At 43.9% G+C, this 135,590-nt stretch overlaps 1 protein-coding gene across 3 annotated transcripts; it reads left to right on the top strand.

Moving 5' to 3' along the window:
* Positions 1-10,543: 10,543 nt before the first annotated feature.
* SMARCA4 (SWI/SNF related BAF chromatin remodeling complex subunit ATPase 4) lies at positions 10,544-115,728 on the top strand. Of its 3 annotated transcripts, none has more exons than XM_073622611.1 (34): positions 10,544-10,689; positions 45,485-45,723; positions 48,089-48,221; positions 50,798-51,187; positions 51,417-51,515; positions 54,961-55,219; positions 60,798-60,924; positions 61,048-61,221; positions 63,828-64,001; positions 66,641-66,808; positions 66,895-66,945; positions 69,670-69,800; positions 71,996-72,053; positions 74,330-74,448; positions 75,034-75,190; positions 76,959-77,122; positions 78,201-78,267; positions 78,349-78,459; positions 78,545-78,787; positions 80,240-80,353; positions 82,778-82,885; positions 82,968-83,054; positions 83,252-83,298; positions 83,414-83,580; positions 83,719-83,882; positions 84,615-84,842; positions 90,423-90,533; positions 90,662-90,880; positions 99,748-99,998; positions 106,269-106,377; positions 106,462-106,563; positions 108,884-109,016; positions 110,069-110,208; positions 115,133-115,728. In XM_073622611.1, the coding sequence occupies exons 2-34, from the start codon at positions 45,517-45,519 to the stop codon at positions 115,163-115,165; spliced, it is 4,845 nt and encodes a 1,614-aa protein (XP_073478712.1). In that variant the 5' UTR covers positions 10,544-10,689; positions 45,485-45,516; the 3' UTR covers positions 115,166-115,728. The 3 variants fall into 3 exon arrangements, with proteins under 3 accessions (XP_073478712.1, XP_073478716.1, XP_073478715.1); XM_073622615.1 differs by having other exon boundaries at positions 90,456-90,533; XM_073622614.1 differs by lacking the exon at positions 10,544-10,689 and adding an exon at positions 10,743-10,838.
* The last annotated feature ends 19,862 nt before the right edge of the window (positions 115,729-135,590 follow it).

The following is a 135,590-nucleotide window of genomic DNA, read 5'->3' on the forward strand; positions in this document are numbered from 1 at the left end:
TCTCCCGCTCTCCCCCCTCACCCCCAATTCCGCCGCAGTGAAGCACTCAGTGCGCACGCGCCGCTCTCCCTCTTCTATTGCGGTTCAAGCCTCGACGAGTCACAGACCCCGCCCTCCAAGCCCTTAAGCGCGGATTGGCAGGTGTGAATGAATGAGAGACCACGCCCACCTTCTCCTCGCCTCTGTTATGTCGATATGGCGTTGTCCTTCTCTGTCCCACGTGATTGACCGGCGAGGCTGAGGCCGCCATCTTGCTTGGGGCAGTTAAATGGCTGGGGGGGGGGGAGGGGAAATGATTTCTTGTACTGAAGAGAATGAAACAAGTGCAAGGGAGGAATAAAGTGCATAACACCTTATTGTATGTGAAAAAGAAAACAGCCAGTAAAAGAAGCAACAAGAGAGCTGGAGATGTTGAAGGATGTAGCCAATGGTTTCCATCTATCTATCCTTGCACCCTTTGTTCTGTTGTGCAGTTTTTGATGAATTTATAAAAACTGAAGCACATGCGGAGCTGTTTCTGCCAGTTAGAATTGACCGCTTCAGCCCTGGAAGATTTACCCCCCTGACCAGGACATTTTTTGCGTCGCTTTAACTGACAATTGCGCGGTCGTGCGATGTTGTATTCAATCATAATTGATGTCCTTTTTTTCCCCACAAATAGAGCTTTCTTTTGGTGGTATTTGATCACCTCTGTGTTTTTTATTTTTTGCGCTGTAAACAAAAAAAGACCAACAATTTAAAAAAAAAAAAGCATTATTTTTAACTTTTTGCTATAATAAATATCCCCCAAAAATATATAAAAAAACTATTTTTTTCCTCAGTTCAGGCCGATATGTATCCTTCTACATATTTTTGGTAAAAAAAAAAATCCCAATAAGTGTATATTAATTGGTTTGCGCAACAAAAAAAACGTCAATTTTGAAAAAAAAAAAAATTTTTTTACTTTCTGCTATAAAACATATCCAATAAAAAAATGTAAAAAATCAAATCTCTTCATCAGTTTAGCCCAATAAGAATTCTACCCCTTTTTCTTGGTTAGAAAAAATCCCAATAAGCGTATATTGATTGGTTTTCACAAACAGTTATAGGGTCTACAAACTATGGGTTATTTTTATGGAATTTTAATTTATTTATTACTAGTAATGGTGGCAATCAGCGACTTATAACGGGACTACGACATTGCGGCACGAAAAACAGACACCAAGTGACACTTTTTGGGGACCAGTGACACCAATACAGTGATCAGTGCTAAAAAAATATGCACTGTCACTGTACTATAGACACTGGCAGGGAAGGGGTTAACACCAGGGGTGATCAAAGGGTTAAATGTGTCCCTAGGGGGTGCTTGCTAACTGTGGGGGAGGTGCTTGTACTACGGGAAGACAGAGATCGGTGTTCCTGCTTAGCAGAAACACAGGATCTCTGTCTTCCCTTGTCACAGAACTGTAATCTGCCTTGTTTACATAGGCAGACTGCCGTTCTGCCTCTGTCGGGAACGATTGGTAGGTCCAAGCAGACATTGGGTCCGTCGGAACCCCTGATTGGCTCCTGCTGTGTGCGGTGCGCACGCGCCAGCAGACCGCGTGTGCACCGCAAACCCAAAAGTAGAGAAACGTACAGGTACGTGATTTCACATGTAGGAGCTGCCGCCGCCCCACAGTGCGTATGCACGGGGTGGTCAGCAAGCGGTTAACCACTTGAAGACCAGGCATCTAGTTACAACCCGGGCGGCGGCAGCTCCTACATGTGAAATCACGTACCTGTACGTTTCTCTACTTTTGGGTTTGCGGTGCACACGCGGTCTGCTGGCGCGTGCGCACCGCACACAGCAGGAGCCAATCAGCGGTTCCGACGGACCCAATGTCTGCTGGGACCTACCAATCGTTCCCGACAGAGACAGAACGGCGGTCTGCCTATGTAAACAAGGCAGATTACAGTTCTGTGACAAGGGAAGACAGAGATCCTGTGTTTCTGCTAAGCAGGAACACCGATCTCTGTCTTCCCGTAGTACAAGCACCTCCCCCACAGTTAGCAAGCACCCCCTAGGGACACATTTAACCCTTTGATCACCCCTGGTGTTAACCTCTTCCCTGCCAGTGTCTATAGTACAGTGACGTTTCTCTACTTTTGGATATATATATACTATAATATATATATATATATATATATATATATATATATATATATATATATATATATATATATATATATATATATATATATATATATATATATATATATATATATATATATATATATATATATATTACACACACACACACACACACACACACACACACACATATACATATATATATATTTTTTTTTTTAAAAGCAGAGGCCATATTGCCAATTTTTGGAAAGAAATACACTTTTTTTACATTTTAATGCAAAAAAACACAATACATAACCCATTTTTTTTGTAAAAAATATAAAAGAAGATGTCACGCCGAGTAAATAGATACCAAACATGTCACCCTTTGAAATTGCGCACGCCCGCACAATATCGACAAACAACGTAGTTTTACTATCCATAGGCGACGCTTTAAAACCCTTTACAGGTTACCACTTTAGATGTACAGAGGAGGTCTGGTGCTAGAATTACTGTCTATGATCTGACGTTCGCAGTGATACCTCACATGTGTGGGACGATCGCTGTTTGCATGCGTGACTGACGCACACATTTGCCTTTGCACGCTAACATGGGGGGGGGGGGGGGGAACAGGGGCACTTGAATTTTTTTTTAATTATTAATTCTTTTATTTTTTTTTAATTTTACACTGTTCCTTTAATTTTTTTCACTTTTACTGCTGTCACAAGGAATGTAAACATCCCTGTGACAGGTTCTTTTTATGGATGGATCTGTTTTCTATAAGACCCCAAATCCCTCTTCTGCACTTGAAAGCATTCAAAACGCCAAGATCTGCGTTTTTGCATGCTTTCGATTTTCAAAGAATGGCGCCAGTAACATGCTGGTAAACCGGAAGTAATGTCATGTCATCGCTTCAGGGTTACCATGGTGGAGACTCGGTCAAAGCCGATTCTGGCTTTCTTCAGGTCTCTGACTAGCCGGCGGACGTGCTGGCTAGTAGGTCACCCGGTGGGACAGGAGATCCCGAGCAATCCGCAGAAGGCGTCCCCTCCCACTGCTTGTAATAACGATCGAGTGACTGGTTAGCCACTCTGGTTGCTATCACAAGATAGCCGACCGTTAGCTCTGAAAACAGTACCGGGTTGATGCCTGTAGCTGCAGGCATCATCCTGGTACAACCACTTGAAGTCAAATGAATTTCCAGGTACATGATTTGGCAGCAAGTGGTTAAAGCTCAATTGAACTTCCAGTTTAAATCTTTTAAAAGCATTCCAGGTGCATCAGAACAAAAGGCATGGAACGTCTAATGCCGCATACACACGACCGGACTTTCCGGCATCAAAGGTTCGACGGAACGAATTCATTGGACAATTTGATCGTGTGTGGGCTTCATCGGACCTTTTCTGTCGAAAAATCTGACAGACTTTAGAAATAGAACATGTTTCAAATCTTTCCGACAGACTCGAGTCCTATCGAAAAAAACGTTCGTCTGTATGCTAGTCCGACGGACTTAAAACGACGTAAGGGCAGCTACTGGATATCAACTTCCTTATTCTAGTCCGGTCGTACGTCATCACGTTCGAAACGATCGGACTTTGGTGGGATCGCGTGTAGGCAAGTCCATTTCGTCAGAACTCCGTCAAAAAGTCCTTCGGAGTTCAGGAGGACCAGAAGTCCTCTCATGTGTACACAGCATTACAGTTTGTTATTGTTAGAAAGCAGCCACAGCCTAAGTGGAAACGCCTGTCCACTGCCAGCGTGCTGTAGTTTAGAAGGACTCTTGCTTTTTATGTGGAAGCAGTGGTCTCTCTGTAGAGGTCTGCCATGCCCAGGTGTTGATTCAGAGAGTTCTAAAATCAACAGGGGGTGTGAGCTTTTCTGATTGGAGAGCTATAGGTCTAAGTCAGCTGGAGGCATGCTGGAGAGAGACTACTGCTTCCACATAGAGAGCAAGGGTCCTTCTAACTACAGTATGCTGGCAGGAATTTCCGCTCAGGCTTTGACAGCCTTTGACAACCAGACCCTACATCCCAGGTCCTTTAGCATTGTTTTCCACTAATAGCACCAGATTCTGGTTTCCCATTATTATTATACGTGATTTATATATATATATTTATATATATACGTGATTCCCATGTACACGAAGACTGTCCACAGGTGTCCTGATGGCAGCAGGATTGTAAGATCTTCAGTCTGAGGATATCAGCCAATAACAAACTGATGATGCCATACATTAGGAGAAGTTTGACAGAGTCCACCACTTAGACTTAGTAGGCATCTGTGACTTACACCAGGGACAGCATTAATAAGGGGAAGACTGGCATTGGGGCACATAGGGGTCCATGGGGATTCAGGGGCATGTTGGTACAAATTATAAAGGGAAAGAGAGACAGGCCATGGGGTGCAAATAGAAATTGAGGATCTAGGGCGTATGGTGGCAAATATGATAAAGGAGAAGATGGAGGGGCATGGGGGAACATATAAACCCTAAGGAAAACAAAGAACTATGGTGTATATAAATATTATGGAACCAAAGACCATGGTGGCACATATGATAGGAGATAAAAATAGAGAGGACATAGGGGTACAAATAAGCCCTGATGATTCAGGATCATGGTGGTTTAAGTGAAAAAGAGAAAACAAAGGAGTATGGGGGCACATGCAAATACTGAGGAACATGAGAACATAGTGGCACATGTGATAGGAGATAAAAATAGAGAGGACAAGGGTAAAAATAAACTCTGATGATTCAGGATCATGGTGGTACAAATGATCAAGGGGAAAACAAAGAAGGCATTGGGGCACATATAAACCCTGAGGATTTTAGGGGCATGGTGGTACAAATGATAAACAAGAAGACAAATGGGTATGAGGGTGTAAATACTGCAAATATTGAAGAACTGAGGAGCCTGGTGACACATATGATAGGAAGGAAAAAGAGTGGACATAGGGGCAAAAATAAACCCTGATGATTCAGGTTTAAGGTAGTACAAATAATAAGGGGCAGACAGATCATAGGGCACATATAAACCCTGAGGATTCAGTTCAGTGGTGGCACATGGTCCATGGAAGGAACGGTGCCCCATCATTGGTGTCAGTGGGAGGAATAGTGCCTCATCATTGATGTCAGTGGGAGAATTAGTTCCCCATCTCTGGTGTCAGTGGGAGGAATAGTATCCCATTGTTGGTGTCAGTGGGAGAAATAGTGCCCCATCATTGTTGTCAATGGGAGGAATAATGACCCATCATTGCTGTTAGTGGAATAAATAGTGCCCCATCATTGGTATCAGTGGGAGAAATAGCGCCCCATCATTGGTGTCAGTGGCAGGAATAGTACCCTATTGTTGGTGTCAGTGGGAGGAAAAGTGCCCCAAGGGTCAGATAAAACCAAGCAAAGGGCAACATCTGGCAATGTGGGCCGCAGTTTGGAGACCCCTGATCTAGCACAAACTAGAAAATTGTTAATGGCGCACACAATAAAGCCTAAGCACTTTAACCCAGGGAAGCACACATAGTGTGGAATAGTATAGACAATCAATAGTGGGTGTCTAGAAATAAGTGTGGTACTTTTGGGGTAAGATTAGGTCATCTATGTAACGATAGAATAATTTAATCGATGACCTAAAAGGATTGTCAACACCATATATGTGACGGCGTTCCCACCAACCCATATACAGGTTAGCCAATGACGGTGAGAGCTTGGCTCCCATGGCTGCTCCACACCTCTGGAGGAGCAAGTCTCCATTAAAAGGGAAAAAATTATGTGTCAAGAGATATTGTAGGACATCTAAAACAAAAAGTCTGTGCTCAATAGTGTCCTGTGTGCCTCGTTCCAAATAGAATGCTATGACCTCCAGAGCTTTCTCATGTGGAATGCAGGAATATAAACTCGAGACATCACATGTGACCCACAGTGAACCGTCGTCCCATGTCATGTCCTGGACAATACTCAGAAGATGGTTAGTATCCTTGAGATAGCTGGGAAGACTGCATACTAGAGGCTGCAGGACGCTGTCTAACCATTCTCCCAATCTCTCATTAAGAGATCCAATCCCTGCAATGATGGGCCTTCCCTGCAGCGGATTTAACTCCTTATGAGTTTTTGGGAGATGGTGAAAAATTGGGGATACCGCGTATTCCGAAATCAAATTGGCTGCCATTTTTTTATCAAAGACATTTTTTCACAAAAACCATTGTACATCGATATTTGCCTATACTTTTTGAAGATAGTGTATGTGCAGACCTCTTGAAGGATGGAATAAATTTCATTCCCAGACGTGCACCCACTTTGGGCAACTCTGTGCCACCTTGAGGTCCACCACTTGGTTGCACTTCGAAGGAAATTATGGTTGCGATGCGACTGGATGTTTGTGTTGCAAGCATATCATTAAGGGGGATTTCATACGATCCTTCTCTAATGAAAAAACACATCAGATCAAATCCTTCTTCAATTGCAACACACGGTATGTCATTTATGTTGTTACATGCAAGTCGTGCAATGTGCAATACATCGGACGTACCACTAGGAGACTCAGGGATAGATTTCAAGAACATTTGCACAGCATTGAGAAAAATGTATCCACAAATGTTGCTAGACGCTTCTACCAATACCATAATGGCAGTAGTACCTTTGCAGGTGTACAGATTCTGGAAAAAGTCTTGACACCCACTAGAGGAGGGGATGTTTTCAAACTTCTGTGCAAAAGGGAGTTTTTTTGGATTTTTTATTTCAAGACCAGAAAACCTTTTGGAATGAACCATGAATGGGACATCACACATTTTTACAATTAGATTTGTTTTTGTTCCATCCAGGTCCATATATATATATATGCATGCAGTGCATGCCAACTATTTCAGACATGCATGTGTATGTGTGTGTGTGTATATATATATATATATATGTATATATATATATATATATATATATATATATATATATATATATATATATATATATATAATGTATACATATGTGTAAATCAATTCCATATCTTTTCCCAATATTTTGTCACTGTTGCGATTTGCATTCTGATGTTTATATTTTACAGAGGAATTCAATGTTTTTTGTTACAATGCTCCTTTTGTCCTTATGTCCTTCATAGATTTGACTTTTGATATCTATTTTTTCATCACTAGTCAGCTCTATGCATTTTTCACATCAATAGTCCAATTACACTGAGGTTCAGTTTAGCTGAACAAAGTTTTGGTTCTGAACTTTTAATACCTAATGAGATTCTGCTGTATAAATCTATTTACATACACACCTATGAATGTTCATAATGTGTGCATAGATATTTTGCATTTCATATATTCAATGAACAGGTATGTTTTTGGTTAACCCTTTTTGGGCATTGACAAGCCTGGATTTGGACACTTCGTGTCTTTTTTGTTCTAGGCTTTATTGTCCTTTTCTTTACTTTTCTCCTTTTTCATGATTTGCTTGTGATTTAAAGGGGTTGTAAAGGTAAACGTTTTTTCACCTTAATGCATTCTATGCATTAAGGTGAAAAAGCTTCCGTCAATACCGCCGCCCCCAGCCCCCCCGTTTTACTTACCTGAGCCCTCAAAAGTCTTGCGCTCGCTCCCGACATCCTCTTCGCTGCTCAGCCTGGCTGCTGATTGGCTACAGTGGATGGATTGAAAACAGCGCAGCCATTGGCTCGCGCTGCTGTCAATCACATCCAATGACGCGGCACGCCAGGGGGCAGAGCCGAGTGATACAGTGAGCGGCTATAGCCGCCGGCTGTATCACGGGAGCGTGCCCGCAAGAACTAACCACCATGCGAGGGAGCTCGCATTAAGGTGGTGAGTCCTTGCGGGGAGGAGCTGAAACAGCCGCCGAGGGATCCCAGAAGACCAGGTTCGGGGCCACTCTGTGCAGAACGAGCTGCACAGTGAAGGTAAGTATAACATGTTTGTTATTTAAAAAAAAAAAAAAAATTTACCTTTACAACCCCTTTAACTTTGGCAACATGACCGCAAGCTTTTTTTTTTTTTTTAACAACAAAGTTGGACTTTATTGGAAAAAAAAGAAATAAAGTTGGTACGATACATTTTTGTCTGGACAGTAGATAAATGCAGTTATAATCATACAAGGAGTATAAGGCCCCTTACACACAAGGCGGACTCCGCTTCCACGGAGCCCGCCACGTTTCGCTGGCTTAGCGGGAGATCAGTCCGTTGATCTCCGCTGAGCTGGCGGATGACAGGTCCCTCTCTGCTCACTGAGCGGGGAGGGGCTTGTCAGGCGCTGCTGCCGCCTATGGAGGGATCGGATGAAAACGGACAGCATGTCCGTTTTCATCAGATCTCACCCGATCCGCCAGCGACGGACCTGGATGTAGGGCCATCTGTTTAGCGGATCGGACCAGGTCGCATGTCTCCGCTGACATCCGACGCTCCAGACTAACATGGAGCGCCTGTTCAGGTCCACCATCAAAACTGACAGGCGGACCTGAACGGTCCGATCGCGTGAAAGGGGCCTAACGATTTGAAGGTATTGGCACAAAACAACAGGCGTCATGTATAGTAGAATAACCATACAATAATCAGAAAGTACACAGTGTATGGAGGGAAAAGGGGGTGGGAGGGGGGATAGGGGAGGAAAACACCACAGGATAATTTTAAGAAAACACTGGTACACTTGCAAGTCTCAATAATTTTGGGCAGGTGTTATATGTGGGATCCATCCACGGCCGCCAAATCCGTTCGTACTTCAAAGGACACCCTCTCTTGGTTGAAATGTTGTTTGTATGTGGCACTATTAGAGCCAGGTGTGTTTTTGGGTGTATCCCAATTTGGGTGGACTCCCTTAAAAGGCCTGCCTGTTTAGTGTTACATTGGTTGTGAACAAGCAAGCGATCGCTTGTGAAACGTCTACCATTGTCTGTCTGGCTGACCTTTTTTTGACAATAAAGATGACATTGAGATAATTTGGAGTTCCAATTCCTTGTCTTGTTCGTCTTCTACGGTGGTGAGCCGAGGTCTGCACCTGTGATCCATCCTGCACCTGAGTTTGCCTGGAGCGGTGTGCTTCTCTCTGTTCTTTTCTCCCCATCATTGGTGTCACTGGATGAAATAGTGCCCCATCATTGGTGTCAGTGGGAGGTATAGTGCCCCATCATTGGTGTCAGTGGGAGGAATAGTGCCCCATCATTGGTGTCAGTGGGAGGAATAGTGTCCCATCATTGGTGTCAGTGGTAGGAATAGTGACCCATCATTGTTGTCAGTTAAAGGAATAATGCCTCATCATTGGTATTAGTGAAAAGGAATAGTGCCCCATCGTTGGCGTCAGTGGGAGGAATAGTGCCCCATCATTGTTGTCAGTTAAAAGAATAATGCCCCATCGTTGGTATCAGTGAAAAGGAATAGTGCCCCATCATTTGTGTCAGTGGATGGAATGGTGGCTAATAGTTGGTGTCAGTGGAAGGAATGGTGCCTAATAGTTGGTGTCAGTGGATGGAATGGTGCCTTATAGTTGGTGTCAGTGGAAGGAATGGTGCCTTATAGTTGGTGTCAGTGGAAGGAATGGTGCCCCATGGTTGGTGTCAGTGGATGGAATGGTGCCTTATAGTTGGTGTCAGTGGGTGGAATGGTGCCCCATGGTTGGTGTCAGTGGATGGAATGGTGCCCCATGGTTGGTGTCAGTGGATGGAATGGTGCCCCATGGTTGGTGTCAGTGGATGGAATGGTGCCCCATGGTTGGTGTCAATGAAAGGAACGGCTCTCCAAGGGCTGGATAAAGGCAAGCAAAGGGCCGCATGGGGCCCACACATTGGAGACCCCTGCCTTGGTGCATTGAGGGGCTATGTAGGATGGAGACCCCTGCCTTGGTGCATTGAGGGGCTATGTAGGATGGAGACCCTTGCCTTGGTGCATTGAGGGGCTATGTAGGATGAATGGTACTACAATGCACCAGGCATGTCACATGGAAGTGGGCCCTTGATGTCTCACATCCAGCAGCTTTAGGGTGGCCATACATTATACAATTTCCTTGTAGAACTCTCCTTTAGATTTACTAGAACCTTAGCAAAACCTTTCTATGTGGATACAATCAGGCAGGCCCTTGCTTTACATAGTTGAAGGTAAATCTAAATGAAATTGAATAGGAGAATTGTATAATGTATGGCCAGCCAATGACCTGTCATCTCCTGGCTGCGGTGACTTGATCCATCGCTCTGTAAATAAAGACATCTCATTATCCTGAATGTTTCCCTGTCACATCCTCCGCAGCCAATGACCATCAGGCACCTCTTGTCCTCAGCTCTGTTTTATTTATAAATCAGCCCGCCTAGTGAACCTGCCATTCATGGTTGGCTGCCCACCAAAGCCGGGCATTGTGCCCTTTTCCAACATGGCCGCTCCTTCCAGCGCTGTCCCCATGGTAACCGTTCCTCGGCTCCTTCTTCTCAATAGAAAGACCGGTTGCGGCGATGGCGTGATGACGTCGCGTCGCCAGAAGCCGCGTTCGCCATATATAATGTGGAGGGGGAGGGGTGAACGGGTTAGTTGAGCATTGGAGGCGGCCGGGAAGGGGCTGCGGGTTTGGTGGAGAGCGCAGAGCGGAGACTGCGGGAGGAGGAGGAGCGCTTTAGCAGGTACTGCACGGTGGTGGATCGGCAGGGCGGCCGGCAGGGGGAGCAAGTGTGTGAAAAGTGGGGAAGACTGGGCAGTCATTGAATGAAGTGGGCGGGCTGTGGGAGGCGCAGAAGGGACAAAGGGGCCTGATAGCAGCGAGGAGCTCCAGGTAATGGGGTGCGGGGTCCAATCAGTGCCAGCCTGGGGTGGCAGGGCATCCTCTGTGCCTGTGGTCGGGGGCATGGGCTGGTAGGGGCAGGTGATGGATTGGCCATCATTAGTCTGGATCTCTCCATGAGGCAGATGGGACCTGGTGGTGATGGGGACAACTCATAGTGGGGGATGCTTTAGTTTTGTGATGGGACTTTCTGGAGCAAATCAGGACATTGTGTTCAGGATGGATGGAAATGAGAACATTGTTCATCTAGTATGATAAGAAGCACTTCACACGGAGAACTGGTGGGGTCCCGGTGGTTGGTGGGCATGTGGTGGTCCTGGTGGCTGGTGGACATGTATTGGTTGCGGTGGGTGGTGGTCACAGTGACGTTGCTTGGACCCTGTGCTCTTAATTGACTGGTTGAGCAGAATGGGTCAGAAAAATGTCCCCCCCCAGATCTACGTTGCCCTCTTCATGGGTGAGATCGGAGGTGGTGATGGGCACACGATGTAGGGACGCTTGTGGTTAAGGGCTGTGTGATTGGATGTTCCTAAGTAAACTAAGATGCTATGTTCATATTGGCTGCAATTAATCAGATTCTTCATCCAGTACAATAAAAAACATGAGTGGTGGTTCTCGCGGAGCACTGATGGCGTCTTGGTGGTTGGTGGACATGTGGTGGTCACAGTAACATTGGTTGGACCCTCTGGTTCTAATTGGCCGGTTGAGTAGAACGGGTCAGAAAATGTCCCCCAAATCTACATTGCCCTCTTCATGAGTAAGATCGGAGGTGGTGATGGGCCCACAATGTGGGGACTCTCATGGTTAAGGCATTTGTGATTGGACGTTCCTAAGTAAACTAGGGCATTATGTTCCCATTGACTGCAGTTGATCAGATTTTTTATCCAGTACAATAAAAAAATCATGAGTGGGGGTTTCTTGGGGTTCTGGTGGTTGGTGGACATGTAGTGGTCACAGTGACGTTGGTTGGACCCTGTGCTTCTAATTGGCCAGTTGAGCAGAACAGGTCAGAAAAATGTCCCCCAAATCTACATTGCCCTCTTCATGGGTAAGATCGGATGTGGTGATGGGCACACAATGTAGGGACGCTCATGGTTAAGGGATGTGCGATTGGATGTTCCTAAATAAACTAAGATGCTACGTTCAAGTTGGCTGCAATTAATCAGATTTTTCTTCTAGTACAATAAAAAACATGAGTGGTGGTTCTCGCAGAACACTGATGGCGGGTTGGTGGACATGTGGTGGTCACAGTGACATTGGTTGGACCCTGTGCTTCTAATTGGCGGTTGAGTAAAACGGGTAAGAAAATGTCCCCCAAATCTACATTGCCCTCTTCATGGATAAGATCGGAGTTGGTGATGGGCCCACAATGTGGGGACGCTTATAGTTAAGGCATGTGTGATTGGGCGTTCCTAAGTAAACTAGGGCATTATGTTCCCATTGACTGCAGTTGATCAGATTCTTCATCCAGTACAATAAAAAACATGAGTGGTGTTTCTTGCGGAGCACTGATGGGGTCCCGGTGGTTGGCGGGCGTGTGTTGGTCTTGGTGGCGTTTTCTAGAAGCCTGGACTTCTAATTGGGCAGTTGGGTAGAACAGGTCAGAAAATGCTCTGAGTCTACATTACCCTGTTCACAGGGAACATGGTGGTGGGTACACTCGAGGTTGAGGGATCTGTAATTTGGTTTTGTGATGGGACGTTCTTGAGCAAACCAGGATGATATGTTCTGGTTGGTAATAAATGAGCAGAGTTTTCATCTAGTGCAATAAAAACTGTGAGCGATGTTTCTCAAGTAGCACTGACGAAGTCCTGGTGGTTGGAGCCCGTGGTGGTTAATGGTGTTGGTGGGAGCCTGTGCTTTTAATCGGGCGGGTAAATAGAACAGGTAAGAAACAGACACAAACTTTTTATCTAGTATGATAAAAAGCATAAGTGGCGTTTTTAAACGGAGCACTGGTGGTTGGTGGACATGTGGTCACAGCAATGTTGGTTGGACCCTGTGCTTCTAATTGGGCAGAACAGATGAGCAAATGTCCCTCAAATCTACATTGCCCTCTTCATGGGTAGGACTGGATGTGGTGATGGGCACACAGTGTTGAAGACTTTTAATGGTTTTGTGATGGGATTTTACTGAGAAAACCAGGACAATATGTTCTAGTTGACTGTAAATGAGCAGACTTTTCTTCTAGTTTTGATAAAAATCGTGAGTGGCGTTTCTCATGGAGCACCGATGGAGTCCTGGTGGTTGGTGGACATGTGGCGTTGGTTGGAGCGCATGCCTTTAATTGGCCTGTTAGAACAGGTCAGAAACTGTCCCCAAAGTCTACATTACCCTCTTTACAGAGAAGATCCGGCATGGTGGTGGGTACAATCATGCTTCTGAGGTTAATAATTAGTTTTGTGATTGGATGTTCCTGTGAAAACTAAGAACACTGTGTTCAGGTTGACTGTAAATCTGCAGATTTTTCATGCAGTGCATCTGGTACAATAAAACTAGATTGCCTTTCTTGTGCAATGTTGGTGATTTATAGGCAGTCGGGCTGCTGGTCAGTAGATATGTGGTGGACACAGTGGGTTAGGTTGGAGACCATGCGTGGGCAGCTGGGTGAAGCAAGTCAAACTCTCTAAAGTCTACGGATAGTGATTTCAGGATGAGTGTGCCAGTTTGGTTTACTATTGTGTTTTGGAAATTCTTTGTGGTTGATTTGTCATGTCATAAGAGGTTCTTCTTAAAAGTACATTGAGACTCTTCATGAAACATGACTGAAGAGAGTGTGTATCTTGAGCACAGAAAAATAGGGGATGGTAAATAGAACATCTAGTTGGCTGATAAAAAAAAAAAAACTAGAATTTTATTTTTTGCATCAGTTTTGAACCACTAGCCATTTGGGCTGTGTGTGTGTGTTGAAATAGTCAGGGTGAAGACAAAAAACAAACAAAAAAAAAATAATGCCACAAAAAGATGTGATCAGCCTTATTCTGTTATTTTTGTGGAGACTGGCGATGGTTCTAAAAATCCATTGTTGCCCCTGTCTGTGCTCAAAAGTCTGTAAAGATCTGTTGGTATTATGTGGGGCACGCTCTTGATGAACAGGTGGGAGATTACCACCCAAAATCTAACTAAACCAGTCTCAAAGTAATCTCAATGTAGGGCAGACTCTACCACATCCTTCCTCAGCTAGGTTTTCTCTAATAGTTGCTAGAGGTTCCTTGAGTAGTGAGTAATTTCTGCCACTTAAATATGTAATCACTGACACACAGTGGTGTTTTTTTGTGTTCTTCAAGGGGGCATTCTTCTCACTGACCACCAATTTGAGGGGCTTTCTTCCTACTGACCACTAATTTAAGGGGCATTCTTCCCACTGACCACCAATGTAAGGGGCGTTCTTCCCACTGACCGCCAATGTAAGGGGCGTTCTTCCCACTGACCGCCAATGTAAGGGGCGTTCTTCCCACTGACCGCCAATGTAAGGGGCGTTCTTCTCACTGGCGGCCAATGTTAGGGGCGTTCTTCTCACTGGGCGGCCAATGTTAGGGGCGTTCTTCTCACTGGGCGGCCAATGTTAGGGGCGTTCTTCTCACTGGGCGGCCAATGTTAGGGGCGTTCTTCTCACTGGGCGGCCAATGTTAGGGGCGTTCTTCTCACTGGGCGGCCAATGTTAGGGGCGTTCTTCTCACTGGGCGGCCAATGTTAGGGGCGTTCTTCTCACTGGGCGGCCAATGTTAGGGGCGTTCTTCTCACTGGGCGGCCAATGTTAGGGGCGTTCTTCTCACTGGGCGGCCAATGTTAGGGGCGTTCTTCTCACTGGGCGGCCAATGTTAGGGGCGTTCTTCTCACTGGGCGGCCAATGTTAGGGGCGTTCTTCTCACTGGGCGGCCAATGTTAGGGGCGTTCTTCTCGCTGGGCGGCCAATGGTAGGGGCGTTCTTCTCACTGGCCACAACACGAATGTTGAGGGACTGCTGTAACCAAATCCTTGGATGGCTAGGACATGGTGATGGTCATAGCATTTGTTTTCCTTTCATTGAAAAAATGTATTGTAGTGGTATTAAATTGTCTAACTTGGGATATTAAGGTTGATGTAGACACACAAGTTGTCTTTTTTTTTTTTTTTTCTCCAGTCTGATTTAAAGGTCTGCCTGTAACTATTTTGTATGGTCTAAACCCTCCTATGCTTTTCAGCCAAGGAAGCTGCCATATTGGCCTCTGTTTGATGTGCAACTGCCATGGTTCTGCACATGTGAGTCATGACACCATACATTTGATAGTTTGGTTCAGTGCACTACCAATGTGACAGTTGGCATTCACAGCTTGCCAGGAATATAACGGTTTTCTGTAACAATTAAATCGATGGCTGTAGTTCTGCTTTTTGGGTAGGCAAGTGTTTTTCTTTTGCCGTGGAACTCTGGAGGGTACAGTTCTGTATCCATTTATGATTAATGTAACTGTATCTGTCTGTATCAGTGCAGACAATCCCTGTGCAGTAAAAAGATTGGTCATCGGTGAAGGCTTCTTTGTGGCGATCCAGGGAGCTGCGCAATGTAGCAAATTTTTAAAGCTGTATCAAATACTTATGACAGATGGTAACTACTTTTAGTTTTGTCAATATTTGGTATATGTTTGTATGGTCACTTTATGCATCAACAAATAAAGTCTTGAATAAAAAAAAAAAAAAAAAAAAAAAAAAGTTGCATTTGCATTCACGTCAGGTGAGGGTCGGTCTTTGCAGGCAATGTCACTGAGCTGATTGTTTGCCAGGATTGGTCCCTATGAGACTGTGATAACAAATGTTAACTTATTCACGTGCTTGTTGCAAACTTTCTCCACAAGTAACACCGAATGTTTCTTTTCCTATGGAGATAGGAGATTTTGGCAGGCCTTGGTGCATTTGAGGATATATCTGGCTGCCTATAGTTCTGGCCAAGATGTCTGTCTGGACACCCATCAGTGTTGACCAACATTATACTGTAGTAGTATTTAAGCTGACCTTCACCCACTTTCCACTTTCTTAAACCGGAGATTTACCCATAGCAACTTTTTAGAAAATAATGTTCTTTAGCAAGGAACATAGACTATATATTACCAAAAATATTGGGTCGACTGCACTTTTTGTGCACGTGAATCCGATACAGGCCGGCTGTTCCTTCAGCTCGCGCCAAGCAAAGTACCTGAAGTGCTCAGAGCAGCAGACATCCCATTTCCCTGCCCACTTGGTGAACCTAGCTTAACCTACTGGGTCAATTGTTACATTTCTCTCATACACAAATTTCCAAAAGTATTGGGACGCCTGCCTTTCATGGCATCCCAGTCTTGGTTTGTAGGGTTCAATATTGAGTTGGGCCCACCCTTTGCAGCTATAACAGCTTCAACTCTTCAGGGAAGGCTGTACACAAGGTTTAGGTAGTGTGTCTATGGGAATTTTTGACCACCACCTCCTACTGAGTTGAGGTCAGGACTCTGTGAAGGCCAGTCGTTTAACAGGGCTTGGGCTTGGCCACTTGGTTCCAGTGAAGGGAACGTTTAAGGTGTACCAAGACATTTTGGACAATTTCATGCTCCCAACTTTGTAGGAACAGTTTGGGGATGGCCCCTTCCTGTTCCAACATGACTGCACACCAGTACACAAAGCAAGGTCCATAAAGACATGGATGAGCGAGTTTGGGGTGGAGTCCTGACCTCACCCCAATAGAACACCTTTGGAATAAATTAGAGCAGGGACTGCGAGCCAGGCCGACTTGTCCACATCAGTGCCTGACCTCACAATTGCTCTTCTGGAAGAATGGTCAAACATTCCCATAGACTAAGCCTAAGCCCTTTGGACAGCCTTCCCAGAAGAGTTGAAGATGTTATAGCTGCAAAGGGTGGGATAACTCCATATTGAACATTTACGGACTAAAACTGGGATGCCATTAAAGTTCATGTGTGTGTAAAGGCAGGTGTCCCAATACCTCAGGCAATATAGTGTACATTCCGCATTAATAATTATGCTACCAAAATTAGTGTCTGCTGTATATTGCCCCAAGCATTGCTCCTGTTCCTTCTTGCTGAGGCCCATAGTCTCTGAGCAGCAGTAAATATTTAGCCTGTCAGCAGATTAACCTCTAGTGGCTCTGATTTTCAGCACCATGCCAAAAATGCAGAGCAACTGAGCATGTGCAGAACAGGGTGGACGGTGTATTAGTGGACTTTAAACGGCATCCCTGAACCTCCTGGTTGGGGTGGGTGTGCACTGTAAGCATCATAAAAAGTCACAAGGCTTCTCAAGGTGGGACTAGGTGTCCTTCGCACCAGTGAATTTTCAGCTGCTCTGTGTCCTCAGCTGCAAGTCGATTCCTGGGGGAGGAGCTATTCATGGGTTCCCGAGCTGCTTGTGTGTATTGGCACACAGAGCATCAACCTGTCCAATCAGGTACACCTATAGGGGGGCTTTTGAAGTGTCGCCTATAGAAAATATAGGGTACTGAAGTTTGTGGCCATTTCACGGGCGCACATGATATTAACTGCTAACCGACCGCCTCACGCAGATCTACTGCGGCAGAAGGGCTTGTACAGGCAGATTAACGTACCTGTACGTTGCCCTTTAAGAGGCGGCTCGTGGCGCCCGCCGGGAGCTTCCTGACTGCAATTGCGGGTCCCGCGGACATCGATACCTGCGATCGTCTGACGGTGAGGAAGAACGGGGAGATGCTAATTTAAACAAGCATCTCCCTGTTCTGCCTAGTGACACTCTCACTGATCTCTGCTCCCTGTAATCGGGGGCGGTGATCAGTGATGTGTCACACGTAGCCCCTCCCCCCCACAGTTAGAAACACTCCCTAGGACACACTTAACCCCTACAGCGCCACCTAGAGGTTAACCCCTTCACTGCCGGTGACATTTTTACAGTAATCGATGCAATTTTTTAGCATTGATCGCTGTATTAATGCCAATGGTCCCAAAAATGTCTGATGTGTCCGCCATAATGTCGCAGTCACGATAAAAATCGCTGATCGCCACCATTACTAGTTAAAAAAAAAAAAATCAATAAAAATGCCATAAAACTATCCCCTATTTTGTAGACGCTACAACTTTTGCGCAAACCAATCAATAAATGCTTATTATGTTTTTTTTTTGTTTTTTTTTTACCAAAAATATGTAGAAGAATACATATCAGCCTAAACTGAGGAGAAAAAATGTTTTTTAAATATTTTTTGGGGATATTTATTATAGTAAAAAATAATGCGTTTTTTTCAAAACTGTCGCTATTTTTTTGTTTATAGCGCAAAAAATAAAAACCGCAGAGGTGATCAAATACCACCAAAAGAAAGCTCTATTTGTGGGGAAAAAAAGGACGTCAATGTTGTTTGTGTGCAACGTCGCGTGACTGCGCAATTGTCAGTTAAAGCGACGCAGTGCCGAGTCGCAAAAGGTGCTCTGGTCAGGAAGGGGGGGTAAATTCTTCCGGGGCTGAAGTGGTTAAGGTTGGACATGTTTGGTATCCATTTTCTCAAGGCAACCTCATCTTTTATATTTTATGAAAAATATTGCGTTTCTTTGCCCTAAAATTCACTTTAAAGCGGTGTTCCGCCCAAAAAAAAAAAAAAAAAAAATTAAAAGCCAGCTGCTACACAAACTGCAGCTGCTGGCTTTTAACAATTGGACGCTTACCTGTCCTGGAGTCCAGCGATGTCAGCACTGCAGCTGATGTTTCCATCAGATATTCGGGTGCTGCCGCTGCCATTGCGGGTACGGGTACCCGGCAGTGTAGCCTTCCGGCTTCCCGCCGGGAACCCTACTGCGCATGCGCGAGGCTCCGCTCCTCTCTCTTACTGGCCCAGCGACAGGGAGAGGAGGAGAGGGAGCCCCACGGTGATGTCACAGGCCGCGGCCTGGACTCCCGGAAGTGGGAACAGGATACCTGTCAAAGAGATTTTGGGTGGAACTCCGCTTTAATGTGTTTTTTACTGGAATTTTGCGTTCCCTAGACCTTTGCGGTAATAACGTGTGACATAAAAAATTGGAGACTACCACTATTTTATTCTCTAGGGTGTCTGCTTTCAGAAAATATATAATGCTTGGAGGTTTTGTGTATTCTTCAGGCCGAAAATGTTGTTTTTTAAACGCGTGCAAAAATGGCTCTGGCAGCGAAATGGTTAATGGCCGGATCAGGAGGTGAAAATAAAGAAAAGGAAAACAAATGCAGCCGTCATATGTAAGAATTGGTAAGCTGCAATATAGCGAGTTGCTTTTTTATAATGTCTTGTTGTAGTTACAATGCACAGAATACAGAAAAGCAGACAAGGCCCGTGTAAAAACACCTGCCGGTACGATCCAGGACTGGTACTACTGGTTTTTACTGTGCTGAAACGCTCGCCCTCATTTACTCATCACCCACACACTGGGATTGTTACTGTCAACAATCATATTTTAGAATGCAGAATAAAAACTAATGGAGGTGCATGCCAATGATCTGAAGTGGAGGAGGGGGGAGTATAATATTCAGGATTGTGCTAATCTTTTATGGGACTGAGAAATGGAGACGATCGGTTTTGTATGGCCGTACCCTATATGGGGGTATAGACCCCACATCTCTCCATAAAGAGGACCTGTCGTGCACTTATTCCTATTACAAGGGATGTTTTACCTTCCTTGTAATAGGAATAAATTTTTTTTTTAAAGTTTTTTCAAGAGAAAGTGTAAATAAAAGTGAAATACATTTTTTTTTTTTTTTAAGCTTCCCCCCTCCACGCGTGCTCGCGCACACAAGTGAACGCATACGTAAGTCGCGCCCACATATGTAAACGGCGTTAAAATCACACGTGAGGTATCACCGCGTGCGTTGGAGCGAGAGCAACAATTCTAGCCCAAGAACTCTAACTCTAAACAGGTAACCTGTAAACATTTTTAAAGCGTCGTCTATGGAGATTTTTAAGTACCAAAGTTTGGCACCATTCCACGAGTGTTCGCAAATTTAGATCATATGTCATCTTTCACAATATACAAAAATGGGCTAACTTCACTTTTTTTTTTTCCCCATAAAAATGTGTGAAAAATTGCTGGTCAAATACCGTGTGACATAAAAAGTTGCAACGACCGACATTTTATTCTCTAGGGTCTCTGCTAAAAAAACATATATAATGTTTGGGGGTTCTGAGTAATTTTCTAGAAAATGAATGATGATGTAGGGGCGAAGTGCCAGAATGGGCCTGGATGTGAAGTGGTTAAAAAAAAAAAAAAGGCTTCTAATTTTAATTTATTTTTTTTATTTTTAGCTGGCTCCCAGATTCAAAGCAAATTTGTCAAGCACTGTATTAGCAGAATTAATTTTTTTTTTTTTTTTCAAGCGAACTCCCACAAAGGCTTATGGCTCAAACGCTGAATATTTTTCAGCATTTTTTTTTTTTTAACTTTTACATTTAACTCCATGCACACTCTCATTTTTTTTTTTTTTTTTAAGCTACGAAAACGCTGGAAAAAACACTGGTAATAGCTTTTTGTAGTAGCATTCATGTATGTTATTATTTATTTTTTTTTTTTTTTTAAGCTTTTTTGCAGTAAGCTTTTTTTTTTTTTTTTTTTTTTTTTTCTTGCTCCTAGACGCTGAAGTTCAAAAAATGCTAATGGCCTAACGTAGTGTGCATGGACACATAGGATAACTATTTAGCTTCTAGGAGCAGAAAAATATGCTAATGGCTTCTAGGAGCAAAAAAAAAAAATGCTAGTGTGCATGGAGCCTTAGCCCAGGTTCACATTGACAGCGGGAATTAAATTGTGCGATTTCATTCCCGCATGTCAGTCCCGACTTCGGGGGCAATTTCAGAGACATCTGTGCGGGTTTCTGCACAGATGTCATTTGAAATCGCAGCGTCGCACCGATTCGGACGGTGCCATTGCTGGCAATAGCCACTGATTTGGCATGCGATTTGACATGCCAAATCGCTGCATTGTGAATCGGGGCTTAAAGCGTTTTTACAGCTGAATAACTCCTAAGACCCCTTTCACACGTCTGATCCGGTCCACCTGTCAGTTTTTCAGGCGGACCTGATCGGAGCCTCCAGTCACTTCTATGAAGCTGCGGATGTCAGCGGTGACTTGTCTTCTGACACCCGCCGCTATTCAGACGGATGGTGACCCTATTTTTAAATCCGTCTGGCGGATCGGATGAAAACAGACAGGTACTCCGTTTTTCACCCGATCTCTCGTAGAGGACAGCGGGACTCTGACAGGTCAGTCTCTGCACAGTGAGCGGAGAAGGACTTGTCATCCACCAGCTCAGCGGAGATCAACGGATCGATCCCCTGCCGAGCAAGCCGAGTCTGCCTGGCCGACAGGCCCGTGTGAAAGGACCCCAAAGCTTCATGCACATTAGTGTTTTTTCTAAGCTCAAGCTGAAGCTGTAGTCAGCATTTTTTTTTTGCTCTCAGAAGCTAATTCATATTATCCTATGTGTCCATGCACACTACTTTAGGCTATTGGTGTTTTTTAAGCTTTAGCATCTAGGAGCAGAAAAAAAAAAAAAGGTTTCTGTAAAGTTTCTTGGAGCGTTTTTCCAGGGGAAACGCTCCTAATAGTGTTTTTTTTTTTAGCTTTTTTTTTTTTTTTTTTCCTTTTACTGTGCACGAGTGCCTCAGCCGTTCGTGACTCTCCCTCCAGATTGGCCGAGATACATTGGCTCCTGCTGCTGTCAATCAAAGACAGTTAGCCAGTCAGGAGAGAGTGGAGGTGGGGCCGATCCGCGACTCTGTGTCTGAATGGACACACAGCTCGGGTGTCCCCAGAGCAAGCAGCTTGCTGTGGGGGCACTCGACAGGAGGGAGGGGACCGAAGAGCGACCTGAGGAGGAGGATCCGGGCTGCTCTGTGCAAAACCATTTCACATAGCAGGTAAGTATAACATGTTTGTTATTTTTATAGAAAAAAAACGAGCCTTTAGTGTCACTTTCATTTGTTTCATCCGTGTAAACTGATGCATTCTGCTGGAGAGCTTGTGATTTGAAGGGGGAGAGCAATAAAGACTTGCTGGCTGGATCACTAGGTAAAAAAAAAGCCTAAAAAAGAAACTGATTTGCATCCATCATATCTAAGAATTGGTAAGTTTACTTTTAGGCTTAATACGGTTTTAATACAAGGACCTACCGGCATGGTCCTAGTTTTAGCACATGAGGGTACTATACCGTTTAGCTGTGCTGCCCTGTGATGATGTAGAAGCCCTTTTATTCATCATTATGGAGAATATCACAGCGGACCTTTTTCATCAGTGTAGGAGGAAAGAATTGTATCAGACAGTCGGTATTGCTGCCTAGCAACCAGCCGGATTCTAACCCGCACTGCAGTGTTACAGTTGTAGAATAAAAGGCTGGATTTGATTGGCAGATGTAGAGCAGTGTCAGCGGGTTGAGACCTTCCTCCCCCACGCCGCTTGAAGAATATGCCCCATCAGGTTTTTTTAAGGGGACCCTGTCACCTTGCCCATGCAGGGCATAGGACCCACCCACCAATGCAGCTGTCAAAATAACCGGCTGTCAAAATGTAATAAAATTCCGCTAAAAAGGATTTGTCCGTCTGTTGTACTGCAGGCCGACCGGGAAAAGAAATCTCAATGTGTGTGGTCAGCCTTTAAAATAAAAGTGTCTTTTACAATACGTGGACTTTGTAAAATTTCTAATGCATGTGCGACGATCTGCAAGTCCTAAAAGCTCTGTGCTTCCCGCCAAACGCGTCGGTACAGAACGTGCCCCCGCTGGCTATTTTTAATAAAGGAAGAATATAATTTTGCGTCTCGGTGTGCAGCGTTCATATTTGCTGGTTATAATTGATTACTTCGGTGGAGACGAGCCGAGCCACCACCTGAAATGTAATTACGGGGCGCAGAGTCCTAATCTCAGCCGTGTGGGATGTTTATACGTGGCCTCGTGTACACGGTGGCAGGATCTTGCTGATCACGGGTTATCATTTTACATGCGTACAGCATACAGTGCATCCGGAAAGTATTCACATCACTTCACTTTTTCCACGTTTTGTTATGTTGCAGCCTTATTACAAAATGCATTAAATTCATTATTTTCCTCAATTCTACAAGCAATACCCCATAATGACAACGTTGAAAGAAGTTTGTTTGAAATCTTTGTAAATTTATTAAAAATTAAAAAAAATCCCATGTACATAAGTATTCACAGCCTTTGCTCAATACTTTGTTGGAGCACCTTTGGCACCAATTACAGCCTCAAGTCTTTTTGAGTATGATTCTACAAGCTTGGCACACCTATTTTTGGGCAGTTTCTCCCATTCTTCTTTGCAGGAACTCTCAACCTCCATCTGGTTGGATGGGGGTGCACAGCCATTTTCAGATCTCTCCAGAGATGTTCAATCAGGTTCAAGTCCGGGCCACTCAAGGACATTCACAGAATTGTCCTGTAACACAGTCTTTGTTATCTTGGCTGTGTGCTTAGGGTCATTGTCCTATTGGAAGATGAACCTTCACCCCAGTCTGAGGTCCAGAGTGCTCTGGAGCAGGAAGGATGCCTCTGTACATTGCTGCATTCATCTTTCCCTTGACCCCGACTAGTCTCTCCCAGTTCCTGCTGCTGAAAAACATCCCCACAACATGATGCTGCCACCACCATGATTCACTGTAAGGAGGGTTTTGGCCAGGTGATGAGCAGTGCCTGGTTTCCTCCAGACATGACGCTTGTCATTCAGGCCAAAGAGTTCATTCTTTGTTTCATCAGACTAGAGAGTTTTGTTTCTCATGATCTGATAGTCCTTCAGGTACCTTTTTTTTTTTTTTTTTTTTTTTTTTTTTTACTGAGGAGTGACTTCCATCTGGCCTCTCTACCATACAGGTCTGATTGGTGGAGTTCTGCAGAGATGTTCTTCTGGAAGGTTCTCCTCTCCCTCCACAGAGAGACGCTGGAGCTCTGTCAGAGTGACTATCGGATTCTTGGTCACCTTCCTGACTAAGGCCCTTCTCCCCCGATCACTCAGTTTGGCCGGGTGGCCCAGTCTAGGAAGAGTTCTGGTGGTTCCAAACTTCTTCCATTTACAGATGATGGAGGCCACTGTGCTCATTGGGACCTTCAATGCTGCAGATATGTTTCTGTACCCTTCCCCAGATCTGTGCCTCCATACGATCCTGTCTCTGAGGTCTATAGACAATGCCTTGGACTTCATAGCTTGGTTTGTCCTCTGACATGTATTGTTAACTGTAGGACCTTATATAGACAGGTGTGTGCCTTTCCAAATCATGTCCAGTCAACTGAATTGACCACAGGTGGACACCAATCAGAAATATCTCAAGGATGATCAGTGGAAACGGGATGCACCTGAGCTCAATTTTGAGTGTCATGGCATAGGCTGTGAATACTTATATACATGGGATTTTTTTTTTTTTTTTTAATAAACTTGCAGAGATTTCAAACAAACTTCTTTCGTGTTGTCATTATGGGGTATTGTTTGTAGAATTTTGAGGAAAATAATGAATTTAATCCATTTTGGAATAAGGCTGTAACATAACAAAATGTGGAAAAAGTGAAGAGCTGTGAATACTTAGCGAATTTGTAAAGAGTCCTGTGCGTTTTCTGAGTGGTTCAGATGCGAATTCCAATGCACAATTGTCTTCTATTGGAACGCTTCTGAATCGCACATGTCACCTGTGTTTTTTAACACAAATTGAGAAAAAGACGGCATGGGGATTTTCATCTGGTGATCCAGCCAGCAAGTCTGCTCCTTCAAAAGCTCCAGCTCTCCAGCAGAATGTATCAGTTTACATGGATGTAATCAACCACTTAACACTGCAGCATTGTCTCCAGTGTGAAAGCCCGAGGGCTTTCACCCCGGAGCGCTGCGCTGGCAGGACATCAGGAAAAGTCCTGCCAGCAGCTTCTTTGGAGCGGTTTACCGCTCCTCCACCGCTGCTCCCCATTGAAATCAATGGGGCAGCTCTGGGATACCACCGGCAAAACGCCGCTGTTGCAGCGTATGGCGTGCGGTTTTAACCCTTTCCCAGTCAGATTTGAGGCGTATTTCGGCCGCTAGTGGGTGCTTTTACCCCCGCTAGCGGCCGAAATGCGCCGCAAATCTGACAGTAAAACACCGCTAAAAATAGCGGCGTTTTACCGCCGACGCTATAGGCGACTCGGTGTGAAAGGGGTCTTGGTGTATTTAAATTTTCTAATACATTTAACACTATCCTCCCACCCAGACTGGCCATGCTGCTGTGCCTCCTATGCTCGTTCTTCCAGAGTGGTGTCTCTCTAATACAGGAGATGTTACTGGCTAGATCACCAGTTTAAAACAGAGTGGGGAAAAAAAAGCCTTAAACAGAAAACGAACGCAGCCACCCCATATAATGGTCAGTAAGCTGCAATATAATTTTTTGGGGTTTTATACTGCTTTTTAAATAGGGTTCATTCTGTGCATGCACCACCGCCGCATGAATGGCGTTGATGCTTGTGTGCAATGGCCAATAGGCTCCAAGTACGCCGTACACATTGGCGCAAACTTGTACCAGCATGCTCCTTTAAAATCAGGTCCGAACGCAGGACCCGGGAATACAAACTTTTCTAGTTTTGGTTTGCGCTGAGAAAACACCAAAGAACAAAACAAAGCAGCGTGCATGGGCCCATAGCATACAGTACGGCTGCGTTCAGATCCATATCGATAACGGGTCTGAGTGCAGCATATTGTACGTCCTGCGTGCACGTGCCTTACAACAGGAAGTCGTTTCATCTTGGAAGCTGATTGGCCTGTCTTAAGCCGATCAGATCTGCTGTGTGTGGGCAGATCTGTGCATGGAAGGGCTGCTACTGCATTGCAGATACTTGGCACTAGACAGCTTGTTGTGATTCCTCATACAATGCCGATCGCATACACAGCCCCCCTCCTCGTCCTCACGGACTCCCACAGCCCAGAAATGTGATGATTTCTAATAATTAGAGCTCTGCAGTCCATGGTGAGTCATACAGATGAGGAAGAGACGGTGTGAGATTTTTTTATATTTTCCTATTGTCCTTGGCAGGCGTAATATCGGATTTCCTGAAGAGAAAGTAATCTAAGGACACGTTTCCCGGCTGTCTGGCCTTCTGCTAGTTCAGTGACCCCCCCCCCCCCCCCAGTGTATCCAGTCAGCCCAACTTGTAGACGGCTCCGGGGCTCCGCTGTCTTCCAGGATGGATATACAGCTCCCTGTGCTGCTTTGGCAAAGCACTGTTTGTGCACGTGAATCCAATACAGGCCGACTGTTCCTTCAGCCCGAGCCAACCGAACTACCTGATTTGGTCAGAGAAGCAGACATCCCATTTCCTTGCCGACTTGGTGAACCTACCTTCACCTAGGGTCATTTCTTTTCTCTCATACACGAATTGCCAAAAGTATTGGGGCACATGAACTTTAATGGCATCCCAGTCTTAGTCTGTAGGGATCAATATTGAGTTGGCCCATCCTTTGCAGATATAACACCTTCAACTCTTCTGGGAAGGCTGTCCACAAGGTTTAGGAGGGTGTCTATGGGAATGTTTGACCATTCTTCCAGAAGTGCGTTTGTGAGGTCAGGTACTGATGTTGGATGAGAAGCCTGGCTCACAATCTCCGCTCTAATTCATCCCAAAGGTGTTCTATTGGGTTGAGGTCAGGACTCTGTGTAGGCCAGTCAAGTCCTCCACCCCAAACTCTCTCATCCATGTCTTTATGGACCTTGCTTTGTGAACTGCTCCAAATCATTTGGTGGAGGGGGGATTATGGTGTGGGGTTGTTTTTCAGGGGTTGGGTTTGGCCCCTTAGTTCTAGTGAAGGGAACTCTTAAGGCATCAGCATACCAAGACATTTTGGACAATTTCATGCTCCCAACTTTGTGGGAGCAGTTTGGGTTTGGACCCCTCTGGTTCCAACATGACTGCGCACCAGTGCACAAATGCGCTCCTGGAAGAATGGTGAAACATTCCCATAGACACACTTCTAAACCTTGTGGACAGCCTTCCCAGAAGAGTTGAAGCTGTTATAGCTACAAAGGGTGGGCCAACTCGAAATTTTGGCTAGAAAATGAACCCCCAAACATATAATTAGCGGAGACCTTAGAAAATAAAATGGCGATTGTTGCAATATTTTGTGTCACACGGTAAAATTGCTACAGTACTTAAAAATCTCCAAAGGTGATGCTTTAAAAAAATTCTACAGGTTTCCAGTTTAAAGTCACAGAGGAGGTTTTGGACTAGAATAATTGCTCTCGCTCTGATGTTCGTGGCGATAACTCACATGTCTGGTTTGAATAACCATTTATATATGCATGCGCGGCCTCCATATGCATTCAATTCTGCACGAGGGGACGGGGCGCTTTTTTAATTTTTTTTTTTTTTTTTTTTTTTTTTTACACCTTCCTTTTTAATTTTTGTGTAAACATTCCCTGTAATAGGAATTGGACATAACAGGTCCTCTTTACGTGGAGATCTGAAGTCTACAAGTCCCCACATCTCTCCTCAATGATGTAAAGCCTGAGATCTAAAAAAAATATCGATCTCAGGCTTTCCAGCAAAAAAAAAAATGGCAGTGTTTACATCTGCCAGAGCTGGAAGTGATGTCATGATGTCACTTCCGGCCTCCGAGGGTCATAGAAATGGCTGGGGACCACCTGATCCACGGCCTGCTCTATGGTAAACCACCGGCAAGTTCGCACGGGAGAGACCTGAGAAGCACCTGAGGGGTACGTCCTCTCCCGCCGCCTATAAAGGCAATTAAGCGGCTAAACCGCCACTAAGATGGCATTTACATGTGAGGGAATCGCCGGCTGAAAAAAAAAGATATCTGGATGATGCAGGCCAGATGTTTTAACTACAATGGTTGCAAAGTCCCATCTTTATTAACCTGTGGAAATGTTTAGGGGGAGCAGTTTAGAATTAGAGGAGGTCTAGTGCTGGAATTGCTCTTTTTCTGGTGTTTGCGGAGATACCTCACATGTGTGGTTTGATCACCCTTTACATATGTGGGCATGACCTATGTGCGTTCACCACAACGTGTGAGCATGGGGTGTTTTACACTCCCTTTTTTTTTTTTTTTTTTTTTTTTTTTTAATTTCACACTTTCCCTTTTTAATAACTATTTTTTTTTAATCACTTTTATTCCTATCACAAGGAATGTAAACATCGCTTGTGATAGAAATATGCAGTGACAGGTCCTCTTTAGAGAGAGATCTGGGGTCTATAAGATCTAGTGGGTTTAAAAATATAAAAAAAAGAATGGCCTTGCTTACATTGGGCCAGAACCAGAAGTGACGTCGCTTTGGTCCTCCTAGACCTAGACCATAGAGATGAGTGGAGGCCATCTTTCCTCCACTCATCTATGTTACCAGCCGATCGGCACGGTTCCCGGAGCTACCGATTTGCCCAGGTAAGCTGGGGAACCAACTGAAAGCGGGTGGGGGCCATCCCCTCCCGCCGCCGATGCTGCCTCTTCTTAAAGTGATCCAATGGCGAATCATTGCTTGGATGACTTTTTTATCGGTTAGAGAATTGCCGGCTGTAATAAACAATACTGGGGACTATGGCATATTGCTGCAGCCGTAACTCCAGTAGTCCACTACCGACCGAGGATGTCATTTTGTCTTATGCCGCGTACACACGGTCGGCCTTTTCGACCGGACTTGTCCGACGGGCGCCGACGGACCAAATCCAGCGGACAATCCGAACGTGTGTGGGCTTCACCAGACCTTCAGCGGACTTTTCCAGCCGCAAATCTGACGGACTTTAGATTTGGAACAGGCTTCAAATCTTTACATCGTAACTCTGCCGGACCCAGAAATCCGCTCGTCTGTATGCTAGTCCGACAGACAAAAACCGACGCTAGGGCAGCTATTGGCTACTGGCTATCAACTTCCTTATTTTAGTCCGGTCATACGTCATCACGTACGAATCCGTCGGACTTTGGTGTGATCGTGTGTAGGCAAGTCCGTTTGTTAGAAAGTCTGTCTAAAGTCTGTCGGACTTTTGTAGCTAAAAAGTCCGACCGTGTGTGTACGCAGCATTAGGACCTGGTCGGAAAGTGGTTGTAAACCCTTACATGTACTCACTGAAGTGACTGGCATCTGGTTGTACTTATTTATCTGCAGTCTTCTCTACATCAAAGTGTAGAATTTATAAAGCTTGTCTGAGATTACAGAATGCAGGGTGCCGGGAGCTGAAGCTACAGAACTCTGTGAAAGCTGATTGAAGGGACACCCCCCCCCCCCCCGCACACAGGAATGGAGGTTTCTCCCCTGTCACCATTTTTCTGTTGGTGTCAGGAAAACTTAGAAAGTGATTCATGCTGATAGCGGAGGAACCAAGAAGCAGACAGAAATGACACGAAGGCCTCTTGTATATGATACTCCTGTTTAAGCATCTACTGTTTCACAGGTGTTTTTTCCTGGTATGTATTTTCGCATATATGTACGTGCATTTTCACGTATATGAGTTTGCGCATTTTCGCGCAAATGCACATAAGCTTAGTCTCCTGTTCTCTTTCTGCACAATATGCATTAACGTGCATTTGTGTGCATGAGGCATAAAATACTGACCAAAAAAGCAGTTTTTCTATTTTTTTATTTATTTACAGTATTTTAATTTTTTTTCTTTTACTGAAGAATGCACAATGCTTCTTTACGCACCCGTGTGCATAGGAACATTACAAATAATGGGCTGTATTTTAGCTCAGTTTAAAAAAAAAAAAAAAAAAAAAGCTGCAGTGTGCAAGAGGTCTTAGTGCTCTGGATTGAGACTAGTACTCACTATAGATGAATATGCTTTGTTCATATTTCATGTCACACTTTGAAGTGTTTGTGAACACACATCTAAAAATCTGCACTGTAATGCATCCAATAGCATTTTTAACTATAATTTTATTTTACTTTAGTAAAAAAGATTAAGTGTGTGTGTGTGTGTGTGTTTTTTTTTTTTTGTTTGTTTGTATGTTCCGGCGCTGGTAACAATGGTCCCCCAAGACAAATATAGTGGTTCTTCCTAGGGGGGGACATAGACAACAATAAAAAATTGGCAGGGGTGCAGACCTTTTCATAATATTTAAAAAAAAAAAAAAAAAAAAAAAAAAAAAAAGATGCCTACTAATTTTACTTCAAGCTAAGTCTCAGACATGTAATCACAACAGATTGTTTAAAAATTAAACAGTGCTTGCACATCCCGCCTGGCCTCCACCTGCATGTACGATCTGCTCTGCGTTCCCCTTTAAGAGGCTTTCTTTGTGTTCTGCTCTGTATTTTTCGCATTACTCTGCGCCCCTGGAACGCTATTTGAAAGGCAATGAGTGTTGCGGCTCCTCCTGATTAATATTCCAGGCTATTCAGGCTGGGATTGTACACATTCTCTCATCAGCACGTCCTTGGATCGGGTCGGCGGGGAGACACTGGAGGCCTGTCCTGTACCAGGAAGTGTTCAGCAGTCAGGCTGACGAGGATGGTTAAGCGTCTGAGTTCTCCCTTGTTTGCTGAGCTGCCGCCCGCCGCTGTGCGTCTGCCAGGGCATCAATAAAAGCCATCAATAATTCATGCGTTTCCCTTTTGAAGCTGCGCTTATGCTTTTTTTTTTTTTTTTTTTTTCTTTTCTCCCTCGTGCTTTTTTCATCAGCCATCAGAGTAACAAGCAGCTTGTTCTAGAAAAACGCCTGAAAAGAACAGATTGTGTTTTATCTTCTTCCTCCGTCTTAATTTAATTTATTTAGCGCGGTACCTGGACTGAGCAGGCCTAGCCTTGTAATTAACACAAGCAAGACATCAAAGTGAGAGTAATTTCTCGTTACAAGTGTAGCCAGACGGTAATCGGCTTCTCTTTTTTTTGCTTTAATTAAATCTTTCGGTCCTATTAAGTAGGAGCTTTTTGTAGCCCGGCCTTCTTTTGGACCATAAAAAGCAGCTGCTACTGGGGAAGGTGACTGGCTGTACTGGTTAGAGGGCGGCAGCTGATCAGGGTGGGTTATATTTTAAATCGCTAGTAAAATTGGCTTCATTTAAATCAACTTGATTTTTAAATCATAATTTTTAAAGGGTAACTGTCATCTCTGTCCCGTAGTGTCTACTCCTCTGACCCGCTGTTGTCTCACCAACAGTCCCATTCACTTTAATGGGACGGCTGGTGATGCGTCAGTGACGCAGCAAGGCGAGGGACGTGGCGGCAGCGGGTGAGTGGATGCCCCGCTAACGGGCACTGCCATGATGGATCTGAAATGACAGGTGCTCCTTAAATGTAAGGACTTCTTCTTGCTGGTAGTTAGAATCTTTAATATTTGCAAACAAAATGAAGGTTTCCTATTTAGAAAAATAAGCTGTCAGGTTAGTAAAACGGCGATATCAGAACCGATTAAGGCTATGTTTCCACTATTGTGTCCCCAAAGTCGCGCAATTTACACTGCGACTTTGCTATGCGATTTGTGTTGCGATGTCATGCGACCGGTGAAAGCCATGTGAGAACAAGTGCACCGAAGTAGCAACAAAGTAGTGTATCAACCTTTTTTGGAGTCGCTGCGACTTGAGTTGCACCAATTAGAACGGGGGTCATTGAAATGCATGGGTTTTGACTTGTCATGCGACTTGACATGTGTCAAGTCGCACAACAACTTGCAGTAGTGGAAACAGAGCCTCAATCATACAGTTTGTAGTGTACATAGATTTGCAAAACAAATGGGATGAATGAATATTCCTGAACTTTAGTTTATATCATGGTTACTGTGAAATTGTGTGAATGCATCAATGCAGTGCATGTTATCTCAGCTTGCAGAACTTGGATTCATTGAATGAGTTTACCAAAAATGTAAATATTGCAGAATATACAGCCTCATGCTACATAACTAAGCTCAATTTCATACTGAATAAACTAAATTATTAATATATCTTAAATAGAAAACTATCTTTAGATAGATTTTTACTCCAAAAGCATTTTCTTTAAAATAAATATGATAAAAATCAAAAAAATGTATTTAAATAAAAAAAAAAAAAAAAAAAACAGTAAAAAAAAAAAATTATATCCACCCCACACCTGATTCACTTAATGACATTCCTTGCTCTGAAAATTTAGGTATTGAGGTACACATGGGGAGCATGCATGGTGAGCGGTTGTTTTTCCATCTAAGCCAGGGGTCCCTAAACCTTTCTAAACAAAGGGCCAGTTTATTATTCTTCAGTCTTTAGAGGGGCCGGACTATGGCCAGCAGAAGTAGAAAATGTCCTGTAGTCAGTAACTATGCCCCATCATTGGTATCTGTGGCAGGAATAGTGCCCCATCGTTGGTATCTGTGGCAGGAATAGTGCCCCATCGTTGGTATCTGTGGCAGGAATAGTGCCCCATCGTTGGTATCTGTGGCAGGAATAGTGCCCCATCGTTGGTATCTGTGGCAGGAATAGTGCCCCCATCGTTGGTATCTGTGGCAGGAATAGTGCCCTCATCGTTGGTGTCGGTGGGAGGACTAGAGCCCCATCGTTGGTGTCGGGGGGAGGACTAGAGCCCCATCGTTGGTGTCGGGGGGAGGACTAGAGCCCCATCGTTGGTGTCGGGGGGAGGACTAGAGCCCCATCGTTGGTGTCGGGGGGAGGACTAGAGCCCCATCGTTGGTGTCGGGGGGAGGACTAGAGCCCCATCGTTGGTGTCGGTGGGAGGACTAGAGCCCCATCGTTGGTGTCGGTGGGAGGACTAGAGCCCCATCGTTGGTGTCGGTGGGAGGACTAGAGCCCCATCGTTGGTGTCGGTGGGAGGACTAGAGCCCCATCGTTGGTGTCGGTGGGAGGACTAGAGCCCCATCGTTGGTGTCGGTGGGAGGACTAGAGCCCCATCGTTGGTGTCGGTGGGAGGACTAGAGCCCCATCGTTGGTGTCGGTGGGAGGACTAGAGCCCCATCGTTGGTGTCGGTGGGAGGACTAGAGCCCCATCGTTGGTGTCGGTGGGAGGACTAGAGCCCCATCGTTGGTGTCGGTGGGAGGACTAGAGCCCCATCGTTGGTGTCGGTGGGAGGACTAGAGCCCCATCGTTGGTGTCGGTGGGAGGACTAGAGCCCCATCGTTGGTGTCGGTGGGAGGACTAGAGCCCCATCGTTGGTGTCGGTGGGAGGACTAGAGCCCCATCGTTGGTGTCGGGGGGAGGACTAGAGCCCCATCGTTGGTGTCGGTGGGAGGACTAGAGCCCCATCGTTGGTGTCGGTGGGAGGACTAGAGCCCCATCGTTGGTGTCGGGGGGAGGACTAGAGCCCCATCGTTGGTGTCGGGGGGAGGACTAGAGCCCCATCATTGGTGTCGGTGGGAGGACTAGAGCCCCACCGCACTGTTAGTGGGAAGAATAGCCCCAACGGCTGCATAAAAGCAAGCCTAGGGCTGCACTTTGGAGACCACTGATCTAAGCTTTGCAGTGGTTCCCCACTCCACTCCACTCTTAGATCAGGGGTCTCCAAACATAGGGCCACTTTACTGTCCTTCAGACATCGGGGGGGGGGGGGGGCGCAGTGGCTTATTGCAGCTTACCAATTCTTACATGTGATGGGCGCCTTCGTTTTTCTATGTTAGGCGTTCTTTTATTTTCATCTGGTGATCCAGCCATTAGGTCCTGTGTGGGTTTTTTTTTTTCACTTTTCAATAGGGTTTCATTAAGGTTCTTTATAGAATGTATTAATATGAAAAACCTCAAGGGTTTACAACCCCTTTTAATTCACTCTAATCAGCCTTAAAGAGGGAGTCCACCTGAAAAAAAAATATTAAAAGCCAGCAGCTACAAATACTGCAGCTGCTGACTTTTAATAAATGGACACTTACCTGTCCATGAGTCCAGCGATGCCGAAGCCGAGCATTAGCTTGGCTGCTGCCGCCGCCATTCTCGGTGAGGGGATAAGGAAGTGAAGCATTGCGGCTTCACTTCCCGGATCCCTACTGCGCATGCACGAGTCGCACTGCACGTCCTAAGTGGTCCCCACTATCTCCTGGGACCTGTGTGTTTCCCAGGAGACAGTGGGGGGTGTGAGTGCGGGGGGGGAGTGACTCCCGCTGGGGTCTATTCCCGGAAGTGGGTGCAGATACCTGTCTAATACAGGTAGCTGCACCCCCCTTCCCCCTGAAAGGTGCCAAGTGTGGCACCGGAGGGGGGGGAGGAATTGGATGAGCGGAAGTTCCACTTTTGGGTGGAACACCGCTTTAATTAAAGTGATTGTAAAGCATTGTTTGTTATTTTTATAGAAGAAAAAAAAAATGTTATACTTACCTGCTCTGTTGCAGTGGATTAGCACAGAGCAGTCCGGATCCTCCTCTTCTCGGGTCCCTCTTCTGTACTCCTGGCCCCTCCTTCCTGTCTAGTTCCCCCACAGCAAGCGGCTTGCTGTGGAGGCACCCAAGCTGAGCTGCAGCTTTGTGTGTCCATTCAGTCACGGAGCTGCAGTTTGGCCCCACCCCCTCCTGATTGGCTAACTGACTTTGCCAGCTGCGGGAGCCAATGGCACTGCAGCCAATCAGGAGGGACAGCCAAGACACCTGTGGACATCGCTGGATCTAGATGGGGCTCAGGTAAGTATTAGGGGCACTGCTGCACAACACACAGAAGGCTTTTTATCTTAATGCATAGAATGAATTAAGATAACAAAAACCTTCTGACTTTACAACCCCTTTAACTTCTTGTTCATTTATTTATTTTCCTGCTGAATTATTATTATTTTTTTTTTTTTGGTTCACTTCTATTTTATAAACTATTGCTAATTTAAAAGTTTGTTTATTTTTTTTTGTTTGCTTTGCTCGTTAATATTTTTCCACCTTTAACCTATATTTACACGTTTCACATTGAAAAAAGCACAAAATGTAAGAAAAAAAAATAATGTATTTCATTTGGAAATAACTTTTCAATGCTTTGTACCATTGCCACAGCTGAAGTGTCAACAAAACGGTAATTGGTATCGGCGAGTACTAAAAAAACGGTATTTGTCGTAAAACAATAAATAAAAAAGGTATCGGTGCATTCCTAGTTTACAGGGATGATCTAAACCGTTTACCACTGACAGCAGTGCTTAAAATGATCAGCTTTTATTTATTCATGTAACTAGGTAGAGAAGTGAGGATGGCGATGGCGGCCCCAGAGCTTTCTACCCTCTAAGGACAAGTTGGCGTTGGCGGCTCCCCCAGTTCTGTGTCCCCCCACCCCCCCCTTTTATCTTTGCTGTGCCTCGTTAGTAGGAGCGCAGTGTGGATCCCGCGTGTGCGATTATGCCGCTGATCATTCTCCGTCTTCTCATTGTCTTCCTCGCTGTACGCCAGACTTGAAGGACTAATTATAGTCGTTATTATTCCAGAACTGCAGGGTGCACATTCATAGTCCCCATCTCCTGATAGAGGAAGGCATTTGTCAGGATAAATATGTATCTGCAATATGTGGAGCGCGAATCTCGCACATTTTGTCTCTGCGGTCCCTGCAGTCGCCCCGCAGCACGCTTCATCTCCCTGTTTTAAGGGGGGGACTTGACTTGATTTTTATTCTAATGCGATGGGCTTGGCAATTGGAGGATCTGGCTTTGTATGCGGGAGTCAGTAGTAGTCTGTTTATTCTTCTGGAGGGATTTGAATACTCTGAACTCCAGGTAAACAGCAAAATCCACGGGTGAAATACATAGAAAGAAGAGGTGTTACCTGCCAAATAAATTTATATTTGTTAATCCAGTTCTGAGATATACCCAGCTCTGCCACACAGTGCAGCCGTGAGAGGCGTTGTCTTCCCTCTCAGTTAGGTGGCGCTCTCCTTAGGCCTGGTTCACACCTATGCATTTTTTTTTTTTTTTTTTGTGCGTTTTCAGTTTTGCAGAAACGCACTACAGTCCATTTTATGGAAAGAGCCAGGGATTTGGTTTTTGGTTCCATAGACGTCATAGTTCAATCCTAAATTTATGGAAAATTATTATACAAACAAACACGAATTCATACATAGATGGCATAATCATACCATCAAACATATTACAAAACATTAAACAAAAAAAAGCCACAAGACAAATAGCCAAATAAAATATAATACAAATAGCCATGAATACACAAATGTATTGAAACCTTACTTGGCCTACTCTACTTCCCATAAAACCTTCTTCTAATTTCCTGTTGATTCCCTGAAAGCCCTCCAAGGTGGGCCCATAACTGTTTGGCATTTTTTATATGTATCCAAATCTGTGCTAAGAGGATCTCCATCCTCTCAATGTAGTCCATTTCTATAACCCATTCATTCACCGATGGGGATTGCATTGACCGCCAATGCCGCGGAATGACCAATCTCGCCGCTGTCAACCAACGTCTGAGCAGACCCCTTTTTAATATTTTTATAGGGACCTGGTAAAATGGAAAGTGGGGTAATTTGAGGCATATTGGGAACTAACCCCCCTGTAAACTGTAGTATACAGCTGCATAATCCTATCCCAAAAGTTATGAATTTGAGGGCATTGCCACCAAATATGTAACAGCGAACCCTTGGCAGAGTGACACCGCCAACATATGTCAGATGCATCTGGGTATATACGCTGAAGGGACGTTGGACTCCGATACCAACGAGAGAAGGAGCTTGTAGCTCGTCTCTTGGGCTTTAAATGACAAGCAATGTGTGAATGACTTCTCCCACTCTTCGGCTTCAATTTGGACATTAACCATTTACAGACGGGAAGATTTGGGCGCTTAATGTGGTGTTCCACCCCAAAAAAAATAGAAAAATGTAAAAAAATTGTGAATGTGCCAAAAAAAAAAAAAAAAAAATTTGGGAAAAAATTTTTTACTCACCTCTAAATGGCTGTTGCTAGGGGTCCCTCATAGTCTGCCTCCTTCAGTGACTGGGCTCTTGACATCACTTCCCCTCGGCGCAGGAAGGGCTCAGCTCTGCCCTCTCCCTCTTGTCAATCATCTGGGACACGTGACAAGTCCCGCCAATCACGGCGCACGGTGCTGCTCGCGCATGCGCAGTGGGTGCCCAGCTGTGAAGCCACAGCCGGGTGTCCACAGTTACAATGCCGGTGCCACCGAACGGAGGTGGAGAGGAGCGGGGCTTCGATCCCCTGCATCGCTGGACCCTGGGACAGGTGAGTGTCTGATTTATTAAAAGTCAGCAGTTGCAGTATTTGTAGCTGCTGACTTTTTTTTTTTTTTTTTTCTTTTTTTTTATAATGGGAACGCCACTTTAATGACCAGGCCGTTTTTTGCAATGTGGCGCTGCGTCGCTTTAACTGACAATTGCACGGTCGTGCGATGCTGTACCCAAACAAAATTGATGTCCTTTATTTTTCCCCTTTTGGTTGTACGTGATCACCTCTGTTGTAGGAGTAGGAACAAATGATATGTTTCCTCTCCCCTGACAGAACAGGGATTTGTGTGTTTACACACACACAAGTCCCTGTATGCGATCGCGGGTGGCCAGCAGCAGGCGCGCGAGCACCTGCTATCGCCCTTAAAGGTCCTTACGTACCCATGCGGCGATTTGCGATAAAGAACCACTTTGCCGATGTATTTTGTCGTGAGCCGGTCGGCAAGTGGTTAAGATCACATACCCATTTGTTTGTAAATTCCGGGAGCTCGGGATGTGTTTGCTTGTTTTTTGTTTTTTGTAATAAGAATCTTATATATTGTTAAGACATGCTTTGGTTTAGAGCAGGGATCTTTAATCTATGGCCCTCCAGTTGTTCAGGAACTACAATTCCCATCATGCCTAGTCATGTCTGTGAATGTCAGAGTTTTACAATGCCTCCTGGGACATGTAGTTCTGAAACGGCTGGAGAGCCGTAGTTTGAGGATCCCTGGTCTTAGAGTTTTGCAACAGAAGGGACTCAAACGAGTTTAGATCTCCTATAAAAGGATTTGTTTAAGGGGGTAGAGCAGGGGTCTCCAAACTTTTCAAACAAAGGGCCAGTTTATTGTCTTTCCGACTTTAGGAGGACCGGATTGTGGCCAGCAGGGGCAATAGATGTCATGGGCCCAGCATTAGTGAAAATAAATTTGGCCCCAGGGTTGGTGGTCAATAGAAGGAGGAGGAGCATCTCATTATTGGTATCGGTGGAAGATATAGTGCCCCATTGTTGATGTCAGTAGGAGGAATATTGCCTTATATCAGTGGGGGGAATAGTGCTCCAAGGGGTCGGATAAAGGCTAGCAAAGGGCCACAGTTTGGAGACCCCTGGAGTAGAGGACAGAAATGACGGCAGTTGCTGATATTCCAACCATTGCATAAATGATGGTTGTTGTGTAGGGAATACATCTAGTAGGGGTGGAAGTGTTCCCTGACAGAGAAGCTCCCTCTTCGGTGAGACTCCTTATTCCATGCAAGGAAACTTGTCCTGTCCACTGCTGGTGGGAATTGAGGAATACCGCATAGGGGTGTCGTAGGTCCTACTTGTGAAGAAAGCCCTAGCCGCCAGACCATTTTATCCCAGATATTCAATAGATGAGATGTAGGAAAGGGTAGGGCAGAGGATAAGTCTCGGTGAATGTCACAGGAAGATAAATCCTATCCAAGGGAGTTGCCTGAAGATCAAATGGATTCAAGCACTGTTCTATTAATACCCATTGTTTAGTATCAGAATGGTAAAACCAGTTCACTAACCTGATCAGGACTGCCGCAACATAGTAATAGTATAAATCCGGTGCACCCGCTCCTCCTTTCGTTTTAGGGAATGAGAGAATTTTTCTATGTAGTCTATATCTCTCATGACCCCAGATAAACCTTGTAAAAGCAGATTGTAGATTGATAAAAAAAATTCTAGGGACAAAAACAGGGATGGTTTGAAAAAGATATAAAAACGGAGGTATTCTGGTTCCATAGACTTCAATGGATCAAAAGTTTGTATTGAAAAATGCACCTGTATAGTAGAGCTGGGAGATTTTCTCCCCCCAAAAAAAATCTGCTATTTATTCATTTATTTTTTAACTCTATTCACGATTTGAATCGAGTTTGTTTTTTTGATGGACACCGCGCCGGTCCTGAGGAGCTGTGGGTAGGTGTTTTTAGGCGAGGCAGCAGCTTCGGCCTAGTCCGCGGCCTCGCCTAAAAACTCCTGCCCACAGATCGTCAGCGCCGGTCCTGGTGAAAAAAAAAAAAATCGATTTTTGCTGAAAATTTTAATCGATTTTGACCTCTCAACTCTATTCAAGATTCAAATCGATTTTTTTCCCCAGCCCTACTGCATAGGTGTGAACCAGGCCTTAAAATGTTCCTAAACCCACAACAGTAAAATCAGTCTGTATATGCAGTAAAGCATGCTTGTTATACTCACTGTGGAACCTAAGGGGGTTAATCCTGTACATTGTGTAAAAAGGTTGTTTGATCCTGTCTTCTCTGATTTCCCCCCCCCCCCCCCCTTTCTTCCACTGTCCCCAATCCATCTCCTGATAAGGTAGAGCCTTTGGAGTCACGCTGCACATGCTCAGTTTGGTGTGTATTGCTTGAGATATATCTATCTATTTTTTTTTTTTCTTGGGAGGGTGCATGTGATAATTACAGGGCCAATCAGCACTGTCCAGACAGAGGGTCAGGGGTCCTGCAGCCTCATAGGACAGTCGGAGCAGAATGAAAACTCCTCCTACAAGCTCTAACCAGTGATAGAAGTCACAAGACTACTATATACGGTATACTGCTGATGAGAAAAGGTATTTTACCAGTTTGTTTACTAAAACTATTTCATTCCCGTGTACTGTGGGAGATCAGATATAGTGAATGCAGGGTCCTGGGTTTAGTAACACTTTAAGCCGCAAAGGCAGCAGAGGGGGAGGTGTATACAGTAATACCTCTGATTACGAGCATGATTCATTCCAGAAGCATGCTTGTAATCCAAGGCACAGGTATATCAAAGCGAGTTTCCCCATAGGAAATAATGGAAACTCAGATAATCCGTTCCACAGCCATTGCTGGTCTATGCAGTACCGCATATGGCCAGAGGTGCGGGGGCGCCGGAGACACTCTGGAACGGCGCCCCCGCACCTCTGGCCAAATGCGGTACTGCATAGACCAGCGGCTTAAATCCTGCTCGTCTTGTGAGACGATTGCAAATCGAGTCAGAATTAAAAAAAAAAAATAAATAAATAAATAAAATGGCTTGTATTGCGAAACGCTTGTAAAACGTGTTACTCGCAATCCAAGGTTCCACTGTATATGCAGCGATGCTTTGCATTGTGATACGACAAAAAAATTATCCCGCCACCGCATTCAGCAGGCAGTACCGCACGCTGAGCAAAACCCATTCAACTGAATAGGGTGCCCCAAAACTGCATGTAATGCACACAGTTGTGGCATGCTGGTGGTGGGTTTTAGTGGGTGAAACCGGCAGGAGGAAGTAATATAATGCCCACATAATGTTCACAGTGCAGCAAGCGTATGGCTAGGTTTAGACGTTCATCTAAACTTGCCATTCCTCTGAAGAGTGATCTGTGTTCGATTAGCCTTTCAGAGGTGATTAGCAGGCAGTGAGGAGGGGATGTGACTCCTCCTGTTTTTGCTGAACCAACACACCGCAACCGCATGGGATTGCACGCATTTGCACCACTGCCCTATTTGCTTAAATGGGTTCAACAGGTTGGCTGCCCAATGATCACAAAGTGTTGGCTAGTTTTTGCCACAGGCGCAAAGCGTTGCAATCGCAATGTCGGCTCAAGGGGGTGCACTAAAAACGCAGCTTAAGTGTGCACCTTGAACACCCCCCCAAACTGCATTTCATTGCAGCATGCTGTGTGAGTGGGACACATAGGAAACCATTATCCAATTCAGTAAATTGCCTGTCACCGCACATGGCGTGACTTCACCCTTTACCTAAAGGAGACATAAGATGGTGAGAACTGATCCTTCTCTGCTGCAATTTAGTAGCATTTAAAGGTCTTCTCCCGACCCTGTTATTGGATAGTGAGTGGGAAGCAGCACACTTGCCTCTGTCACTTTGCACTGTGGCATTACTGATTGGCTACTTGTGCTGCTTATGCCTATCCCAGTCTGAGCTCTGCTGCACAGTGGAATTTCCCAGAAGTTAACATCCAGCCAAATGCAGGTACTCACACTGCTTGCACTTCAATTTAGGAAAATAAAATAACGAATGCAGAGCTGAATTGAATTGCACCTTTTATATTTTCCCAGAGTAGAAGTCTGTCGAAAAAGTCACCTGTCTGCATTTTCAACCAAGTGCATGCCCTTCGGGAGTCTGCAAACTTTCTAAACAAAGGGCCAGTTTCCTGTCCTGTAGACTCAAAGTTGTCGTTAAGCCACTAATATAAAAGCCTCCCACCCCCTCTGTAACATAACAATGGGGTTTATTTACTAAAGGCAAATCCACTTTACACTACAAGTGCACTTGGAAGTGCAGTCGCTGTAGATCTGAGGGGAAGATCTGAAATGAGGGGAAATTCTGCTGATTTCTATCATCCAATCATGTGCAAGCTAAAATGCTGTTTATTTTCCTTGCATGTCCCCCTCAGATCTACAGTGACTGCACTAGAAAGTGCACTTGCAGCGCAAAGTGGATTTGCCTTTAGTAAATAAACCCCATAGTGTCCCAGTGTCTGTGTGATCTAAAAATGATGCCGATCTGTACCTATACCAGAGCGTCTTCCAGCGCTCACGTGACTCCTAGGCTCTCTCCTCTCCCCAGCTGACAGCTATTGTGGGCGGGGCCGAGCACTCCCACTGACGTCATTCTGAGAGGAGAGAGCCGAGGAGTCACATGAGCGCCAGGAGATGCTCTGATTTAGATACAGATTGGCTTTTTTTTATATATATATATATATATATATATATATATATAATGACAGGGACACATAAGATTATGTTAGCGGGGATGGAATGTTTTTATTGTAGTTATGAGAGCAGCAGGAGGGTGCGGGCACTGACACAAGCAGATTTGGGGGGGGGGGGGAGAGAGTAGGACAGAGCAGACCTGTGAATAAATGAGGCACGTAAACTGACCACTGTCAGGGCTCAGCAGCCATGATAAACCGTGGTCGGTTTACAGCGAGGAGGATATAACCAAACAGGGTCAGACAGTTTTTTTAGGTGATAGAAGGGGCCAAATGACACAGCACAAGCACTGTGCTTTATAACATGTTACTAAACCAAATGATATGAAAGTAGTTCATCCGCCCCCACCCACAGTGCCCACAGCTTATAAATCTTCTTTTTACATTAAAATACTGCCACTCTATACCTTTTTTGAATGACCTGTATACCACGTTCAGCGATAAACTGCAGTTTCCGATGCTGAGAGTCCAGGATGGAGGAGATTTTCACTACATGTGATGCCAATATCATGTGACCTGGCTAGCTCTGAGAACAAGCAACTGTTCTCTCCAGCATAAAAGACACAACTAAGGGATGTATGATATAATTTGCCTAGGCCAGAAACCAGGAAGTAACTGAAAAATTGTTTAAAAAAAAAAAAAAAAAAAGTTTCAAACAAGTAAATATAATTCTTTCTCATCTATTTAGTAATACTGGCTTCATAAGGAATAAAATAGTTGATTGAGAGAGTGCAGTTCCACTTCATCTGTGGTGCCATTTTAATTTAATAGAGTAATTGTTCGAATCAGTTGCGCTACTAAAATAGATTAAGTAAATGTGATAACCATATCTTTTTTTAGATTTTTTTTTTTTTTTGCACATTTGTGATTCCATAATTAAAACATAAAACTTTTTTTTTTAACTAACTGTATACCAAATAAAAGCCTTATGTTTAAAAAAGAGGAAAAAAAAAAAAAAAATATATATATATATATATATATATATATATATATATATATATATATATATATTTTTATAAAGTTTTTCACTCTTTGTTATATTGCAGCCATTTGCTAAAATCATTTAAGTTAATTTTTTTACTCATTAATGTTCACACAGCACCCCATATTGACAGAAAAACACAGAATTGTTGGCATTTTTGCAGATTTATTAAAAAAGAAAAACTGAAATATCACATGGTCCTAAGTATTCAGACTCTTTGCTGTGACACTCATATATATATATATCTCAGGTGCTGTCTATTTCTTCTGATCATCCTTGAGATGGTTCTACACCTTCATTTGAGTCCAGCTGTGTTTGATTATACTGGTTGGACTTGATTAGGAAAACCACACACCTGTCTATATAAGACCTTACAGCTCACAGTGCATGTCAGAGCAAATGAGAATCATGAGGTCAAAGGAAATGCTTGAAGAGCTCAGAGACAGAATTGTGGCAAGGCACAGATCTGGCCAAGGTTACAATAACATTTCTGCTGCATTTAAGGTTCCTAAGAGCACAGTGGCCTCCATAATCCTTAAATGGAAGTCGTTGGGGGCGACCAGAACCCTTCCTAGAGCTGGCTGTCCGGCCAAACTGAGCTATCAGGGGAGAAGAGCCTTGGTGAGAGAGGTAAAGAAGAACCCAAAGATCACTGTGCCTGAGCCCCAGAGATGCAGTCGGGAGATGGGAGAAAGTTGTAGAGAGTCAACCATCACTGCAGCCCTCCACCAGTCGGGGCTTTATGGCAGAGTGGCCCGACGGAATCCTCTCCTCAGTGCAATACACGTGAAAGCCCGCATGGAGTCTGCTAGAAAACACCTGAAGGACTCCAAGATGGTGAGAAGTAAGATTCTCTGGTCTGATGAGAACAACATAGAACTTTTTGTCCTTTAATGCTAAGCGGTATGTGTGGAGAAAAACAGGCACTGCTCATCACCTGTCCAATAAAGTCCCAACAGTGAAGCATGGTGGTGGCAGCATCATGCTGTGGGGGTGTTTTTCAGCTGCAGGGACAGGACGACTGGTTGCAATGGAGGGAAAGATGAATGCGGCCAAGTACAGGGATATCCTGGACGAAAACCTTCTCCAGAGTGCTCAGGACCTCAGACTGGGCCGAAGGTTTACCTTCCAACAAGACAATGACCCTAAGCACACAGCTAAAATAACGAAGGAGTGGCTTCACAACAACTCCGTGACTGTTCTTGAATGGCCCAGCCAGAGCCCTGACTTAAACCCCATTGAGCATCTCTGGAGAGACCCAAAAATGGCTGTCCACCAACGTTTACCATCCAACCTGACAGAACTGGAGAGGATCTGCAAGGAGGAATGGCAGAGGATCCCCAAATCTAGGTGTGAAAAACTTGTTGCATCTTTCCCCAAAATACTCATGGCTGTATTAGATCAAAAGGGTGCTTCTACTAAATACTGAGCAAAGGGTCTGAATACTTAGGACCATGTGATATTTCAGTTTTTTTCTTTTTTAATAAATCTGCAAAAATGTCAACAATTCTGTGTTTTTCTGTCAATATGGAGTGCTGTGTGTACATTAATGAGGAAAAAAATGGACTTAAATGATTTTAGCAAATGGCTGCAATATAACAAAGAGTGAAACATTTAAGGGGGTCTCAATACTTTCTGTTCCCACTGTATGTATGTATGTGTGTATATATAAGTGACAGTCTGTTGCTGTTAAATTTGGATTGGGCCATGGAGGCATTAATGACCTCTGGTCACAGAAGGGTGACGTTATGTAAACTCAACTCTGACCACCAGGGTGACCGGGGTGAAATGGAGAAGTCTATCTCTGGGATGTGGCTTACCCTCTTCTTCTGTGTTGTGGTTACCCCACAAACCACACATTGTGTTTTTTTAGATGAACCTTCTGCTTTCTGATACTTGAAAGGAAAGTGTGGTCTTTTCAATGATCTGTTAGATGCTTGTTTACAACCAGTTGATGTCAGTGTTTTTTGTGTGGGTTTTTTTTTTTTGTTTTTTTTTAATATTATTGTTTTCATTTAATAATTTTAACATGCACACATACATAGTCAGGCTCTGCTTCTTGCTTTACTGCTCTTCTCATGCTGCAAATCTTGAAGTCAGCCATCTCCATGAAAACAATGCACTCTGTGTGGGTGAACCTGGCCATAGATGGATCGAATCCCAGCCAGTTCCTGCTAAACCGGCTGAGATTAGATCCATCCAGGGCTTTTTTTTTTTTCTCAGAGAATATGTGCAGGAACTCGCATATCCCTCCCCAAGCAACTAAGCCCATCCAACAATGGTTCTCCCACCAGCAACAATAGACCTACCCAGCATCAATACACTGCCATTCAAAAAATGCCCTCCAGCAACAATAGACGACTTCTTCAACAGAAGATTCCTTCCAGCAACAAAAGATCCCCCCACCAACAACAATAATATATCTCCGCAATGCAAAAATAGATTCCCCAGCAGTCAGCCTCAATAGACCTCTCAGCCCACCCTAGCACCCCTTGCCATTACTGTACATACATTCAGTGCTGGAGCTGCGTTCCCACTGAAAAAAAGCCCTGGAATAATCTATGGGCAGTCTGGTTGTACTGAAGTCAAACCATCGATCAACTTCATTACCAGCTCGTTGGATTTTTTTGCATGTGATTACTGCTAGCAGCTATAGCCACCATTAGTAATTATTGTGTTCTGCCAGAAGAACGCAGTGGTCCTGTGGGAAGGCTTCAGTGTTGATGGGGGAATCGGGAGATTTTCAAATTTCATCATCGATGGCTTACTTTAGATTATGAAATCCAAGTTCTGACAAAAGGCCAAATTTAGCTCAGGAGGATTTGTTTTACTTAGATGTTGCATTAGAACAATTAGTCATACTGTCGTCCTCCTTCTTCCTCTTTTTTTTTTTTTTTTTTTTTTTTTTTTACTCTGTCAGTGCTAATGAGTATTTTATTCTTTCACAGATTGGGACTGACTAAATCTCTTCCAGAAAGCAATGTCCACCCCTGATCCGCCTGTGGGGGGCACCCCTAGGCCTGTGCAGTCCCCCGGGCCAGGGCCTTCTCCTGGTGCTATGCTGGGCCCTAGCCCTGGGCCATCTCCTGGATCAGCGCACAGTATGATGGGACCAAGCCCTGGTCCTCCTATCCCTTCCCAGGGACCTAGTGGATATCCTGCAGAGAACATGCATCAGATGCACAAGGTAAGAAACTCTCGTGGCATTTGTTGAGCCTTCTCCTTGATGTCCATCTTTGGAAATTTTAAAAATAACAAACTTTTGTGTATTCAAGTTTTAATTTTGCATAGTTAACAGAGCATTATGGGGATTTCCTTTTTTTGTTAGAATCATACTTGCCTAGGTGGATGCAGCATCTGTCCCCCATCGGCTCTAACCCTGAGAACCGGGCGATCAAACACCACCGATCGCTCGGTTCTCAGAGCTCTGTGAGCAGAGAACTGCTGACTGTGAGTCACCGGCTCTCTGCTCTACCCCCCCCCCCCCCACGCACACACACACACACACACACACACACACACACACACACACACACACACACACACACACACACACACACACACACACACACACCTGCCCCCCTAGCCACACACCTGTACACTCAGCTGCCCACACACACCTGTACACGCTCAGCTGAACCCCCCCACACACACACACCTGTACACACAGCTCCCCCCCCTACACACACACACCACACACAGCTGCCCCCCCCTACACGCACACGCACGCGCGCGCACACCCCTGTACGTACACACACACCCACCCCTCCCTGTACACTCAGCTGCCCCCCTAGCTGCACACACACACACACACACACACACACACCTGTACACACTCAGCTGCCCCCCCCCCACACACACACAGACACAGCTGCCCACACACACACCCCTCCCTGTACACACACCTGTACACACTCAGCTGGCCAAACACACACCTCTACCTGTACACATTCAGCTGCCCCCCGACCCCCCCTGCACAAAATGCCTCCTACCTTCACTTGTAACTCACAGCCCCCACTTATAAGGTGGTCTTCCTAGGCCCAGGTTCTGTTTCTACATGTCCCTGTGAGACACGAGAGGAGCTGCAATCCAAAATATAGTACACTACACACGAGGGGTGCACATACAGGAAGCGGCCAGTGGTGGGAGTAAAGAGCTTGACTGAGCTGAATAACACAGAGGAGCAGCTGCTGACTCGCATGAATATGGAGAGCCAGCCGCAGCTACAGAGCACCCGCTCTGCCTTGTCCCGCCCCTGATAGCTGGCCTGACCCCCCCCCCCCCCCCCAATGTGTTGCACCTGGTGCGGCCCACCCCTCATGGGTATGCCACTGCCCGCGCTCACTGGAGTGCTTTGCTATGGAGGGGGCGGGAGTGGCTGGCTCAGGCTCTCATCGGCTCTCTGCACGGCCCACCCCCTACCCCGCGCTCACTGAAGCGCTGGGCTGTGGAGGTCGGCGGGAGCAGCTGGCTCAGGCTCTCTCAGCAGCTCTCTGAGAGGCTGAGCCGGGTGCCAGTGTGGGTGGATCTCGACCATATGGTTGTGATCCTTTCCATTACATGCCTTATTTAGTGTTTAGAAGTGTCCTATAAATGCGTATAATTGTATGCCTTTGTGAATGAGGTCAAAGTCCTGAAAAATAGCATAGTGTACCTCCTGTAATGTGACTGTACCTTCAAACTCATAGCTGTATATCTGCAGTGTCAGATCTAAGGCACTACTGCCTCTGACTGTAATTCTCCAGCGATTTTTTTTTTTTTTTTTTTTTTTTTTTTTTTTTGAAAATTGTGTGTGTGTGTGTGTGTGTGTGTGTGTGTATATATATATGTATATATGTATATATATATATATATATATATATATATATATATATATATATATATATATATATATATATATATATATATATATTATTGCAGGGGCACAAACTCAAGCCGCCTCCCCCTCCCTGTCAGAACTGAGATCTGCCTTGTTTACATAGGCAGATTGCAGTTCTGTCGCTCTGCCTGACGATCAGCAGGTGCCAGAGGACATCCAGTGCCCACCGATCGGCTTCCACTGTGTGTAATCACAGCAGTAGCTAGGTGGCGGGCATGCGTTCCCCCTACCCGAAAGTGTCAGATCACGTGTGTGTGAGATCTGGCACACAGGTGTCTCCCTGTACCAGTAAAACTGCTATAGGGAGGACCCAAAGTGGTTAAAGTCAGTAGACATCAATGTTTCTCCAGAATTATTGACACCATGCGCATGCAGGACCTTACCTCTTATCTTTCACAACTGTGAAGGGAAATTTCAGCAAATCTGATTCTTCTTTTTGGACTTCCTCCTGCTCTGTACATTTCCTCTAGCTCCCCCCACCCTTTTACCTCTGAATCCTCAAACCACCCACCATCCCATTTTTCTACTAACCTCTCCTTTCCCTCCTTCAAATCCCATCTTTTATCCTACCTGCCCTCCCATTAAATGCAATCCTCCTGACCCCTTACTGTGCTTAATAGAGGGAGCCTGCAAGTTCCTCACTGTCTTTGGTTCATCTGTTTTCTCTTGTTAGCCGATGGAATCCATACATGAGAAGAACATGACGGAAGACCCACGTTATAACCAGATGAAAGGGATGGCAATGAGGCCTGGTGGACACTCTGGTATGGGACCCCCACCAAGTCCAATGGATCAGCATTCTCAAGGTAAACCTGCCTTCACGTGGGTAGGAAGGATTGCTCATACTCTGTGTGCTCATACCCGGGCACGTCAGGAAATTTAATGTGTTCTACCATGATGCTCTTCACTCCAAGCTGTGTGAAGTTGAAGAGCAGCTTTATGCTCTAGCAGGGGAGAAGAGGTGGAGCTTAGAGTGAAGAGCATCCTGGTAGAACACATTAAATTTCCTGACTTACACCGGAATAACCTTGTTACTGAGAAAAGGGACAGGAGGTCTGTATTTGCATAGAGTGTACTTTACACAACTGTCAGTATCTTTGCTGGGAGGACTTCATTCATCCCAGCACTTGGGCACCATGCTGAGAATGTACCCGGTGCTGCACATGTGCCAGCCAGTGTACATTGTAAAAAAGACTAGTAAGTTTTTGCAGAAGAGAAATGGCATGTCTTTTTCTGTGGATGATCTGCATGCTCACATTTTGTTGGCTTACACTTTAGTTTTGCTTTAAGATAACTGCCAAACTAAGCCCTGCTGCAGTTGCTCACCTCTGCACCAATGGCAAGAAATTCTGTATATAGTGCCAAGGTGCAAGTGCCAGACTTGCTTAATTGGAGCATACTCAACCATCTTGTCTGGCTCCTCTTCATTTGAAGGCCCAGGAGCACACTAGGGTGATTGCAGATATCATATATACATTAAGGGAAAAAAGTATTTGATCCCCTGCTGATTTTGTACGTTTGCCCACTGACAAATGATCAGTCTATAATTTTAATGGTAGGTTTATTTTAACAGCGGGAGACACAAAAACAAAAAAACACATTTCAAAAAAGTTATAAATTGATTTGCATTTTAATGAGTGGAATAAGTATTTGATCCCCTATCAGCAAGATTTCTGGCTCCCAGGTGTCTTCTATGCATGCAACAAGCTGAGATTAGGAGCACTCTCTCTTAAAGGGAGTGCTCCTAATCTCAGCTTGTTACCTAATATAAAAGACACCTGTCCACAGAAGCAATCAGAGTTTCCAAATGTCAGCCTCAAAAACCTTAATGACTTGGAGAGGATCTGCAAAGAGGAGTGGGGCAAAATCCCTCCTGAGATGTGTGCAAACCTGGTGGCCAACTACAAGAAATGTCTGACTTCCTGTGATTGCCAACAAGGGTTTTGCCTCCAATTTCACTGATTTAAAATATAAATCAATTTATAACTTTTTGAAACTTGTGTTTTGTTTTTTTATGGATATTTTTGTTGTTGTTTTGTCTCTCACTGTTAAAATAAACCTACCATTAAAATTCTAGACTGATCATTTCTTTGTCAGTGGGCAAATGTACAAAATCAGCAGGGGATCAAATATTTTTTCCCTCACTGTAGTAAGATGGGCTATAGTTGGACGGAAATGTAGCCAGTTCAACAGGGTCTTTCTGAATTTTGATCTGGGCGTAGCTGTCCCCATTCATTCGAAGTCAGTCATTAGATCGACTTCTGTTTAACGGAGGAGCTGGAAAACTATTGTTGATCAGGAGCTGTAGCTGCTGATCAGTGTATTCGGACAGCGGATTCCTCCGTCTGCCTAACTTGTGTAGATAAGGAAATCTGTTTTATATTTTTTATTTTTTTTTACTCTCAGCCCGTTGGATGAACGAAAGGAAACAAACTGTCTATGGCCGGCTTAAAGTGGAATTTTATGCTAAAACATACAAATCGGTGAACAAGCAGAAGTAACATGCTTTGTCTCGTCTGTGTTAAAGTGTTACTAAACCCAGGACCCTGCATTCACTATATCTGGTCTCCCACAGAACATAGAAATGCAATCATTTTAGTAAATATAAATGGCTAAATACCTTTTCATCAGCAGTATATAGCAGTCTTGTGACCTCTATCAGTGCCCGGTTAAAGCTTGTAGGAAGGGTTTTCATATTGCACTGTCTGGACAGTGCTGATTGGCCCTGTGCTGATCACATGCACTCTCCCAAGGAGAATAAAAAAACTCTCTAGAAATACACACCAAACTGAGCATGTGCAGTGTGACTTGACTAACTCTGTGTTATCCGGAAATGTTATGGGGACAGTACAAGAAGAGGATCTGTGCATACAGGATCAAACAGCCTTTTTACACAATGCACAGGATTAACCCCTTAGGTTCCACAGTGGGTATAACAAGCATGCTTTACTGCATATACAGACTGATTTTACTGTTCTGGGTTTAGTAACACCTTAAAGTTACTTACCCGCCTGTCTGCCCCCTGTACAGTGGGACACCACATCACTGAACTGAAGGGGAGTATAGTTTCACTTTAAGCCCAAAGACTTTGCACCTCTTATAGTGGTGATGCTAATCTTTCAATAAATCCAGTGGGTGAGGTTAGGCGTATATATTGATAATAAGATGCAAGCCTTGTTGGAAATGCTGTTAGATCGCCTTACTGACAAGGGTGGGGCCAGGTGAGGAATGCTTTCTACAGAGAGAATCATTTCTATTTTTTATTATTTTTTTAACAAAAAGAAAAACGGAGAATCATTTTAATAGGCTGTTAAGACCGTTAATACTAAGTTTGGTATTTTATTTATTTTTGGTAAATATTCATTGATGTCTTTTTTTTTAGGCTATCCGTCTCCATTGGGCAGCTCGGAGCATGTCCCAAGCCCAGTGCCCTCGAATGGCCCACCACCTGGACCTCCAATCCCCTCTAGCTCAGGAGGAGTGACCATGGAGAACCCAGACCCTCAGCAGCAGCAACAACAGCAGCAGGCGAGCCGCAGTCCCACCCCTTTTAACCAGAATCAGTTGCATCAGTTACGAGCACAGATAATGGCATACAAGATGCTGGCCAGGGGTCAACCATTACCTGACCACTTACAGATGGCTGTGCAAGGCAAAAGGCCCATGCCGGGCATGCAACAACAGATGCCAACACTACCTCCACCTGCAGCCTCTGGGACTGGCCCAGTACCTGCCTCGGGACCTGTGCCACCCAGCTACAACAGACCTCACGGTAAGAACACAATTCTGAATATAAACTAGGCAACACCTGGAGGGCCATAGTTTGGAGATCCCTGATCTAGGGTAATATAGGACTGTTGTCCAATACTTGCTTCCTGTCAGATCTATTTTTAGTTTTGGTTAGCAAATGTAAGGGAACATCTTATTGGTTGGAACCATCATCTACTTTGCTTATGTGTCTTATGCGTTTTTTTTCACTAGTCTTCTGTTATCTTTTACAGGAATGGCAGGACCTGCCATGCCACCCCCCGGACCCTCTGGAGCTCCTCCTGGAATGCCAGGGCACCCCCCAGGGGCTCCTCCTAAACCCTGGCCTGAAGGTAACATGGACCGCACTTGATAGGGACATTTTGAAAGTCAAACCCATGGCAGTGTAAAATAAGACCAATGCAGCTATGGATTTGTTAAAGAAATAAATAAATAAATACATTTTTTTTGGTTTCAGGCATTTTTATTTATAACAGTACAGCAGTATAGACAAAAAGAGTCCCTCGGTGTTGTGTCTTTCACAAGTATCAGACAAAAACAATGCTATTGTGATGAAGTTTGAAGGGGTATTTTTAATGCTTGCAGATGAGCAGATCTGCTAAGTAGACAGTTGAAATGCATACAGTGTCTTGAAAAAGTATTCATACCCCTTGAAATTTTCCACATTTTTGTCATGTTACAACCAAAAAAAACGTAAATGTATTTTATTGGAATTTTATGTGATAGACCAACACAAAGTGGTACATAATTGTGAAGTGGACGGAAAATGATAAATGGTTTTCCAAATTTTTTTTACAAATATGTAAAAAGTGTGGTGTGCATTTGTATTCAGCCCCTCCTTTATACTCTGATACCTCTAACTAAAATCTAGTGGAACCGAATGCCTTCAGAAGGCACCTAATTAGAAAATGGAGTCCACCTGTGTGTAATTTTAATCTCAGTATAAATACAGCTGTTCTGTGAATCCCTCAGAGGTTTGTTAGAGAACCTTAGTGAACAAACAGCATCATGAAGGCCAAGGAACACACCAGACAGGTCAGGGATGAAGTTGTGGAGAAGTGTAAAGCAGGGTCAGGATATAGAGATATAGAGATATATATATATATATATATATATATATATATATATATATATATATATATATATATATATATATATATATATATATATATATATATCTATCTATCCCAAGCTTTGAACATCTCACAGAACACTGTTCAATCCATCATCCGAAAATAGAAAGGGTATGGCACTACTGCAAACCTACCAAAACATGACCTTCCACCTAAACTGACAGGCCAGGCAAGGAATTAATTTGAGAAGCGCCCAAGAGGTCCATGGTAATTCTTGAGGAGCTGCAGAGCTGCAGAGATCCACAGCTCAGGTGGGAGAATCTGTCCACAGGACAACTATTAGTCATGCACTCCACAATCCTGACCTTTATGGAAGAGTGACAAGAAGAAAGACATTGCTGAAAGAAAGCCATAAGAAGTCCCGTTTGCAGTTTGCGAAAAGCCATGTGGGGGACACAGCAAACATGTGGAAGAAGGTGCTCTGGTCAGATGAGACCAAAACTGAACTTTTTGGCCTAAAAGCAAAACGCTATGTGTGGCGGAAAATTAACACTGCACATCACCCTGAAAACACCATCCCCACTGTGAAACACGGTGGTGGCAACATCATGTTGTGGGGATGCTTTTCTTCAGCAGGGACAAGGAAGCTGGTCAGAGTTGATGGGAAGATGGATGGAGCCAAATACAGGGCAATCCTAGAAGAAAACCTGAGACTTGAGACTGGGGCGGAGGTTCATCTTCCAGCAGGCCACCGACCCTAAACATACAGCCAGAGCTACAATGGAATGGTTTAGATCAAAGCATAATCATGTGTTAGAATGGCCCAAAGTCCAGACCTAAATCCAACTGAGAATCTGCAGCAAGACTTGAAAATAGCTGTTCACAGATGCTCTCCATCCAATCTGACAGAGCTCGAGCTATTTTGCAAAGAAAAATTAGCAAAAATGTCCCTCTCTAGATGTGCAAAGCTGTTAGAGACATCCCCCAAAAAGACTTGCAGCTGTAATTGCAGTGAAAGACGTTTCTACAAAGTATTGACTCAGGGGGGCTAAATACAAATGTACGCCACACTTTTCACATATTTATTTGTAAAAAATGTTGAAAACCATTTATCATTTTCCTACCACTTCACAATTATGTGCCACTCCATGTTGGTCTATCACATAAAATCCCAATAAAATACATTTACGTTCTTGGTTGTAACATGACAAAATGTGGAAAATTTCAGGGTGGTATGAATACTTTTTCAAGACACTGTATATGATAACACTTTTACTTGCCAAAGGGTTTCTGTCCATCCAGCCTCCCGATCACACAGTTCTGTCTGGCATTGGAGGGCAATCCTGCTGTAGTTGCAGTGAAATGCTTAGATGGCCATAGAACCTCTGTGCCTCTCAGAGTTAGTGTCACACTTTCAATTGGGGGCTAACCCCCAGGCTAAACCCAATCCATCTCCTGACACCTTTATCCAGCAGGAGCTCACCTAATGACAGGTTAAAGTAGTTGTGAAACCTTGGTGCCTACTAAAAAGGAAACTGGCATGTAATATCAGTTCCTTTCTAAATCAAGTAATTAAAAAAAAAACTGCGCAGTGCCGCAGAAGGGATTTGGTGACCTACAAAGTTGTACAGTTTTTGCACATTGGGGTTTCCACATTGGCTGATTGCACCTCCTGTGATCCGCTTTGAAATGATCTGGCTGGGCATACTCTGGGGAGTTTTGGTTAGTATTGGTGTGGGATCAGATATGCATGTGCAGGACCACAGGTAACAGTCAATGGGTCATTATTTTTTACTCTGGGTTATACCAAAATGTTAAATATCCTATTGCTCTTCTTTTGATTGGATCTGTTAAATGAAAACTGAATTGCTGGGCCAGAGTGGAAATTTAATTCATGGGCAGGTGACCCTGACATGTTTTCCTACTGAAGAGTTGATCCCGGTTTCAAAAAATAGCCTCTGTCTTAGACAACAGAAAGCATTGATCACCAGAGAAGCTCTTTGTCGCCCCCAGGAGGTCAGAAATGTCTCCCTGCTTTGCACAAAATATAGAGCATCATGTAATCTGACCATTTACTGCCATTGTAGGGTGTCTTGTTTTTGTTTTTTTATTCTCCCCAGCCAGCACAGAAAAGGGAAAACCCTTATTACTGCTTCTGCACAGAGCTTAAAGGGGGTTAGGAAAAAAAAAAAAAAAAAAAAGCTGGCAGTTACTTTGGTTTTGTAGTAAATAAAAATGTTATGTATCAGCATTAAATCCTATGTTCAAATAATTTGTATGGTAGCTGGGTATAGGCTCCATTCACACTTGTACGACTCCAAAGTTGCAAGTTGCACTTTGACGCAACGTTGGATGGGTGCAACTTGGATACGATTATGGCTTTGACCAGTGATAATGGACAACTGTAGCATGCAAGTTGCATTGTATAACATTCAGGTACAACTTTCATGCAACTTTGAAGTCTATGGCCCTCAAGTTGCATGAAAGGCGGACCAAAGTAGTGCATAAACTACTTTGAAGTTGAAGCATATATGAATGGGTATCATTGGAAAACATGGGGAAGGACTTGTCATGCAGCTTTGATGTCCAAAGTTGCATGTCAAGTCGCACAAGTGTGAAAGGAGCCCAAGTCCTACAGGGCGACCAGCTAGATAAATGGCATCTTTGTGCGAAGTTATAGCTTAGGCTTTGTGTGGTGTTGCAGGTCCCATGGCCAATGCTGCAGCCCCAGCCGCTGCACCTCAGAAGTTGATTCCCCCACAGCCAACTGGCCGGCCTTCACCTGCACCCCCTGCCGTGCCTCCTGCCGCTTCACCCGTCATGCCACCCCAGACGCAGTCACCAGGTCAGCCAGCCCAGCCTCCTCCGATGGTCCAGTTTCACTCCAAAGCCAACCGCATCACTCCTATCCAGAAACCCCGGGGCCTGGATCCAGTGGAAGTGCTTCAGGAGAGGGAATATCGGTAAGTTCCAATTTTGTGCAGGTTTCAGTCCATTTGTATATAATGGTACACAGAATAAGACTGTTTGAAACTTCTTTAAAAAAACAAGGTGGTACAGTGCCATAGTAATGGTGTGCAGAAATAGGCTTTACCTATCCCAGTACTGCGCCATAGTCGAAAGACAGCTACAGCGTGGCTCTCTTGTTCTGGGAAGGGTGTCCGTGGATGTCCTCCCAGAACACCCCTTCCACGCGCGCTCTCTGATCACAGATCAAGGTAAAGGGCCAAACACAGCGGCCCTTTACCATGTGATCAACGGTGTCCAATAACAGCTGATCACATTTACACAGACTTGCCAGTTATCAGCATTCCTTTCCTCACTGTGTGACGAACGGAGAGCCAATAACCGTCAAGGCACATTTACACCTCACTTCACTGGCGCTCATCAGTGCGGAAGAAAAATAACTTATTTGCAAAGTTTTATAACCGAAACAAAGAAAAATTGTTTTGTTTTTTTCAAAATTCTCAGTCTTTGTGGTTTGTTTAGCAAAAATTAAAGAGCCCAGTGGTGAATAAATACCACCAAAATAAAACTTTGTTTGTCTTAAAAAAAAAAAAAAATTAAAGAAAATTTTAAAAAGTTTCATATGGGTACAGTATTGCATGACCGCGCAATTATTCAAAATGTGACAGCGCTGAAAGCTGAAAATTTGGCCTGGGCAGGAAGGGGATAAAAGTGCCCGGTACTGAAGTGGTTAAAGCAGACTTCAAGCAAGTATGAAAAAGTGTAGTTTTCTGTATTTGTTTTTGAAAATCATCCTCTATCAATGTATTTCTCATCATATAACGGGACACACTGACCCTTTAGGGGCCTTTTTGGACACTAAGGGAAAGTTGTTCCCTTTTTCATTAGCTGTGATGCTGTGGTTCCATTAATTGATAATAGCACCCCCACTCATGTGCTAATGTGGAGGTTTTTTTGCATGTGCCAAAACTGCAGTTTGGTGAGGCACAATTTCTCGCAAAGACGTGCGCGTGCTCCATTACACCTGCATGGTGTGAGCAGAGCTTTACTCTTTTCTAAGCTATGAAGGGGTCTGATTACCACCAGGCGAGAGCTCTGCCTTGGGTAGCTCCTGAGACTTTTCTTATCAGGGCACAAAATGCTCCAACCAATCTGAATTTCCTGACATTCCTGTAAAAGGGGCTTTACCTTTCTTTCTAATCGTTCTCTCTTCAGCTTTCAAGCACCCTTTAGTCTTGGCCTGTCTCCCATTTCTCAGATCCATGTACCTTTTAGACCTTACTGTGTTGTGTTTTTTTTTGTTTTTTTTTTAGTTTTAAAGATTTTATTGATTGTAATAAAAGCAAATACAAAGACGGTAAATGCATTTGAAACATATTGAATTACCACACAGGGCAGTAAATTGACATCTAGCAAGTTGCAACATGAATATGTCATTTGTGATACGGTGTACATATTTAAGTTATGTTACCTCAACACTAGGCCCCCGCGGGGGGTGTTAAGGTGAAAAAGTAAAAAGATGATTTAAAAAAAATTTTATATATATATATATATATATATATATATATATATATATATATATAGTGGGTCCAGTACATAGGATATAGTATTGAATCATGGTAATTTAATACTCCTAGGATTGGTTAGCCATGGAGACCAGTGATTGAGAAATTTGTCACTTTGCAAATGCGCTGTGGCAATGGTCATTAATGGTAGAAATAAGGGAGGAGAAAGATGGAGGTTGTGGATTCTTCCATGCACGTGCTAGGGTTATACATGCTGCTATCAGGATTTGTGTTTATAGTGGGAAGGAGTGCCACAGGCCAGGTGGAGAGATCTAGACCAAAGAGAGCCATTTGCGGGGTCAGTTTTTGTGGAGTGTGGGTAATGTCAGCAATTAAGGTGGAAACGTCCTTCCAGAAGGGGGCTATGATGGGACAACCCCACCAAATATGAAGAATGTCACCAGTAGTATCACAATTCCTCCAACAGTTCGATGACTGGGATGGAAAAATACGGGCAAGTTTATCAGGTGTATAGTACCATTTATGAAAGATTTTCATGGGGGTTTCCCAGTGGGGTACATTTTTGGAGAAGGTAGCAGGGAGTTTGAGGGTGTGGTACCAACCCTCGGAAGGGAGGGAGATCTGTAATTTTGATTCCCAGAAGACCACACTGGGGGGTTTACAAGTGGATGTTGGCCGAGAGAGGAGATTGTAGATGTAGGAGTTTCCTTTAGTTTCAGTGGATGGCTGGGTGCAGAATGAGAGTAAGTCTTTGGAAATTGTTTTCTCGGTTATGGTTAGTGTAGATAGAACATGTCGAAGCCTGAGGAAGATGTAGAAGTCTTTGCTGGGTAGGTTGTAAGAGGTTGAGAGTTGCTGAAAACTTTGAAGTTGTTGCTGCTGAAATAGGTCACCAATTGTTGTAATACCTGCTGTGGTCCAATGTTGAAGCAGCAGGTCGGGAGATAGGAGTTGCAGGGAAAGAAGTGGAAGTGATAATAAGGCATCTATGTGGATCGCTTTGGAAGTTTGTTGTATGCCTTGCCAAGTGGCTGCTGTGGCAGTTACAGAGGGCAGAAAGGAGCGGGGAGAATGAAAGTTCATCCAGAGCGCTGCCAGAAGTAGATAGAGGGGTTGTGAGGTTGTTGAGGATTCGATCTGGAGCTAGGAGGGTGTAGGGTGAGATGTCCACCAATGTTTGGCTTGATCCCGGGTGACTGCCTTATAGTATCTTCTGATATTGGGAGCTCCCAGGCCAGCATATGATGTTGGGGTGCTTAGTAGAGAGGATTTTAGCCTGGGTTTGTGAGCTGCCCATATGAAGGTGTTAATAATGTTTTGGATTTTGGTTAAGTCGGCTGGTAGGATTGGTATTGTCAGCGTCCTAAAAAAAAGAACATGAGGAAGAAGGAACATCTTGGCCAGAGCAATTCTTCCAGCTGATGCTCTGATGCTCGACATAGACGAACTGATAGTTTGGAGTTTCTGCAACAGAAGGGTAAGATTTGTGCGAAGGAGCATAGAGGAGGGGGATGTGAGTTGAATGCCCAGATATGTCAAGGTTGAGTTGGGAGCCCAGGAGTAAGGGGGAAATTTTAGAGATCTCAGTTTTAAGTGAGGTTGGGAGTGAGATCCCGATCATGGATGATTTAGAGTGATTCAATTTATATAAAGAGATCTTGCTAAAGTCCTCTAGTACTTGGCAGAGTGGGGGAAGGGAGCGCAATGGGTCTGTGAGTGAGATTATAATGTCGTCTGCATATAATCCAATTTTGTGAGGGGTATTCCCTACTGAAATTCCAGAGATGAGATGATTGACCTTACTGTGTTTTGAGGAGTACACGAGCATCTGCACCCTCTATTTCTGGGTTTGCCTAGGTCATGCTGTCCTTCTTCTTTTTTTTGGCGTGCATAGATGTTCTCTCCTCTCCCAATTAGAGAATTTTAGTTTTCTTTGCCATAGAGCAATTCATCCTCCGTCTCTTACTATGGTTCTCAGCACTCCCTCCTTCAATGCTCCTCCTTGGTGTTCACATTAGCGAGTCCTTGCTGAGAGGGGAACCAGGGTGACTTGAGATGGGGACAAGGGAAGCTGAGCTGCTGAAGTGTAGGTAGGTGCTCTTTACGCTAAACTTTGAGGATTAATTTTTCCATGGTGACTACAGCTACAGGGATCAGTAAGGGCTTGTTGAAAGACAAAATTATGCTTTAAAGCTGTATTATACTAATTTGTACCTACAGGTAAGCTCATATGGCTTACCTGTAGCTTCAGCGAGCATCTCCTAAACTTTCACCATAAAGGCTAGGTTCACACCTATGTGTTTTTGCAGTGCGTTTGCAGACTTGCACTACTTGAAAACCACTCCACGAAATGCACCGAGAAAACGCAACAACTACAATCTAGCCTTAGACTCCATATACACTATACAACTTTTTGTCTGATTTCCTTTTTGATCTACCAAACCATGTAGTTCAAGGGCCTGTCTGATTACATACAAATTGAAATTCTTAAGGTTTGACCTCGTATTATATGGTTTTGGTAAATCTGAAGGAAAAAAAGCTACAGAAAATTGTATAGTGTGTATCCAGCTTTTGATATTCACATCGACTCTAGCCAATGATGTCACTGCGCATGCACAATGACACTTTGCATTCAGGACATGCAGAGTGTGGTGTTGTCAGTGCTGAGGGCTCTGCCATGATAACTCCCGTGTGCATGCGTGGTAGTGATAATATTGTGACTCAGCCATTCAACCTGTCGGAGAGCAAAAACCCATAAGGAAACCCAGGCAAGATGGGAGCAGCAGTGACAGCGCAGCCCTGGAGGGCTCAGTTTAAAGGCAAGTCTGCCATAATGTGCATACCAGCAAAATATGGCAAAAAAAAAATGTATATATATATTTAACTGCTTTAACCACTTCAGCCCCAGATGGTTTTACCTCCCTAACGTCCAGGCCACTTTTTTTTCGCTACGTCACTGCGTTATTTAACTGACAATTGCATGGTCGTGCGACGCTGTACCCAAATAAAAATTTTTTTTTTTTTTTTTTCACACAAATAGAGTTTTCTTTTGGTGGTATTTGATCACCTCTGCATTTTTTTTTTTTTTTTTTTTTTTTTTTTGTGTGCTATAAACAAAAAAAAAAAAAAAAAAAGACTGACAATTTTGAAAAAAAAAAAAACATTTTTAGTTTCTGCTATAAAACACATTCAATAAAAAAAATGTAAAATTTCTCCATCAATTTAGACCAATATGTATTCTGCTGTTTTTGGTAAACAAAAAAAATCCCAATAAGCGTATATTGATTGGTTTGCCCAATTGTAGCGTCTGCAAATGATGGGATACTTTTTATGGAACTTTATTTTTTAACTAGTAATGGCGGCAATTGGCGATTTTTAGCGGGACTGCGACGGTCAAATCGGACACCTAACTGACACTTTTGACACTTTTTTTTTTTTTTTTTTTGGGAACCAGTGACACTAATGCAGTGATCAGTGCTAAAAATATGCTCTGTTACTGTACTAATGACACTGGTAAGGAGGGGGTTAACATCAGGGGCGATCAAAGGGTTAAGTATGTTCCCTAGGGGGTGCTTGCTAACTGTGTGCCTAGCTGGTGCATGCTAACTGTGTGGGGTTTCCTCTGACTGGATGAAGACAGATCGGTGTTCCTGCTTAGCAGGAACACAAGATCTTTATCTTCTTCCCTGTCAGAAGGGCGATCTGTCTTGTTTACATAGGCAGATTGCCGTTTGGCCTCTCTGGGGAAAGATCGCGGGTGGCCAGCGGACATCGGGTCCGCCGGACCCACTGATTGGCATCCCCTGTGTCTGATCTGTGCGCGATTGCGCCTCCGGCGGCACACGCCCCTCAGTGGTTATTACACAAAATCATGTACAAGTATGTGATTTTGCGCACTAGAGCCGGCCTGCCGCAGTAAATATGCGCTAGCTGGTCTTTAAGTGGTTAAGAAGGTCTGTGTTTGAATGTCTATATCCAGTTTTCCTTTTAAGGAATGTTTAACTTGTAACTCCATTTCATTTTTTAAAAATGTGTGTTTTCTGATCAGACTCCAGGCACGCATTGCACACAGGATCCAGGAGCTGGAGAACCTTCCAGGGTCATTAGCTGGTGACCTTAGGACCAAAGCTACAATAGAGCTGAAAGCCTTGCGTCTCTTAAACTTTCAGAGACAGGTGGGTGTGCTTGCTGTTGTATACATACATCTGTTAAGGAAACTTTCTAATTTTGATCTGTTATCCTGAGATCTTTTTAATAAACATCCATATGTATCTTTTTTTTTTTTTTTTTTTTTCCAGCTGCGACAAGAAGTCGTGGTCTGCATGAGAAGGGACACTGCTCTGGAGACTGCGCTGAACGCCAAGGCTTACAAACGCAGTAAACGGCAATCGCTGCGTGAGGCTCGGATCACGGAGAAACTGGAGAAGCAGCAGAAGATTGAGCAGGAGCGCAAGAGACGACAGAAACATCAGGTGAGGAAGTCATGAACATTATTAGGAGAAACCTTGACTGGTGCACTGGTCTTTGGTCATCAGTGTAAACCTGAGCTCGGAATTAACTGCCAGTCAAGAAGCCGTGCACGTTGGGTTTGTGAAGGATGGATTAAGTTTCTTTTGCTGTGACAAGGATGGTATTGACCGGCTTGTTCACGATGATGTCTCATCAACCCCTAAGCTGGTGGCGATCTGGTAAAGCAGTGTTTTTAACGTTCCTTTGCTTCTAAAATCCTACCAGAAGCACAGCGAGATAAACTGCTACGGCATACACCGATCATGAAGACACAAAGTCGCCTTATTGTGAAATAAAGGTTGACTCCTACTTTTAACAGAAATCGTATTCTAAAAGTAATAATCTGATAAAGCATGTACATATAAGTTCTATGTGCATATAACTTGCCTGCATGATCAGTCTTAAGAATCGCTTCTTGTAATTGCATTTCTTTTTGCTGTTATCTACAGTTTACAACAGATGCACTATATTACTAAAAGTATTGGGACGCCTGCCTTTACACGTGCACAAACTTTAACGGCATCCCAGTCCGTAGGGTTCAGTATTGAGTTGGCCCACCCTTTGCAGCTATAACAGCTTCAACTCTTCTGGGAAGGCTGTCCACAAGGTTTAGGAGTGTGTCTATGGGAATGTTTGACCATTCTTCCAGAAGAGCATTTGTGAGGTTGGATGAGAAGGCCTGGCTCGTAGTCTCCGCTCTAATTCATCCCAAAGGTGTTCTTCAGGTTGAGATCAGGACTCTGTGCAGGCCAGTCAAGTTTCTTTACCCCAAACTTGCTTATCCACACTATATTGCCAAAAGTTTTGGGCCACCCCTCCAAATCATTTGGTGGAGGGGGATTATGGTGTGGGGTTGTTTTTCAGGAGTTGGGCTTGGCCCCTTAGTTCCAGTGAAGGGAACTCTTAAAAGGAAAATTTTTTATCTTAATGCAAAAAATACCTTTTTTTTATGTGTGTACTGGCTGTGGTCAGGCTTCACTTTTAAAAGTGAGACAAGGGTAGTAATTGCTGGAAGCCCAATTCTGGGCAAAATTAAAAAAAATATAGTTATGCCTTGCAGTGGGGCTATGCTTGGACTACAAGGGTTAATGGCTCATTTATGTCTAGGGGAACAATAAAAGGAGATATACTTATCTGTTTCTCCCCACAGCTTCTGCACCTATGCGCTCTAGTAAACTAGAGCAGTGGTAAACAAATTTCTTAATATGGAGGGCTTCAATTGCGGGTCCCGACATCACTAAATGGCCACTTGGTGATTATTCAGTGTCCGAGACCACAGACCCACAACAGGATATAGCCAAGAACTATGGACATGATCCAGGAGAATGGTCAGAGGCTGCAGACCTGATCCAGGAGAATGGTCAGACATAGACTTGGAGACACTGTTCATGAGACTGCTAGAGATCAGTACTATAACCTGGCAATAGGAAAACCTAGATTAGTGTCTGCAGGGTCCCCACAAAAATTGCCAAATGGCCGCGTGCGACCCCAGTGCCACAGTTTGGACATCAGGGGTATAGAGTCCTAATGTCATCAAGACTAGTACAAGGTCCATAGCCCTGCTCTGGATGTGAGGATCCCAAGGGACAGTTGGATCGTATGGGGAGCAGTGGATCAGGTAAGTTAAACGGTTTCTACTCTCTCCTAGACAAAATTAGCTATTACCCTCTTGCAGTGCTGGCCCAACCCCACGGATAGTTTTATCATCTGCTCCGCGTTGGGCTTTAATCCTAAAAGGCTCAAGACAATCATTTTAAATATAAAGATGTAAGATGGGACCTTTTTTCATGCCAAAGGATTTGTATTTCTGTCCATCCATTTCTCAGATTTTACAGAACAGTAGAGCTAATATTTCTCATGCAGTTAATTTGGGTGAAAAGGAGACCTGTTCATATTAAGTCTGTAAATAAACAACAAAAGGAGAAGCAGCATATTGATGAGCTCCTATCTCTCTGACTTTGCTCTCTCCTCCTCCTCAGCATGCCCCTATTAAAATATGAACAATGCAGCACAACTGATTGCCACCTTGTGCTGATTCTCCCTCTTTGTTTGAGGTCTGTTGTACTCTGCTGCATTAGTAGATGCTGATATCTAGTCAAGTTCAGGTACTTGCACTATTTGCCTTTAAAAAAACATTTAATGATTTATTAACTAATACATAGTTTGTTTTTTTTATTTTTTTATGGTCTTGGAGTTCAACCTAATTTTTTGTTTCTTTTAGCAATCGCTTCTATAATGTAGTTTACCATTCCAGCATGTGTGAGTGGTGAAATTATTCATTGTCCCAGAAAGCAGCGTGCTAGAAAATCTGTTTTGTTTGTGTTTTTTTGTTGTTTTTTTTTTGCAGAAAATTGGTTACAGTAATTGTTTTTTGTATGCAGGCTTTAGAGATGAGTGATAATAAAAAAAAAAAAAAAAAAAAAAAAAAGAACAGTTTCTTCCACAAGATGAGATCAGTTGTCTTTCGAGATCAATAGAGAGTTTTTCCTATGTTTGGTTAGCAATAGTCTAACATTTTTTAGTATAATGTAGACTCACTTCTTCTGATTTTCCTCTCTTCCCCTTTTAGGAATATCTGAACAGCATTCTCCAACATGCCAAGGACTTTAAAGAATTCCACCGATCTGTCACAGGGAAGATCCAGAAACTGACAAAGGCTGTGGCCACGTACCATGCCAACACAGAAAGAGAACAGAAGAAGGAGAATGAGAGGATTGAGAAGGAGAGAATGCGCCGTCTGATGGTGAGCTTTGGTGGCTCGCAGTCTCCTCTGTTCATTTTCAAACCCTCAATGATTTCATATAAGATTTGTGTAGCATTTTAAGATTGCGTATAAGATTTGTAGCATCAAACCCTTATGCGCAGTACAGCAGCTGGTAGTAGACAGTACTGTGACATGCTTTCCTCTTGGACATCCTCTATTTTCCTCTTGGTCCTAATTGTTGATGCTCTAGTCTAAGGCCGGCCATACGTGGTTCAGCAGGAACTGGCCAAAATTCAAACAGTTAATGGGCAGGCTGAATGTACCAAGTTGGGAAAGGGATAATGCCTATAAGTAAGATTTCCAGATTGGGTAATGTGTGTAGAAGCATATAATACGTCAAATCACATACCCATGGCTGGAAACTGAGCCAAATACCTGCGTATATTATATATGTGAGCAGGGGCGTTCCTCTAGACCATGGCATACATGAAAAAACGGGGGAGGACCAGGGGGGTCACAGGACAGGGTCAATCAATGAGGAACACGCTGGCTATAATTATAAATAGAAACAATTTATTGCAAAATATATCAAAAAGAAGTTTCCACCCACATAATAAAAAATAAAAACCAACCTCCACCACTGAGAAAGTGACAGTGCAAAAGGACAGATTCACCACCTGGAAAACCCTGCATACATGTACAATATCCCCATACAGCACACTGATTAAGCTAAATCCAGCTGAACCCACTCCTGGGAATAATGGAATAACCTTGGGAGATAAAGGTATATATCATAAATGGACAAATTAGCAATGCTGAATGATAGAATTGAAGTCCCTGTATAGTGAGCCTCTGTAGAACCTGCCGATCCAGGAGCCTGGGATGAAAAATTACTGGGAACCAAAACAATGAAGTTTATAAAGTGATTCCTGTAGATGATTAATATGAAAGCAGTTCTGTCAGTTGCCGTACCATCATTACATTTGTAAAAGTCAAAAGATGGGGGGAAGTTGAAACAGCGGCTTGTAATAAACAAATGAAGTGCAGCCTGTCACGTACCTTCTGTCCTCTGCTCTCTCTGCAAAGCGGTGTGGAGAAAAGGGGAGGAAAAACAGCTGATCTGGGGATACACGTGGTAGCTGGCTGTAGCATGCAGACAATCTCCTTCAGAGTAGGTGCCGTCCCGACCTGAGCACAGGGTCCGTGATGATCGGCATTTGAAGGAAAGATGACTGCAGGGTCCCAATAGCTGGTCTCCTAGTGTATCGTCGGTATCGCCAGGCACCACAGCCGTACAGCGTTAAAACGGTATACAACACTAGCTGCTCGCAGCTAAGATGAGACGTTCCACAGATTGACTCAGCTAAGTGTATCAGTGTAAGGTGATAGAGTCTCAGATGGGATCGCAGCTGGGAAGGGCGTGGAAAAGCAGGAAGGCTTGCATTACCAAGTATAAGCATACATCCCAAGAGCGTTTCTTCAAGTGGTACTTGCTGGGGGAAGCATGATGAGTACAGTCCAGGTGGTGACTGTCAGCGAATGGGGGTGCCAAGCTGACGCGTTTCAATCGTTTGACCAATTTTCTTCCTTCCTGCTTTTCCATGCCCTTCCCAGCTGCGATCCCATCTGAGACTCTATCACCTTACACGGGTAGCTTTAAAATAATGCAAGTTTTGCAATCTACCATAATGGTAGGAGTATGACATTATAAATGGGTCCCAGATACAATTACTATGTGATCTGTAAAAAAAAAAAAAAAAAAATTCCTTTTACTTCCCAAGGGTGAGCCAAATCCTGTCATTTGTGTCTTGCACACCCCCTCTCCCAGACACTGCAGCTCACAGTGGGAGGGATTCTACAGAATAAACAGTGCTGCTATTGTAGTAAACTGGCTGACATGCTCAGGTTTGGGAATCAGCAATGCTCAAGCCATGCCCCCTACAGCATCTTCTCCTCCCATTGTAGTGCAAGCAGGCACAATGTAAATACGAAGTGACAATGCTGTTCTGAATTCAAATGCAGCACAGCAATGTTGTCACCCCATTACAGGAAGCTGCATGAATTCACTGGCAGGATCAACAGCTACTTTGGACACACTGCAGGGTGACTAAGGGAAAACTGTAATTGTAGATGCATTCATGTAAGGCAGTGTAGCTTATGTTATGCTGAGCCTTGTTCGAGTTTGAATTCTTTAAACCATGGAGGCATGTGCGAGTCCCAAAATATCTCTTCCACATGTCAACACCGTCTACAGTACAGACCCGCATAGGCATCCCACTGCATTGTCAATTTGGTTAGTAGTTGCAGGTAATTTATTTTATTGTACGTCCCATAATTCAAATCTAGAGTAATGTAAGCAGGGAAAAATATATATATATATATATACACACACATACATAGAACACAGCTAAAGCAGTTTCCATTATTTTTAATGGAAATAATGTGTTTTAAAATGCCATATGTGAAATTTGAATTGCATGCTCGTGGGGTAGAATAAAATTGTGGTGCAAAATTAAGAGCCCCCCTGTACTTGGTGGTCTTTGGTTAAAATGACAATAAGCAAAATTAAAAAAAAAAATTTCCCCATCTATTTTTATTTTTTACAATAAGCATCATGTCCTTTCTTTTGTGCGTTGTGTAAGTCCTGACAATAAATGGGTTTATCTCCTTCTCCCTAGGCTGAGGATGAAGAGGGCTACAGGAAGCTGATTGATCAGAAGAAGGACAAACGCCTGGCCTACCTCCTGCAGCAGACAGACGAGTATGTGGCCAACCTGACCGAGTTGGTGATGCAGCACAAAGCTGCCCAGGTGCTAAAGGAGAAGAAAAGAAGGAAAAAGAAAAAGGTGAGTTGGTCCAATTCATGAAACGTCTACAAGTAGAAGTCCATCTTTCCTGTCAGGTTTTATTCACTCACATTTGTTTGTTTCAGCTTCAAGAGAACGCAGAAGGCCAACAGCTTGTGCTTGGACCAGATGGCGAGGTGAGATGTGGAGTGCGAGGCAAAGAAATCTGTAGCTTCATTAATAAATGTAGCGTTTTCACTTTGCCTTTATGACCACCAATAGTGACATTTAGATTGTATTTAAATAAGGATTCATTTGCAAGAGAGGCCATACATCGTACAGGGGCATATTTTTCAGCTCTGGAGTCACAGGTGCAGCTAGCAGCCTGTCAAAATCGACGGTAGGCCGAAACACGCAGCGAACGTATGCGAATATACGCTCATTCGAGCAGTACTTGCACTCAAATACGTATGTGGTATGTACCTACTGCTCAGATGTGCATATACCTGCAAATTTCAGCCTGTTTTAATGTGGTTGCAAAGGCAGAGGTGTGTGGTTTTTTTTTTTTTTTTTTTTATCTTAATGCATTCTATGCATTAAGATAAAAAAGACTTCTGTGTGCAGCAGCCCCCCCTAATACTTACCTGAGCCCCCTCTCAATCCAGCAATGTTGCACAAGAGTCTCGGCTGTCCAAGGCTCTCCCTCCTCATTGACTGAGACAGCAGCGAAGCACCATTGGCTTTCACTGCGGTCTATCAAAGTTAGTGAGCCAATGAGGGGAGAGAGGGGCGGAGCCAGCCATCGGCTCTGTCTCTGAATGGACACCAGGAGCTGCGGCAAGGCTCAGGTGCCCCCATAGCAAGCTGCTTGCTGTGGGGGCACTCAACAGGAGAGAGGGGCCAGGAGCACTGAAGAGGGACCCGAGAAAAGGTGAATCTGGGCTGCCCTGTGCAAAACCACCACACAGAGCAGGTACATTTAACATGTTTGTTATTTTTAACAAAAAAAGAAAAATTAGATTTTAGTATCGCTTTGATTTTGATAGGATGCTGGCCAAGCACTGTGTGCTGCAGCTGTGTTTCTAGGCATATGTTTATGCCTTGAGTAAAACTGGGTGGCCCTCTTGCAGCTGTGTGCATGAAGGTGAAATATGTAGGTTTTGTACATAGGAGCCATGCATGTCAACAATTTGAAAAATCAACCTACAGGCCTCCTGTAAGTTGATTTTTAAGTGAAGGGCATCTGACGTGTAATTATCTATTGGATACTGCAGTCTGTGCTTTTTAGCTTTTTTTTTTTTTAAAGGATAAGTTCACTTTTTGAAATTTTTTGTTTTATAAGGAACCTGCAAAGCATTGCACCCTTGATCAGCAGATCAAGGGGAGAATCGCAGACTCCTGCAGACAGACTCCCAGCATAGCTGTTTGCTCATACCTCGTACTGATAGGCAGTTACCTGAGAGTAGGAAGATCAGTGGACTAAGAACACCCACCAATACCCTCACAGCTCATTGAGAACTACAGGCCGTCAGTCGCAATGGCCGACGGTACTTGTAGGCATTAATTTACAGGAAACTGTGAGTGAATGATGCAGCCATGTGGGTGGGGCCCCACACAGCCACACTGTTTTCAAATTGTGACAGCGGGTGTGGGCAGAGAAGATCCCCGGTCCGCTGTCACAGTGAGGAAGATCGGGGAGGAGAGGCTGCAGATGCTGGAACATGTTACAGTGCCTTGAAAAAAGTTAATTTATTTTTTTGGGATTTTATGTAATGGAAAAACACAAAGTGGTACATAATTGTGAAGTGGAAGGAAAATAAAAAATGGTTTTCAAATTATTTTACAAATGAATATCTGTAATGTGTGTATTTGTATTCAGCCCCCTTTGCTCGGATACCCCTAACTAAAATCTAGTAGGGCAAATTGCCTTCAGAAGTCACCTAGTTAGTAAATTGAGTCCACCCATGTGGTTCTACAAAGTATTGACTCGGGGGCTGAATACAAATGCACACCACACTTTTCACATATTTATTTGTAAAAAATGTTGAAAACCATTTATCATTTTCCTTCCACTTCACAATTATGGGCAAAACAAAATGTGTAGCGCTAAAAGTTCAATATAAATGAAAATGTCCAACTGATGATTCCAGGTATCCCAGAAAACTCAAACAGTCCTCCATGTATATGAAGCTCATGGGTAAACAAATACTATTCCAGTGACTTTGTGCAAAGAGTGTATCATATGTGTGACATCAAAGGTGATCACAGAAGAGAAGCACCACCACCAACATTAGGAAGGCTTACCAGATGGCGTTGACCCAAAAGAGCATACGCCCAACTGGGTCAAATCAGGCTTGGGTGGTGGGTGATGATGGTCGTTCCTGAGGTATGATGGAAATGAAAATTCGCAAGCCAACCAGTAGATGAAATACTAAAAATCAGCGCTGTAAAAAGAATGGCGGCAGTGGGGTCCTACTTCACAATTATGTACCACTTTGTGTTGGTCTATCACATAAAATCCCAATAAAATACATTTACGTTTTTGGTTTTAACATGGCAAAATGTGGAAACTTTCAAGGGTTATGAATACTTTTCCAAGGCACTAAAAAACGGGTGGAACGTGTAACCTGTTCCAAAGGTGAACTTAACCATTTAAGTATAGCCAGCAACTTTTGTGTATGAAAGTGAACCTGGTTTATCCTGGGTAAGTGCCCAGGCTATAATAATACAACTTTAAGACAAAACCATAAAAAAAAAAAGAGCACAATGATCTTGCACGATGAAAACTATTTTTATTAAATATCAATTAAAGACTTCAATGAATGCACTCACATGGACTCCGTTTTAGGCGCAGTATGAACGACCATGAAGTATTGTTGCGGAATCTGACTTGTACTGACTTGTCCTTATTTTCTCTGCAGCCTCTTGATGAGACTAGCCAGATGAGCGACCTTCCAGTCAAGGTGATCCATGTGGATAGTGGAAATATCTTGACTGGTACAGATGCTCCAAAGGCTGGACAGCTGGATGCCTGGCTAGAGATGAATCCTGGGTAAGTAAGAGAGCTGAAAAGACCTGGGCTACTTTCACATGCCGGCACTCTGCTCTGTTCAGCAGGGGAACCGTGAGCAAATTCCCTACTGAATCAGAGCAGAACGTGATGGCTGTCAGTTTTGTGCCATCCATGCCCAATTCGTTTTTGACAGCATTTTGTGGTGGACCATGATGGCTCAATGGGCAGACTGGGTGTCCATTTGCATCGGGTTACCTTTTGATCTGTCATGTTTAGGTCGGGAACCTGGACACACTCGAAGGTAGGCTGAGGAAAACTAACACAAGTCTATTTACATTCGCTTGCCCATAGATCTGCATGAACCTTCCAATCAGGTTTGCCTGAAAAACTGACAGTTGGACCTGATCGAAAATCCTATGTAAAAGGATGTTTGTGTCTGAGGTCTAGATCTTTGAAGTGGGATTTTTTTTTTTTAAGGATGATAACCTGACCTTCTAATTAACTCTGATCTCAGAGGTCTTGTCCTATTTGCCTGAACATCTATTATTGGAGGGCTTGATTATCTGGGCTGATGTCTCATTCTTCTTTGGGGTTTTTTCAGTCTTCTGTAATACAGAGCCAACTAAATGATCAGATAGTTGCTGCTGTGTTTTTTTTTTTTTTTTTTAATAACCTCAAGGTCTGATAAAACAATAGGAGATTCGTGTAGCAACTAGTTATTTTTGGTTAGCCATCTTTCTTGACAAATACATGGTACAAGTATAATAAGCTGTGGAATCCACCTATTGCACAAGCACCTTTTTCTTTAGTAAATAACCCCCTGTGATTTGTTTCAAGTTACCCTTCCACTTGTATACAAGAGGAACCGTTGCAAGGGGATCATAGTATATATAAAGCTTGTAATGTCAAAAAGAAACCTGTTTTAAATCCTTCCTTTTGGTATATCTGCTTTTTGGCTCTTATCAGAGTCTGCATTATTGGAGAGAGGGTCCAGGTTATACGGTTCTAGCTTGGTGATGCTGAGGATCATGGGAGATAAATACAGCTTGGTAAGAGTAGATACTGTGTAACATTTCCAGAGAAAGCTGAAGGGAATTGGCAAATACACTGATCAGCCGTAACATTTTAAGCACTGACAGGTAAAGTGAATACCATTGATTATGTTGTGACAATCGCACCTGAAAGTGAGTGGGATATATTAGGCAGCCAGGGAACATGTTGTCTCTGAAGTCGATGTGTTGAAAGCAGACAAAATAGGCAAGCGTAAGGATTTGCATGACTTTGGCAAGGGCCAAATTGTAATGGCTAGACCAATGTTTCTCAACTCCAGTCCTCAAGGCGCCCCAACAGATCATGTTTTCAGGATTTCCCTAAGATGAAACGGCTGTGGTAATTACTAAGGCAGTGAAACTGATCACATCACCTGTGCAAAAAAATGGAAAGCCTGAAAACATGACCTGTTGGGGCACCTTGAGGACTGGAGTTGAGAAACGCTGGGCTAGACAACCGGGTCAGAGCAACTCCAAAACTGCAGCTCTTGTGGGATGTTCCTGGTCTGCAGTGGTCAGGACCGACCAAAAGTGGTCATCTAGAGCCCAGGGCTAACCTGCCAAATTGAGCTTGCCAATAGTATTTAAATAACAGTCGACCAGAAGAGAAAATGGCTGAAGAACATTCAATTTTGCTTCATTCTTACAACAGCTAGTTAGCATAGAACAAGTGTAAAGGCAGTTTCGCTGAACAGATAGCTATGCAAATTTTTTTAAATTATTTTTTAATATATAGACCCGTTTGTATTCAGGTTATGACTTATTGCTTCCCTGCCGTCCTTCCTTATTTTTTTATTTTTTAGCACAGCGTCAAGCAAGAGATTCTGTTGCTGGTGACATTTTGCCACTGATTGACTTGATTAAAATTAATTTTCTATTATGCCTGGTGGGTGTCCCTCAAGATAGCTTAATATGGACCACTAGGTTTAGCATTCATGAACAACATCCCTATTTCAGGCCGCGAGGGAGTCACTAGATCTATAGGATGTAAGATGAATTTTAGCGACTCTGTTGCTGGCGGTGTGATTTGGTCCCTGGGCTGCATGGCCTGCCTCCCAGGTGATGTGACAATGTACAGACCATAGCTGCAGTGCTCGTCTTCTAAAGCTGCAGAAAGCTTAAACTTTGAAATCTGAAATTTGAAATTGGGTTTAAATCTAATATTTTTCAAATGATCTTCAACAGTTACGAAGTTGCTCCAAGATCAGACAGCGAGGAGAGCGGGTCCGAGGAGGAAGAGGAGGTGAGATAACGTAAACATGAATTGCAATCCTATGGGGAACCTAAATACCATTTGTTTGTGATATTAGTAATGCCAATAGTTAAAAATTCTGCCAATACATTTCTATCAATAAATGACAGTGAAGTAGCAGGTACATAGTACCCACCAACAGGATGGGGTATATAGCAATACATATACAGGACAGTAAGTAAAAACCAAGTGGCCAAATTCAGTTTTACATTTAGCAATGTACGTTACAGCATTGAAACGCACATCACAAACTGTAGATAAAAATATTGTACACAGAATTATTCATGAACAGCTCAGTTGCTAATAATGGAATATTGCATAAAACAGTGCCCTAGCAGTGGTCTCCAAACTTTGGCCTGGAGGCCAGATGCCCTTTGCCTGCCTATATCAAGCCCTTGAGGAACTACGCCTAATGACCCCAAGAAGGGGCACAATGCCTCCCACTGACACCACTGATGGGGGGTGCCATTCCTCTGGCTGATGCCACTGATGGGGGGCGCCATTCCTCCGGCTGACACCAACGATGGGGCATTGTTTACGCCCATTGATTCAAGGGCATTTTCCACTCACTCAGACAGACCGGACCCCAAAGTCTGAAAAAACAGTAAACTGTCCCATTCATTTTTTTTTTTTTTGTTTGGAGACCCCTAGTCTAGAGGCTAGAGGGATTAGGCGCAATAATACCCAATACTATCCTGCAATACAAACTCTGTACAATGGAAGACAAAACCTATAGAACCAAATAATATATTGAAAGCTTCATAAACTGGGTAGATTGCCAAACAACAAGCTTATCCAATATTACCACTCCCAAAGGATTAACAATAGCTGAAGTCTCTCTCTGAGCCTGACTTACAAGGGTCCTAGGTGTCTGTCCATCCAGTCTCCAAGTCCTCTATCCTCCAGTCAAGATTACCCAGTATATCCCCCCCTTCTGCTATTCTTCTACACGTTCCTTCCATTCGCTATCATTGAGGAATCTCTGATCGGTCCAAACAGCACAATCGTATCTTTCTCAAGAAAATGGATGAAATTAAAGTCCACTTTAAGGTGATGACTCCCAATATATCTATCTAATTTGATTTTACTATTTTCAGTCACTGCGTCTCTTGCAAGTATACATTTGTTTAGGCCGGCCATTCATGGAGTGAAATTCGACCAGTTCAGCTGCATTTCAATCCATGTATGGGCAGGCTGATTGTACCCAAATCGATCCATTGGCTATAGCCGCTAGCAGTAATCATTGTGTTCTGCTGACTGAGAAGTCCCCCCTCCCGGCAGACTACAATGGCTCTGTTGGATGTTGACTGTGTTGGGGGAATTGAGCACCTTTCTTTCCTTCCACCACGAGTGGAAGGAAAGGAAGTTGCTCATCTATGGCTTGCGTAAGTCTGCCACCACCCTGGACATTTGGGCATCAGCATACCAAAGCCATATGACAACATGGAAACTCATTCACCAGCCCTAAAGACAAAACGGCAATCTTGACTACAATGTATAATATATGGCATTAGCATACTAATTAAGGCAGAAAAGAAAAAAATATTTTATTCAACTAACATGAGATAACCTTGTAAATGCAAACTATGGCTATGTCTCATTAGAATTCTATATGATTAGTAATTTGCCTTGGGGATTAATAAAGTATTCTGATTTTTAATAATGGCATACATTCCCTGCAAATATAGATTTTATTGGGCAATGTCGTTTCTTACAAAGCCATTTTTTATATATATGAATGTTTTGCTGCTACTATTTGCATCAGAGTGATTGACCGTTTTTCAGGCGGACCTGATCGGACCTTGATCTAAGCCAGTGGTCTCCTAACTGCGGCCCTTTGCTTGGGACACTATTTTTTGGGAACCGTCCCCCTCTAGGCAGATCTGTTTTAACTGACAGCAGAGTCCTTTTATACCCGACCGCCCACAGAAACTGAGCGGGCTGTGTCTGTGTCCGCTCTGCAGAAACTGAGTGGACACAGACCTGTAATCCACCCACTCTGATCGGCAGACAGTTTCCCTGCTGATCTAAACAAAGCCAGCCCCATTTGAAAAGGGCCTACAACACACCCATGTGGGCTTTATATTCCCCTGCAGCACAATGGCCTTTGTCTTATCCTGCACAAAATGAAGAGTTGATCTTCCAAGTCTTGGTTGCTTAATTGACTGAAGAATCCAGATGGTGCTTATTATACATTCATGGATTCGTCGCTAGTACTGAGTGGTCACAATAGCTTCATCCTATCCATGATCTGTCTTTATACTTAGGAAGAGGAGGAGGACCAGTCTTCAGCCCCTGTCACCACTCAGCCTGCGGTGGAAGAGAAGAAAATCACTGATCCGGACAGCGACGAGGTTTCGGAATCATGCGCTCGGGAGATTATCGAGTGAGTGTTCTACCCAGCAACCCAAGAACCAAAGTCAAATTCATTAATTAGCCATTAATCAGGTCTTCCTGTGTATACTTACCTACACTCTCCTGTTGTGGTCTGAAAAAATATGTTCTGTTTAGTGCTTTGGATTTGGAGTTTTACTTTTCTATATAGGAACCTCTGGAGCTCATGTGTATAGCAGATATGTCTAGAAGACATAAGTAGTCCATTCTGAAGGAAACTTATCCTTTACTCTTCAAAGAAACCTGTTGTGAGGGAAAAAAAAAATGGGGGGCTTCTTGGTTGTGCTCTTATTTTGCTTTGAAAACTTTGAGTCACCGAGAAGAAGCATTTAAAGCTTCTCTGGCTTTCCCCATAGGTGTACTTGTTCTGGGTCAATGATTGAGTATTGAAGTAACCTAGAACCTACTATGTCTAGGCTTGAAGGTACAGACAAGCCAGTTAGGTCCTCCATGCTTATCCAGCTCTGTGATGAATGATTAGTTGTGGTTTGAGACTGCCCCTGTTACTGCTTTTAGAATTCATATTTACAAATGCTTAGACTCTCATGCCATGGGATGATTTTCTTCCTACCCCTAGGAGCGCCCGTCAGGATGTGGATGACGAGTACAGCGTATGTCATGCTGCCCCTGAAGGACCGCAGTTACAGTCATACTATGCGGTTGCCCATGCGGTTAGTGAGAAAGTAGAGAAGCAGTCCAGCCTTTTGGTGAATGGTGTTCTCAAACAGTACCAGGTAAGGATGAGGGGGAAACGTGTAGCTCTGTGAGTCAATACAGTTCTACCTTTACATACAGTACATGTTCTTTAATTGACCGGGACGTTTATCAGATCACCATACTTCTAACTTTGTAACGTTTAAAAAACCAATAGCCTTTTCTCTTACAAGATCTGCCAGCTCTAAAGCCGGCCACACACGGTTTGAATCACGGCCGGTTCACAGAGATTCAAACCAATAATGGACAGGCTAAATATACCAAGTTGATTGATCAATTTAACTTCGGTACAACCAGTCTGCCGGTTTCTGTTGCAATTATTGCTAGCGGCTGCTATAGCTGCTAGCAATAATCACTGTCTTCTCCTGGCGGGGGCGGCTACTTTCGCCTACCCCCGCCAGAAGAAGACAATTGCTCGGCGGGAGGGATTCCCCTGTCAACCCTGTCTGTGTTGATGGGGGGAATCATGCAAATTTCTTTCCTGCAACTCATGGTTGTAGGAAAGACATTTGCACCATGTATGGCTGCCTAATTCAAGCTCATAACCTATTTGACTGGACTACCATACTGCCATCTAGAAAGTTTTAAGACAGCGGTGTCCAACCTTTTGACCTAAGCCACATTGGAGGAAGGAAGAGGAATTGTTTTGGGCTGCACATAAAATACAATAACAGTAAGGATAGCTGATGAGCAGAAAGTCAAAAGTTAACAATCACTGATAAAGTATCTAAGAGATCCTTTTATAATAAAAAAAATACCCAAAAAAATAAGAGGGCAACATACAGCCACATGGCTGTATTTAGGGGGGTGCTGAGGTGGGCTGTAACCTGCCAGACACCCCCCACCCCCATTTTAGTTGCGCCCCCTCTGCCCAAAACCTCCCCTCTACCTCCCTCTCTGTTGTGTGGGGAGGTTGTGGGCAAGGCGAGTGCAACTGGAATCTGGGGAGGGACGCAGGCCGCCCCAGCACCCTGCTAAATACCCCTGGTTAAAGCACTGCTTTCCATACTCCACTCCTTCACTCTCCTCAGGGAACGTAAATGACATGTTATACACCTCAAATTCGCTTTCAAGTGGAGCTGACAGGCAAGGCCTATTGCAAGGCACAGCTCCTGGCATTCCACTCCTGTGTGAAGTCTATAATAGGGGGGCATTGTTCTTTGAGCTTGGACTAGGAAATCCTTTTTTGGAAAACACCTTTTAACCCTGTCCCTTTTTAAACCGTTCTGAACGCCTGGGGCAGAAAGGATTGACAGTGGTCACATGATTGGAAGCTGGTCCCGCCGGCTGTCTATCTTTAATTCAGACTGAGAATTGTCTTTGACAGCTCGGTCTTTGTTTGGGGAGCATGCACTGAGCACACTCTCGGCAAATAAACATTGGCCACCCAATGGCTGCATATTTTGCTGCAGCACAAGACGGCCGGAAAGGGGTTAAAGGGCTTTTGTAGATTGGTAAACACAGCAGACATTTTCTAAGGATATTTTGATAAACGTTGCTTATAATTCTACACATAAATGATCTATGGGGGGGTTACACTGGAGTGTGCAAAATCTGGTGCAGCTCTGCATAGAAACCAATTGTCTTCCAGATTTTTTGTCAAAGCTTAATAATTGAACAAGCTGAAGTTATAAGCTGATTGGCTACCATGCACAGCTGCACCAATTTGATTGCTTCAGTTTTAGTAAATCTCCCCCTATGTATTAGTCCTTCAGGAGCAAAACTGGTAATATTGTTGTAGCATTTGTATCACTGTTTCTTCTCACACTATGCACTTACTATTGTCAGATCAAAGGCCTGGAGTGGCTCGTATCGCTCTATAACAATAATCTGAATGGGATCTTGGCTGATGAGATGGGTCTCGGAAAGACTATACAGACGATTGCTCTGATCACATACCTCATGGAACACAAGCGCATCAACGGGCCGTTCCTCATCATAGTCCCACTGTCGTAAGTATTGATGTACAGCTTTCCTGAAGAGAAAGCTCTTCTGTTGGCTTTAGAACAGAGAACCCCCCCCCCCTCCCCATTCCACTCGAGATGGAATGAACCCACATGATGGAAGATTGCTTCTTTTCCACATACAAATGTGTTGTGTTTTTCAAAATCCTGTAGTACTGACGTGGGGTTTATTTACTAAAATCAGTCTCACTTCTGCATAAAAACCAATTGGCTTCCAGGTTTTATTGCAAAAGCTTGGGGTTGTAAAGTCTCAGGGGTTCTCAGGTGAAAAACCATCTGTGCTGCAGCTGCCCCCCAGAGCCCCCCTTTTACTTACCTGAACCCGATCGTTCCCAGCGACTAACATGAGCCCCGAAGCTCCAGCCGCTGTCTTGGGTCCTCATTAGATAGATTGATAGCAGCAAGAGCCATTGGCTCCCACTGCGGTCAAACAAATCCAGTGACACGGGAGCCGGGGCCGAGTCCTGTTGTCTGTGTCAATGGACGCAGCAGCAGGGCTCGGGAGCGTGCCCCCATGGATATCGGCTCTCCGTGGGGACACTCGCTGAACAGGAGGAGCCAGGAGCGCCACCGGGGCACCCCAGAAAAGGAGGATCGGGGCCGCTCTGTGCAAAACCCTTCCACGGAGCAGGTAAGTATAACATGTTTGTTATTTTAAAAAAAACAAAAAAAAAAAAAAAAACAAACCTTTATAATCACTTTAATTAAACAAGGCTGCAGCTATACTGGAGGAAATGATAGTCAGTGTATATGCTACAGGTTTGGTTAGAGACTGAAGAGATGCTAACTAATCCAGTGAGGTCTTGTGGACCAAATTTTACTAGAAGCTAGTAGAGATCACTGCTGTTTTCCCTATACAAATACCAAAACAGACTGCGGATGTACAAGGGCCACCCAACATGTACCAACGGGGATTATGTGGTCTTTAGGAGCAGGTTGGTTATCAGGAGCCTAAAGTATTCTTCCCTTACGAGTATTCCCACACGTCGCACCCAAACATTCTTAGATCAGCTGAAGGCCTGTACTGTCTGCTCCAATTTTAATCCTTTACAACTTTCCATTTCAGGACACTATCTAACTGGGTTTATGAGTTTGACAAATGGGGACCATCTGTGGTAAAAGTATCATACAAGGTAGGTTATTAAAATGTATAGTGTACGGAATAATTTTGCACCCACAATGCAGTGCTCTGTAATCTATACCACCTTCTCTAGGGATCCCCTGCTGCTCGCCGTGCGTTCGTTTCTATACTCCGCAGTGGAAAATTTAATGTTCTGCTTACTACATATGAATATATCATCAAAGACAAGCACATCCTGGCCAAGGTAAGAGCACATTTTCATTACTCTGTCTGAAGAGATCTATGACTTTTCACTTGGCTGATTCTCAGCGTTGGGTTCTGCCTTCTAGATCCGTTGGAAGTATATGATTGTAGATGAAGGTCATCGCATGAAGAACCATCACTGCAAGCTAACACAAGTCCTTAATACGCACTATGTGGCCCCTCGTCGCGTGCTTCTCACTGGTACCCCTCTACAGAACAAGCTTCCCGAGCTGTGGGCTCTTCTGAACTTCCTACTGCCAACTATCTTCAAGAGCTGCACCACGTTTGAGCAGTGGTTCAACGCTCCCTTTGCAATGACTGGAGAGAAGGTACGCCAACACTGTACAAGTAACTGGGCCTGACATATGGAAAAGTTGGAGACTGATTGTTACAGGAAAGCAATCCTACATCTATGCCTGCAGAAACATAATATCTGTATCCTTGCTGGGGAGATGCACCCTCCCTATTCTTGTGATCATTGTTCTGGGGCTAGAATGTGATAGAAAATCCAACATTTTGATTGTTTACAAAGACATGAAAAGAGGCGAAATCTTCCAACAAGGACACCTGCTCTGATAACTGTCATTCTGTATTCTATCCAAAACAAAATATTTAGTTTGGATTTTAGATATAATGTGAACCTTGACTCGGGTTTCTTTGAAGAGAATCAGATATTGATGAATAAGGACTTTTTTCTCTTTTGCTCATTGAGGGACACAGCTGTTGATTGAAGATCAAGTGGTATAACTGGTAGTAGTTGGTCACATTCAACTGGACTTGTTCTATAAAGTTGAAGACTCTTCTTAGTTTGTCCAAGTCACTTCAGTTCAGCTTAAGTGGCTTGAATAAGTGATGAAACATCTTTAGTATTACAGAACAAGCACAGTTGATTGTAACAGTCTACTACTAGATATACCATAACCCAGAGCTCAAAATGTCAAGTCCTGAGCTACTAGCCAGGCCTTAAGAGTTACTTGCCACCAGTTGACACACCCAACCCCCCTACCATGCCCCACCCCTAATTCCGCCCCTAAACATGTCCTCGTAAATTATCTCATGAAATGACACTATTAAATGTTTTATGCAGAATTAAGTTACAAAAATAAATATTACCTTCAACAATATTAACATAAAGCATATTTCATTGTTCTGACTGTAATAAATGGATAAAATATGATTGGTTACTATAGGCACTGTACACATTACTGTCTTGTTAAGCAAATATTTGAATACTATATTAAATATAGCATTAAAAAAATTAAAACCAATAAATTACACTTTCACTGATTTAGGATGCAGAGAGAATTACAGCGAAGCACAGCACTGGACAGGTGGAGCGGGAGTAGTTTAACTTTTCCTATTACCAAGCTGGTGATTGGCTGCTAGGCGGTCCGAGCAACCATTCACCAAACTTTGGCAGCTCCCGCTGAGGCTGGGAGAAGAATCGGCTCCCATTCAACCCCGCCTGCCAGCGGCACCCCCAAACCCCCCCCCCCCCTCCAATGCGGCTCCATACTTGCACTCCGCTTATTTCCACTTGCCTGATGCGAGCAGGTGAGTGGAAATTTTGAGGGTTGCCATAACCTATACAGATGTCTGTCCTGCAGGAGGTCCAGCAGATTTTATCCATATGATATGGCGTAGGAAGAGAACGATTTGGTTGGTATTTTGAGACTAGGTCAGTGATGTAGCTGGGGGCAGAGTTGTAAATGGCTTTGTAAGTTGTACTTGGGATCTAATAATTACATTCTCAACATCAATTTTGTTTCTCTTTAATTTAGGTGGATTTAAATGAAGAAGAAACTATTCTAATCATTCGTCGTCTCCATAAAGTCCTCCGCCCTTTCTTGCTTCGAAGGCTTAAGAAAGAAGTGGAAGCTCAGCTGCCAGAAAAGGTATGATGTTTATAAAATGAGAAAATCACAGCTGAGAAAAAAAAAATATATATTATAATATATTTTCCAAGGAAAGAAACGGCACTCTGAAGTAAATGTCCAGGTGCTCACCCAATAAGAAATGCATATAATCGAAAACTGGTTTAGAGGCACTCACGGGTCTTGCAGATGAGGAAGATCAAAAACGGCAGTGTTTTTATTGTCAACATTTCGATGAAGCCCAGTCCATCTTTCTCAAGACTTGACACTGCTGCTTTTGATCTTCCTCCTCTGCAAGACCAGTGAGTGCCTCTAACAGTTTTGGATATGTTCTCTCTATATCCATCTATATCTCGGTCTCTCTCATCCCCATCTCTGTTGTATACTATGTGTGTGTGTGTGTGTGTGTGTATATATAGATCTATCTATCTATCTATCTATCTATCTATCTATCTATCTATCTATCTATCTATCTATCACACACACGTAATGGGAGAAGTTATCCTAGGGTGGCCTACAGCTTGCTTTCCAGTCTCCAACCCTCCTGTAGGCAGCAGTATAACCTGGAGGTTTGAGACTTCCTGTATCCCAAGAGAAGGAAAACAAAGTTGCCCTTAATGAGGAAAGCGCAGGTTTGGTTTATTGCATGGATTAGAGGTCACCAATATAACCGCATAGAAGAGTTACATAGTTTGAAAGGCATTTAAAAGAGAAGATTAGACTTCTAAAAAAAAAAATAATCATCCTCATTTTCACCTAGGTGGATGCAGCATCAATCCGATGCTGGATCTGTCCCCCACCGACTCTGCAGTAAGAACTGAGTGAACAAACACTGCTGATTGCTCAGTTCTCCTCTCCACTCTGACAGTCGCAGCTCTCTGCTTTCCTCTCCAGTGCTCACTGGAACACTGGGCTGTGGAGGGGAGGGAGCAACTGGCTCAGGCTCTCAGCAGATCGCTGAGTGGCTGAACCAGGTGTCAGTCCAGGCACCTAGGTAGATCCCGACCATATGGTTGCAATCTTTCCCCAGAATGGACTGCCAATTTGCGTTACCACGCAATTGAACAGGTGTATCTAATAAAGTGGCCAGTGTGTATGTATATGTATGTGTTATTTATATATATATATATATATATATATATATATATATATATATATATATATATATATATATATATATATACACACACACACACTACCGTTCAAAAGTTTGGGGTCACCCAAACAATTTTGTGTTTTCCATGAAAAGTCACACTTATTCACCACCATACGTTGTGAAATGAATAGAAAATAGAGTCAAGACATTGACAAGGTTAGAAATAATGATTTGTATTTGAAATAACATTGTTTTTACATCAAACTTTGCTTTCATCAAAGAATCCTCCTTTTGCAGCAATTACAGCATTGCACACCTTTGGCATCCGTCCACAACACTTTTTTCCAGTCTTCCTCTGTCCAATGTCTGTGTTCTTTTGCCCATCTTAATCTTTTTCTTTTATTGGCCAGTCTCAGATATGGCTTTTTCTTTGCCACTCTGCCCTGAAGCCCAAAATCCCGCAGCCGCCTCTTCACTGTAGATGTTGACACTGGTGTTTTGCGGGTACTATTTAATGAAGATGCCAGTTGGGGACCTGTGAGGCGTCTGTTTCTCAAACTAGAGACTCTAATGTGCTTATCTTCTTGCTTAGTTGTGCAACGCGGCCTCCCACTTCTTTTTCTACTCTGGTTAGAGCCTGTTTGTGCTGTCCTCTGAAGGGAGTAGTACACACCGTTGTAGGAAATCTTCAATTTCTTTGCAATTTCTCGCATGGAATAGCCTTCATTTCTAAGAACAAGAATAGACTGTCGAGTTTCAGATGAAAGTTCTCTTTTTCTGACCATTTTGAACGTTTAATTGACCCCACAAATGTGATGCTCCAGAAACTCAATCTGCTCACAGGAAGGTCAGTTTTGTAGCTTCTGGAAGGAGCTAGACTGTTTTTAGATGTGTGAACATGATTGCACAAGGGTTTGCTAATCATCAATTAGCCTTCTGAGCCAATGAGCAAACACATTGTACCATTAGAACACTGGAGTGATAGTTGCTGGAAATGGGCCTCTATACACCTATGTAGATATTGCACCAAAAACTAGACATTTGCAGTTAGAATAGTCATTTATCACATTAGCAATGTATAGAGTATATTTGTTTAAAGTTAGGACTAGTTTAAAGTTAGCTTCATTTAAAAGTACAGTGCTTTTCCTTCAAAAATAAGGACATTTCAATGTGACCCCAAACTTTTGAACGGTAGTGTGTGTGTGTGTGTGTGTATATATATATATATATATATATATATATATATATATATATATATATATATATATATATTTTAATATATACCATTTTTTTTCCTTTTTTTTTTAAGAATGCTTATTTTATTTATTTATTTTTTTGGTATCTTCTAGGTTGAGTATGTCATTAAATGTGACATGTCTGCATTACAAAGGGTTCTGTACAGACATATGCAGGCCAAGGGAGTTCTCCTTACAGACGGTTCAGAGAAGGATAAAAAGGTAAGGTTTTTGGCTGTGACTTTTACTACATTCTATGATTATATGTACTGTAAATTAATGAAATATGTATATTTTCCTGCAGGGTAAAGGTGGTACGAAGACCCTGATGAACACCATTATGCAGCTTAGGAAGATTTGCAACCACCCGTACATGTTCCAACATATAGAGGTGAGATGAAATACTCATGCTACTCTTAACTTGGTGATCAGTTGCCTTGTAGTTCAGAGGCCCGAGGTTCTGTTTCTGCCAAGGTTCTATTTGCATGGTCTTTTCTAGAGCGCATCTTAAAGATTCCCTTTCCTTTAAGAAAATATTGTTTTCTTCTGTAGTGGACCCTAAACTTTATGGCATTTATTTCTTTGCAGGAATCATTTTCTGAACACTTAGGTTTTACAGGAGGCATTGTGCAGGGGTGAGTATTCCCTCTTCATTTCCAGTGATAACAAAAAATATCTTACCATGGAAGTGACTGTACATAATTACGAACTGACAAATTCCGCTAAAGCTTTCCCTTCTGTGTTCTATAGGCAGGACCTCTACCGTGCCTCTGGAAAGTTTGAAGTCCTTGACCGCATTCTCCCCAAATTACGAGCCACCAACCACAAAGTTCTGCTCTTCTGTCAGATGACCACCCTCATGACCATCATGGAAGATTATTTTGCTTATCGTGGCTTTAAATACCTCAGATTAGATGGTAATATAGATTGGGAACCTGGCCATGCTGTCTGGCAGGGGTACCTTGTTGGCTGTTATAACCAGGCCTTTCCTTAAGTAATGCCTTTATATGCTTCTGGTAAGTCACAAAATCCTCACCATATTTCTTGTCCTTTAGGAACAACTAAAGCAGAAGACCGTGGAATGTTATTGAAGACCTTCAATGAGCCTGGATCAGAATACTTTGTCTTCCTGCTCAGCACTCGCGCTGGAGGCTTGGGCCTCAATTTGCAATCTGCGGACACCGTTGTCATCTTTGACAGTGACTGGAACCCACATCAGGTATGCAGGAGAGACCAAATCTGTGTAAGTCGAGTTTATAGGCCATTCAGTTTTATATATTCTCTGGGAATCAGCACTGTAGAGATGCCAATAGATTGTCAAGACCATCAGATGTGCAAAAACATATTGATCTCTATGTGAATAAAACGGCCCATAGATTATACAATTTTCATCATTTTCAACAATGTTGATGGGAGAATCCCTCCTGTAGTGCTATTGTGTTCTGCCGGCAAGGAGGCTTACTTGACGGCAGAACACACAATGATCACTGCTGCCGGCAGTGATCGCTTGCAAAAAATTCATCAGGCTAGTTGTACTGAAGTTGATCGATTTTTGATTCACTTTAGTACAACCAGCCTGCCCATAGATGGATTGAATTTTGGCCAGTCCCTACTGAACCAGCCAAGATTCGATCCATCTATGGTTGGCTTAAGCATGAGAGACCAACACCTTGTTTACTCCTACAGAGCCAGGAGGGGAAAATAGGAAAGGTGTGCGGTCATACTACTGGCATTTCTTCTAACAGGGAAGAGTATATTGCAGTCAGGCCAGACCTTCTCACCTGCCCAGGTGACTCGCATAAGAGCAGTAAGTCATTTGCAGGAACCATGGGCCCAATCTGCCAAAAAAAAGCTGGGCAACTGTCACCTGAGTCTATGGCTAACTAAACATCTGGGAACAGACTTCACAAAATACTCTTTTAAACACTTTTTTTGTTTTGTGTGTGTGCAGGATTTACAGGCTCAGGATCGAGCTCACCGCATTGGTCAGCAGAACGAGGTGCGTGTTCTGCGTCTGTGCACAGTAAACAGTGTGGAAGAGAAGATCCTGGCAGCAGCCAAATACAAGCTGAATGTGGATCAGAAGGTCATTCAAGCTGGAATGTTTGATCAGAAATCCTCCAGCCACGAGCGGAAGGCTTTTCTGCAGGCGATTCTGGAGCATGAGGAGCAGGATGAGGTAAAGCACACCCTATTCCTTCATATTGCCTTCCTGCGATGATATCTTTTGTTTTGTCTTGGCTACTTATCCACCCTCTGATTTTACTTCCCCATTCATCTTCTTTTCCATGTACAGCGAGGGGAAAAAGGTATTTGCTCCCCTGCTGATTTTGTACGTTTGTCCAATGACAAAAAAAAAAGATCAGTCAGGTAGTAAGCATCTTACGAGATAAGCAAACAACCTTTGAAAATGTTTGGTGTCCTTGGCTAAACTATTTGCAGGTCCCAGGAGACTGAGACCGTTAATGACTGGAGCATCCCCGGATGGACTCACTACTTTTCCTTACTTTTCCTTTCCTTTCTTTTTCTTTTTCTTTTCTTTTCTTTTTCTTTTCTTCTTTTTGTTCCTCTGATCCTACCCCACCTAGGAATCATGTTCTATCTGCTTTTCCCCCCTCCCCCTTTTTTATCTCCTCCTTTCCCCTTTATGTCCTCCTTTCCCCTTTATGTCCTCCTTTCCCCTTTATGTCCTCCTTTCCCCTTTATGTCCTCCTTTCCCCTTTATGTCCTCCTTTCCCCTTTATGTCCTCCTTTCCCCTTTATGTCCTCCTTTCCCCTTTATGTCCTCCTTTCCCCTTTATGTCCTCCTTTCCCCTTTTTTTTTTATCTCCTCCTTGCCCCTTTTTTATTTCCTCCTTGCCCCTTTTTTATTTCCTCCTTGCCCCTTTTTTATTTCCTCCTTTCCCCTTTTCCTACTCAAACAAATTTTATTACTATAATTGAGGGTTTGGATCCCCCATCAGGGGAGACGGGGAAGATGTTTCGAGAAAAATGGTCACTGGACTAGAACCCTCAATATCGTTTTTGAGGGCCTACTCACAGTGACTGTTTCAGCAAGGTCTCAATCTCAGGATCTTCCTATCCTCATTGATCTCAATATTGATATACTGGGCAATAATCCTGATGTCCACCTCTCAGGGATAATAATGTCTCTGTAATGTCTACTTCTGTTATGCCCACATGTTTCACTGAGGCCTTATAAAAGACCTAACCGGTTTGCCAAGCTCTTCCCCTGATGATTCCTTACTCTCCTCCCCTCATTTGTTTTGTACCAGTTCTTGTTTGATTCAGAGCATGTTAGGATTGTTTGCTGCTCTGCACAGGGTTTGATTAATCTTCATTTTCTTAAAAATACCAATAAAAACAATTGAAACAGAAATGACCAGTCTATAATTTTAATGGTAGGTTTATTTTAACAATGAGACAGAATAACGAAAATATCCCGAAAAACGCACTTCAGAAAAGTTATAAATTGATTTCCATTTTAATGAGTGAAATAAGTATTTGATCCCCCTATCAGCAAGATTTCTGGCTCCCAGGTTACGAGCACTCTCAAAGGGAGTGCTCTTAATCTCAGCTTGTTACCTGTATAAATGACACCTGTCCACAGAAGCAGTCAATCAGATTCCAATCTCTCCACCATGGCCAAGACCAAAGAGCTGTCCAAGGATGTCAGGGACAAGATTGTAGACCTACACAAGGCTGGAAAGGGCTACAGACCATCGCCAATCAGCTTGGTGAGAGGGTGACAACAGTTGGTGCAATTATTCGCAAATGGGAGAAACACAAAATAACTGTCAATCTCTCTGGGGCTCCATGCAAGATCTCACTTCTTGGAGTTTCCATGATCATAACGGTGAGGAATCAGCCCAGAACTACACCGAATCTTGTCAATGATCTCAAGGCAGGTGGGGCTATAGTCGCCAAGAAAACGCACTATGCAGTGAAGGACTGAAATCCTGCTGCTCAAGAAAGCACATTTACTGACGTTTTCTAATGATCATCTGAATGATTCAGAGGAGAAAATTGGGTGAAAGTGTTGCAGTCAGATGAGACCAAAATCGAACTCTTTGACCTCAACTCACGATGTTTGGAGGAGGAGGAATGCTTTCTATGACCCCAAGAACACTGTCACTACCGTCAAATTTGGAGGTGGAAGCATTATGCTTTGGAGGTGTTTTAACTGCTAAGGGGACAGGACAAATTTGCGGCATCAAAGGGACAATGGACGGAGCCATGTACCTTTAAATCTTGGGTAAGCACCTCCTTCCCTCAGCCAGGGCATTGAAAATGGGTCGCGGATGAGTATTCCAGCATGACAATGACCAAAGTTTTTCTCTGTTTGTCAAGTTTTATCTCACTGAACAATAAAAGAGGATTGCGCAGAGGTTGGGCTCAAATGATAGGAAATCTTATACTCTACATTATGACGTAAAAAAATAAATAAAAAAAATTTCGGTTTTACATCCACTTTAATCCCATAGAAAATATGTGGAGGGAGCTAAAGGTTCAAGTTGCCAAACGTCAGCCTCGAAACCTTAATGACTTGGAGAGGATCTGCTAAGAGGAGTGGGACAAAATCCCTCCTGAGATGTGTGCAAACCTGGGGGCCAACTACAAGAAACATCTGACCTCTGTGATTGCCAACAAGGGTTTTGCTACCAAGTACTAAGTCATTCTAAAAAACAGAATCTTGCGAGCTACCATGCGAAAATCCAGATGATAATTACAGATGATTAAAGGACAGCTGCTAGCATTGATCACGTCCCATATGCTCGCGCCAAAAAGTTTTATAACAATATAATGCTGCGCTATCCAATTTGGATAGCGCAGCATTATATTGGTATAAGTACTAAGTCATGTCTTGCGAAGGGGTCAAATACTTATTTCACTCTTTTTTAAAATGCAGATCAATTTTATAACTTTTTTGAAATGCGTTTTTGGGGGTTATTTTTTTTTGGTTATTCTGTCTCACTGTTAAAATAAACCCACCAATAAAATTATAGACTGATCATTTGTCAGTGGGCAAACGTACAAAATCAGCAGGGGATCAAATACTTTTTTTTCCCCTCACTGTATTCATCTTTTTTTTTTCTTTTTTTCTTTCTCTTTCATTTTTTTCTTTTCTTTTTTTCTCTCCCCTCCTGTATTTTTCTTTTTTTTCTTTTTTTTTTTTTTTCCTTCTCCTTTCCTCTTTTCTTTCTTTGTCTGCTATCCCTTTGCTTTCCTTTTTTTCATTTTGCATTCCTCGCTTTCCTTTTCGGTCTCTTTTCCATTATGTTCCCTCTGTCTTTTTTTTGTCCCTTTTTACCTTCCCCTTTTTTGTCTTTTCTTTTCCTTTTTTTCCTTTTTCTCTCTCTATTTTTTTTTTTTTTTCCTTTTTGCCTTCCATATTTTATTTTCCTATTCCTTTCCTCTGACTTTTTCAATTGCAGTCCCTCTGTCTTTGTCCTTTTTTTTTTTTTTATCTTCTTTTTTCCTTTCCAAAGCAAAATTGGAAACCTCATGGGGCTTTAAAGCGGAACTTCACTCTCTCAATCAACATTGACAATTGTTAATCCGTATGCTGATAGTATTAGTAAATAGATAGGAAAGTATATTATATTTGCTTGTTTTAAACCTTTTCACATTTCTTCAGTTACTTCCTGCTTTCCATGCCTAGGCAAATGATGTCATACATCCCAGGTGTTTTTAGGAGTGCAGGAGGGGTTTTCTCAGCTAAGCACACCCATCTGCCTCCATACCCAAGCTAAGGGCGGGCAAATGGATTCCAGGAAGTAAATGCTACACTTGTTCCAGTTTCGGAGAGAATCCCGGATTCTGCTCCGATTCCCCGCCTCTCCCCCGGAGCGGAGTCCAGGATTCTCTCCAAAACTGGAACAAGTGAAGGGAATACCATCACATTGTGAACCTGTTAACATCGCTGTATCCCACTGCGGGATTGGTGTTCCATTGTGCTGGATTGGGGGATCCCCTGAGTTGGATTTGAATGTACCCACATCCCTGAGTGGATAAAACGCGCATATGACCACCTATAATACGGACGTCCATCTGATCCGGTAAGCGCATCTGGCTGTCTGTGGTGGAGGTTTTTGTCACCAATATTGTATTGGAGAAATATTTCTTTTTCCGTCACAAGGGATCTTGCCTTTCACCTCTTGGACGTTTAGTCCCCTTTTGTGGAATGGACTTTTTCCTCTAAATTATTGCTCTGCACTAAATATTGTTGTATTGATCTTATATAGGCTTTGTGATTACCTATAGTGTTCAGCTTGCATTTATTTGTGCGTTATTTTGTTTTCCGCTGATTGCCCCCCCCCCCCCCTTTTTTTTAGAGTAAATGCTACATGAAACATTTGCCCTTACTCAAGATGGCCATAGCCAGAAATGCTAGGGGGGTGTTTTTTAAAGTGATTTTGCAACCAAATAAAGCATGGAGACATGGATGGATGGGGGAGTTTGCTTTGAATATTAAAAATTATTTAGATTGTGTTTATGGTGCTCAGATGCAGTGCAGTTTCACTTTAAATATGCCACTGGGAGTCAAATACCCATAATTGATTAAAAAAAAAAATTCTTTATTACAATCCTTATAAAAATCAACTGACAACCATACAATTTTAAGAACATATAAAATCATATAGGTGGGATGTAGGATAGATCCCAACGATGTCTCATATGATGAGCAACATGACAAGAATTGGTCTACGTGTTTTGCGGGATCCCTCGCTTCATCAGGACCATGTATTGTCACATTTGTTGCCCAATTATAATAACAATGATTTATATATTATAAGGAAAAGGGAAATACAGCTATTAATAGATAGACATAGATAAGTTGATGTACGAAAATGCAGTCCTTGTTAGCAAGGGGAAAAAAATGCCCTTACCCCTTCACAATATGGGAACCACCCAGTCTAGTCCTGGGAGCACAAAAACCGACGCCTAATTTTTGCCTGAAGACGCTCAGCGCTCCTGTGCAAGCCGCTCCGCAACCGCAATGGAAACATGTGAACCAGCTCCACGGAGAGTCGGTCACAATCTCCTGTCATGCGAATTGCATGTGGAGAAACCCTCATCCAATTCACATAGGTGTGAACCCAGCCTTAAACTAAAATGGCTTTTTAGTCAAGAGACTATGACTAAATCGAAATTTGCTGCCAAAATTAACACTGCCTGTCACGTGCCTGTTGCTGTCAATTTACATTCCTTGAGACAGCAATAAGTAATAAAAAAGAAAAAAAAAAAAAACAATTAAAGTGCCGTCGTCCTCCCGTGCTCGCTGGCAAAAGGCGTACGCATGTGTCGGTCACAAACGCAGACAGCAATCGTCCCACACATGTGAGGTATCACCACGAACGTCGGACCATGGACAGTGATTCTATTAAAGGCACTTAAACTAATTATGTCTCAGGGTCTGATGAGGAAGCCGCAGTTTTTCACCGTGAATGGCTGTAGCTTCCCCATCAGACCCTGAGACCAGAACGATATACCGTGGGGGTTTGGGCGGGCGGGGCGCCCAATTTTTAGTCTTGTCTAGGGCAGCACAAAACTAAAATACACCATTGCATACAGGTATAAGGGGAAGAACGAAAGTAAAGGGCTACATCTCTCGTATAGACAGCTTAGAAAGTACCGGTCTTCTAAAAGCATGTCTTTACTAGAGTCATATATCCAGAGATTGGAGATGGTATCACCCTTACCTGGGAGTATTGGAATAAACTTGTTTTCCTGTCTTTTTCTCATGGTTCTCTGGCAGATCACATCAGACAATAAACAATTGATTTTGCAGGAGGAGGATGAGGTTCCCGATGATGAAACTGTGAATCAAATGATTGCAAGACATGAAGAGGAGTTTGAGTTGTTCATGGTAAGTCTCATGCCTGGTTTTATATTCCAATGATTCCCGTGACTTAGATGAAGGCTGCCATTTTGTAACGACTGTGTCACCTGGACTTAATTCTGCTCTCGTGGCTTCGGTCTCGTCTTTTCTTTTAGCGAATGGATTTGGACAGGCGGCGAGAGGAAGCTCGCAATCCCAAGCGCAAGCCGCGTCTGATGGAGGAGGATGAGCTGCCATCTTGGATCATTAAAGATGATGCTGAGGTGGAGCGTCTTACCTGTGAGGAGGAGGAGGAGAAAATGTTTGGTCGGGGTTCCCGTAGTAGGAAGGAGGTGGATTACAGCGACTCTCTGACGGAGAAACAGTGGCTGAAGGTGTGTTTCTGTTTGTTATCATGCTTATATGATGGATCATTGGTATAACCGTAAATGACAAACGGTATATAAGAAAGAACAAATGTTTATTGGAATAATACAGTCCAGCCAAAAAATGGTACAGAATTAAAAACAGGTCAGATAGTTGCACACAGCAGCATCACCTGGGAATCTTAGCATTCATAAAATGTGTACCACTAAAAATGATACAGACACAAAATACGGGTAACTGCTAAACATATTAGAATTGATGACCAATAATGGTTGGTAGTTGGATAAATCCATAATAAAAAAAACGGTCAGGATTGCATCCTAATGCTCTATGCGTTACGTGAAAAAATTCACTTCCTCAGGAGCAGGTGCAAGTCGTATATCTATAAGTGGTGTGTATGTGTGTGTGTGTGTGTGTGTATATATATATATATATATATATATATATATATATATATATATATATATATATATAATGTATTGTATGTGTATATGTATGTGTGTGTATATATATATATATATATATATATATATATATATATATATATATATATATATATATATATATATATATATATATATATATATAGTGTGTGTGTGTATGTATATATCTATCAGCATACTCCCATGCTGTCAAATTAGAAAACTGATGGTTCGCTGCAGCAGCACCTAACTAACTGATCCTTGGCAGATAAACAAGTGAATGGGTAAGGTTGTGATTCTGCGCTGTTGACTCTGACGAATGATATGAAACACTATGATAAAGTGGTAATGTAATGAACAAAGGTAAAGTGGAGGTTCACACAAAAATTGAACCTTCGCTTTTCGGACCCCCCCCCCCCTCCGGTGTCGCATTTGGCACCTTTCAGGGGGGAGAGGGGTGCAGATACCTGTCTAAGACAGGTATTTGTACCCACTTCTGGGCATAGACTCCCACAGGATTCTACGCCTCTTCCCGTCCCCCCGCGCTGTCTGCTGGGACACACACGGATCCCAGAGCCAGCAGTGGCCATTCGGATTGTGCAGCACGACTCACGCATTCGCAGTAGGGAACCGGGAAGTGAAGCCGCAAGGCTTCATTTCCTGATTCCCTTAACAAAGATGGTGGCGGCAGTATCCCAGGGACGGTTCGGCCTCGGGTGCCGACATCAATGGACCCTGGGACAGGTAAGTGTCCTTATTTTAAAAGTCAGCAACTGCAGTATTTGTAGCTGCTGACTTTTAAAAATAAATTTTCGCGGGGCATTCCGCTTAAGAACAGAAAAAACTATAGTAGGTGCCAATAAAATCATAAACTGACACATTACACAAATTAATAAGTGCTAAGTGAAAATTGAACCAGTTGCTTGGTGCAGCAATCATAATAATCAGCACATGATGATAATAATAACCACTAAATGATAATGAATAACCAATCGCAAATAGTAAGTGAAATAAAGTGCACATGTTGCTAGGTGCAATCTTGGAACAAAGAATTATTTTGAAGTATAGTGCTAAGAAACACTTTTGCATTAAAAAGGGAATTAATTCCAAAGATAAAACAATATTTCTCCCATTCTACCAGACTCTGTCCAGTTCTGGGCACCAGTCCTCAGGAAGGATGTACTGGAAATGGAGCGAGTACAAAGAAGGGCAACAAAGCTAATAAAGGGTCTGGAGGATATTAGTTATGAAGAAAGGTTGCGAGCTCTGAACTTATTCTCTCTGGAGAAGAGACGCTTGAGAGGGGATATGATTTCAATCTATAAATACCGTACTGGTGACCCTACAATAGAAATAAAACTTTTTCGCGGAAGGGAGTTTAACAAGACACGTGGCCACTCATTAGAATTAGAAGAAAAGAGGTTTAACCTTAAACAATGTAGAGGGTTCTTTACTGTAAGAGTGGCCAGGATGTGAAATTGTATGTAATACTGACATATAATCACACACATAGGTTGGAATTGATGGACTTGTCTTTTTTCAACCTCACCTACTATGTAACTATGTAAACAGATAAAACGTCCAATGAGCCAACCTGGGCTCTGATATTTGAACAGTCCAAAAAAAAGTGACAATTCAGAAAATGTTGAATAAGTGATAATCCCTTCAACTAAATGGCCGATATCAGGCAAATCCACTGTAGTGACACCTTAATGTGCACAAGCCCCCTCACCTTACAGTTGTAGGGTTACAGCATGAATGGATCAGATGCTTTGGACAGGGGTCTTCAGAGGGTCCCTCTTTGGTGGATGCAGCAATGGATCAAAGATTTGGGCACAGCCTTCGCATCCAATTAACTCAATTCAGATGGTAAAAATGGAAGAAAGATCCCAATACCATAATAACGCTTAGAATTTAATTTATTAAAAGTGCACAAAGTAGATACACTCACTTTGTATAAAGAAAACGCTCAGATAACACTCGGCGAGCTCGTATGCTTTGCGTCACTTCTGGTTTCAGCCTATTGCTCCAATCCTGACGTATCGTCGCATCACGTGACTTCATCAGGGGATGGCGCAACATCGTAGCTGAATGCTCACCAGTTGGCAATAAAATGATATATTGCTTAAAAAACAAACAGGAAAAAAAGAGAACCTTAAGAAGTTAACTTACTGATCAGTTAAAACTATACACAAATAGTGTGAATAGCCAGGGGTGGACTATGAACATCCCTTCCGGGAAATGAGGGGGCTATATCCAAGTGGATAAGATGGTAGACAGCAGGCTGCAATGGGGAGTGCGAGTCTCCAATGGGGGGGGGGGGGGGGTCCTGGATGGCCCATTAGAAGGTTCCTAAAAGTGTAAATATTGTATAAATTAACCGGTTCACGACTGCCTCACTTACATATACTGCGGCACAATGGCACCACTGCGCGAAACTGCCGCTGTGCAGCGGGGAACCCAATGCGTGTGGCCAGCGACTGCGATCGCCGCCGGCCACACATGAGCGCAAGCACGGGGATTTGAGTGTGTACACACTCCAAATCCCTGTGCTGTCAGAGGAGAGGAGACATGTTGTTTGTTCCTATTAAGTAGGAACAGCGAAATGTCTCTCCTCCTACTCAGTCCTATCCCCATACAGTTTAAACACACTGAGGAAACACACATTTAACCCCTTGATCGCCTCCTAGTGTTAACCCCTTCCCTGGCAGTGACATTTACACAGTAATTGGTGCATTTTTATAGCACTGATCGCTGTATAAATGTCAATAGTCCCAAAAATGTGTCAAAAGTGTCCGATTTGTCACCGCCATTACTAGTAAAAAAATTTTTTAAATGCCATAAATCTTTCCCATAATTTGGTTTGCGCAAACGTTATAGCATCTGCAATCAATATACGCTTATTACGAATTTTTTTTTTTTTTTTTCCAAAAAATTTGCAGAAGAACATATTGGCCTAAACTGATGAAGAAATGTGTTTTTTAAAAACATTTTTGGGGATATTTATTATAGCAAAAAGTAAAATATATATTTTTTTTTTTCACAATTGTCGCTGTTTTTTTTGTGTATAGCGTAAAAAATAAAAACCGCAGAGGTGATCAAATGGCACCAAAAGAAAGCTCTATTTCTGGGAAAAAGTGCAGCATTGCATGACCGCGCAATTACTAGTTGACTGCTTGCCGACTGCCCACCCTCAAATGACGGTGGGCCGGTGCGGCTCTCGTTCTGGGACGCCGTCATATGACGGCGTCCCAGAACAGCCGTTCTCGTGCCCCCCCCCATCGATCGTGGCCGTGCCGTCTTGCTAGGACACCCCGCTGACCCCGATCTCTGTAAAGAGCCGCGTCTGTGGCTCTTTAACCATGTGATCGGCTGTGTCCAATCACAGCCGGTCACATGTAAACACGGAGATGCCGGTAATCGGCGCTCCTCGCCTCACACTGACAGAGTGTGTGGCGAGGAGAGCCGATCAGCAGCATGCCCACGCAGGGGGACATCTAGGAATGTAGGCAGGGCACTGATTACAATATAGCCATATAGTGTCACCAGTCAGTGCTCACCAGTGGCAGAAATCAGTGCGTGCCACTAATCGGTGCCCATTAGCGATGCCAGTCAATGCTGGCAATCGGTGTTGCCCATTACTGCTGTCGATCAATGCCCATCAGTGTCGCCCATCAGTGCCACCCATCAGTAACGCCTATCCATGCCACCTATTAGTGCCCATAAGTGCTGCCTATCGGTGCTCATCAGTGCCCATAAGGTGAACCAGTGCGTGAATTATTTTAAAAATAAGGTGCAAAAATCAAATTACTGATGGGTTTATCTTGTGTACTTGGCAGTAATCATAGTCTGTAATATAAACGACCTTCAGAAGACTCATACATTCCCATGCAGATTAAGGTAGGTCTGTGCAGCGGGCTGAAAAATAAAAAAATAAAAAAAATAAAAATTCCTCAATCCATGTCCAATGAAATGGATGAAGAAATCCTTACCCCTCCCCCTTCCCCTCCATTATTACCTCCCACACAGTGTATTCTGACAGCGGGACCCGCAGCTGTTGAACCAGCCGAATTTCTAGTCTATGGCCAGCTCTAGAACCTGTGTGTATGGAGATGTGGAAAGAGACCCTATTAGAAGAGATGTAATACTTCCCAGCAGGTGATGTGATAAAGGGTTAGTTCACCTTTACAGAAAAACACCACACCATAGAAATGCAGTCCGGATGCATTCCAGATGCTTTTCTGCATGCATAATTTGGACGTGTTTTTGATGCAGTTCAGTGCATTTTTTTTTTTTTCTCCCTCTTTTTTTCTTAATCCTTAATAAAGACGTGCATTGCAGTGCATTTTTGTTGCGTTTTACAGTGTTCCAGTTTAGGAAAAATGCATGTTCTATTATTTTTTTTTTCTGGAACTGCAAGCACTGATGTGAACTATGCCATTGAAAACCATATAACCTACTTTCCATGCATTTTTGATGCAGAAAAAAAATGCACTGGACTGCATGTGGTGTGAACTGGCCCTAAAGGTGAACTAACACCATTAAAAGGTCCACAGTGCTCAAGATGGCTGGAGACCATGTAATCTAGACCAGTGTTATTCAACCTTTTTGTAGTCAAGGCACAGATTTGCGCACAACCCCGAGGCACACCAGTCTTGGGTGCTCATTCATACAAGGAGGTGCGCCCGAGCGCTTTTTTACATGTGATGTTTATTAGGTTGCTCTATGCTTGCGAAACCCACAAAAAAAGGTACTTGCATATTTTTTTTTAGATTGAGCTCCACCAAAATACATGGCACTGCGATACCATGCGTTTAAAGTGTTGCTAAACCCACAATAGTAAAATCAGTCTGTGTATATGCATTAAAGTAGAGCTGCAACTAATGATTGATTTCATAATCGATTAGTTGGCTGATTTTTTTCGATTAAAAAATTCAAAGTTTGGTGTATAATTTAGTTATAAATGTAACGTTTAAAAAAGAAAGACAATTTATTCTTGAATATCTATATGCAGTAGAGCTGCATATATCGTTAAGGATTGTTATCGCAATTTCTTTCCCCCTTGCGATCTTGACAAAATATTTGCTGATTCTTTCTATGCAGAGAATTCTCTCTGCTCTGCTGAAGCCGACAGCCATCAAAAGAAAGGGAAAAAACTGCCAAGTATCACAACATTCTTTAGCAGTGGAACTTAAGTATAAACATTGTAACAATTTGTCCTCTAGATCAGTGTTTCTCAACTCCAGTCCTCAAGGCGCACCAACAGGTCATGTTTTCAGGATTTCCACTATTTTGCACAGGTGATTTGATCAGTTTTCACTGCCTTAGTAATTACCACAGCCGTTTCATCTGAGGGAAATCCTGAAAACATGACCTGTTGGGGGTACTTGAGGACTGGAGAAACACTGCTCTAGATCAAAGGAATACACTTTGGTGTGTAAATGTGGGAAGCTTAACCGCTAAACCTTTTTCTGACATTTGTTGGTTTCAAGTTCAAATCCTTTTTTTTTGCTAGAAAATTACTTATTGTGTATATATATATATATTCTATCTCTCTCTCTCTCTCTATATATATATATATATATATATATATATATATATATATATATATATATATATATATATATATATATATATATATATATATAATATTATTATTATTATTATTATTATTATTATTATTATTATTATTATTATTATTATTTTTTTATTCATTATACACATACACACACACGTATATGTATTTTTTTAGTAGAGAATAAAATGGTGGTTGTTGCAATATTTTATGTCACTCCATATTTGCGCAGCAGTCATTCAAATGCAATTTTTTGGGAAAAAATTACACTTAAATGAATAAAAAAAAAAACTAACCAGTAAAGTTAGCCCATTTTTTTTTTCTTTTGTTTTTAATGTGAAAGGTTTTAATCCGCGAGAATCACAATCTTTTTATTCTAAGCAAAAAAATAGTGATTCTCATTTTGGCCAGAATCGTGCAGCTCTAATATGCAGTGATAAATACAAATAACCATCTATATGGTTGGGTAACAAAATATCTAATCCACTCTGAGAATAACAAGAGACATATCTAGTATTAGAGGTTGAATCTGGTACATATCATTGGACTCGGATCAAAAATTTTATTAAAAAAAAAAAAAAAAAAAAAAAAGAAACTTAAAAAGACCTAAAATGCTGTTTTGCAGATTTTCAGACAGGGTTATAATATAATATTATGCATGATCTCCCTGGTCATAGGCCGGTAGCTTGATATAAGCTCTGCGGCTGCTGGCCATGCGCAAACAAAATTTTCCTTGGAAAATTTTCATTTTAAGAACGTTTGATTTTCTAATCGTTAGTGGGGTCATATCGATGTTGTGTTTTCAACCGCAGTGACAGTAAAATTCAAAGGAGCAGAATAGAAAACCTTTTCTTCATCAAAGAAATTTTCAGACCGTTTTTATGTGTTCTTTTTCAGAAATTACGTTAATTTTAAAATTGAATGTTTTTAAAAGCAAGTGAAATTTTCAAACGACATTTATCTAATGTACAAAGAATTTTCATATGCATAATCGTACAAATATTCTCATCCAAAAATTGATACGTGTATGGCCAATATAAGACCTTTATTAGCAGCAGCATGCTTTTTGTATCACCATGGGGTTAAAAAAAATAAAAAACTAGCCCTTTTGTAGTACAAAAATAGCAGATAGTCACTACTATGAAGGGTTAATTTATACTGTGAAAAAGTGAAAGTAATATAACTTTAATTGTAATGCCTTTTATATTACCTCCAGTCTATCAGCCTCCAGTTTCTCTGGATTCAGATACTGATGCTCCCTTTACAGAGCCCTTAACCAGTTCAATACAGGGCACTTATACACCTTCCTGCCCAAGCCAATTTTCAGCTTTCAACGCTGTTGCAATTTGAATGACAATTGCGTGGTCATGCTACACTGTACCCAAACAAATTTTTTATCATTTTGTTCCCACAAATAGAGTTTTCTTTTGGTGGTATTTGGTCACCTCTGCGATTTTTATTTTTTGCGCAACAAATAAAGACCGGAAATTTTGATGGGCACTGGTATGCGGCACTGATGGGCACTCTTAGGTGGCACGGATGGGCACTGATGGGTGGCACTGATGACACTGGGTGGCATTGCTGGGCATCACTGAATTTGTTCCATAATGGTGCCAGTCAGTGCCCATTTGTGGGCACTGATTGGCATAGATTGGGCATTAATTTGCACATGTGGATGGCCATGAGGGATGTACCTGGCCATCCACATGTTATGTGCTTCCCAGACACCCCCCCCCAATCAGAGTCGCCGATCGGCTCTCCTCTACTCGCGTCTGTCAGATGAGTGAGGAGAAGCTGATCAACGGCTCTTCCTGTTTACATCGTGATCAGCTGTGATTGGACACGGCTGATCACGTGGTAAAGAGCCTCCGTTGGAGGCTCTTTACCGAGATCGGTGTAGCAGTGTGTCAAACTGACACACCACACCATCGATCGATGCAATGCCTGCCCCCATTTGCACGCGGCGGCTGTTATCCTGCAGGACGTCATATGACACCCAGTCAGGATAACTGAACCACCGCCCGGCCATCATTCTGCTATAGGCCAGGCGGGAAGTGGTTAAAGTGATTTTTTTTTTTTTTTTTGTATAAACAACAAACTTGTTATACTTACCTGCTCTGTGTAATGGTATTGCACAGAGCAGCCAAGATCCTCCTCTTCTGGGGTCCCCACTGACATTTATGGCTCCACCTGACTTTAGAATGCCCCAATAGCAAGCTGCAAAGTATAGTATAGATTGCCCCTATAGCAAGGTAAAAAAAAAATTCTGCCTTTAGAACCACTCACTTCCTTCTCCTGCTCAGGACTACATGTCCCATGAGGCATTGCTCCTCACACATTCACAAGTTCTCAGGCACTTACTGACATGTATGGATGGTGTACTGAGCTGTATGTGTGCTGCACTGTATTTCCTGATATGTAAACAAATAATGCATTCTGTAGGCAGGCCAACTAATCAGCTGACCAACGAATCGATTATGGCAATAGTTGACAACTATTTTCATAATCAATTATTATGTTTAGTAGTTTAAGCCCTACAGTAAAGGATGCTTGTTATACTCACTGTGGAACCTAAGGGGTTAATCCTCCATATTGTGTAAAAAGGCTGTTTGACCCTGTCTTCTCTGATCCTCCCCTTCCACTGTCCCCTAATAATTTCCTGATAACACAGAGTCTATGGAGTCAGACTGCACATGCTCAGTTTATTGTGTATTGCTAGAAAGGGGTTTTTTTTTTTTTTCTTTGGAAGAGTGCATGTGATCAGCACAGGGCCAATCGGAACTGTCCAGACATGAGGGTCAAAGGTTTGTGTCAGGAGGGGGCATTTTTATTTGCTGCTCAAGTACAGGTGTAATAAATGTAGTTGTTCTCTGATCAGGCCATAGAAGAGGGTACATTGGAGGAAATTGAGGAGGAGGTACGCCAGAAGAAGACCACTCGCAAGCGAAAGCGAGATATAGACCCAGGAATGTCCACTCCTACCACCAGCACGCGGATTCGGGAAAGAGAGGACGATGGCAAGAAGAAGAAAAGAGGAAGACCACCAGCCGAGAAGCTTTCCCCCAACCCTCCAAACCTCACCAAGAAGATGAAGAAAACAGTGGATGCAGTCATCAAGTACAAAGACAGGTGAGTGGTCAACAAAGTGATCTTTGGGGTATTAAAGTGATACTAAAGTCTATTTTATTTTTTTCATTTAAAAATTACAAGCCTGTTATACTTACCTGCTCTGTGCAGCGGTTTTGCACAGAGAAGCCCCGATCCTCCTCTTCTTGGGTCCCTCGTCGACATTTCTGGCTCCTGCTGAATGCCCCTACAGCAAGCAGCCTGCTATGGGGGCAACCAAGCCGAGCTGCTGCTCTGTGTGTCCATTCAGACATGGAGCTGCAGTACCGCCCTGCCCCCTCTCTCTCCTCATTGGCTCATTGACTTTGACAGCAGCCAATGGCGCCCCACTACTGTTTCAGCCAATGAGGGGGAAGAGTTCCGGGCAGCCGAGACTCTCGTGCAACATCGCTTGATTGAGATGGGGCTCAGGTAAGTATTAGGGGGGCTGATGTGGGCTGCTGCATACTAAAGGTTTTTTTTTCTTTTTCATACATCATGGGACACAGAGTTGGGCTAATATTCATTACCTTCTGGGTTATACTTCATCTCCAGGTATATGGACACTGGTAGACCAAAGGAGCTGATGGAAAAAAGACAGGAATTGATCCCCTGTATAACCCCTCCCATATAGAAAGTACTTCAGTTTTTTACTAGTGTCTGCAAGGTAGATGGCACGGTTGTTTAAGCTCTCTGAGATCCAGGTCTCTAGTCCCACAAACGGTACCCGAGCCTCGCAAAGAAGACTCGAGATCCTGCAAGGTTTTGCCTGTAATGCGGCCTCCGGGCGCTGGACCCTGTGAAGTGGAATCCTGGACACCACAGCGCTAAGGCATTCCTGCAGGGTGCTGTACAGGTCCAAGGGCGTGGACCCTAAACACGAAAAGGGTACCCAGTCCTTGAAGGTCCTCAAGTGACAGGAACCCGCCGTGATGGGTGAAGTTTGGGCTCTTAGTTTCTAAGCTGCCCTGCGCCTGGACAGGCAAGTGAAACCCCTTTACTTATTGTGGGGTGTCCCAGTGATTGTAACTATCAGTCAAGCTAGCTAGAGGCTGGACACCTATGTGCGGTGACCATATGGGGGAGTTTTGGGCTAGCTGTGGGTGTTTGCAAAGTGTACCTTTTTTTTGCTTGTGTCTGGCTGTTTTTTACCTGTATGATGGCGCACGACGGTGCGCCATTTCGCCTTGACGCACGTACGTTCGCAAGAGTGCCACTGGGCTTAGCAGTTTGATTGTTAGGCGGCCATGGCGCACACGGCTTCGCTGCACATGCGCTGTAGCCTTTATCTGGGCGCACGATTTGCATTGTACGCGAATACAGCCACGCCCATTTGCCAGGACTGCGCACGTGCGTGCACACGCACAGAATGCTTAGGCGCACAGCCAGCTTATTTAAAGCGGTGTATGCCAAGCATGCGGTGCTTCCAGAAGGCAACTGTGGGACACAGAGCGGGCTTTGAACTAGGCACTTGCAGCGGTTCATTTCTCCTTACCCGGGTCACGTGCGTCAACAGGTATTGCTTGGCAGGCTAAAGGTGCTTAGCAGGATTGTTGCATAGGGGCTTGATGAGCCCTATTAAAGGGTCTCCCTTCTGAGGTGTTTTAATACTACACCCAGGTACTCTTTTTGTGGCTAGTAAATGTCTTTACAAAAGAGGAACGGGACTAACACTACAGGGAAGGGCACACCAATGTCGTCAGTAGTTCCTGATGAACCTAGTCGTATCCCTAGTTGTTATATCCCCTGAAAGACTAGAGGCTTCCGGGCAATCTGAGCCACTGCGCTTATCTGGTATTGTGCCTACAGTCAACGCTGCTGCTTCACCCTTTGTGGGGATGAACTGTCCTCTGCCCTAGCCGGGTTAGAGCACAGGTTTGCTGGCATGATTGCCTCCATCCCACAGGGTGGCAAGAAGAGTGACAGATCCCCCTCCCCGGAGCCTCCTAGTCTGGAGCAGGAATGGGTTGATGATGGGGAAGAGCTAAAAGCTCAGGATTCTGTGGAGGGCCTGGTGGATGAGTCTGCTTCCGAGCAATCTGGACAAGAAGACATCCAGTTTATGTCTACCTCTCAGTCACAGAGCCTTTTGATCCTGACTCTCACCGTAATGGTTCGTTCTGCCTTTAAGTTGCCTCTTGCAGAAGTTACTGAGCTTCCTGGTCCTCTTTGGGATCCCTGAGGCCTCTTCATGCTGCACAGGCTTTCCCCTTACACCCTCTGTTGGAACAGGCGGTGTATGCTGATTGGGATCATTCTGACAGGATTTTTGCTCCTCCTAAGAAGTTTTCCCTTTTTTTTTTTTTTTTTTTTTTTTATATCCCATGGATGAAAAGTTTAAGAAGTGGAGCATGCCAGCCATAGATGCAGCGATCTCTTCTTTAAACAAAAACGTAACTTGTCCGGTAGATAATGCACAGGGCTTGAAAGACCCTGTTGACAAGAAAAAGGCTGCTGCACTTTGCGGACATTTGGAGAACAATAATTCAGGACTAGTGGGTCACCTCAACACTATATCCCGTGGTTACAAGCTGGAGTTTCCGGGGGGTTCCCCCTCAGAGGTTTTTAAGATCCAGCCTTCCCTCAGATCCTCCAAAAAGAGTCTTATTGCTTCAGGCACTACATCATTAAGTGGATCAAGGAGTGATTGCAGAGGTTTCTTTATCCGAAAAGGGTACGGGGTTTTACTCAAACCTATTTACACTTCAAAAAACAAACGAGGACACAAGGCCCATTTTGGACTTAAGATCCCTGAACAAGTATCTACTGATACAGTCCTTTCGGATGGAGTCTGTCCGCTTGTAGTAGCCTCACTCCAGATGGGAGACTTTCTAGCCTCCATCGATGTAAAAGATGCGTATTTATACGTACCAATCTTTAAGCCTCATCAGAGGTTCCTGCGATTTGCAGTAGAGGAACGTCATTTCTAGTTTGTGGCTCTACCCTTTGGGCTTGCAACAGCTCCCCGGGTGTTCACAAAGGTCCTAGCACCAGTATTGGGTCTTTTAAGGGCCCAAGGGATCCTGGTGCTCAGGTATCTGGATGACCTCCTGCTCGGAGATCACTCATTACAGGCTCTAGAACCAGAGCATAACATGCACAGTGTAGTATTTGAAAAGCTTAGGCTGGATCATAAATACCAAAAATCAACTTTGAAACCAGCTCAAAGTCTACAGTATTTAGGTCTGATCCTAGATACGGTCTAAGCAAGAGTATTCTTGCCACCCGCAAGGATGTGCCCTGAAGGAACAGGTGCGTCAGATAAGGGGCACAAGACAACCCTCCATTCGGCTCTGTATGAGTCTTCTAGGGAGGATGGTATCCTCCTTCGAGGCAGCGCCCTATGCCCAGTTCCATTTCAGGCCTTTACAACAAGACATCTTGTTGGCTTGGAACAGAAGAGGACAAACCCTGGATTATCCAATGTTCTTATCTCCTCGGGCACGCTTAAGCCTACACCTTACCTCCTCGGGCACCCTTAAGCCTAACCTGCGAAAGGGAAAAGCCTTCTTCCCAGTAACTTGGCGAGTACTGACTACAGATGCCAGTCTCTCAGGCTGGGGAGCGAACCTGGAGGGGCTCACAGCTCAGGGGAAGTGGTCTGGGACAGAGCAGATGCTGCCCATCAACGTCCTGGAATTACGGGTAGTACATCTGGCCCTACACTCCTGGACCCTGGACAGTGGAGCTTCAGCCTAGGCAGAGGGACATGTGCCGATTCAATTCTCTACTCCCGGGATATGGACTGCCGATAGGCAGATTATCTCAGCCGCCAGCAGATCTGCCCGGGGGAATGGTCCCTACACCCAGGGGTTTTCCAGGAAATTTGCCCACATTGGGCATGGCCAGAGGTCGACCTATGACATCCAGGTTCAACAACAAGCTACAGCAGTTTGTGTCCCGAACAAGAGATCCTCTGGCAATCGGAGCAGATGCTCTGGTAGTTCCATGGAGCCAGTACTCCCTGTTTTATGCTTTCCCTCCGATCCCTCTCCTTCCTCTTTTGTTGCGCTGGATTCAGAGAGAGGGGGTTCCAGTCATTCTGGTGGCACCAGCCTGGCCCAGAAGGCCCTGGTTCCTGGAGATTGTAAGACGAGCCATGGACGCTTCCACGTTGCCCCGATCTACTGTCTCAAGGTCCTATATTCCACCCCAATTTACAGTCTCTAAATTTGACGGCATGGCTATTGAAGCCAGGGTGTCAAAGGACCCTGGCATCTTGGGACCAGTGGTGTCTACCCTAGTGAATGCTATAAAAGCTGTCACTGGGAAGATCTGTCGTAAGGTCTGGAAGACTTGTAATGCTTGGTGTGAAGCCAAAAAAATAGCATCCTTGGAAATACGTAATTGGGAGAGTTTCTTTTCTACAGTCAGATGTGGAAATCAGATTGGCTTTGAGTACAATCGGAGGTCAAGTTTCGGCCCTATCAGTAGTCTTCCAAAGGCCTCGCTTGCTTCCCCCACATTAGGTCACCTTTGTGTCCTTGGGACTTGAACTTGGTGCTGTCTATGTTACAGAAACAACCATTTGAACCTAGCAAGGAAATTCCATTAGACTTGCTGTCACGCAAACTAGCCTTCCTGATGGCCATCACCTCGGCTAGAAAGGTGTCTGAGTTGGCGGTCCTTTCGTGCAGGAAACCATACTTGATCCTTCACCGTGACAGGGTCGTGTTATGACCTGTTCCATCCTTTTTGCCAAAAGTGGTGTCAGCCTTTCATTTAAATCAGGACATTATTTTGCCGCCTTTTTTTCTCTCAGCCTCATTCGGCAGAAGAGAGACGACTACATTCTTTGGACATTGTCCAGACAGTCAAGGTTTATTTGTATAGATCTGCGGAGATCTGAGGATCAGGCTCCTTCTTTTTTGTTTTACCAAAAGGACCCAAGAAAGGGCAGGCAGCTTCCATTGCCAATTGGGTCCGTCAATTAGTCATTCAGGCCTATGGTCTAAAACGTAAAGCTCCTTTCATTAGGGTGAGAGCTCATTCTACCAAGGGTGTAGGAACCTCCTGGGACTTTTGCCATCAGGTATCTGTGGCTCAGCTTTGTAAGGCTTCTACCTGGTCTCCAGTGGATACGTTCACAAAATTTTATCAAGTGGATGTTCGAGCGGCCGAGGATTCGGCTTTCAGCAGCAATGTACTGCAGGCTGCCGTATAAGGTCTAATGGCTATTGTTTGGCAGGGTGGCTCCCTCCCCTCAAGGCTTTTGCTTTGGGTTGTCCCAGCAGGTAATGAATATTAGCCTAACTCTGTGTCCCATGATGTATAAAGAAAATATACAAAACACTGCGCTCTACACTAAAACTAAATCAGCAGCAGCATACGTTGTGACAAAAACAGTAAAATGGGAGTGTAAAATGCAGCGCTAGGAAAATATTAAAGAATAAAAACAATGAATCAAGTCCATAGGTGTGGTCTTTGGTGAGTAATGTGATGAATAAATCATAAAGTCCTAATGCAAAAGGTGAAAAAAAATGTGTAAATTAAATGTCCACTTGTTTCGACACACTGAGGGGAAAGCAGAAGTGGATGGTTGAGGTCCAAAAAGGACTGGCAAGGATGGTGTAAATCTGTGGAAGTGATACAACATCAATGGTGCTCAACATCAATAAATGGGAAGAGATGGGTACTCTTACCGGGTACGGTGGACTCCCCTGTCAGCGACATGGAGTCAGTAAGGCAATAAGCCCCACCGGGCTGAAGAAGGGATATCCGGAATGCTGGAACTGGCAGGATGGACTTCAACCGGCGAACCTCCAAAGATCATCAGGATGGGTCCTCAAGGTAGAGATTCCAAACCCAGATCCTCAAAGCCACAGCATGACACAGATAGCCCAGAGTGGATAATCGCTCTCATCCAGTTGTTATGTAAAAGAAAAATTAAAGCTTCCGCATGGTGCAGCTAAAAAAGGGGTTTTTTATTGATAAAAAAACCATACAGATAAAATAGTGATCACAGAAATAATAACAGGGGCGGTTACCCCCTCTAGGGAACTAATTCTCCCATTGACACCGGTAAGGGGGCCCTGTTCCTCCCACAGGCCCCGGTGATGGGGGCCCAGTTCCTCCTACTGGACCCTGTGACGGGGGCCCTGTTCTTCCCACTGGCACCAATGGAAGCAATGTTTGCACCTATAAACTGGATCAACAGGTGTCTGTAACAAGATGCTAGGGGTTAATTCAAAAGCACTTCACTCAGTAAGAATGCTTTCAAATTCTGAAAGCTGGATTTTGGCTTTTTACTTGATGTACACTTTTAAAGGTTTCCTCTTTTCTTTCCTGAAATAGCGCCACGGGACGTCAACTTAGCGAGGTCTTCATTCAGCTCCCTTCTCGAAAAGAACTGCCAGAGTATTACGAGCTGATCCGCAAACCTGTGGACTTCAGGAAGATCAAGGTAAATGGGAAGAGCCTTTTAGATGTTGTCATTGGCTTCTGAAATAACTTTCATGTGGCTAATGTGACCCACTTTGTTCTCCAGGAGAGGATCAGAAATCACAAGTACCGTAGTTTGAATGACCTGGAAAAAGACGTCATGCTGCTATGTCAGAACGCTCAGACCTTCAACCTTGAAGGGTCTCTGGTAAGTTCTGGTATAACGGCCCAGTGATCTGCTGTGCCAATATGGCCCTGTATGTACAGCCATGACCAAATGTTCTCAGAATGACACAAATATTAATTTTCACAAAGTCTGCTGCTTCAGTATTTTTAGATCCTTTTTGTCAGATGTTACTATGGTATACTGAAGTATAATTACAAGCATTTCAAAAGTCTCAAAGACTTTTATTGACATTAAGTTTATGCAAAGAGTCAATATTTGCAGTGTTGACCCTTCTTTTTCAAGACCTCTGAAGTTCACCCTGGCATGCTGCCAATCAACTTCTGTGCCACATCCTGACTGATGGCAGCCCATTCTTGCATAATCAATGCTTGGAGTTTGTCAGAATTTGTGTTTTTTTTTTTTTTTTTTGTTTGTTTTTTTTGTTTTTTTTCACCTGCCTCTTGAGGATTGACCACAAGTTCTCAATGGGATTAAGGTCTGGGGAGGTTCCTGGCCATGGACCCAACATTTTGATGTTTTGTTCCTCAAACAAGACACGGTTATCACGTTTGCCTTATGGCAAGGTGCTCCATCATATTGGAAAAAGCATTGTTCCTCACCAAACTGTCTTCAGATGGTTGGGAGAAGTTGCTCTCGGAGGATGTTTTTGTATCATTCTTTATTCATGGTTGTGTTCTTAGGCAAAATTGTGATGAGCCCACTCCCTTTGCTGAGAAGCAACCCCACACATGAATGGTCTCAGGATGTGCTTTACTGTTGTCATCACACAGGACTGATGGTAGTTCTCACCTTTTCTTCTCCGGACAAGGTTTTTTTTTTCCTGGATGCCCCAATCAGAAAAGGAATTCATCAGAGAAAATGACTTTACCCCAGTCCTCAGCAGTCCAATCCCTGTACCTTTTGCAGAATATCATTCTGTCCCTGATGTTTTTCCTGGAGAGAAGTGGCTTCTTTGCTGCCCTTCCTGACACCAGGCCATCCTCCAAAAGTCTTCTCCTCACCATGCGTGGAGATGTACTCACACCTGCCTGCTGCCATTCCTGAGCAAGCTCTTCCTGGTGGTGTCCCAATCCCGCAGCTGAATCAACTGTAGGAGAAGTCCTGGCGCTTGCTGGACTTTCTTGGCCGCCCTGAAGCCTTGTTCACAACAATTGAATCTCTCTCCTTGAAGTTCTTGATGATCCGATAAATGGTTGGCTTAGGTGCAATCTTAGTAGTAGCAGCAATATCCTTGCCTGTGTGTCCCTTTTTGTGCAAAGCAATGATGACTGTTCGTGTTTCCTTGCAGGTAACCATGGTTAACGGAGGAAGAACAATGATTTCAAGCATCACCCTCCTTTTAAAGCTTCCAGTCTGTTATTCTAACTCCATCAGTATTAGAGTGATTTCCAGATTTGTCCTCGTCAACACTGAATGACGAGGACTTAACTTAACGAGAGTATCACTGACATGTCAGCTGGTCCTTTTGTGGCAGGGCTGAAATGCAGTGGAAATGTTTTTTTTTGGGGGATTAAGTTAATTTTCATGGCAAAGAGGGACTTTGCAATTAATTGCAATTCATCTGATCACTCTTCATAACATTCTGGAGTATATGCAAATTGCTGTCATAAAAACGGAGGCAGCAGACTTTAAAAATGTAAATTGTGTCATTCTCAAAACTTTTGGCCACGGCTGTATAGGTGCCAGAAGGAGCCTGACATGTACAATGTAGATGCTGGGAAGAAAATGGTGTGATGAGCTGAATAGCTTGGTACATACACACTTTTACCAATGTCTGATTATTTTGGATCCAACAATATGGTACAAAAAAAAAAGGGCAGAAAGGAAGACGCAGCCACCTGCTAGAAAGGTTTTGGATATTTGGAAAGGGTGATGAGCACGGTTATCTTTCCATTGCATATGTCCATAGTAAAGCATGGAAGCTTTAATTATAGACAGCGCAAAATGTATTCGGCCCTTTAGAGGCTGAATGTTAATGTGCCTGTCACATCTATCTCTACCACAGCCTAGCCCCGTAATGTTCCCCCTGTTTGTAATACGTAAACCGTATGGACTTGACAGTAGGCTAGTGTTGTGTGACACTTCTAGCGTAAGCCCAAAACATTACCTGGGGAACGCAGTACAGTGTCCACCTCCCATATTCTCAAATGTGTAGGCTAATTTAGCAGCACATGTACCTCTTTATACATAGTCTGGTTTAGCTCTTTGTGTTATGTATTCTAACATTGTCTTTCTGATGTCCGTCTACCACCATCTTACTGATGCTTTCATATTCGTTTCTTGTAATATTGTTTAGCACGCCTTTGTTAATTCATATTAACTTTTTTTCTCTGTTCTTTAGATATATGAAGACTCCATTGTGCTGCAGTCGGTCTTCACCAGTGTGAGGCAGAAGATCGAGAAGGAGGAGGATAGTGAAGGGGAAGAAAGTGAAGAGGAGGAGGAATTAGAGGAAGAAGGCTCAGAATCTGAGTGTAAGAATGCAGTAAATGTATTTGGGATTTGCAGTTAAACATTTGCCAATAACTCCATTCTGCTGCATTGTTTTGTAGACCTATAGGCAACACTTTCTTTTTCATTTTGGATAGAGTAAGGGAGGGTTATAACCCCTGTGAGATTTTCTTTTTTCACCATCGTGTCCCATTGCGGGGATTTCCCTTTGCTTCCTGTCCCATAGCCAAACGGGAAGTGAGAGGAAATCCCTTGGGGGTCACCAGAACTAGTGTTCGCATAGGAAGATTTCCCCTCTTTCTTTTCTGGGGACAACCCAAAATTTGGGATTTTCTTTTACTTTCACTTTCAATGATAATGGTAAACAGGAAAAATGGAGAGGGTGAATCTCTGTAATGGGGACACAGACAGTAATAAAAATTGACAGGGTTTCTAATCCCTCTACACTCTGTCCAAATCTTATAACTGTAGGCAAAACACTTTTTTACTTTAAAGTGGTTGTAAACCCTTTACAACCACTTTAAACTACAGGCAAGCCTATAATTAGGCTTACCTGTAGCTGCACTGGATAAACCTGCATGGTCTAGGAGATATCCCTGTATTTGCATGTCGATGTCATTGGCACATGCGCACTTAAGCCAACTGAAGCAGTGGCACGTATGTGCCGTTGCTCCAGTTGCACTGTGCTGTTCCCAGCGGCTCCCGCGCGCATGCGTGGGAGTGATGTCATCGTGGCTCCGGCCAATCACAGCGCCAGAGCCGCGATACCTAGAAGTAACCCCCGGGAGAGATGTCGCCGGCCAGAGGGGGAGAAGAGGACGGCTGCGGGGGCTTCGTTCTCGGGTAAGTAACTCATAATGAGCTAGTATGCTATGCATACTAGCTCATTATGCCTTTCTTGCAGGGGTTTTTTTGTTTTTTTTTACCCGGGTTTACAACCACTAAAACATATTTTATAGAATTACTGGATTAGTGCAAATCTTCATCCGTTTCTCTCATATAGATGTTTTCCAACTCCAGACCATCCTGGTTTCTGTTCTCATATGAAGCGTCCTCTTTTCAATCTGTCTTGCAGCTCGCTCTGTTAAAGTGAAGATTAAGCTGGGTCGTAAGGAGAAAATGCAGGAACGAATGAAGGGGCGCAGGCGCACCAGCAGGGGTTGCAGGGCCAAGCCTGTGATCAGTGACGACGACACAGAGGAGGAGCAGGAGGAGGTGAGATGAGTGTTTTGGATAATGAGACCTGGATCCATTTCTCTCCAGTACCATTTATAACCACTAGGGGGCACTTCCGTTTAGAATTGGGCTAGTGGTTTAAAAGCTTATTGTTATACTCTGAGTCTAAATACCTCCAATCTGTGTTTGGAGAGTTCTTTCTGCATGCTTGCGTTTAAGCCACCAGCTTATGCACTTGCAGCTTCCCATCTGTACGTGTAAAAAAAAATATTTTTTTAAACCATGCATGTAAAGGCATACTGTGCTAGTATGCATCGCAACATCACACATGTGAGACTTACCTTAAAACGAAGCCCTCCAGCACCGCACTGTCACAGCTGACAGGCACTTCCATCTTCACCTGGTCTTCCTTCCGGCTCCGCATCATCTGGTCATCTGATTGGCCACGCAGCGATGACGGCACTCCTGCTCCTGCATCCGGAAGTCACGGACCGCGGAAGGGACGGCATGGGTATGCGCCGGTCATGTTATTGACTGCAGAGTGAATATCTCCTAAACCATGCAGGGTTAGGAGATATGTTCACTGTACCTACAGGTAAGCCTTCTTATACGCTTACCTGTAGATACAAGGATTTACTTCCACTTTAATGCTACTTAAATGTCGACTTTGTTTCACTTTCCTGTTCTCTTTGGCGTCTGATTTTGGTACTCTTCTTTGCCATGAGGTCCAGCATCTATCTACTACTATCTATATTTATATAAGACCTCACATCGATACTCCTATTAGACATTCTCCCTTGGAGAGCCTGTTTACTTTATGTAAGGATCTAAATCTATCATAAAATATTGCAACGCTGCAGACATTCTATGGGCTCATGCACACTGCACCTCAAAGATGCTGAAAGAATCGGCTCCTACAGGCTTTCAAGCTTTTTTTGAGCTCTAATTTTTTACTCTCCTCTGTTGGCCAATGTGTCCTTGCGCACTATGGCTACTCGCATTTTTTGAGAGGAGCTTTCAAGTAGAAAAGACGCCTAAGTGCCCAAAAACGGGTGGTCTGCTTTCAGATAAAAGTGGTCTCTGCAGCAGTTTTGCTGCGAGATTGCTTTTATCGGGGGCGGGAGTGGGCCCCCTCCACCCCGCCCGCCGTGCTCTGGTCGTCTCCGCTGCTTACTGGAGCCGCTGGTAGCGGTGGAGACGATCAGGTCCTCTTCCCTTACAGGCTGGATGCCAAGTGAGGGAAAGATGGTCCCCCGCTCGGCTCCACACCATTGGATGGTGGAAGCGACGTCCAAGCTTACTTCCGCTCAATGGTCTTAAAGGGGAAATTAGTTTTTTATTGCATTTTAGTGTAAATATGAGATCTGAGGTCTTTTTGACCCCAGATCTCACATTTAAGAGGTCCTGTCATGCTTTTTTTTTTGTATTACAAGGGATGTTTACATTCCTTGTAAAAGGAATAAAAGTGACCCAAAAAATGTTTTTTAAAAGGACCGTGTCAAAATAAAATAAATTTTAAAGCGTCCCGTCGAGCCCGCGTGCAGAAGCGAACGCATACAAAAGTCATGCCCGCATATGAAAACAGTGTTCAAACCACAGCACATGTGAGGTATTGCTGCGATTGTTCGAGCGAGAGCAATAATTCCAGCAGTAGACCTCCTCTGTAACTCAAAGCTGGTAACCTGTAGAAATTTTTAAACGTTGCCTGTGAAGATGTCTTTCACAAAATTAAAAAGTAATTTGGGCTAACTTTACTGTTGTCTTCTTTTTTTTTAATTCAAAAAATTTAATTTTTTCCCAAAAAATTGCACTTTTAAGACCGCTGCACAAATACGTTTGTTTTTTTTTTTTTGCTGCAGTGTGCATGAGCCCTTATGAAAGATTTTTTTTTCCCCACTGTTTTAGTTGCATTTTGTTTTTGGCTTGTGTCAGGGGGTGAAAGATTACTGCTCTCCCACAGCCTATCACTATCACTCTAATGCAGAATGTTTTAGCTGTTTAAATACCTTTTCAACTAAGTACATTTTTATTGGATGCTGTCAATTTCTCAACCAAGTCTTCCTCCAGATGAAGGTGTAACCCATCTTTTAAGAGGGCGATTGAGGAAGCACCTGTTAACCTTTTGTGGATGCTTGGGCTGCTTGCATCTCAGATTCTTAGGTGCAGGAGGTGGGATCCTACAGCTACACACTGGAGTTTTGCCCCCTACCCCCTTCTGTTTCTCACCTCAAGCTTTCCTGTGTCAGCCCCACAGATTATTAGATTTCCATTGAGCTCTCTCAGGTCTTCTGAATCATTTTTATATTTTTTTTAGTTCCTGTGGCAGACTGGTTCCAGGGGATTTACTCCAACCAGTTCACCATTCTCAAGCCCCGTGCTGGATATCAAAGCTCTGAATGTCTTCATTTGAGTTAAAAAATTCAGCATAGAATCTATCAAATCTGTCATCACTTCCCTTCACCAGGAAGACCGTTTAAAGATGCATACTTGCTGTATACTTCCCCTTCTTTACAACCTGTCAGTGATTACTACGCTTTTCCGTGGGGTGCCTGTATAATTATTTGGTGGCCCTGCCCTTCGGCCTTTTGTCTGCACTATTTACAAGTTCCTGTACTAGCCCTTATGCATTCTCGTGGTCTCTTGGCTTTGGCAGTCTGAGGGTAGTCCTAGATCAAAGCAGTCCCGTTTGCCCAGTTTCCCTCCATAACACAACATTCTGTTGTCAACCCTGTCTCTAGACAGACTGCTTTGTCTATCACCAAGAACTTTGTCTCTGGCCTGGTGGCTCAAGAATCTGTCTCTGAAGGCAGGGAAGTCCTTTCTTTCCATCTTTTGGAGAATTCTCATGGTGAGGAGAGGAAAGGTCCCAGACACCCTGTCTGTGCATAGTACTTGGTCTTTAGAGGATTCTCCTATTTTCATCAACATACTGAAACTTCAAGTGATTTAGCTTTCTCTGCAGCTTTGGACCAACTTACTGGAGGGTGGTTTGATGCAGATTCAGTCAGACAAGGTAATGCCATATCTCACACCACTAAGAATCTCTAAGTATAAGTATGATCAATCCACTAATTTCCCAATGTGCAACCAAGAAATGGGTACATTCTATCACCTATTCTGGAACTGCCCAAGAGTTCAGGGATTCTGGACACAAATAGTGCAGTTTCTATAGACACCATGGGTCCCCCCCTGACTCTGCACCCCAAGCCGTGCCTTCTGGGTATTTTCCCAGAACCAGATATGAATAAATTCACTAAAATCTTCTTGAATTAAACCCTCTTTTCTGCGAGAAAAGTCATAGCTAGGCTATGGATGAGACCCTATCCACCAGAGCTTGCTAACTGGATAGCAGAAGTGAATAACAATCTACCCTATAAAAAACTCATATACTCTCATCGCGGATGCCCTTCAAAATACAATAAGATCTGGGATAGGTGGCTACAGACCCCTGAAACCTGCACCTAATGGGGAGTTACTACACTATAAACCTTCGGACCGCCAATGTCCCTACTAACGCTATGTGGAGAAATTGGGAGGAGAGACTATAAGAATATAATGTACCTTGAAAATTGTAAAGCCTGACATCGCTTAAAAATCACGGGATGTCTATGTATGATATTTGCCTATAATATTGTCTAACATATTCGACATTTGCTATGCATGTTTTATATATGTATATTTTCTTTTTGTTCAATAAAAGAAACTGTTTCAAGTTTAAAAAATGCACTAGTCCGACTTGCACACATTCCACTTAAGAACAAACCTACAGTCCCTATTGTGTTCATAACTCGGGGACTGCCTGTAATGAGAAAATTATACTATGCTGCTAGATACAGGGGAAGATTTACTAAAACTGGAGAGTGCAAAATCTGGTGCGGCTCTGCATAGAAACCAATCAACTTCCAGGTTTTATTGCCAAAGCTTAATTGAACAAGTTGAAGTTAGAAGCTGATTAGCTACCATGCACAGCTGCCCCAGATTTTCAGTGTTCCAGTTTTAGTAAATCTCCCCTACAGTTTTCTCTAGGTAAACACTGGACACTGCTGATCGCAGATTGAGGTAAAGGGCCAATCAGCAGCTCTTCACCGCGTGATCAGCTGATCACAGATGTAAACAGAAGCTGGTTATAGGCACTCCTTTCCTCATGCTGACAGCATCAGGAGAAGAGAGCCGATAACCGACTTGTGTAAAAGAGACATCTACACTGATAATCGGGGCACCAACTATCAGTGTCCTGATTATCAATGCAGTCCCACCAGTGCTGCCAATCTCTGCCCACCAGTGCCTCTCCATCATTGCAGCCTATCAGTGCCCTTTAGCGCACATCGGTGAAGGAGAAAAATTACCTGTTGCTAAATTTAAAAGGTTTTCTTTTTTTTTTTTAAATGTTGGTCTTTATTTGTTTAGCCAAAAAAAAAAGAAAATCAAAGGTGATTAAATACCACCAAAAGAAAGCTCTAATTGTGTGGAAAAGAATTCTTTCATTTGGGCACAGTGTTGCATGACTGCAATTGTCATTCAAAGTGCGAATAACGCTGAAAATTGGACTAAAGGTGCCCAGTAGGCAAGTGGTTAAAAGTATACATCATAGGAATTTAGTTATACCAAACCTTTTAAGAAGTAAACTAATTTGATTATAGTAGCTATTTAACAAAGTAAATACTATAGATAGGATCTATTCATAAGAGTTTGCAATAGGGTAGACATTTCTACAGAAAAAATAAATTAATGAGTTGAGCGGAATGGTTATAAAGGAGTCACATCTTTGCTAAAAAGAACAGAAGAAAAGAGAAGGGGGGCAATAAAGAGGGAAAACAGAGAAAGAGCCCCTAAGGGTAATTTTCTCTTAATGTTATGCTCACTTGAAAGGTCATTATCCCCTTGGATTCCTAATTTTTAGTTTTGTAATTTTGCTTTCTTACGTTTGCCTGAAGTTCTAATGTACTTGTTCTACTCTCCATAGGAACGCTCAGGAAGCGGCACTGAAGAGGACTGACGCCCACCTACCGGAACATTCCCATGACCACACCGACTCATTCCACTGCGTGCCACCGGAACGCCTATTCCACAACCCTCCTTCCCTCCCAGCATTATGCCCTTCTCTTTCCGTAGGACGCTAACGGGTAGCCAGAAATGTAGTGAACTGTACAAAATAAAATTCTTCCATATTTATATAACTGAGGAGTTCTAGGGACGTACCGCCTGTAGCATCTTTGAAAAAAAAAAAAAAAAAAAAGCATTAACTATCTGGCCGCACCACTAGGCCTCTCAGGATAGGTTCAAAGGATTATGACTTTTGATTATATATAAATATATTTTTTTTCTTTTTATGGCTGTACTGTTTGAGTTACAGTATGGAAATCACTGTAGTGTCAGCCGTGGATGCATGCTAGTAGCAATCCACTTATTAGTACTGTATTTTACAAAAGACAGGTCAAAAATAAGCCATGCCCCCTCTCGCTGCACGGGGAGTGGGCTGGCCGTGGTAGCTGTATGTACGTGTGTCAGTGTCACTGGATTTCAAACAGTTATAAATTAAAACAAAATGAAATACCTCGACCAGATGTGTATCTTTTTATATACATTTCTTTTTCTTTTTTTTTATGTTTTGGGAGAAAAAAACTAAATAAAATTGTGAAGTCCTCAAAATGAGGGGAGAGATGAATCGGTCTGTCTTAATTTGGATTTAAGCTTTGCAATTGAGAGAATTTGGGGGGGACTAGAACTAAACTGTGTTGTCCACTGGTTTACGGTTTGTCTCAGTGATGGGAAATTCTCTAGTTACAGGGACTACTACTACTACCACTATATGGCATGAATAACACCTCCACGTGCTTCCTGCCAGTTGACTCACACTCTAATCAGCGAATTAACTCAAAATACCTGTAAAGGTTTCCTGAGCTTTTAAATGGTCTCTCGGTCTGGTTCAGTAGGGTACACAATCACGGGGAAGACTGCTGACTTGACCGTTGTCCAGAAGACAGTCATTGACACCCTCCAAAAGGAGGGTAAGTCACAAAAGGTCATTGCTAAAGAAGCTGGCTGTTCGCAGAGTGCTGTATCCAATCATATTAATGGAAAGTTAGGTGGAAGAAAAGGGTGCACAAGCAACAGGGATAACCGCAAAATTTGGGGGAAATTTACAAGGAGTGGACTACGGCTGGTGTCAGTGCTTCAAGAGCCACCACACACAGACCTATCCAGGACATGGGCTACAACTGTTGCATTCCTTGTGTCAAGCCACAAGTGTACTAGAGACAACGTCAGAAGCATCTGGACTGTTGCTCAGTGGTCCAAAGTCCTCTTTTCAGATTAAAGTAAATTCTGCATTTGGAAGGTCCCAGAGTCTTGAGGAAGAGTGGAGAGGCGCAGAATCCAAGTTGCATGAGGTCCAGTGTGAAGTTTCCACAGTGATGATTTGGGGAGCCATGTCATCTGCTGGTGTTGGTCCACTGCATTTTATCAAGTCCAAAGTCAACGCAGCCTTCTAGCAGGAAATTGTAGAGCACTTCATGCTTCCCTCTGCTGACCAGCTTTATGGAGATTCTGATATCGTTTTCCAGCAGGTCTTGGCACCTGCCAACACTGCCAAAACTACCAATACCTGGTTTAATGATCATGGTATCCCTGTGCTTGATTGGCCAGCAAACACACCTGTCCTAAACCCCATAGAGAATCTGTGGGGTATTGTCAAGAGGAAAATGAGAGACACCAGACCCAACAATGCAGATGAGCTGAAGGCCGCTATCAAAGCAACCTGGGCTTCAGCAGTGCCACAGGCTGATCACCTCCATGCCACGTCGCATTGATGCAGTAATTCATGTAAAAGGAGCCCCGACCAAGTATTGAGTGCATACTATACTGTACATGGACATACTTTTCGGTAAGCCAACATTTCTGTATTGAACATCCTTTTTTTTTTTTTTTTTTTTTTTTTTTTTTTTTTATTGGGCCTATGTAATCAAAGATAATTCAGAGATACTGAATTTTGGGTTTTCACTAGCTGTAAGCCATAATTATCAAAATTTTAAGTGATTGTAAAGTCTCGTTTTTAAAAAAACAAAAAAAAAAAACTGATCACTTTATTAGTTACACCTGTTGAATTGATTGGTAACCCAAATTGCTAATCAGCCAATCACATGGCAGCAGCTCCATGCATTTAGGCATGAAGACAGTTTGCTGAAGTTCAAACCGAGTATCAGAAAGGAGATTTAAGTGACTTTGAACGTGGCATGGTTGTTGGTGCTAGACAGGCTGGTCTGAGTATTTCAAAAACTGCTGATCTACTGGAATTTTCACACACAACCATGTCTCGGGTTTACAGAGAATGGTCCGAAAAAGAGAAAATATCCAGTGAGCGGCAGTTGTGTGGAGGAAAATACCTTGTTGATGTCCGAGGAGAATGGGCAGATTGGTTTGAGATGATAGAAAGGAAACAGTAACTCAAATAACCTCTTGTTACACCCAAGGTATGCAGAATACCATCTCTGTATGCACACCACATCGAACCGTGAAGCAGATGGGCTACAGCAGCAGAAGATCACACCGGGTGCCACTCCTGTCAGCTAAGAAGAAGAAACTGAGGCTACAATTTGCACAGCCTCACTAAAATTGGACAATAGATTGGAAAAACGTTGCCTGGTCTGATCAATCTAGATTTCAAGTGCAACATTCAGATGGTAGGGTCAGAATTTGGTGTAAACAAAATGAAAGCATGGATCCATCCTGGCTTGTATCCACGGTTCAGGCTGGTGGTGTAATGGTGTGGAGGATATTTTCTTGGCACACTTTGGACCCCTTAATAGCAATTTAGAATCCTTTAAACACCACGGCCTACCTGAGTATTGTTACTGACCATGTCCATCCCTTTAGGACTACAGTGTACTCATCTTCTGATGGCTCCTTCCAGCAGGTTAATGCACCATGTCACAAATCATCTCACCACTGGACAATGAGGTCACTGTACTCCAATGGTCTCTCGGAGATTCGCATCATGGCTGTGCAGCCGACAAATCTGCAGGAACTGCATGATGCTATCATGTCAATATTGACCAAAATCTCTGATTAAATGTTTCCAACACCTTGTTGAATGTAAGGCAGTTATGAAGGCACAAGGCGGTCCAACCTGGAAATCAGGCTCCCGATAGGGGGGTACCACCGGGCCTCCTGTAGGGGGTCTGAGCCCCATCATTTTTAACAGAGGGGCCTGGCCGGCAGCTGTAGGTTTCCCCAAGTATCCTAAGTGCAGGCACTTTATTTATGCTTCTCCCTGTTCTCTGAGTTCCCTGCTGCTCCCAGGTGGTCTAACAATATATCCTGGGCTCAGTCAGTTCACTCAGCTCAGAGTGGCTCCAGAGGCTGTAAAATTGAGGGATTTTTTTTTCCTAAGTTCCGCGGTCAGGTGGAATAATGCCACTCGGCGTCGCATTTTTCAGAAAAAAAAAAAAAGGTCCAGCCCTGGCGGACTGATATCTGTCACAGGGCACAGTGGCTGTCAGCATCTTCTTCACTGCCTGCCTCCTTCAGCAAGTAAAGTGCTGAGGAGAGGGCAGGCTCAGACTGAGGGGAAATCGGCAGCAGCCAAACGCCATCAAAGCACAGAGGATGTGTGAGGAAAGTGGGGAGTGCACCAACAAGTCTGCAGTTAATTTTGCCTAAATAAGTTACTGTCACTAAAAACACGCCCTCTTCACCTATGCCATGCCTCTGTTGCCCATGATTGACACAGCAGCTAAATTTGATCATCATCATGTTAACCACTTCAGCCCCGGAAGATTTGGCTGCTCAATGACTAGGCCAATTTTTGCGATACGGCACTGCACCGCTTTAACTGACAATTGCGCGGTCGTGCGACGCTGTACCCAAACAAAATTGATGTCCTTTTTTTCCCACAAATAGAGCTTTCCTTTGGTATTTGATCACCTCTGCAGTTTTTATTTTTTGCGCTATAAACAAAAGAGCGACAATTTTGAAAAAAACACTATCTTTTACTTTTTACTATAATAAAAAAATCCCAATTTAAAAAAAAAACAAAAAACATTTTTTCCTCAGTTTAGGCCAATATTTATTCTTCTATATATTTTTGGTTAAAAAAAAAAAAATCACAATAAGCGTATATCGATTGGTTTGTGCAAAAGTTATAGCGTCTGCAAAATAGGGGTTAGATTTATGGCATTTTTATCCCTTTTTTTTTTTTTTTTTTTTAAATTTTACTAGTAATGGCGGAGATCTGCTTTTTTTTTTTTTTATCGGGACTGCGATATTATGGTGGACAAATTGGACACTTTTGACACATTTTTGGGACCACTGACAATTATACAGCGATCAGTGCTATAAAAATGCACTGATTACTGTATAAATGTCACTGGCAGGGAAGGGGTTAACACTAGGGGGCGATAAAGGGGTTAACTGTGTTCCGTAGGTGTGTTCTAACTGGGGGGGGATGGGACTGACTAGGGGAGCAGAGAGATCGGTGTTCCTACTTAGTAGGAACACACAATCTGTCTCCTCTCCCCTCACTCTGTCACGCGCGAACGTGGGTGTCATCGCGCCCGCCGGGCACTCGCTGCCGGTGCGCGCCTCCTACAGCGGCTTAAAGGGCCGACGTACAGTTACGGCGGCTCGCCAAGGGGAGCCATTCTGCCGCAGTACAACTGTGGCAGCCGGCCGGGAACCGGTTTACTTAACCTAGTACAAGTGCATTGAACCCCAGCACATGTACTGTGTGATGATCATGATCTTAGGACAGTGAAATGCATTGTTAGGCCTCATTTAGGGCCCATTCACACATGGCGCTGCAGATATGTATCTCCTGTGCAGAGTCGTCTTTTACCAGTATGGGGATACACAGTGTTGTGTGCATTCCCCTGCCAGCATCGTAATAATTTCTGTTGGGACACACGGCTGCATGGGCACAACTGCTGTGCCCTATTCTAATGTGCAGGTAGGTGTGGCTGCGGGTCCCAATAGAAATGAATGGGAAGCTGGCACAGGGATGCATGCAATCAGTAGTGTATTTAGGTTTTGTGCTGCCCTAGGCCTGACTAAACTCGTGTACCCCCTAATTTATATATAGGACCCACCCCTTCCTGTCAAGGCCACACCCCTTGATGTTTAAACACCTACGAACAACCCGCCGTTGTTTTACGTCGCTACTTTGAAGAGCAGCTAACTACCATAACCCCAGTATCCTCTTCTGCAGGGGCCGGTCCGCTTCAAGATAAAGGTGGTCTCTGCTGCGGATTCACCGCAAGATCACTTTTATCGGAGGAGGGAGAGGGCCCCGGTGCCCCCCTGCCGCTCCCTGGTGGCCCCCCCCCCGCCGCTCTCTGGTGCCCCCCCGCCGCCGCTTACCGGAGCAGTCTGTAGCGGCGGAGGCAATGGGATCCTCTCCCTAGCCTGACATGGAGACGAGTGAGGGGAAGATGACCCCCACCCATCTCCATATCATTGCAGGGTGGAAGCGACATCAAAACGGCACTTCCGCCCAATGCTCTTAAAGGGACTTTTTTTTTTTTTTATTGTAAATATGAGATCTGAGGTCTTTTTGATCCCATATCTCATATTTATGAGGTCCTGTCATGCTTTTTTTTCTATTACAAGGGATGTTTACATCCCGAATGAACAAAATGTGAGAAATAATGTATATATCATACAATCATTCCATAAACTCATACCCCATACACTGCATATATCGTTTGAGGAAAATATGCTTATAAAATAGTTTGCCATTTACCAATAAAAAAAAAAAAAAAAAAGTCCCCGGATTTTATTTTAAAAATCTGGTCACCTTAGTTTGGGGTCATTATCATGTTGGAATACTGCCCAGTCTCTGAAGGGAGGGGATCATGCTCTGCTTCAGTATGTCACAGTACATTCTGGCATTCATGGTTCCCTCAATGAATTGTAGCTCCCCAGTGCCGGCAGCACTCATGCAGCCCCAGACAATGACATTCCCACCACCATGCTTGACTGTAGACAAGACACACTTGTCTTTGTACTCCTCACCTGGTTGCCGCCACACACGCTTGACACCATCTGAACCAAATACGTTTATCTTGGTCTCATCAGACCACAGGACATGGTTCCAGTAATCCATGTCCTTAGTCTGCTTGTCTTCAGCAAACTGTTTGCAGGCTTTCTTGTGCATCATCTTTAGAAGAGGCTTCCTTCTGGGACGACAGCCATGCAGACCAATTTGATGCAGTGTGCGGTGTATGTTCGGAGCACTGACAGGCTGACCCCCCACTCCTTCAACCTCTGCAGCAATGCTGGCAGCACTCATACATCTATTTCCCAAAGACAACCTTTGGATATGACGCTGAGCATGTGCATTCAACTTCTTTGGTCGACCATGGCGAGTCCTGTTCTGAGTGGAACCTGTCCTGTTAAACCGCTGCATGCTCTTGGCCACCATGCTGAAGCTCAGTTTCAGGGTCTTGGCAATCTTCTTATAGCCTAGGCCATCTTTATGTAGAGCAACAATTCTTTTTTCAGATCCTCAGAGAGTTGTTTGCCATGAGGTGCCATGTTGAACTTCCAGTGCCCAGTATGAGAGAGTGAGAGCGATAACACCAAATTTAATACACCCACTCCTCATTCATACCTGAGACCTTGTAACACTAACAAGTCACTTGACACCGGAGAGGGGAAATGGCTAATTGGGCCCAATTTGGACATTTTCACTTAGGGGTGTACTCACTTTTGTTGCCAGCGGTTTAGACATTAATGGCTGTGTGTTGTTGTTTTGAGTGGACAGCAAATTTACACTGTTGTACAAGTTGTACACTCACTGCTTTACATTGTAGCAAAGTGTAATTTCTTTAGTGTTGTCACATGAAAAGATATTAAAAAATATTTACAAAGATGTGAGGGGTGTACTTTTGTGAGATTGTATATTGCTGGGACCCGAGAATACATTACAGCCGCGAGCAGTTTTAAATGACTTTTTTTTCCTTTAGAAATGTAATTTTGCTGTGGTATTGTTCTAAACACAGGAAAAATGTGCTACTTTTACAGGCATACTAAGGACACCCCCAGGCACTACATTTAAATGAATATTTCATTTTTATTGTTTCACTTTAAGCATTATTAAAATCACTGCTCCTGAAAAAACTGAAGGTTTTCTAAAACTTTTTTTTGCATTGATACGTGTCCCCTTGGGCAGGACCCAGGTCCCCATACACTTTTATTGGCAATAACTTGCATATAAGCCTTTAAAATTGGCACTTTTGATTTTTTCATGTTCGTGTCCCATAGACTTTAACAGTGTTCGCATGTTCGCATGTTCTGGTGCGAACTGAACCGGGGTTTTCGGCTCATCCCTAGCCACATGACTATCTTCTATATGCCACTGAAAATAACATTGAATGCCCACCTTGACACATGTGCCTTAGGTTGTTTAGCTCTGCTTTAAAGTCTTTGTTGTAATACTCGAGAATGAGTTGGTTCACATTGCAAGCAGCTAGAGAGATCAGAAGTGACTTGTTAAAGCTCTTTTACTGCTTTTTGAGAACATGTAAATACAGTGATACCTCGGTTTGCGTGTAACGCGGTATACAAACGTTTCATAAGACGAGCTATGTGTTTTCTAAAATCCTGACATGATTTGCAAGTGCTGTCTCTTAGGACGAGCAGGACTCAAGCCACTGGTGTATATATTACCGCATGTGGCCAGAGATCCGGGGGCGCTGGTGACTCCCAGCGCTTCCTGGAGAACTCGGAGACACTCCCAGCTGGGTGGGGCGGGCGTAACGTGTGTCGGAGCACTCAAAAGTGTCAACAGTTCCCAAGTGTCTCAGAGCATCACCTGCACCCCCGCACCTCTGGCCACATATAGTACTGCATACACCAGCGCCCCACACCTCTGGCCATACAGTACTGCATACACCAGCGCCCCGCACCTCTGGCCATACAGTACTGCATACACCAGCGCCCCGCACCTCTGGCCACAATTGCTTTGGATTACAAGCATGCTTCTGGAGCGAATTATGCTTGTAATCCAAGGTATTACTGTACTTTATTATATATAGCACTGTAGCCTGGGCACAAGGGCACTTTAAAAAGACTCTGTAACTTTGCCCTTTTAGAGCAAAGTGACAAGATCATTTGAAAGCCCACCTCTGGCCACTTTTACAGGTCATTGTTATCAGGGCCGGGCGTCCAAGCACTATCCGAAGGCTGTATTGGATGATGTTGGAGCTGTAAAAGAGTTTTGGATGTCTTCCTTACATGACAGTGTTCGAACTTGGTGATTGGCTACTCAAGTCTGTGTAATAAATCCTAGAAGGAGGTCACACGCTCTCCCATACCTGGAAGCACTGGCTATTTCACACATGCTCTGCGAATAACAGAGCAGTGAGGGAGGACCGTGAAAATGGCAATTAGTTGGTCAAGGAAGTACCTTTGGTGCTAAGGTGTTCTGGAGGAATGTTTTCTCCAAGAGACTTACCAATAGGCACAAAGGTCTGGTATGGATGACAATCCATCAGGGTTTACTTCCTCTTTAAAGTCGGCTGCAGCATTCTCGTTAGCAGCAAGGATCTGAGCAGTGTTTGGAAAACACGTATTCCTTTTGAATAATCCAGTTTATACCAGGCTGGAGAAAAATAAATTTCACTTGAAGGCAAAGCTGCATATTTTTCGAGGTGGGTAGGACAGGGTCAGGGTCGAGATGGGCCCTGTCAGGTAAGCTGTGGGGGGCCCCCATGATTTCTAACAGCGGTCCTGCGGCTACTCAGGGCTGGTGCAAGGATTTTTGACACCCTAGGCAAAACCTTATTTTGCCGCCCCCCTTTGCCCTGCCCATGTATGAGGTGGCGGGGGGCGGAGGGGGGGGGTGTGTGGAGATTTTTACGGCGCCTCTCCACCTTTTTTTTTTTTTTTTTTTTTCAGTGGTCCGCAGGCCCGCACTCGGGGAAATGTAAACATCGATAATGTATAATTGTCAGTGTGGAATCTACATGCCTCAGCTCATACAGACATAAGTGCATTCAGGTCTAGTGTTCAGACGCAGTACAGACCACTTACTGCTGACAGCGCAATCCTGTGTACATTTTATACTACCATACACATATGCCCCTTGTGTCATATATTGTGTCTTTTTATGGTATGTGGCTATTTATAGCAGATCACTAATAATATAATATAGAAATAATAATCATCAAACCCTCTACAGCAAACGCAATCATTCTCCGCAACGCAGACATTTCAGCTTCCAGACACAGAGGTGCTGCTTTTTTGCCAACATGACAGTCTATAAACATTCTTGATAATCAGATAATTTTGTGAATGCAGACAACGCCAAGATGACCGATCCTGGCAGATTTAAAACTTAGATAGGAGTGATGGTAAGGGGTGGTGTCTACATCCTGTGTCCTCCAGCACCACAATCAAAGTCTTAGAGATTTTCAGAAATAGTTTTGATGGTGGTGATGAGATTTTAGGATTGGTGACATTGATCGTTCAGTTTTTGATTGGCAGGTTGAAGCCATGTTAGAGATGACAGGTGGGGTTTGGGGGTGCAGTGCTGGCAGCCTGTACAGGGATGCTTTCTCACCTCCTTGCCAATGTTAACTCCGTTGGTGGGGGCAGCATGTAGTGGGGGGCAGTATGAAGTTGCACCCCTGGGAGCAGTTCCCTGCTGTTTTGTGCAGATTAGGGAGCTGAAGCATTATAGACAGAACAAACTCCTGCAGGGGAAAACTTCAGTCACTCACCTCATGGCTACAGGTGAAGATTCCCAGCTCCTCCTCCCAGTGCAGTCCAGTGCATTTTCAGCCAGAGAGGACACCAATGTATGTGGGAGTCAGCCACACCCTCGCCCCACCCACCATCTCGATCAGCCCCGAGAGAATCTACAGGCTTCAGAGAGAGTCCTTACAGGCTGCCTGCCCTGTGAGGCTAATCGCCGGGTACTGCAGCTGAAGACAAAGTAAGAGGCTGCTCCTGCCAGACCCCTTTGCTACCCCAGAGGAGAACTAAGCACACACCTGGCGTTGCTCCGGGGGAGGAAGGAGGGATCTGCCTGCTCCTTCCCCCCCCCCCAAGCAACTCTGCATCAGCAGCCAGGCAGATGGAGCCACGGGAGCCTCCTCCTGCTACACTCCGCACCACGAAACCACCTGACAGGGGGGAACTGATCCTCCGGAGGGGACCCAGGAGCCTTGGATGCGCCCCTAGGCAGCAGTGCGCCCTAGGTGGCTGTCTACTCCGCCTAGTAGTAGCACCGGCCCTGCTTACTATAATTCTGGATCAAAAGGGTCTTTATTTTGCCAAGGATAAGAATAATATGCGCTCCAGACACTGAAGATGGGAGAGTGGAGGTCTCATATATTTCCTCATTTAAATCCAGGAGTAGGAATGAGCCGAATACCCCCCGGTTCGGTTCGCAGAACATGCGAATGTGAAAAGTCAAAAGTGCTAATTTTAAAGGCTTATGCCGTGTACACACGAGCGGAGTTTTCGACCGGACTGGTCCGACGGACTATCCAATGGACCTTCGGCGGACTTCCAACGGACTTTCACAACGAACGGACTTGCCTACACACGATCACACCAAAGATCGACGGATTCTTACGTGATGATGTACGAGCGGACTAAAATAAGGTAGTTGATAGCCAGTAGCCAATAGCTGCCCTAGCGTCGGTTTTCGTCCGTCGGACTGGCATACAGACGATTGGACTTTTCGATAGGAACTGGGTCCGGCGGAGTTCCGACGTAAAGATTTGAAACATGTTCCAAATCTAAAGTCCGTCAGATTTTCGACTGAAAACGTCCGCTGCAGGTCCGATGAAGCCCACACATGGTCGGACGAGTCCGGTCGAAAAGTCTGCTCGTGTGTACGCGGCATTATATGCAAGTTATTGCCAAAAAAAGTGTTTGGGGAGCCGGGTCCTGTCCCAGGGGACATGTATCAATGCAAAAAAAAGTTATAAAAAAGGCCGTTTTTTTCGGGAGCAGTGATTTTAATAATGCTTAAAGTGAAACAAAAATTAAATTAATTACAATTCCTTTAAATATCGTGCCTGGGAGGTGTCTATAGTATGCCTGTGAAGTGGCACAGTTTTCGTGTGTTTAAAACAATACCACTGCAAAAATGACATTTCTAAAGGAAAAAAGTCATTTAAAACTGCTCTTGGCTGTAATGTATTCAAATCATTGAAAAAAATGGCGTGAGTCCCCCCCCCAGTCCATTACCAGGCCCTTTTGGGTCTGGTATGGATATTAAGGGGAAGCCCACACCCCAATTTTAAAAAAAATGGCGTGGGGGGGCCCCCAGGCATTATATACTCTGAACAGCAGTATATATACTATACGGCCTGCCCTATATACTCTGCAGAAAATTGGGCCTTAGGTATTGGTGGTACCAGAACACTGTAAGCCCTCACAGTTACTCTTGGTGAGCGCAGGAACGGCCCTGCTGTGAAATATATCAAGATTTGGAATTACATGCCCCTGTTAAACAGGGGCAGAAAAATTGGGCCTTTGGTGGTGCCACAACACTGTAAGCCCTCACAGTTAATCTTGTTGGGTGCAGGAACGGGCCGTGCTGTGAAATATTAGATCAAAAATTGTAATTTCATGCCCCTATTAAACAAGGGCAGAAAAATTGGGCCTTGGGTGGTGGTGGTGGTGCCACAACACTGTAACCCCTCACAGATACTCTTGTTGGGCACAGGAACAGGCCCTGCTGTGAAATATTAGTTTAAAAATTGTAAATCCATGCCCCTGTTAGACAGGGGCAGACAAATTGGGCCTTGGGTGGTGGTGCCATAAACCAAAAATATTGTTGGAAGCTAGCATCATCAAGATTGAGGAGGAATAGGATAGTCAGCATAGGCAGTCTTCCAGGGATCCCACATCCATAGAAAATTCAATCAGTTACATCAGCATCAGGTGCTTGATAGCTGCTGATCCAAGACTGAGCCCGGGTTCACACCTATGCGAATTAGATGTGCGTTTCCCCGCATCTAATTCGCATAGTAGGAGAATGTGACTGGCTCCCATATCTCGGGGGTGGCTGCGGAGCGCATTACACACAAACGCTGAATAGAATCGGCCCTGATTCGTCCCTGAAACAGGGAACAGGGATGCACAGCACTCCTGTGCGATCCGCAGCCCAGTATAGTGTGAACCCAGGCTTATTCATTTTTATGAATACGAGCCTATCAACGGATTCTGTGGACAGGCGCACTCCTACGATCTGTTACAAACCCTCCAGCAGCACTAAATGTGCGTTTAGAAAGAACGCTGGATGCAGGATGGGCCAGTAGCTCAGTTGCATATTGAGCAAGTTCTGGCCAGTGGTCCATCCTCAAGACCCAGTAACCCAGTGTATGTTCTGTTGGAAAGGTCTCCAAGTCTGCTTTTGCCCCTAGATATTCCTGCACCATGTAATGCAGACGCTGGTGATGGTTGCTTGAACCGATCAGACCTTGGCGCTGAGGACTGAAAAATTGTTTAAAGGCATCGGCCTTCTCCACTGCTCTTCCTCTGACTGAATGAAGCCTCAGCAACACGTTGTCCAGCACCAGGAAACTGTAACCTCCCAGGGTCTGGAAATGCATTGCACAAACCTTTCTTCAGGGCCTCCTGAAGATGTTTCATGCTCTGCTCCCTCTGCCCAGGCAGGATGAGTTCTGCAACCTTACCCTTGCAACGTGGATCAAGAAGGGTTGCCAGCCAGTAATGATCCCTCTCCTTGATACCACGAATCCTAGGGTCCTTTCGCAGGCTTTCCGGAATCAGGGAAGCCATGCAGCGTAAGTTTGCAGAGGCATTCGATTCTGAGTCCTCTGGGTCACTAAGGATAACATGATCCGTAACAACCTCCTCCCAGCCACGTACAACTCCTTGGGTTTCTGGGAACTGAAAACCATCCCTTAAAGACTGCTGCTGCGTGTTATCCTCCACGTCCATGCTGACACAATCCTCCTCCTCCTCTTCTTCCTGTGTGTTCGTGGGCCAGCAGGAATGCTATCTGGATAAAGGGGGCCTTGAGAGGAAAGGAAGTCCTCCTCTTCCTCCAGCTGTTCTGCCTCAAGTGCCCTGTCCATTATTCCACGAAGCGTGTGCTCCAATAGGAAGACTAGAGGGACAGTATCACTGATGCATGCATTGTCGTTGCTCACCATCCTTGTGGCCTCCTCAAATGGTGAAAGGACAGTGCATGCCTCCTTGATCATTGCTAGAAGGGTTTTTTTTCTTTCTTGGGATGGGGGCATGTGATCAGCACAGGGCCAATCAGCACTGTCCAGACAAAGGGTCAGGGGTCTTGCAGTCTCATAGGATAGTCAGAAAACTCCTCCTACAAGCTTTAACCAGTGCTTGGCCGGACACTGATTGAAGTCACAAGACTGCTAAATACTGCTGATGAGGAAAGGTATTTAGCAGTTTATATTTACTAAAATAATTGTATTTCCATGTTCTGTGTACTGTGGGAGACCAGATATTGTGAATGCAGGGTCCTGGGTTTAGTAACACTTTAAAAACAAACTTGTGCTTTTCCCATTTAGGGCAACTTTCATTTCTTTCTTGGTGGATACAGGAAGTCTCAGACCTCCAGATTATACCGCTACAAGAGGGTTGGAGACTGAAAAACAAACTGTAGGTCAGCCCAGGATAACCTCCTCACTACCAGCATGTCCATTTTTTTATATATTCTAGGATAGAAGTCTTTTCTACAGCCCTGCTGGGGTTTTTTTTGCTAGCATTTTTTTTTCTTTTGACTTTTTTTTCCCTTTAATCAAAACTCTTCACATTGCTGCTGCATACCTTCCAACCTTCCCGGATTCGCTGGGACCATCCTGGAATATTAAGTACATCCTGGTGTCACGCGAATCCGGGCTAAGTCCCGTGGCAGAGCAAAGTACTGGAACAAGTACCGGAATATGACTCCACTAATCCTTCTCTCCGGTGCGCGCCGCTCCGCGCTGCAGCTGGCGAGGCTGGGGCTCACTCAGTAAACAACCCGCCCCACCGGCTCTAGATCCATCCAGTATGAAGAGGGAGGAGGAGGTAGGCTGGTTCTCTTCCACCTCCTCCCTGTGTCCCCCTGAGCTCACCCTCAACCCCTGGCATGCAGCCAATGCAGTGCTGTGAAGGGGTTGTGTGGGTGGGCACTGAGCAGCCAGTGTACATGATAATTGCCTGAGCCTGCGGTGAGCGAATTCTCCGACTCTCTCTTTCTTCCATGCCCTGTAGTGATCCATACTTCCTGCATTCCATGCCCTGTAGTGATCTATCCTTCCTGCCTTCCATGCACTGCAGTGATCCATCCTTCCATGCCCTGTAGTGATCTATCCTTCCTGCCTTCCATGCGCTGCAGTGATCCATCCTTCCATGCCCTGTAGTGATCCATCCTTCTTGCCTTCCATGCACTGTAGTGATCCATCCATCCTTCCTGCCTTCCATGTGCTGCAGTGATCCATCCTTCCTGCCTTCCATGCGCTGTAGTGAGCCATCCATCCTTCCTTCCATGCGCTGTAGTGAGCCATCCATCCTTCCTTCCATGCACTGTAGTGATCCATCCATCCTTCCTGCCTTCCATGAGCTGTAGTGATCCATCCATCCATCCTTCCTGCCTTCCATGCGCTGCAGTGATTCATCCTTCCTGCCTTCCATGCCCTGTAGTGATCCATCCTTCCTTCCATGCGCTGTAGTGATCCATCCTTCCTGCCTTCCATGTGCCATAGTGATCCTTGCTGCCTTCTATGTACCATAATGTATATGTATCCCTGAGACTCCAGCTTGTGGCAAAGCAATCAATGCATATTTTATAGGTACAAGGCGGGGGCGGATCCAGAGTCTAGTCTTGGGAGGGACACTGCCAGAAAATACATTTTTTTGCGGGCAATTTATCGGGGAAATGGCTGCTGTTAGCGCTTTAATCATCCCGGCACCATGGTTGTTATGGTGTCAGGATGATTGAAGCGCATTATTTCTATTATTACATTGTTATATAAAATGAAATAGTTCAACTCACCATAATGCAGAATCAATGGGAGCCCTGAGTGTGTCGCCTGCCACCAGATGCAGATTGTCACTTGTCACGCCACCTGCCACAAGTTGCGGATTGTCACATGCCAAGTCACCTGCCACACGTTGAAGATTGTCACTTGCCACATCCCTGCCACAAATTGTGGATTGCCTGCCACCAGATGCAGATTGTCACTTGCCACGTCACCTGCCACAAGTTGCTGATTGTCACTGCCACGTCCCTGCAACAAATTGTGGATTGTCACTTTCCTGCCACCAGATGCAGATTCTTATTTGCCACGTCACCTGCCACTCGTTGCGGACTGTTACTTGCCACACGTTGTGGATTGTCCCTTTCCACGTCACTTGTAACTCATTGCCGATTGTCACTTCCTGTGTCACTTTCCTGCTAAGGTGGGGATTTTCTCTTGCTGGTTCCCAGAGTCAGGCAGCAGAGAGATGATGTAATCTCTCTGCTGCCTGCGGCTGCCTGCACAGTGAGGGCAGAACTGCAGGGCGGGCGGTGAGAGATGATGTCATCTCTCTGCTCCCCCACCCGCCGGCTTGCTGATTGGCCAGCTGCCCTCTCACCCACCGAGCTGCCCAGCTGCCTGGCCCGCCTGCTCTCTCACCCACCCAGCCGCCTGCTCTCTCATCCGCCCGCCGAGCCGCTCAGCTGCCCGGCTCGCTCTCTCACCCACCCGCGGAGCCGCCAGCTCTCTGTCGCCCGCCCACTCTCACCCATCCACCCGCCTGCCCACGGAGCCGCCTGCTCTCTCACCTGCCTGACCCGCCCGCGGAACCATCCACTCAGCCACACGCCCGCTCTCTCACCCACCCACTAACTCACCGGCATCTTATTTCTCGGGGGGGGGGGGCAATTGCCCCGTTGCCCCCCCCCCCCCGGATCCACCCCTGGTAAAGGAAGCCTAGGTTTTGTTTAACCATGGCCCTTAAGCCCCTCCCACTAGCATGCTTCGTCACACCCACTTTTTTGCCATAGTGCGCCGCTGGTCACTATCTCGCTGAAATGTCCCTCATTCTCAATTTCAAAAGTTGGGAGGTATGCTGCTGAAACTTTGCCTCGTGGATTGCAGATTTTCAGTGTGGTTGTCCTCAGCCTGGCTTATGCTCAGTTTGGTGTGTATTGCTAAAGAGTTTTTTTTTTTTCTTGGGAAGGTACATGTGATTAGCTCAGGGCCAATCAGCACTGTCCAGAAAGAGGGTCAAGGGTCCTGCATCCTCATAGGACAATCAGAGGAGAATGAAAACTCCTCCTACAAGTTTAACCAGACACTGATAGAAGTCACAAGACTGTTATATAGTGCTGATGAGAAAAGGTATTTAGCAGTTTATAATTACTAAAACTATTGTATTTCTATGTTCTGTGTACTGTAGGAGACCAGATATGGTGAATGCGGGGTCCTGGGTTTAGTAACACTTTAATATGTATCATCTGAGGAAAAAAAGTAAAGAGAAGACATGGCTGAAATTTATAAACACATTAAAGGGTTACTAAACCCTCGTTTTTTTTTGTTTTGTTAAATAACAAACATAGGATACTTACCTCCACTGCACAGTTCCTTTTGCACAGAGTGGCCCCAAACCTCGTCTTCTGGGGTCCCCTGGCGGCGGCTCCTACTGGCATCTGGAAACCCCCTAGGAGAAGCACTCTCCTGAGTCCAGCATTTGTGCCCATAGACACAGAATGCCGGACTTGGCCCCGGCCATGGGGCCTGCGTCATTGGATTTGATTGACAGCAGTGGGAGCCAATGGCTGCCCTGCTATCAATCTATCCAATCAAGAGCCGAGAACCCCAGCCAGAGAGGTAGAGCGCGTCTCCGGCGAGCTCAGGTGGGTAAAGCAGGGGGGCTGGGGGGCTGCTGAGTGACAGAAGTTTTTTCACCTTAATGCATAGGATGCATCAAGGGGAAAAACACAAGGGTTTACAACCCCTTTAAAGGATGTGAATGAGGTTCAGGAGGACAGTAATGTCAATATGAAGCTAGGATCAAGAACACAGGGAAATTACCTCAAAGAGGTCAAGAGTAGTTGATGCGTGAAATAGACTTCCAGCAGAGGTAGTGAGTCCTTCAACAGCCAGTGGATTCAAACATGCTTGGGACAAACCAAAATCTATAGTCTCAAAAAAACTTTTTCACTTTTCTTTTTCTGCTGTTACTCTTTTATGTTTATATATAAAAAAGCTTGTTTACTCCAAGTTTCTTGGTCTTCAACAGTTTGGACACAAATCAACATGACTGCATATTGATGTTGCAATAAAAGAAATTGCTAATAACACATCTAAACAATGCAAGTGGGAGTGATTTGACAACTTTCAGGAAATAAGTCACTTCCAGAAAGGGGTTTCTTAAAGGCCAATTCCTTCATCTCTCCCTTGTTGAGCAATACCCCAACCAGAGTAACCAAACAAATTACAAACACTTTGCAGCCTGACCTAGCTGATCGCATAACTTGCAGCTACTATACAGCATGGGTTCTCCTGAGCTCCCTGTTATATTATTGATACTGCTATTAAACCTTACAGCTGCTTCTCCAGGTAAGTGTCCAAATGTTCTATGGTTTGGCTGTGGATGGCAAAAAAAAAAAAACAGTTGTATTGTACGCACACTGGTAAACTTGTGTTTGGGTCTTTGCAGTGCAGTAGGGATGAGCTCTGGCGTGTTCGCACAGCCCATGTGCAGAGCCCGCCAGGAAGTCGGCACTGCGCTGCTCTAATCACAGGCAGTGAGACATTTCCCGATGCGCGGCTGCAGAGATCTGTAAATGTCTCATTGCCTGTGATTAGCGCAGCACAGTGCCAACTTCCTGGCGGGTTCGGCACGGGGAGTGTGCGAACACGCCGGTGCTCATCCTTAATCCCTAGTTTAGAGCGCTGCTTTAACCACTTCAGCCCCGGAAGGATTTGCCCCCTTAATGACCAGGCTATTTTTTTGCGATACTGTGCTGAGTCGATTTAACTGACAATTGCGCGGTAGTTCGACGCTGTACCCAAACAAATGTTAACGTCCTTTTTTACCCACAAATAGAGCTTTCTTTTGATGGTATTTGGTCACGTCTGCTGTTTTTATTTCTCATTCGTTCATTGACAGACACAGCGTTTCCTTATTCAGAACCATAGGGTTATATCGCCCCCTACAGGAGTAGGACACTAGGCAGAAAAAAAGACTTGGCTACACCCATGGGCAGTCCTAGGTGATATACACTCCCCTCTCTGCTATAGGCCTTCAGTTTTTTTTTCTGCCTAGTGATAAGGTTGGAAATAATAGGTTGGAGTTCTACTTAAGTTGTTTTTCATTTTATGTATAATATGTGCGTGTCAGTTGTAAGACGTAGCTTAAGTCTTTCCAGATGTGTCCAGCGTCATGTATGTTGAAATTATACTGCTTGTTACCTTATATGGAAATTTGCTGAAATATGCGATCCTGTAACCAGTCTATAAAAAGCCCCAATAAAGAGCCGACAAGTTCAGTTGATAGTACGGGACCTTTAAGGCTCGGAGTTGATATACAGAAACTTTCTGATTCTGTGTCTTACTTCTTTAATAGAGCTAAATTTGGCAAAGCAATATAAACTAGAAGCAGTTAAGTTGAAAACTGCACTTATCATTTCTGGCGCCCGGAAGTAGGGACACACCGATGAAACTTCAAGAGGTGGATGAATTGGACTGACGGAACAAAAGCACAGGCATTCCGGGAACCACAGATTGAAAAACCTGGCCAGGTAAGAAAAAGCTTTATTTTTCTTATATTCTGTGCTCCCCTGATTTGTGCCTATCCGTTCTGTCAGTTATGGTTCTCCTGGTTTTAAAACACCAGCCTCTGTAGTGGTGAGTCTAGAATTACTGCATATTGTGGTTTATATTGCTGGAATTAATTGTTGTTTTGTTTTCTGTCTGTCTTGTTGAGAAAGTGAATGAGCCTTGCCTAGGTTGGTATGAATTGAAAGAATATCATCCCAATGAGCAGTAGAATGCGTCCTTAACCTCGCAAGAGGACTTTGGGGGTCTGCCGCTTAAGTTTGATATTCAATTTAATTCATAAACCATAGACGGGTTGAAAGTATAAGCCCTGTCTGCTCCATAAAGCAGGGATAAGAGTGTGTGAGAGGGATTCCCAGATACAGGGGGAATGAGGTCTCCATAAGCCCGGAGATCTAGTCGGTTACCTGGTCACTTAAAGGAATGCTTGTATATGTTGTAGCTGTCAGTCTGGTCATAATATTTGTCAGTTGGCTAGCATATAAAGTAATTCGATTTCAGAAATCTCATCCTGGAGAGGTTTTTAGTATTCTGGCACCCTAGGAGGAAAAGGCAACGAGGAACTAGTGTAGCTTTTTTAGTATTTTGTATTGTACACTAAGTGTCCCACACGCTACCTAGGCACGGACTGTCAGAATGGGCCAGCAGAACACGAAACCCCGTCAGGGAATTGTGGCGCATTATACGGTACCACAGATAATTAAAAACATCTATGGGAAAGATGAAGCGCGGGACTTAAAGGATGTCCTTCGTAAATTTAAGGTGAAAGGAGCAGCGGGTTTAAACCCGGATGTATGGAGTGAAATAAAAAGGGACAGACAAGGAGAGGTGTTAGAGAAGCAATGGATGCGTCAGGTTCAATGCTTAATTAAGGTCTCAAATAGAGCGAAAGAAGAGGGGTGGAAATATAATCCAGATTGTGATGGTTGGGATATGAAAGATAGAAGAACAAAAAATGTTGAAATTTTAAATAATCTTAGTTCAACCATCCCACCCCCATATACTGACATAGAGCAAAATTCGCATAAGCCAGGGTTATATCCTGTACTTGAGGGGAGAGGATGGGTTTGTCAGGTTTGTGGAACACAGAATCCAGAATGGGCAATAGAATGTGTGCATTGTGGGGCACAAAAACCTCATTCAGAAACTGTAGCCCCCGTACGCACTGATACACGCATTGTACAGGTAAATAATCCAGAATTTGGACAAGCAGCCCATCCAAACGCCCCACCTACTATTACTCGTAGGATGCAAATAAGGACTTGGAAGCCTTGGTCAGCAGACACTCTTATGGCATTAATACAGAGCGCCCCAGACCCGGTAGCAAAGCCAGCTGCTTTCTGTAGATTTGTGACACAGTTAATGAATACACATGAAGCAACCTGGCAGGATGGGGAGGATTTATGCAGACACAAAATGACTCTGACCCTGTTTAACCAGTTTATGACTGAAATAGGTCCGCACCGACCTGCAGACCGAGCTGACGGGGATGGCAATCTAGAGGCAGGACATGTCAGACACATAGACTCAAGGGCCCCTTTTATTGTTAGATTAGAAGCTTTCTGTCAGACAAAACAACAGGAGAGGGGGTCCATATCACCCATGAAACAAATGCCAGGACAGACTGTATCAGAATTTTACTTATCTATGGAAAGTATGATG

The sequence above is a fragment of the Aquarana catesbeiana genome, linkage group LG03, assembly GCF_042186555.1.
Source record: "Aquarana catesbeiana isolate 2022-GZ linkage group LG03, ASM4218655v1, whole genome shotgun sequence".
Taxonomy (NCBI): Eukaryota; Metazoa; Chordata; class Amphibia; order Anura; family Ranidae; genus Aquarana; species Aquarana catesbeiana.

What these genes read in the sequence shown, in the direction of transcription:
- SMARCA4 (XM_073622611.1), top strand. Translation starts at nt 45,517, where the DNA reads ATGTCCACCCCTGATCCGCCTGTGGGGGGCACCCCTAGGCCTGTGCAG. An exon ending in GTGACTGGAACCCACATCAG is followed by an intron (nt 83,883 to 84,614) that starts GTATGCAGGAGA and finishes GTGTGTGTGCAG; the next exon opens with GATTTACAGGCTCAGGATCG. An exon ending in AGAAGGCTCAGAATCTGAGT is followed by an intron (nt 109,017 to 110,068) that starts GTAAGAATGCAG and finishes TCTGTCTTGCAG; the next exon opens with CTCGCTCTGTTAAAGTGAAG.